The following is a 144,179-nucleotide window of genomic DNA, read 5'->3' as shown; positions in this document are numbered from 1 at the left end:
TATTTTATAATTCTCATTGTAGAGATCTTTCATCTCCCTGTTTAGCTGTATTCCTAGGTATTTTATTCTGTTTGTGACTATTATAAATGAGATTGCATTCTTGTTTTGGCTCTCAGCTTGGACTTTATCGATGTATAGAAATGCTACTGATTTTTGTATATTGATTTTGTATCCTGAAACTTTACAGAAGTTGTTTATCAGAAGTTCAGTTTGGTTCTTTCTTAAAATGGCGATATCATCTTTCAACTCTTGGATTGTTTTACTGGTTTCCTAGGAGGATTTGGGCAGAGACTGTGGGGTTTTGTAGGTATAAAATAATATCATCTGCAAAGGGAGATAGTTTGATTTCATCTCTTCCTATTTGGATGCGTTTTACTTATTTATCTTGCCTTATTGCCCTGGACAGGACTTCCAATACTATGTTGAGTAGGAGTGGTGAGAGTGTGCATTGTTGTCTTGCTTTGTTTCTCAAGGGGAATGCTTCTAGCTTTTGCTGTTCAGTGTGATGTTGGCTGTTGGTTTGTTATAGATGGCTCTTATTATTGTGATGTATGTTCTTTTGGTTCCTAATTTGTTGAGGGATTTTAATATAAAGGGATGTTGAATTTTATTGAAAGCTTTTTCTCCATCTATTGAGATGATCATGTGGTTTTTGTTTTTAGTTCTGTTTTTGTGATGAATCACATTGGTTGGTTTGCATATATTGAGACAACCTTGCACTCCAGGAATAAAGCCTACTTGATCCTGGTGGATTAGCTTTTTCTTGTGCTGCTGGATTTGGTTTGCTAGTATATTATTGAGGATTTTTGCATCTATGTTTATCAGGAATATTGGCCTGAAGTTTTCTTTTTCTATTGTGTCTCTGCCAAGCTTTGGTATCAGAATAATGTTGGCCTCATAGAATGAGTTGGGGAGGAGTCCCTTCTTCTTAATTTTTTGGAATAACTTCAGTAGGATTGATACCAGCTCTTTTTTGAATGTCTGGTAAAATTCGGTTGTGAACCGTCTGGTCCAGGGCTTTTTCTCGTTGGTAGGTGTTTTGTCATGGATTCAGTTTCAGAACTTGTTATTGATCTGTTCAGGGTGTTAATTTCTTTTGGTTCAATCTTGTGAGGTTGTATGTTTTCAGGCATTTGTCCATTTTCTTCCAGGTTTTCTAGTTTCTAATCATAAAGTTGTTCATAATAGTCTCTGAGGGTTTTTTGTATTTCTGTGGGGTTGGTGGTAATGTCACCTTGGTCATTTCTGATTATGTTTATTAGGAGCTCATTTTTTTCTGTTTATTAATCCAGCTAGCAGTCTATTAATCTTGTTTATTTTTTCAAATAACAAGATTTTGGCTTCATTGATATTTAGTGTCGATTTTTTTTGTTTCAGTTTTGCTCAGGGCAGCTCTGGTTTTGGTCATTTCTTTTCTTCTCCTAGCTTTGGAGTTGGTTTTCTCTTGTTTTCTAGTTTCTCTAGGCATGATGTTAGGTTGTCAGTTTGAAATCTTTCTAACTTCTTGATGTAGAAACTTAGTGTTATAATCTTTCCTCTTAATACTGCTTTAGTGTGTTCCAGAGATTTTTGTATATCTTAATTTTCATTATTTTCAAATAAGTTTTTGATTTCTGCCTTAATTTCATTCTATACCCAAAGGTCATTCAGGATAAGGTTGTTTAATATCTATGTAATTATATGGTTTTGAGAATTCTTTATGGTATTGATTTATATTTTTAATGCACTGTGGTCGAAGAATGGGGTTGGTGTGATTTCATTTTTGTTGAGTTTGTTGAGAATTGCTTTATGGCTGAGCATGTGGTTGATTTTAAAGTAGGTGCTGTGTGTAGATGAGAAGAATGTATATTCTGTTGTTGTGGGGTGGACTATTCTGTAGATATATGTTAGATCCAAATGGTCAAGTGTTGAGTTTAAGTCCTGAATGTCTTCATTGGTTTTCTGCCTCAATGATCTGCCTAACATTGTCAGTGGGATGCTGAAGTCTCCCACTATTATTATGTGGTTATCTAAGTCTCTTCACAGGTCTCTCTGAATCTGGGTGCTTCAATGTTGGGTGCATATATATTTAGGATAGTTAAGTCTTCTTGTTGAATTGAACCCTTTATCATGGTGTAATGCCCTTCTTTGTCCCTTTCGATTGTTGTTGGTTTAAAGTCTGTTTTATTTGAAATAAGAATAGCAACCTCTGCTCTTTTTTGCTTTCCATTTGCTTCATAGATATTTCTCTATCCCTTTACTTTGAGTCTATGGATGTCATTTCATGTGAGATGGGTCTCTTTAAGACAGCATACAGTTAGGTTTTGCTTTATATCCAACTTGTCACTCTGTGCCTTTAAATGGCATTTAACCTGATTACGTTCAAGGTCAATATTGATATGTGAGGATTTGATTCCGTCATCATGTTGTTAGTTGGTTGTTATATAGACTTGATTGTATAGTTGCTTTAGTGTCGGGGGTTCTGTACTTAAGTGTGTTTCTGTGGTGGCAGGTATTGGTCTTTCATTTCCATGTTTAGCATTCCCTTAAGGACCTTTTAGAAGGTAGGTCTGGTGGTAACAAATTCCCTTAGCATTGCTTGTCTGAAAGGGATCTTATTTCTCCTTCTCTTATGAAGCCTAATTTGGCTGAATATGGAATTATTGGTTGCAGTTTCTTTTCTTTAGGAATGCTAAACATAGTCCCCCAATCTCTTCTGTCTTCTAGGGTTTCTGCTGAAAGTTCTGTTAGTGTGATGTGGTTCCCTTTGTATGTGACATGCCCCTTTTTTTCTAGCTGCCTTTAAGGTTTTTGCTCTCACATTGACCATGGAGAATCTGATGACTATGTGTCTTGGGGATGGGCATCTTGTGTAGTATCTTGAAAGCGTTCTCTGAATTTTCTGAATTTACATGTTGACTTCTCTTAATAAGTTTGGGAAAATTTTTGTGGATAATATCCTCAAATATGTTTTCCAGGTTGCTTGCTCTCTGTCCATCTCTTTCAGGTATGTCAATGAGTTATAAGTTTGGCCTCTTTACATAATTCCATATTTCTTTGAGGTTTTGTTCATTTTAAAAAATCATTTTTTTCTATATTTTTGTCTACCTATCTCAATTCGAAAGAGTAGTCTTTGAGCTCTGGGGTTATTTCCTCAGCTTGGTCTATTCTGTTGTTAATGCTTCCAATGGCATTATGAAATTCTTATAGTTAATTTTTCATTTCCAGAAGTTCAGTTTTGTTCTTCCTTAAAATGGCTATGTCGTCTTTCAACTCTTGGATTGTTTTACTGGTTTCCTTATATTGGATTTCAACCTTCTCCTGTATCTTGTTGAGCTTCCTTGTCATTTAGATTCTGAATTCTATGTCTGTCATTTCAGCCATTTCAATCTGGTTAAAAATCATTGCAAGGGAGCTAGTGTGGTTGTTTGGAGGTAAAAAGGCACTTTGGCTTTTAGAGTTTCCAGAATTCTTGTACTGGTTGTTTCTCATCTCTGTGGGATGATGTTTCTCTAATCTTTGAAGTTGCCGTCCTTTGGATGGGGCTTTTTGCTTTTATATTCTTTGATGCCCTTGAGGGCTTAACTGGTATAAGTTGGCTTTAGTTGATTGGCTTTGTTTCTGGATGGTTTCAGGGGGCCAAGGCTTCGCTCAGCACTCCTGAGCTGCACACTCTAACTCAGGCTTATGGCTTTGTTTTCTGGCCCTTCAAGGTAAAGCACCTGCTGTGCTGGAGGGGCTGAGATGTTCCCAGTTTGCTGGCAACAATACTCCAATGGTGGCTGGAGGGGCCATGGGAGAGTGTGTTGCAGTTAACGGCTGCAGGTGAGTATGCATTGATGGGGAAGCAGGGTGGGGCCATGCACCCCCTGACCTTGAGCTTCCACCAGGCACTGAGTACAAGGCAGGTATAATGATGGAGGCATCTGGGACCCAAATGTTGAGTTCTGATTCTATCAATAACAGATTACTCAAACTGAGCTTCCATTTCCTCATCTGCAAAATAGAGGCAATAATACTTATTCTACAGGGAGTTCATGGGGATTTGAAGTATTGTGCACAGAAATTCATGACATCTATTTTCCCTTGGCTAAAAATTTCAGTGGAAAGAGTGGCTAAAATTGTTTTGGCATGTAAGTTACCTTAAGTGATACCATGTACTGATAAAACCTAAACCTTGATTTCACTTTCAAACAGAATAATTTTTTGGTTGGATTGTCTAATCTATGAGCATTTTTCTTAGGAGAAGCAGAAAGCTATAAAGGAGTAAATTTATAGAAATCCACCTTTGTAAACCTCCCATCCCCTCCTGCTCTGGAAAGTGAAGGCATACCTGGAAGAGGGTGGTTGTACCAGTGTCCTCCCTGCCCCAACATGAAAAGCCACTGTGCAGGATATCTATAGTGAGCAGGATGCCTGCTGAGGGATTTTTACCAGGAATGCCATGAGAGTGCATACATAAGACTCCATCTGAGACATGTGCTGTAAAGATGCAGGACAGAGTGGCTCAGGGAGACCCCAGCGATGGTACAATCAGGTCCTATGGTTGGGGACACTAAGAGGGTCTCAACGCCCCCTAGCTCTTGGTGTCCATGCCCCTGTGTCCCCTCCCCTTGAATGTAGGCAGGACCTGTGACTCGTTTCTAGTGAATAGAACATGGCAAAGGTGATCCGATGGCATTTCTGTGATTATGTCACATCAGAGTGTGATTTGTGTCTTGCAAGCAGACTCTCTCTGTTGCTGGCTTTTATGAGGTAAGATGCCATGTTGTGAGTTGCCCTGTGGAGAGGCCCATGTGTCCAGGAGCTGAGGGTGGCTTCTAGCTGGACAGCTGGCAAAAAAATTAGGTCCTCCTCCAATAGCCTGCAAGGAACTGAATTCTGCCAACAACCACAGAAGCTTGGTAGCAGATCTTTCCCTGGTTGAGCCTTGAGATGAGGCTGCAGCCCTAACCAATACCTTGATTGCAGCTAGTGAAGGACCCTGGAACAGAAGATGCACCTGAGCCATAGGTGGATCCCTCCCACAGGTGCTGGAATATTATAAATGGATGCACCTTCAAGCTGTTACATTTGTGACAATTTGTTACACAGCTATAGATTGCTAATACAGATCTTAAAGGGGCTGGGGAATGTTATAGGGGGAGAGTTAAAGCAAGAATATTCCAGAAAAAGGAGTAGCAAATGCAAGTGACATGGCCTTAGGGGGTATGTACTGTCAGGAAACAGGGCAAGTTTAGTGCAGCTTTTTGTGAAAAATGTGGGGAACATCAGGAGATGTGGGTGGAGAAAGGGTTTGGTGCCAGATTGTAAAAGGCCTTATACAGTGTACTGAGGGGCTCAGGCTATAACCTGCAGACTTTGGGGAATGATCAGAGGGTTTTAGTCTGGGATGGCAAGTATCAGATTTTTATTTAGGAAAAAACTACAGTAGTACAGAAAATAAATGGAAGTAGAGCAATGGGTCCAGACATTTGCTTAAGAGTGATGCATTATGTGATCCTTATCACACCTCCTTCACTATAAGCCGGGTCCCTTAGTCTGAGGTGATAAGGGATCATGCTATCCCATATGTCAGGATCAATAGTGATAAAAAGGCACACTAAGTCTTCAAATAATGGTGCTGGCAGCAGCACAGCATGCAGGGAAAGGAAATCAATATCTATAGTCAATTCCGTAGGAATGAATTGCTGCTCCCTCCAGGGTGGGAGATATGCAAGGTAGTTAACCTAGCAGCAGGTTAATTACCAGTAGCTGGCTTGTCTGCTCCAATGCTCTACTGCTGGTTCACTGGGTAACTGGGTAGGCCATAGTGAGTGGAGGCTATGTGGTTTTGTCAATGAGCAGTGTTCCTCCTGTACTGCCACCATGGCTGCTCCACTCGTGGGCCACTGTCCATGTACTAGGCAGCTGAGGACAGAAGCTGACATTTCCTGGATAAACTACTCTGTCTACCTTGTTGTCTCCTCTAAGGCACATGCTCTCCAGTAGGCACTGATGGGAGACAGGAAGACCCACATGTGTGTGCCCTGAAGTCCCAAAGGCCCATCCTCACATCTCTGCAACTAGGCTTTTGTTGAGGACCATGTGCCCAGCTGGGTTTCATAATGGGTATAGGCATAGAGTGACTGCTTTGTGTCTTCCATTTTCTTTCTTTTGGATTGGAAATGTCTGTTGTGGTTCTCCCCTGATTGCCTTGACACCGTATTTTGGGTGCATCTGGGGTGGATACTTTGTCTTTGGAGTTCACAGATCTTTTGATCAGGAGGAACTGCTTCTGGAGGGCTGCTTCCAGCCCTGATTGAGTTGATGATGATTGAGATGAAGGCAGTGGGTTCTGGGTCTGAGGAATGGCTCACACTTGGACCTCAAGACTGAGCCTGATTCTATAATGGAACAAAACTGTTAGGTACATTGAGAGCAGGGAGTAGATTTGCGACATGGATCATTAAGGTCTACAGTAGGCTTAGCAGCTTCCACTTTTGTATTTTTGGGAACCCTGAGCCTTCATATAAGACAATCACTACTCTGACCAACAAAATTGTGAGGCAGTAAAATTGTTGTTTTAAGCCACTTACTTCTGGGGGAGTTTGTTACATACTAATAGATAACTGAAACATGGCTATTGCTATGCAACAAATACCAACAACACCTAGCTCATGATGGGCAGCTCCAGTTGTTTGTGTGGATAGGTGCTCACTCCTTAGTAGGGCCCAGTGATGCACAGGGGCTGCTATTTGAAGTCCTCTGCGTGGCCTTATTCCAGATACCTGGGGTCTCTGCTGTGATTTTCCTACTGGGGCTTGCTAGAGATTCCATGTGGTCTCCTAATCTGCCTTGGAAACCTCTAGCTCATTTGGATTTGTCAGGTCATGGTTTGCTTTGGAAGCTGGCCCTGGAACCTGGACCTTCTACAGAACCCTTGTGGCTTGGCCGCCTTCTGGGAGCACCTAATATAGAGACTGAAATTGAATGCTCAAGTGCAGTATATGTTTCCTCCAAAATCTAGATCAAGTTCTAGTCCTCTTTCTTATTGGTATGGGAGGCAATGACTTACCTTTGACCTTTCTCCAGGCTATTGGACCCCTGAAAGCATCACAGATGTGGGAGGACCCTGAGTTTTTTTGAGGTTTATCTCTCACACTATGGAATGCATGTTTCTTATCATTGCACTTATAGCTTTTACCACTCCTGTGCACCAGGTACAGTAAGTATGATCTCGCCAATGTAGTGGACCTTGTGAAGCTATGTGGATTGTTGGGTGATCCAGGTCCCTGTGAAGTATTTTGGAATGGGCCAGGAGAGCTCACCCAGACCTGGGGCAAGAGAATGAATGTGCACTTCTCTCATTACCATGAATGTCAATGACTTTTGGTCTCCTTTAGTGATGAGGATTGAAAAGAACATATTCATCCAGACCATAGCTCTGTACCAACTGCCAGAGGCTGTGCTATTTGTTCAAGTAAATATGCTATATCTGGCCCAGCAACAATGATGAGGGCTGTTGGTTAAGTTCATGGTAGTGTGCTGCTATGGTTTTAATGTTTGTTTTCCCTCCAAAATTCAACTTGAAGCTCAATCCCCAAAGCAATTGTTTTAAGACATGGGGCCTTTAGGAGGAGATTAAGTCTTGAGGGCAGAGCACTCATGAATGGGATTAACAACCTTATGAAAGGGCTGGAGGGAACCAGTGAGGCCCCTTCTGCCCATCCATCTTTCTGCCATGTGAGACACAGAGTTTATCCCCTCCAGAGGATGCAGCAACAAGTAGAGACCAAGTCCTCACCAGACCTCAACCCTGCTGGTGCCGTGATCTTGAATTTCCAGCCTCCAGAACTGTGAGAAATAAATTTCTGTTTTTTAGAAAAGAAATTATCCAGTCTCAGGTATTTTGTTATAGCAGCATGAACAGACTGAGACACACGCCATTCTTACCTTACTCTTTCTGGGTTTTGCAGGGGCCATGCAAGTGAGTTAAATAGGGATAGGCTAGGGACCGTCAACCAGAGTATTGATTCTGATTTATTATCTTGGCTGGGAGGGGGCAGTTTCAGTGGCCTCTGTCTGGCTCTTCCTACCATAAGGGCTTACTCCATGCAACAGAAAATGACTGTGAAGTTTCTACCCATCTGCATGAGCAATAGCTCAAATGCCAAAATGCAGGATTATGCATCAGGTTTGGCAGCTAGATAGTTTTTAGTGAATTTTTTGAAAACAGTTTCATTTGTGGGTACAAATACCTGAATCTAAGGGTAGAGAAGTGGCTAGGAAGTGAGAAGGAGGAGGGAGGGAGCAGAAAGACTGTGCCCTTAAGGTGTTTGAAAGCAAAGGGAAGAAAGCAGAGAGGATGAGAAAAAGTGTTTTGAGGATGGTGGGTAACCGAGCTTGCGTGAGGTTTGATGGAAGTTTCAAAGCAGGAGAGAGAAGTCAGAGACAGGAGAGATTGGAGGTGACAGTGGGACAGGAATTCTGGAGGTCAGCAAGTGATCCCCATGCCCAGAAGGGGAAGCCAGCCTCCCAACTTACAGCAGGGAATTGGTTAGGTGAGGGTGCTCCTGATGAATCGTGCATAGTTTCTCTTCTAAATAACAAGCAAAGTCAGGGAAAGGCAAGAGAAAGGACACTTGGTAGACATTGTCCGTGAACCACACAAATCCTCTCTCCCAGAATGTGTCCTCCAAAATTCGTATGTTGTAATTTTATCATCAAGATGATAATATTAAGAGGTGGAGCCTTTAGATAATAATTAAGTCATGAAGGCAGAGCCCTCATGATGGGATTAGGGACCTTATAAAAGGGCTTGAGGGGGCTGGGTGCAGTGGCTCCCACCTGTAATCCTAGCACTTTGGGAGGCTGAGGTGGGCGGATTGCCTGAGCTCAGGAGTTTGAGACTCACCTGGGAAACACAGTGAAACCCTGTCTCCACTAACATACAAAAAATTAGCGGGGTGTGGTGGGTGCACACCTTTAGTCCCAGCTACTTGGGAGGCTGAGGCAGGAGAATTGCTTGAACCTGGGAGGCGGAGGTTGCAGTGAGCCGAGATCATGCCACTGCACTCCAGCCTGCATGACAGAGTGAGACTCTGTCTCCAGAAAAAAAAAAAAAAAAGCCAGTGGGGGCAGCTTGAGGGAATGGGTTCACTCTCTTCTGCTTTTCTGCCCTGTCAGGAGACTACATTCAGGGTGCTTTCTTGGAAGCAGAAAACACTGGACCTTCTGGTGCCTAGATCTTGGATTTTGCAGCCTCCAAAACTGTGAGAAATAAATTTCTGTTATTTATAGATGACTTAGTCTTCAGTGTTTTGTTATAGCAGCATAAACAAAGACACAGACTGTCTGTATTTGTGAGTTTTGACAATTGATTGACAGTGCACTTGTCAGTAAGTGTGCCATAAATCACGGGAGGGAAAGTTTGGACTGTAGGAAGGAAAAGAATGATTGATTGATGTGCAATAGTAGATGAGTGGACAGGGGACCATCTTTAAATGACTACAAGCTAGTGCAAGAAGTATCAGATGGGGAGGGAGAGCATGGCCATGAGCAGTAAAGTCACAGTGTGGTCCTGCAGGCAGTGAGAGCCAAATGGCAAGAAACAAGGGTGAAGTCTATTTCCCCACGGATTAGCACACTTGACCTCAAATCTTGTAGACTGGCTCTTGCAACCTTCATAGAGATGGGATTGCTGCAATCATGTGGCTTGTGGGAAAAGGGAAAAAGTAAAAAAATTACTATATTCCAGAGACTACTCAGGCCCACGCACCATGCCCGGCACTTCATGTGCATCAGCTCAATGCAATCTCCCCAAACTCTAATGAAGTGTGTGTTACTACCCCATTTTTAGATGAGAACATTGAGGCTTGGATAGCTGAAGTAACTCGTTCATAATTAACAGAAACAGATTCAAAGCCAGGTCTCCCGATACCAAACCTTTCCCCAGCACACTCATGGCCTGGTTGGGATATCACCCTGCCCAGCTGCCACTGTGCTCAAAATTCTTTTCCAGGTGATCCATCCTCTGAGCTAAGGTATAGGTTCTCAACTTCGGTTGCATATTAGAAGCTCCTGAGGAATTTTAAAATTACTGACACCTTGGCTGCTGTCCATACCAACGAACTTGCAAACTGTAGCTACAACCCAGTCATCCATGCTTTTAAGAGTTTCCAGATGGGGCCAACATGCAGCCAGGGTGACGATGTTATGGCTCATTCGGGTACTTCTTTAGCTGAAAATACTGCAGGTCAGAACATTATGTTGTCAGCCACAAACGTCCTCATTGGAGGTCCACTTATCAGATAAGAAGAAAACAGCACAGGACAGGATGTGAGAGGGTCAGGTCCTGAGCAGGTCATTTATACCGTGGGGGTGGGTTTCTTGAAAGATCCAGGGCATGGGGACATTAACAGGGAGGCCTGGCCATGGGGACATAGAGGCAGTTGAAGAAAGGGAGACAAAGGGATAAAAACAGACATTAGTATGCCCCAAGTCAAGATGTAGCTGGTGATAACAATACTAGTTACCAGGGCTGGATGCTCTATGTGAATTTGATGGTTTAATTTATGCAATAACTTAACGCAGTTGGTACTATTAATACTTCTATTTTGCAGGATACTGATATCTAGAGTTTATATGGTTTGCCCAAATCAACACAGTGAGAATTATTTAGTAGATCCAGGATTTGTACCCCAGAGGTCTGAGTCCAGTGCCAGAGCCTCTAGCCATATTGCTCTCCTGGGTCCGTGCAGCTGAGGTGGGGCCCAGAAGCACAGCCACTGAGGATAGGAGAAAAGGCAGGGCCCGCCAGAGACTGGACGAGTAGAACCATCTGAGAAAGCTGAGGAGCTGGGGCCTGATTCAGGTAGGGATTCAGCTCAGGAGGTCTGCACTAGGGGGGCGTGGGGTGGGCAGCACTGGGATGGGCATTTTGGGCTGGTGCACACTGCCCTGAGGGGCAGGCCCTCTCTCTGATGGCCGGAAATGCTGGGCATGGGGTGACTCTCCAGGGCACAAGAAGAGCTGTCAAATAGGCCGTGCGCAGCAGGCCGCAGCTTTGGGGACCTCTCTGCCCAGAGTGAGGGCAGGCTGAGCAGAGGAGCGCCAGCCAAGCTGCACTGAGAGTCCTAAGCTTCCTGGCTGGGCTCATCCCCTACTCCATCGTGCTCAGGATGCTTCCAGTGCTGGTGAGGTTGGCCTTCAAGAAGGATCCGAGTGGGCAGAGGCAATCGCAGGCAGACCTGCACCCCCAAGGCTGGGAAGCTTGGCTGCAAGGGCGCGGCACAGCCACGGGGCGTGGCTTCCCGACACCAGGGAACCCGTCACCCATGCCTCGTCGCCTTCACGTCCACGGCATCCACCAGCCACACGGCGCCCCCCGCAGTGCCTGATTTCCCGGCCGCATGGGGTGGGGCTCGCTGGGCAACTTCTCTAAGATGAGCCTAGCCCATCGGACCGGGGCGTCTGAGCCATGCCGCCCTTGGGATGCTGAGCTGCAGGGCAAGGCGGGAGCTGGCGCCCCCGGCCGGGAAGGAACTGGGCCCCACCAGGCTTGGGACAGGACTTGTGGGGAACGAGTTTGCCTGGGTGGGGCCCTCCATGCCAACCCCAGGGTCCACGGAGGGTGGGCACCTGCACCTGGCCAAGTGGGCAGGGCTGTCGGGAGCGCCGTGGGGCTCAGCGCCGCATCAGTGGGGCCTTGGGGGTTACACGGCCCTCCTGAGGCTGGGCTCCTGGAGCAGGATCTGGGCCTGAGGAGTTCGCCTGGGGCTGGTAGGGCTGGGCTGGAGGCGGACGCATCAGGTCTGTTATCCCCCAGCTGAGTAACGCTCAGGACCGGCTGCAGGGCTGCGAGAGACTAAAGAGAAATGCAGGAACCATCGCAGCCACTGTGGGTGGGGCATTGCTGTGTTTGTGTGTGTGGTGAGTATATTTGTGTGGGTGGTGTGTGTGGACATGTATGTTTTGTGTAGCATGTGTATGTGTTGTGTGGGTTTGTAGGTGGTGTGTTGTGCATGTTATATGTATGTATGTGTGGTGTATTGTATGTATTGTGTGTGTGGTGTATGTGATGTGGCGAGTCTTGTGTGTTGTGTGTTCACTGCAAATTCACAGGTTCAGCACCAGGCCATGTTCCATGGGAGATACTCAAGGGGTATAAGAATCGGTATGACTGGTCGCTGCCTTTTGAGAGAACTGGCTTACTGAGGGGAAGATGAGATTCCTCACAGCTAAGCATTACCAGGACATTCTGAGTTTCATACGTGTATAGAGGTTTACAGAAAGAAGGTTCGATGTGTGCCAGAGTGGAAACACTTCTGGGAAAGGTGGGACTTTCTTCGAGTTGGAAGGGTGAGGCTAATTTAGCTGAGCAGAGTGAAGGAAGAAAAGTGTTCCAGAAAACACCGCTGTCTGGTGCACTGTCCTTCCAGCTGTGGCGAGTGACCAGCTTGCATGTGGGGCATGGTGCCGGTGCCCTTCCTGCCATATGTGAGCTCCGAAGTAGGCTCAATTCAGTACGGTGCCTGAGACCAACTGGGGTCCTGTTTTTTCCAGGAAAATATGCATCTTTACTGAAATGACACATATTAATCAAATACTACTTTCTGATAAGCCTTTGATGCAACAATTGAAGAAAAAATTAAAAACAAACCTACAGATAGATGTGTTGACAGCCCACCCTGCTCATGACATGCGGCTCAAGTTAGTCATCAAAGTGAAAATGTCAACTGCCGCCTCAACACTCTGTTTCTAAATCTGAGATTTTCTATCCTTGTTTCCTCACCACTTTTTCCATTTCTCCAAGAATATGCCAACCTGGGTGGTGAGACTGAGCTCTCGACCCCTGTGTAGTTTCTCGTGACTGTGAACTGAATATCCCAATGGAGCTACCTCAGCTCATATCTTGGCTAATTATTTCAGCTCCTGGATTTGGGGGATCTTTCTAACTAGGATTTCCCTTGGCAATTCCCTTCTAATTCATTTATTCCATCAGATCTTTCTTCTTGAAAGTAATTTCATTTTTATTTTGACTCTTTATAAAATCACTTGTTGGGTATAAAAGTACCCAAATCTTATATTTTTTCCTGTGTCTTTAAAAATACAATTCAGAAAAATAGAATTTATTCTCTTATTTTTATGCAATAGTTTCCAAGGAATGTGTGTGTGTGTGTGTGTGTGTGTGTGTGTGTGTGTTGGGGGGTGAGGGGCAAGAGAGGGACAGAGAGAGAGAAAGAGAGAGAGAGATAGAGGTTGAGAGAGAGAGAGAGATTGAGAGAGAGGGAGAGATTGAGAGAGAGAGAGACTAAGTGCATAGCGTGGAACAGCAGGACGAATTCAGCTGACAGATTCCAGAAGGCCTTGGGTGCTGAGCTACTGAGGCAGGGCTGGCTCTGAGTCTAAGTGAGAATAGCATGCCCTGGAGCTTGACCTCCTTCACTCCTGAAACCAGGGCAATAGTTTCCAAATCACTGTAGCAGCCAACTTTAAAACCACTCTAACAGACACAGACATATGGCTCCATTCAGTCCTCTCTCCCTCTTCATCTCAGTTCTTATTTCTTTTCGCATCTCTATCTTCATTCTTAGTGGAGTGAGAAATAGCTTCTCATTACCAGCAATACAACTTGGAGACATTTATTGGAGTCCTCGTAGGCCCTGATATTTCAATAGAGAATATAGCACTCCCCATTCTCTCCAATTGTTCTCAGCTGGCTCATTTCCTCCCAATTATGTTTGTCCTTCTCCTTGGGCCACTTTCTAAGGTCTTCAAATTTCACTCATTTCTGGACTCCTGAGTTAGGGCACTGCCCATTTGCTAGGGTGGCTCAGAGTCACAAGCACTTCTTCATTCCTCCATACCGTGTGCTAAGTGTTCACAGAAAGGTGCTGTGATCCAGTTGACAGCCTCAGTGACTTCACCGTAGAGAATGAGAAAGGACAGAGGTAAAATACAGCCATTTCAGAAAATATTAGGTCAAACAGTGGATGTCTAAAAAAACAAGGAAAAACAGGTGCAATCTTCTGGGCTCTATTCTGAGAGTTTGGCTGACCTTAGCAGGTGGCGGCAGGGGAGGGGGTGGTAATCTCTGCCAGCTTGTCTCTGTTTCTCCCAGGTGCTACCAAGTTGCAGCTGGGAGCTCTAGCTGAGCTAAAGTGCAATTGCAATGAATTGAGTTTGGTAGTGTGTAGGTGGCTTGGCAGAGCTTCCAGCCCCTACGGTCAAGATGAAACTGACATCTATGATCTTTTCCAGTTACTTCTGTGGCCTTGGGTGAGTCTCTTTATCTCTCTAGACCTGTTTCCCTACCAATAACATGAAAGATTTGGATGGATGGTCTCTACATTCCCTAGTCACTTTCAAAGTCTGTGATTTTATGAAGCCATCGCTATGTGCTTTCTGCAGTAGCACATCATGTCCTGAAGGTACTCGGAGGAACCCAGGAGTGTTGAGGGAGGGGGTCCGCATGACAGCTTGAGCTGGGTGTTCGTTTAATCGCAGAGGTCCTGGAGGGGTTGGTCAGTGAAAATCCTTTCCTAGAGATCTTCCCCTTGGCCCCTATTCCCCTTCTTTCCCTAACATTTTTGAGTGCCAAATTGTCGACAATCCCGTTTTAAGAAATTTATCTAAATCATTATTCGCTGGCATTTTCCTCATAAAGCAACTTGGTAGATTTTTCCTGCAATATCCTTCAAAAGTAGAGCTTTATTTGTTTAAGGCTGATTTGCGGACAGGAGGAGTGATGGCCAAAGACAGGGTTGAGCCAGGGACCAGGAAGCTGCAGGGTGACCAAGAGAGATATCTGGATGCAACACATGAAGTCACTATCATTCTCAAGAGCTGAGAAAGGTTTTTCTGAAACAATAGATTTCCTGGAGGCTGAGGCCACGAACTTGGCAAATTTGCATTGTAAGACAAGCCATGCAATGTGCTCTTTTATCTGCTATTAAAAAGTACCAAGCTGCAGGCCGGGTGCAGTGGCTCATGCCTGTAATCCCAGCACTTTGGGAGGCTGAGGTGGGTGGATCATGAGATCAGGAGTTCGAGACTCGCCTGGCCAATATGGTGAAACCCTGTCTCTGCTAAAAATGCAAAAATTAGCTGGGCATGGTGGCTCGTGCCTGTAGTCTCAGCTACTCAGGAGGCTGAGGCAGGAGAATCGCTTGAACCCAGGAGGCAGAGGTTGCAGTGAGCTGAGATTGTACCACTGCACTCCAGCCTGAGTGACACAGCGAGACTCCATCTCAAAAAAAAAAAAAAAGGTACCAAGCTGCATATGCCAGGGAGTGTAATATTTGCGTTGGGTTGAGCAGGAGAACGCAGACTCTTCCGGCCTTAGTGGAGGTGAGGGGGATCAGCCATCTCCCACCCTTCTTTCTCCATCTGAAATAATAAACAATCTCTCACCATCCCTTCCTCTCCTCCTGCTTCAAAGGCTCCTGACTTGTGGTATTGAGTGCAGTGTGGTGCTATGTAGTGTTTACGCTCAATTTTGAGGCAGGGGAATGGCATTTGAGAATGAATTAGAACCCAGCCTAATCTAGCCATTTGGAACAAAATCTCATCCTGCCTCTCCGATTTATCTTCAACAAACCTCTGCCAGCTCTCTCCAGAGGCCCCTGTGGTGGAACAGTTTGTCTGTGGGCATTTGCTGTTAGGCTGTTGAGGCAAATGCCCATCCTGATATTTTGAAGGATGTGTTTGTGTTCCCTGTGTGTCTTTGCAAATTTGGCCAATGTAACAAAGAACAGAGGTTTACTTAGTGGCCTGTGGTGAGTGACAGCTGTGCATTTCGCCCATCATGGGGACGGAACAGGAGAGGAAGCAATGGCCACAAGTTTTGCCTGGCATCCTGGGATTTGTGCCATCTGCTTTGTGAATCTTTTGTTCCATCCTTCTCATCCAAGGAGAAACTATGTTGAAGAAGCCTGAAACTGTTACTTCCAGCAAGGCGAAGTGGGTGTAAGCACAAGCTCATCCCCCACACAGAACCTATTAGGGGAGAGAGTCACATTGCCAGCTGGTCTGATTTGGGGGACTGAAGTAAGAACTTTGCAATCTACTTCTCAACTGCCTTAAAAAGCTTTAAGAAATGCACTCAAAGTTTAAGCAATATCAATGACTTGTAGACGTGCTATTTCTCACTACAGTTTCAGTGAAAGCTGTTCACTTGATTTATTTTTATTAGCACAAGCACGGAGCTCAATGAATAAAACACAGTCAGGACAAAGATATGGAACAGCGAGCATTGGAGTATCTTAACTTTTCCACAGTCCTTGATGTTCCCTGTGAATGTCTTGGCTGAGAATGATAATATTCTTGGCAAAATGAGAATGCAAACATACCCGCCACAGTGCAGTGAGTGCCAGATCCCAGGCTGAACTTGGTGCAGAGTCTTGGCCAGGCACTTCTCGCTCTACAGTCTTAGCCTAGCAGCAACCACCTCAAATCTTAGAAGATGGTAACGCTCGGTGTGCCTCTTGCTCAGGATGGCTGTGTGGCCTGTGTGCTATGCTCATAAAACATATCTATATGTATATGTGCTGAAAACTGGAAATGCTGCCAGAATATTTCCTAATAACTATTGGATTGTTGTTTAATAGGAAATTTCTCCTCAGAGTCTGCAGCATTCAGCTCCCCACATTTATTTTTGGATAATACAATGAAGAGCATTTCAGTATCATCTCCTTCTAAGTTGAGAAATCTTTTTTTCTTCTTCATTTATTCACAGTTTCTTACTATCTGATAAGGGGAATAATATGTAATTTAAAGAGTTTTATTATACTTTATGTGTTATATGCACTAATTTAAAAGAAGCCTGATAAAATACAAAAGTAAATAGATTTTTAAAAATTATCTGCTATTTTGAATTTCCCAAATTATTATATCCCATTGGTTGGATTATTGAGAGTTGATTTGAAGTCACTTCTCTATATTTAAGAATTAATGTTTTCTTAATTTTTCTTCCATAAGATTGGATAAACTGGACGTGATGTAATGAATGACGATCTTTAAGCCTTTCAGATAGGCTTAAAATTATCACAATGGTGATTCCTAATATTTTGTCATCAAAAATTAATCAGAGCTTTATTGTTCCTTAAGAAACATTTATTTGGCATTTTGGAATTTGTAAACTTGAAATGATTTGGTGATTCTGGGGAGGTTTTTCATCTTAAAACTTGGAGGAAGAATTCCACTGATGAGATGTAAAATATAGTCGGAAGAGATCCTTTCCACACATGAGGCGACTGTGCATGAACTTGGTGTGTGACACCAACCTCTCACCTGCATGGTTTTCCATAATCAGTTGCTACCCATGGTTATTTATCTACTGTGAATGATTTGAAAATTATCAGGCTTGCTCTTCAGTACCTCATCTTCTAAACTCACCTTAAATTTCTGCAAACTAGCTTCTGTGCTTCTTCCAGAACGATCTTCCCACTCACTCTTAGGGGAAGTCCCTTGATAGGGAACTTGAATAACTCCCCCAAGGCACTTTGAAGGCTACAAAGTATTAACTGGGGTTTAGAAAAACAAACCAGGGTGTTCATCTGGCTAAAAGGAAAGAGTGTTAGAGGACATCTTGTAATTTCTAAATCGGCTTCATCCCGAGAGTTACTGTTTTCTGCCACAAATGCTTTGACCTTTCCACATCCATCTAGGAAGTGCAGGTGGCACATCTCTGCTGCACATCTTCTGGAATCAACATTCAGAGAACAGGCAAAGGGTGAAGGCTCATACATTTAGATTAGCCTTTTAAAGTGGTTGCTGTCAGCCTCTGTTCAGTTGGAGATTACTCACCATTCTCTAGAGACTTTAGTGCTTCCTTGTGCCGCCTGCTGGACAACACTGGCTTTCTGTCATGATGGCAGAGACGGAAATATGGGCTATGATCTATGAGTATCTCTTTGGGTTTCCAACAAAATCTCCATGCATGGTTATCTGTAAAACCCACACAAAGCCAGCAGAATTGTAGAAATCTCTGTTATCTAGCATTTAGAGATAATGTAAATAATTTATTTCTCCCTGTTGTTAGCATTTCTGAATTTTCTGTTAACTATTTATTCCTAAATGCTCATATGTGTTAATCTGAGAGAAAGAGGGCAAACTTGACTTTAAAGGTCTGGAAAACCATTAAGTTCTCTTGGACAAGCTCACAGATAAAAATTCCAGGGATAGAGAGCTTTTGCAGCACTGCATGCTTAGAAAAAGACTGCAAAGGCTTGTTACTCTGGGGAAAATCCTTCATTATTCCTGTACTAAAAGGGACAGGCAATAAGGGCAACAATGCCTATTGGAAATCTCTGCTTGATCAGTAGGAACTCCTTAATCTTGTCCTACAGTGATTCTCAGAGTGGAGTGTGCATGAGTCACTTAAGAAGCTGCTTGAAAACACACAGTCTCGTACCCACCCTAGAAATTCAGCATTGAAAGGTCTGGGTGGGTCCTGGGATTCTGCATATTTAACAAACACTCCAGATGATTCTGCAGCAGGATTCTGAAGATCAGTGTCTGGGAAACCCTGGCTCTGGAGAACAATGTGCCAAATATCTCGATATGGAACCACAGCTCATGATTTAGCATCTCATGATTTAGGACTTTCCAGGTTTTCTAGAGTAGCTTTTATTTTTGTATTCATGTATTTATTCATTTTGACCAAATCTTTGGGCTATACCAAATGAGATATTCAAATTCTCTGCTCCTCAAATTTTTTAGATAGGAAAGAATATTAGTACAATTCTGAAGTGAGCTGTTTTTCCACTCCATGGTACTCCCAACCACTGCCCTTCCCAGCCTCACCTCCCTCTACCCAGCCCCCGTAGGCTTCCCTCCACTCTCCTCCACTTTTCTGCAAAACATCTGTTTTCAACCACTCACCACTTTCACAGAGTTTTCTTCCATTTTTGCCCTGTGACAACCATTAGCCTGATATTGTGATAGATGCTTTTCCATTCTCCATACTTCTTTTCACAGCAATCTGCACAATGCTTGCACCATTATTTCCAGTTTATAGAGCAAGAAATTAAGGCCAAGGTGCTCAAGATAACGTAGCTGGTAAGCAGGAGAGTTAGAATTCTTAGCAGGTCTGAAACTCCAAGCCCCATGGCCTTTGTCTCTCACAAGTAAGTTCAAGGTAACATCTTGGGAGAGAATCACTGAATTCCAGTGCTGGGAAATGGCTGAGATGATAGAATCTAAGGCTTTTTTACTCTCTATTTGGGAAACTGAGGTACAGGTTGGAGAAATTGCTTTCCAATTAAATGTTAGACTCAAAACCAAAGTCCACATTTCTTGACTCTCAATCTAAATTATTTCATAGCATCACTTTGTCGCCTCTTAAACTCTTTAAGTTTATGTTAGAACAGTAGAGTTGAGGACAAGTAATAGCTCATGGTTACTCCATTTCTTTAACTCTCATATATAGGGCCAATGAAATGAGATACTTCTGTGGATGGTAAATATTTTGTTCTTATTTTCAAGATTATACAAGATGTGAAAATTAGCATGTCAACTGCTTTAACATAAAAAGAAATTGGATGCATTTCTACAGTGATAGGGAGGAGGCTATATTAGGTGGGAAACTATTTGTCTCCAACAATTCTAAGAAAATGTTTCACTTCTCTGTCAAGAGCTCAATTTCCTCCTACACATTTTACATTTCTTGTTGCAAACCATATTTTTTTCTGTATGAGCCTGCAATTTCTATAGATCTGGTATATTTGAGACCTATTCCATTTACCCACTGCTTTACATGTGTGCAGTCACTGGGAGCTGCCTTTCTCTCCCACGGGTATGAAGTTCATTCAACACTGGCAGCCCCCAATTTGGAAGCAAGAGGTTTTTCTGGGGTGGGATTGGTTTTCCATTAAAAACAAAAAGAAAAAAGAAAACCAACCCTCTCAAAGTTCTATTAACCCTCCAAGGTCTAGTGTATTTATTAGTTCAATGAACAGTATAGGAATAAGTAAGGGTGGTGGAGAGTGGTGTGCTTGCTGCTAGCTGGCTGTTCCCCTAGTGCTGCAGGTTTGTGGCATGTTTTGTCTCAGGCTGTGTTTGTCTTGGTCTCCAGACTCAGAGCTTTAACAGCTTCCTCAAGCTGATGTGATCTTTCAGTGCAATTTTAGCTACGAGTTGAGGGGTGTGTGTGTGTGTATGTGCATATTTGTGTGTGTGATTGCATGTGTGTTTGTATATTTGTGTGTGTGGATTGTATGTGTGTGAGTGTGCACATCATTGAAGACAGTTGAAGCTGCCTAAAGCAATTTCACTCCAAAAGCCAGGAGCTCTTTTCAAAATGTAGCGTCTCCTGGGGGATATTGCTGAATGCCTTTCAGTGCACACATGGACTTGAATCTGCCAGGGAGGCCGTGCTGGCTGGTGGTTGTGTGTTAAGGCTCTGAAGCCAGACTGCCTGGAATCGAATACTTCTTCCATTACCCACTGGTGGTATGAGGTTGGGAAAATGGCTTGACCACTCACTTCCTCACTTTCCCCAGCTGTAAAATGGGGATATTCTGATACCTACCCAATAGGGTTGTTGTGAAGACTAATTGAATCAATAAATTAATAATGATACATTACTTGGAACGGGATGCCACATATAGTAAATGCTCAAAAATAAAAGTTAGTTAACTATTACTTACTGAGAGACATCAGGGAGTTGATGCAGACAGCCAGCCACTAAGAAATAAAGCTTAAACCAGACAGCCAGCTGAGTGATCACCAAGGGAAATGTCATATGTTCTGTTGGGCAGGCAGTATTATGAGATGAGAGCAGGCAATAGAAAATGCCAATGTCAAGGGCAGTCCCCTCAGGCAAAAAGGAAGAAGGAAGAGGAGATGGTGACATTATAACAGGTTGAAGTTGACAAGGGCTGAAGAATTTCCTTATCGCTGTGTGAATGGAGTTGGTTGCTTAAGCCCATTTTATTTTAAGTGTCAGCTGGTGTGCGTAGCAGGGAATTGACTGTAAGATGTGGGAATGACTTACAGACCTGAGGGCAGTGGGCAGCTGGGCCTCAGGAGAGAATGGGACAGGGCGCTGGGAGGCTGCTGGGATTCGTGGGGTATTCTCTCCTCTCTTCTCTCTTTCTCTCTCCGCTTCTTTTTCAGGGTTCTCACTCTGCAGATGACCTCTGCTGCTCCTTGGTTGATTGGATGAGTGGAAGATGGCCACCAGCAACTCCCAGTGCGTGTGCTATTGCTCTGCCATATGGTGATGCTCACATTTTTTGCCCTCACCCACAGGCCCTCATCGTTGGCAGAGGAGATGGGAGTCACTTAGTATCAACAGGGCATGAGGAAGTGTTATAAGTCGTGTATGAGTCATGTAATAGCAACACCAAGGAGAGAGCCTATCACACTTCTCGGAGGAGGCCTCCAAGGAGCACTGTTCACATGGTCCACGATTGCAGCCTGGACAGTAACAGCCACCTTTTATTTTATTATTTTATTTATTTGGTAGAGACAGGGTCTCACTATGTTGCCCAGCCTGGTCTCAAACTCCTGGCTTCAAGTGATCCTTCCACCTCGGCCACCCAAAGTGCTGGGATTATAGGTGCGAGCCACTGCGCTTGGCCCTTTCCTTCTTATTTGGAGCCAGTAAGTGTTTAAATGAGTATTCCATAACAATTAAGTTTATTAAAGACACTGCTTCCATTTTGGAGGTAACACCACTTGATTAAGCAGGTCATTTCTATGGAAGACAAACTTGCCACCGTGTCTTTTTCATCTCATGTACTTTCTTAAAAGTACATTAAAAAAAATAAAGCTACAGATGTGTCTTTCGGCTGTAGAAGTTATCTGATCTCTAACAGGAGGTTCCAGAGAGGGTATCCACCTGCCTGTGATTGAGGCAAAGTGAACCGAGGCACTCACCCCTTGTCACATGCTTTTTGGTGTCTTAGATTTTGCGATGTCCTCTTCATCCAACTTACATGACAATTTTCTCAGCTTATTGTCACATAGGGACTTCAATTTTCAAGTGAATGAGGTTTCTGGTGGAATGGCTCCATAATTTATGATCACCATGGCAACAGTGGGATTATTTTTCTGACTAGCTACTGCTTCTATAAACATACAAGATCATATATGGTCTCATCCACTTGAGTATTTTTTTTTACTTGAATATGTTTTAAAAGGAAAAAGTAAGAAACTTCAAAAAAATATATTGTCATCTCCTCCCCTACCAATGGGGATCACACAGTACAGCCAGGTGGTCAACTTCAGTATTACATAATGATAACATCTGTATTCCTCTTTCATATCTAGCATATATCTCTTCCTAAATGTGCTAAGAATATGTGAGCTGCAATTATAAAGTTTTAATGCTAGATTGAGAATGTAATTTTCTTTCTAGGATCATAGATGAAAAATATGACAGCACTTAAAAATCACCAATAGATCCATAAAGATTTAGAAATCTTTGTCTTTTGATGATGTAGGAATCAGCAGCAAAGTGATGGTGTGACTGACACTCATGGTCATGTCTTGTTGGTACCCCTTTTTGTTGCTTTCCCCATCATGCCAATGACTAGCATGGTGACTGGTGAGCAATTAGTACTTACTGTGTTTGCTGATTAACTGATAATTATTTTTGTTTTTGAGATGGAGTTTTGCTCTTATTGCTGAAGGTGGAGTGCAGTGGTGTGATCTTGGCTCACTATAACCTCCGCCTCCCAGGTTCAAACGATTCCCTGCCTCAGCCTCCTGAGCAGCTGGGATAACAGGTGCCCGCCACCACACCCGGCTAACTTTTGTATTTTTAGTAGAGACGTGGTTTTGCCATGTTGGCCAGGCTGGTCTCGATCTCCTGACCTTAGGTGATTCACCTGCCTCAGCCTCCCAAAGTGCTGGGATTACAGGTGTGAGCCACCATGCCTGGCCTGATTTATTATTAATCAGCTTCTGTCAATACCTATCAGTATATTGTCTCTAAGTCTCCATCTTCTTGTTTCTCCGCACTGGTTATCCATTGAGGATTCACCCAAAAGGAAAAGGAGAGATGAGATCTGGGGTTAAAGCAACAAAAGTAGAAAGAACGTGAAGCTAGACGGAAAGAAGACCAACTTTCTACCCAGCTGGGGAGACTGTGCTTGTCTCTGGGTTTCCATTTCTACAACTCAAGGATTTAGTAACAGATAACCCCTGAGGGTCTTTCTAAATTTCCCTTTCAGTATCTATTTCAACATTTCTGCCAATGATGAGGCCAGAGTATATTAGACGTGGTTCTGTTCATGATTAGGTGTTCTGGGGACACATTTTAGCTTCCTCCTTGGCTCCTTTTATGTCTGGAAAGTTGTTTTCCTTTCCCTTTTTGTCTCCTGTTTTGACTTGTATTATCTGGTTGGATTTTGTGTGCCCTTTTAGGTTATCATAAATCCTTCCTAGACAAGGCAAGGAATGCATTTTAAAATACATGATGTCATGGTGTCTTGATTGATCACCTAATATCTCTGAACTTAAACACGGCCTTATTTCTTGTATTTCTGAACCTGATTTTATTGTGCAGCCACATGTTATTGCTGCTGTGGATATTTCTAACCCTGAAGAGGGATTTATAGTTATAAGAATGTTCTTCTGAAAGTCTCTTTTAGGAAAAAGAGCTTTGCTTCATTAAGATTATTTCTTCTTTGAAATATACAGTTTAAAAAATGCCTTCTATAAAAATATAATTAAAAATTAAAAAAATCTTGGCACAATGTTACACATTCCCTTTCCTTGCTTATTTTCTAAGTTTTCAAAGCTTTTACATGAAAAGTGGTTGCCTGAATAATTAAAATGCAGTGAACTCTTGAGCTTGAACACATTTGATGGGCTAACTGCCTTTTGAATAATTTTTTTCCCCTGAGCCTTTTAAGATGTAAACTTCAAGGAGCAGTGATCCTGAACAGTGTAATTGAGAGGTGCTAACACTGTTACTGCTTGTCAGAAAGTCCTGTTAACTTAGTTGGGGAAAAACACACTTTCTGGATGAAGTTAATTGGAGAGTTAGCTGTTTACCAGAGGTGAAAATAAATTGTCATCCACAGCTAACTGGTGTTGGCTCTGAGCTTCTTCCTGGACTCTATTTCCATAGGACAGAAAAGTCTGAACATTGCCCTGGACAACTGGAGACAGAGCAGACAGAACTAAGGCATCAAGACAAATCCTGTTTCAATGCGAAGTTTAAAATAAGTCAATGCCAAAAAAGCCCATGATCTTCAAAATACAACATTTTAAATAAAGACAGGGTAATTCTTAGGCTAAAACATCGTAGTCAGAGTCCTTCAATTGGGGAAGAGATCTGTATTAGAAGTAATTTTTTCTTAGTGAAGAATCAAAGATTTACTAGTTGGAGAACATGCGAGGATACTGTTTTGCATACTATTTTTTTCTCCAACTATTTTCTTATCCGTTTCTCTAGGGTTAAGTGTGCAGCCAGCTCTGTACTTTGTTGCCTGAGGGAAGTTATTTGGTAAAGTGAAAATCAGAAATAACCTGTAAGATCCTATGCCTTTTATTTTCCAAAACCATAACTCTTGATGTGAATGTGGAGGGCCTGCAAAAGAAGTAAACATGTTGGAGAGAGTTCCATGGTATAGACAAGTGGCTGAGGTAAAAATATGAAGGGGGAAGGGTTTTCCTGGACTTAAAAGATTCTTTTAGGACATGAGCCTGCAGAAGGATGGAAAAAAAACTCCCCACATGACTGAGGTTAATTTCTTTTGCTTGTTTGGTGGGAGTAGGGACTCAAAATAGAAATTAATTGCATTTATTGTAAAATAATGGTGTAATATTTATCATACACTTTAGTTTGTGAACTAAGCATCATACTTATTAGGTTATCAAATTGTATTTTACCAATATAGAGTTTAACATAATTGTTTCTATTCTTATTACCAAAATACATGAGGTACAAGAGTAAGGACTTTGTAAATCTATGCACCGCTGTTTCCTCTGGCATAGAGTACATGCTGAATTAATGATGTGGTAGATAAATGAATTACAGTGCATAAGATGGTTGTTTAAACTCTTCTGCATAGTAGAAGAGCAAGTGTCCAGTTTATATTTTAAAGAATAGTGTGTATTACTTACATATTTCTGTGTGTGTATGTATACCATAATAAGAGTAGCAATCATATTTGATATAACTTATTCAATGAACAAGTCCTTTGAAAATTATGAAGTGCTCTACATGAGCAAGGTATCTATCACATTAATATTAATTAAATATAACCTTAGACTGGCTCCAAAGTTTATCAACAACCTATCCTGCAGTAAGCTTGCCTGCATTTGGAGAAAACGTGGACTCTAGAAGTGGATGCATCTTTGGAAACACTGTGACAATTATGCGAAGGTGCAGGTAATTTTGTTGTCTTTGAAAAATAGGTGATAGTGGTGTGGGGTAAGGGGTAAACTGAGCTGGAAAGTAATGAATGAGATTAGTAGGACTCTGTTTTGTCTAGAGTCAAGCTGAGCTAAACACCCTGGCACATGACCTGAGTTCTGAAAGATGTTGACAGATGCAAAAATAAGATATACCGTTTGCTATTGTTTCCATGTTGGCCCAGTCATCCTGCTGAATCACTGCCACTATTTCCTGAGCCTCGGGTTAGGGCTGAGACCCTCAGCAGTCTCATCAGTCAACATCTTCCATGGTCCACAGATTCATGAGAAGTCTGGGGCACATAGTCACTGGCTGCATTTTAAAGCAGCAACTTAATGGAGCCTGAAATTTTAAGTTATCATGGATGGAGATGAGATTGTCTACCTACCTTTTGGGAATCTGGAAACGGTTGATGGGATGAGCTCTTGGGAAGAATGGTGACTATGTAAATATAAATCAGATCAAAGACAATAATTCTGCCTCAAAATTGCCTTAGTGGTTAAACAGTGTTCAATAAACATAGTGTAATATTGTGACTGTGTTTATAGCTGTTTCCCAAACCTGTTGTGTCAAACTCACCTTCATGATATTTGCTATAATTAGGTACCATGTGTGTTATTGTTAGCAGATAGTTTTAAAGTGAACTCAAGCTATTTTTAATGTTTTTATCATGGAAAATTTAAAAATACATATAAAAGTAGAAAAATTAGCATAATAAACCCTCATGTATCAAGAGCAAACTTCAACAATCAATAACTTGAGGTCAATCCTGTTTCTTCTCTCCCCATACCCTCTTTCCTCTGCATTTTTTGAAGTAAATCCCAGACATCCTATCATTTCATCCATAAATAAATAAAAGTATGTAGGCCAGGCACTGTGGCTCACGCCTGTAATCCCCACACTTTGGGAGGCCGAGGCGGGCAGATCACCTGAGGTCAGGAGTTCGAGACCAGCCTGGCCAACAGGGCGAAACCCTGTCTCTACTAAAAATACAAAAATTAGCTGGGCATGGTGGTGCTTGCCTGTAATCCCAGCTACTCAGGAGGCTGATGCAGGAGAATCACTTGAACCCTGGAGGTGAAGTTTGCAGTGAGCTGAGATCACACCACTGCACTCCAATCCAGCCTGGGAAACAGAGCAAGACTCCATCTCAAAAAAAAAAAAAAAAAAAACATATATCTCCAAAAAAGAAAGCTCTCTAAAAATTCATAACTATACTGAGGTAGGAGACGGGCAGTACTTGTTTTCTGGTCACAACCCTGCTGACCAAAACAGGATATGGTCCAGACAGGATAAAGTGAAGAAACCCGCAGAAAACAGCAAAAGGCAACAAAAGTGATCCCTAGCAGCTTTCATTGCTCATTGACATAAGGCACTCCCACCAGGCCATGACAGTTTACAAACGTCATGGCAACAGCCCGGAAGTTACCACCCTTTCCATGGCAGTAACGTGGAAGTTATTGCCTCTTTCCTAGAAAATTCTAAATAACCCACTCAGTTATTTGCATTCACCCACCACTTAGTTTGCATGTAATTGAAAGTGAGTCTGATTATAAATGTAGTTGCTGAGAACCCAGACCTTGCCAACCCTGGTGCACTGCCGGTGGTGAGGTAGCCATGCTCCATAAAGAGCAGTACCCTTCCTCAAAGATTACTGTCTTACACGACTGGCTTGCTCTTGACTTTTTTTTTTTTTTTTTTTTTGAGACTAGAGTCTTGCTCTGTTGCCCAGGCTGGAGCTCAGTGGCACAATCTCGGCTCACTGCAACCTCTGCCTCCCTGTTCAAGCAATTCTCCTGCCTCAGCCTCTTGAGTAGCTGGGATTACAGGCACCCGCCACCATGCCCAGCCAAGTTTTGTATTTTTAGTAGAGACAGGCTTTCACCATATTGGCCAGGTTGGTCTCAAACTCCTGATCTCAGGCGATCCACCCACCTCAGCCTCCCAAAGTGCTGGGATTATAGGCATAAACCACTGTGCCTGGTCCTTTCCTAGACAAAACCAAGAACCTTTTTGGGCTAAGCCTGGAATTTTTGAGGTTGCCTGTCCTGCAACAATGCTAGCATTATTACATTAAAAATTGTAGCAATTTTGTAATGTTCTGTAATATCAAATATTCAGTCAATGTGCAAATAGTCTCATAGTCTCCACAGATTGAATCCAAATTTCAAAATGTCTATACATTGCAATTGGTTCATATGTCTCATAAATTTCTTTATTCCATACATTCTTACTTTTTTCCTCACAATTTATTTGTTGCTAATAAATGATGAATTTGTCTTGTAGTGATTCCTTCAATCTGAATTTTGCTGATTACATTCTAAAGTAAAGACCCTTTTCAGTCCCTTACACTTGTAATAATTCAGAAGTACTTCACCCAAGAATATTTCCCAGGCGGTGTTATGTTATTTCATCTGGTTGTCTCTTTTATTGCGATGCTCATTGACAATCATTACCTTGCTTCATTATTCCATTAAGGGGTGCAAAATGGTGATATTCTAATTCTGTCATTCTTTCTTCATTAATAGCTAGAGCAAGTCTATTAAAAAAACTTCCTTTGATCAATTATTTGATGACCTGAGGTAAAATTATATAGGAAAGGCAAATAAATGGATAATCCCTTTTTCAAATTTACCACTTTTAAAAAATAATGAGTTGCTTTCTTAGCATCCACCAAAGATGACCCATGAATTTTTATTATTATCATTATCAATTTCATAGATCTAAAGATTTTTGATGTGTTTCAATCCATTGCAATCATCATTATCATCAATGGCTCAAATTGCTCTATTTTTGGCCATTCAGAGCCACTTCTGAATCCTTTTGACATGACCCCAATAGTCCTTGATAGTTTTCTTGCCTCTGGTGTAAAGATATTTCAGCTTCACCATGTATATTTATATTTATCACGTATATGAAGATATATATTTATGATGATGTATGTTACTATGCTCCACTTCTACAAGGAGCCTTGGTTCCTTAGTGTGGGAAAAGGTATTTAGGAAGCATATTCTGTATTCTAGAGTTGATCACTGCTATTGGCTTGTTCATTGTTTCTATACTTTTTATTGGACATAATGTCAATGATAAAGTATATCTAGTTTATACCAATATTTCCAACTGAAATTTGGAACTACAGGTTTTCATTCAGCCTTATTGATCTTAAATGTCTATTTCTCTTCTCTCATTCTGAAAATATCAATTACCAATGACGTTAATACAACAGTGCATTTGCTTTTTTCCATAATACATATAGAACAACTTTCTCAGAAAATTAACACTATCACCAAACATATGATTATTGAAGAAAGTTGAAGATTTACTTTTGGACAATATTTTTATCTTTAGGATATATCTCTCTAAGGGTATGTGATCAAATTATTGGTTATGAAGTCTCTTGAGAGAATCTCTACATGTGGTTGTGCCACCAATTTGACATGCAGTTAGGTTCACTTATTTCATTTTGCTGTAGGGTTTTAGGAATTTTCTTTTCCCTTTAATTTTGTATTTTTAACTTTTTATTTTGAAATAATCATAGATTCACAGAAATTCACAAAAATAGCATAGAGATGTCATAAGTACTCTTTATCCAGTTTCACTTTACATTATTTTTGGACAATATCAAAGTCAGAGGTTTGACGTTGATAAAACGTGTGTGTATAGTTTTTTGTTATTTTGTCTCATGGATAGATTTGTGTAATCAACATCACAATCAAGATACAGAACTATTCCATCCAGAAAGATCTCCCTAATGCTACTCCTTTATAATTAGGCCCACGTCCTCCCACTACCATGCCTAACTCTGACAACCATTAATCTGTTTTCCATCTCTATAATTTTGTTCATTTTGAGAATGTTATATAAATGGAATTATACCTCATGATATTTTGGATTGGCCTTAAAAAACAGGATAATGTCCTTGAAATACATTCAAGTTGTGTGTATCAATAGTTGGTTTCTTTCTATTTCTGAGTGTTATTCCATGATATGAAAGCACTCCAGTTTGTTTAAGCATTCACCTACTGAGGGTCATTTTGGCTATTTCCAGTTTTGGACTATATGAATAAAGGACCTATAAACAATGGTGTGCAGGCTTCTGTGTGGACATGAGTTTACATTTCTCTGGGATAAACACTCAATAGTGCAATTGCTGGATTGAATGCTAAGTGCATGTTTAGTTTTAAGAAGCCTACCAAACTTTTCCAGAGTGGCTGTAGCATTTTAAATTCCTACTAGCAATGTATGAGAGATCCAATTTTTCTGCATCCTCATCAGCATTTGATGTTGTCACTACTTTTTGCTGAACTGTTCTAAGAAGTATATAGTGATATCTCATTGTGTCTTAATTTGCATTTCCCTAATGGCTACTGACACTGAACATGTTTTCAGATGCTTATTTGCCATCTGCATATTATCTTTGGTGAGGTACCTATTTATGTCTTTTGCCCATTTTCTAATTGGATTGTGTGTTTTGTTGTTGTTGATGAGCTTTGAGAGTTCTAGATATGAGCTCTTTGTCATAGATGTAGCTTGAAAATATTTTCTCCTTTTCATCCTCTTACAGGATCTTTCTCAGAGCAAAGAGTTTTCATTTCAAGTCTAATTTATTTAGTTTTTTTTTTAGGGATTATGCTTTTGGTTTCATGTCTAAGAATGCTCAACAAAAGCCTAGGTCCTAAAGATGTTCTCCTATGTTATCTTCTAATATTTTTTATGGTTTTACATTTTACACTTAAATTTATGATTAATTTTGAGTTAATTTTTGGAGAAGGTGTGAAGTGCAGGTTGAGGTTCATTTTTTAACCTATGGATGTCTAACTACTGTGACTCTATGTGTTGAAAAACCCTATCCTTCCTTCATTAAACTGCTTTTATGCCTTTGTAAAAAATCAGTTGGTTATATTGCATGGCTGTATTTCTGAGTTTTCTGTTCAGTTCCATTAATCTTTGTGGATCAAATGATCCTCAGCCAACAGCCCACTGTTTGATTGCTGTGACTACATAAGTCTTTAAGTCAAGGAGAGTGACTACTCACTTTTCTTTTTTCAGAATTGTTTAAGCTCTTCTAGTTAATTTGCTTTGCTATATAAATTTTAGAATAGGTCCAGCATGGTGGTGCACACCTGTAATCTAGCACTTTGGGAGGCTGAGGCAGGCAGATTGCTTAAGCTTGAAAGTTCAAGACCAGACTGGCAACACGGCAAAACCCATCTCTCAAAAAAAAAAAACAAAAACACCCAAAAGATTAGCCAGGCATGGTGGTGCAAGCCTGTAGTCTCAGCTACTTGGCAGGCTGAAGTGAGAGAATCATTTGGGTTTGGGAGGTTGAGGCTGCGGTGAGCTGAGATTGCACCATTGCACTCCAGCCTGGGCATGGTGAGTGTGAAACCATGTCTCAAAAAAAATATTTTTTTAGTATAATCTTGTCTATATCTCCATAAAAATCTTGCTAGTTATTTTGACAGATATTGTGTTAAACTAGTATTTCATATTGGAGAGAATCGATGTCTTTAAGTTACACAGTCAATATGGTATCCTCTCCATTTATTTAGATCTTCTCTTTTATCTTCTCTTTTAGTTTTCAGCATAACAGTTCTGAATGTGTTTTATTACATTTTATTTTTCTTGAGCTATTATAAATGGTATTGTGCTTTTACTTTTGGTTTCACATGTTTGTTGCTGATGCAGAGAAATACAAATGTCTTCTGTATATTGATCTTATATTTCATAACCTTGCAGAACTCACTTATGAGTTCTATATGGCATTTTTTTGTAGATTCCTTGGGATTCCCTATGTAGACCACTATGTCATCTGCAAATAGGGGCAGTTTATTTCTTCCTTCCCAATCTGTGTAACTTTTATTTCCTTTTCTTACATTATTGGTCTGGCTAGAACTTGCAATATTTTGAATAGCAGTGGTTACAGTGGACATCCTTGCCTCTTTCCTGATCATGTGGGGAAAGCATTTCTCCCATTTGGATTTCAATTATTTACTATGGTGGTTTATGTCTTCTGCCAAGTTTGGGGAAATTTCAGCCATTACTCCTTTGAGCACCTTTTCAGCCTCACCTTCTTTCTCTTCTTCTTCTGACTCTTCCATGACAAAAGTATTAGATCTTTTACTATAGCCACACATGTCCTTGAAGCTCTGTTCATTTTTTTCAGTCTATTTTCTCTCTGTCGTTAAGATTGGTTAATTTCTATTGTTCTTTCTTCCAGTTAATTAATTATTTCCTCTGTCTTTTCCAGTCTGCTGTTGAGTCTCCTCTTTGAGTTTTTTTTTTGTATTTTGGTTATTATAATTTTTGATTCTAAAATGTCCATTTGGTTCTTATTTATATCTTCTATTTCTTTGCTGAGACTTAATATTTTCTCATTTAAGTGATTTTATATATGCTCTTGAAGCACTTTTATGATGTTTGTTTTAAAATCCTTGTCACATAATTCTAAAGTCTTATGTCATCTTAGTGTTTTCCTCTTTTGATTGTCTTTTTAAATTCAGTTGAAGAAATAGCTGGTTCTTGGTAGGATGAGTGATTTTCAGTTAAGACCTGGAAATGTTGGGTATTATAAGATTCTGAATCTTACTGAAATCTTGTGTTTTAGGTCTCTGTAACACTGCTCCATGTTTAAGGGAGGGGGCACTGTCCTGTTATTGCCAAATGATGGTAAAAGTCCATGTTCCCCAGTCAGACACTGTTGACATCTGGGAAGAAGGGGATCCTTGCCATTGCTGGGTGGGGCTGAAGGTTCAAGCTCCCCACTGGATCTCTTTTGATAACACCGTGTCTGAGAGGAAGAGGGGCATCTTGATACATCTCCCCATGTGGTCGCCACTAATACCGTGGTGGTGGGTGGGCAGTGTTCTTTACCGTTGAGCAGGGATGAAAAGTCTTGACTCTCCAGTGAACCTTCTCTGATCCCACTCCAACCTGGAGAGTGTGGGGAACCTCATTGCTACTGGTGTGGGTTGGAGTCCAGGCTCCCCATGTGGTTTCCACTGGTACTACGGGATGGGGAAGGCAGCAGGGACAAAAGTCCCATTTCCTGATTCATCCTTCCCTAACACCTCCCTGGAGGAAGGGGAGATGTGTGCTTCATTGCAGCATGGTACAGGTCTAGGTCTCCAGTTGGCTTTTGCTGGTGGGTGTGAGTGGGGCTGTTTTCTGTAGTGTTGGGCTGGAATAGAGTGGTTATTGTCAAATATATTTTCTCTCTTGCCAGGCTGTCCCTTTCCTGGTCCTTTGAGTTGAAAACCAGGCTCTTGTTGGAGAAGTTTTTTGTCTGTTTCCACTGGAATTTCTAGGTTGCCAGCTTCTGCAGTATTTGGATCTGACTCTAATCAAGATCCAAACCCCCACTTAAGAGTTATGGGATCTAGAGCAATAAGGCTTTGTTTCCCCATTGGTTAAATGTGAATAGTAGAAGTTCCTACCTTATGAGATTGTTGGGAGCATTATATGAGATAGTATACTAGCTCCCCAAGAACAGAGTTAGAACTCAGTACACATCACATATTATTTTATACACTCTTTTGGCAAAAGAATAGAGCCCCCAATAAGGAAATCTCATACCACTAGTGACATACAACTTCAATGTTAGTAGTACAAAGACAAGACATTAGTAACATGCATTTCAGTCTTCAAGAGCTATTTTCATTTCAATGATCTTTAAATTCTTATGATCACACCAAAAAGAAAGTCTCCAGTCATTTTTAACAGAATCGCCTGTTCATGTCACTTTTTTAACAAAGAAAGATTCAGCTGTATTATAAGGCCAGAGTATTAATAGGCAAGAGTAATAGGTGAGAATTTAATTTAAATGTTCTGTTTTCATTCCATGCAATTTTACATTTACTTTATTTACATAGTAAGAAATATTTATTTTCCATTTTATGCTAGTGATATCGTTTACTTTTTAAATAAATTTATTGACATTGGAAAAGTGCCCAACTGGCAAAAGACAGCAAACAACTCAAAAGTCCATCAATAGAAGAGTGCTTGAATAAATTATACACATCCACACAAAGGAGTACTATGCAGCTGTGAAAGGAAGGAGGAATATCCCTATAAATACCATAAAGTCACCCCACAGCCTATTAAGTGAAGAAAAGCAAGGTGTAGAGAAGTGCATATAGTAGTCTATCATTTTCTAGAAAGTGGGAGAATACACACACACACACACACACACACACACACACACGGATATATAAACCAGAAACTGAAGGAAAAAAAAAACATTATCTAAAGGAGAAGAGGTGACAAGGTGGAGGCAACAGGAATACAGGGTAGTCTTAGTTGAATACAATTTACTTTGAATATTTGACTTCAGAAACATAGAAATTTTTTTGCATAATGATAAAACAAAATTAGTGAATGCTGCTTCCAAGAAAATGGAATGGACATACTTTTCCTTATTCCTCCTGCTAACTACAACTTAAAATCCTGCACATTATACATAGATATAAGAAGGCTAACAAAATGGAAAGAAGAAGGCAGACTAGCAGGAGACCTTGAGACCTGAGAAAGGGCATAATAATAATAAACGTTCTTTTTGCATCAAATACAGATCTTGTAAGAACTCATTCACTAGTATGAGAATAGCAAGCAGGAAGTCCACCCCCATGATTCCAATCACCTCCCACCAGGTCCCTCCTCCAACACTAGGGATTACAATTCCATATGAGATTTGGGCAGGGACACAGACCCAAACCATATTGTTCTGCCCCAGCCCTCCTAAATCTCAGTCCTTCTCCCATTTCGAAATACAATCATGCCTTCTCAACAGTCTCCCAAAGTGTTAACTCATTTTAACATTAACTCAAAGTCCAAGTCCAAAGTTTCATCTGAGACAAGCCTAGTCTGTTCTGCTTATAAGCCTGTAAAGTCAAAAACAAGCTGGTTACTTCCAAGATACAAAGAGGGGACAGGCATTGGGTAAATGCTTCCATTCCAAAATGGAGAAATTGGCCAAAGCATAGGGGCTACAGGCCCCATGCAAGTCCAAAACCCACAGGGCAGTCATTAAATCTTAAAGCTCCAAAATAATCTCCTTTGACCCCATGTCTTACATACAGGCCACACTGATGCAAGGGGTGGGCTCCCAAGGCCTTGGACAGCTCTGCTTCTGCGGCTTCACAGGTTACAGCCCTCCCCCACAACCTGCACCAGCTGCTTTCACAGGTTGGTGTTGAGTGCTTGTGGCTTTTCCAGGCACACAGTCAAGCTGTCAGTGGATCTACTATCCTGGGGTCTTGAAGATGGTGGCCCTCTTCTCACAGCCCCACTAAGCACTGCTCCAGTGGAGAGATTCTATACGGGGGCTCCAACCCCACATTTCCCCTCTGCATTACCCTAATAGAGGTTCTCCATGAAGGCTCCACCCCTGCAACAGACTTCTGCCTGGACATCCATGCATTTCCATACAACCTCTGAAATCTAAGTGGAGGCTCCCAAGCCTCAACTCTTGCTCTCTGCACACTCATGGGCTTAACGTCACACGGAAGTCAACAAGACTTGCAGTTTGCACCCTCTGGAGCAGTCGCCTGAGACATATCTGGTGCCCTTTTAGCCATGGCTGGTGTTGGAGTGGCCACAATGCAGGGCACCATGTCTGGATGCTGCACAGAGAAGTGGGACCCTGATCCTGGCCCATGAAACAATTTTTCCCTCTTAGGCCTCCAGGCCTGTGATGGGAGGGGCTTCTGCAAAGGTCTCTGAAATGCCTTGGAGATATTTTCCCCATTGTCTTGGCTATTAACATTCAGCTCCTCTTATGCAAATTTCTGCAGCCAGCTTCAATTCCTCCACAGAAAATGGATTTTTCCTTTCTACCACATGGTCAGGCTGCAAATTTTCCAAACTTTTATGCTCTGCTTCCCTTTCAAATATAAGATCCAAATTCAGGCCATTTCTTTGCTTATGCAAATGAGCACAGGCTTGCTATTTATTTATTTATTTATTTATTTATTTATTTATTTAACAGAGTCTTGCTCTGTTGCCCAGACTGGAGTGCAGTGGTGCCATCTCAGCTCACTGCAACCTCTGCCTCCCAGGTTTAAGTGATGCTCCTGTCTCAGCCTCCTGAGTAGCTGGGACTACAGGCATGCATCACCATGCCCAGCTAATTTTTGTATTTTTAGTAGAGGCAAGGTTTCACCATGTTGGTCTGGCTGTTCTTGAACTCCTGACCTCAGGTGATCCACCTGCCTTGGCCTCCCACAGTGCTGGGATTACAGACATGAGCCACCACACCAGGACAAGCATAGACTTTTGGAAGCAGCCAGGCCACATATTGAATGTCTTGCTGCTTAGAAATTACTTCCACCAGATACCCTAAATCATCTCTCTCAAGTTCAAAGTTCAACAGATTTCTAGAGCAGGGGCACAATGCTGCCAATCTCTTTGCTAAAGCATAGCAAGAGTGACCTTTACTCCAGCTCCCATCTCCATCTGAGACCTCATCAGGCTGGACTTCACTGTCCATATCACTATCAGCATTTTGGTCACAACCATTCAACAAGTCAACAAAATTTCCAAACTTTCTCCCTTCTCCCTGTCTTCTTCTGAGCCCTCCAAAATGTTCCAACCTCTCCTTGTTATCCAGTTCCAAAGTCACTTCCACATTTTCAGGTATTTTTATAGCAGTGCCCCACTTCTCTAGTACCAATTTTCTGTATTAGTCAGTTCTCGCACTGCTGTAAAGACATACCTGAGACTGGGTAATTTGTAAAGAAAATAGGCTTAATCAGCTCATGCTTCTGCAGGCTATACAGGCTTCTGTTTCTGGGGAGGCCTTAGGAAACTTACAATCATAGTGGAAAGCAAAGGGGAAGCAGGCACATCTCCACATTGCTGGAAAGAGAGATAGAGAGAAGGGGGAAGTGCTACACACTTTTAAACAACCAGATCTTGTGAGAAATCAATCACTGTCACAAGAACTGCATGGGGGACGTTTGCCCCCATGATCCAGTCACCTCCCACCAGGACTGTCCTCCAACACTGGGGATTACAATTCCACATGAGATTTGGGTGGGGACACAGACCCAAACCATATCACCTGAAGTTCATTTTCCTGCACTACAGGAAAGCATCACAAAGCACAGCTTGGAGAGGCAAAAATCGCTAACATTCCTATACACCAACAACATCCAAACCAAGAGCCAAATCACGAACACAGTCCCATTCACCATTGCCACAAAAAGAACAAAATACCTAGGAATACAGATAACCAGGGAGGTGAAAGATCTCCACAATGAGAATTACAAAACAGTGCTCAAAGAAATCAGAGATAACAAAGAAATGAAAAACCATTACATGCTCATGGATAGGAAGAATCAATATTGTTAAAATGACCATACCGCCCAAAGCAATTTATAGATTCAATGCTACTATCAAACTACCAATGACATTCTTCACAGAACTAGAAAAAAACTATTTAAAAATGCATATGGAACCAGAAAAGAGTCTGAATAGCCAAGGCAATCTTAAGAAAAAAAAAAAAAAAGCTGGAGGCATCACATTACCAGACTTCAAACTATGCTACAGGGCTATAGTAACCAAAACAGCATGGTACTGGTATAAAAACAGGCACATAGGCCAATGGGACAGAATAGAGAGCATAGAAATAATGCCACACACCATCTGATCTTCAACAAAGCTGACAAAAAAAAGCAATAGGGAGAGGAATCCCTAGTAAATAAATGGCACTGGGATAACTGGCTAGCCATAGGCAGAAGATTAATACTGTACCCCTTCATTCCACCATATACAAAAATCAACTCAAGATGGATTAAAGACTTAAATATAAAACCAAAAGCTATAAAAACCCTGGAAGACAGCTGAGGAACTACCATTCAGTACACAGGAATGGGCAAAGATTTCATGTTGAAGACACTGAAAGCAATTTCAACAAAAGGAAAAGTTGACAAATGGGATCTAATTACATTGAAGAGCTTCTGCACAGCAAAAGAAACTACCCACAGAATAAACAGACAACCTACAGCGTAGGAGAAAATATTTGTAAGCTATGCATCTGACAAAGGTCTAATATCCACCATTTACAAGCAACTTAAACAATTGTACAAGAAAAAACAACCACACTACCCCATTAAAAATTGGGCGAAGGACTTGAACAGACACTTTTCAACAGAAGACATACATGTAGCCAACAAGCATATTGAAAAATGCTTAATATCACTAATCATTAGAGAAATGTAAATCCACAGTGAGATATCATCTCACACCAGTCAGAATGGTGATTATTAAAAAGTCAAAAATTAACAGATGCTGGTGAGGTTGCAGAGAAAAGGGAATGTTTACACACTGCTGGTGGGAATGTAAATTAGCTCATTGTGGAAAGCAGTGTGGCAATTCTGCAAAGAACTGAAAACAGAACTACCGTTCAACACAGCAATCCTATTACTGGGTGTATGCCCAAAGGAATAGAAATTGTTCTACCATAAAGCTGCATGCATGTGTATATTCATGGCAGCACTATTCACAATAGCAAAGACACGGAATAAACCTAAATGCCCATCAACAGTAGACTGGATAAAGAAAATGTGGTACATATATACCATGTAATACTATGCAGTCATAAAAAAGAAAAAGATCATGTCCTTTTCAGAAACATGGATTGAGCTGGAGGCCATTATCCTTAGCAAACCAACACAAGAACAGAAAACTAAATACCACATGTTTTCACTTATAAGTGGGAGCTAAATGATGAGAACACGTGGACACAAAGAGGGGAAAAACAGACACTGGGGTCTACTTGAGGGTGGAGGGTGGGAGGAGGAAGATGATCAGAAAAAAATATCCAGTGCTATGCTTTGTACCTGAATGATAAAATAATCTGTACACCAAGCCCCCATGACATGAGTTTACCTGTATAAAAAAACCTGCATATGTACTCCTGAACCTAAAATGAAAGTTTTATTAAAAAATAAAGCCAGGCATGGTTGCGTGCACCAGTTGTCCTAGGTACTTGGGAGGCTGAGGTGGGAGGATCACTTGAGCCCAGGAAGCTGAGGCTGCAGTGAGCTGTGACCACACCACTGCACTGCAGCCTGGGAAACAGAGCAAGACCCTGTCTCAAAAAAGAAGGAAAGAAAGAGAGAAAGAGAAAAAGGAAAGAAAGAAAGAAACAGACTGTTCATTGGCATTAGTAAGTGACCATAGAAAATGTTAGTAAAATTGGCAGGTGTGTATTTATGTAGAGAAGTAAAAATGTACATATAAGGAACACATATCAACTTCAGGACAGTGGTTACCTCTGGAGAGGAAGAGGAAAAGGTAGAAAAGGGATGTTTTAGCTGTAACTGTGCATTTTTCATCCCAAAAATTTTGAGTCAAAGACAGTTAAATGTTACTTTTATTAAGACTGTCTGGTGACCAGGCATGGTGGCTTATGCCTGTAATCCCAGCATTTTGGGAGGCCAAGGTGGGTGGATCACTTGAGGTCAGGAGTTTGAGACCAGCCTGGGCAACATGGTGAAACATCGTCTCTACAAACAAAAATTAGCCAGGCATGATGGCAGGTGCTGGTATTCCCAGCTACTCAGGAGGCTGAGGCAGGAGAATCACTTGAACCCGGGAGGCAGAGGTTGCAGTGAGCCAAGATCACACCACTGCACTCCAGCCTGGGTGACAGTGTGAGACTCTGCCTTAAAAAAAAAAAAAAGACTGTGTGGTGAGTACATGGAGGTCTGTATTTGTTTTCTATACATTTCTGTACTTAAACTATTTTGAAAATTTTAATAGTGAATAGAAATTGGAAACATTGAGTTTAAAATACTTCTTTGAGATAATTAATGTGGCAAAGTCCCCAAAGAAAATAGGGGAGGGGCAGACTCGAAGAGAAGGGGTCATGTCACAATATCCGATCCTAAAGAAAAATAAGGGGATTGTGACCATCACACAACATCTAGGAGAATGTTATATTCAGGCTTTAAAATGAGACTGTGATCACCCTTTGGTCCACCACCTCCCATAGCTTCCAAACACATCCTGCCAAAATGAAAATTGGATAATGTTATTCTCCTGCTTATATATATTCGGTAGTTGCCTTTTGTCCTAAGGATAAAAACCCAAATTCCTTCCAACTCCAGAAAACAACATTGCAGACACAGCAAATTTCATTCAGTCACCTGAACTTACTCTTGTATTTGGTGGTTTCATGATTAGGAACATGTGGTTGCCTCTTCTTGGAATGTCCATCTCTGCCCCGCTTCTTAGCCACCATACCAAGCTCAAGAAAATTGGTAAAATCTACCCTAACCCTAACTGTCTGAGCTGGTCATCCCCTTCTTCATGTCAACACTGAATCCTTTCGAAAAAAATTATCACAGTGTATTGCAATTAGTGGTTCATGTAACTGACTCACCTACTAGACTGACAGGTCAGAGTAGCTACCTATTAGATTTCGGTTCCCCAGGGCCTTAGACATGCCTGGTATATTGCAGGCTCTCGGTAGTATTTGATAAATGAATTAATTAAGACACATTTAAGTGAACATCAAGCTTTTATATTTAGTAAGATAATTTATTATCAGACTTTCTCAGAATTTTTTTCAACTTAACAAAGTTAAATTGAGCAAAGAACAATTTTCAAATCAGGCAGCTGCCAGAACAAGATTAGGTTCAAAGCAACTCCAAGGCTGTCATGTCTGAGAATTTTTAAAGCTCTGAAATATTATACCTATCTTTCAGGATTAGAATCTGATGCAATTTAGAGAAATAAATTTGTGTTACTTTTTCAGCAAATGTTTAAATATAATTAATCAGAACTTACCTTTGAAACTAAGTCTACTGAGCCATGCTTTTTTATAAATGCTATTACTCTTTCAATAAGTAAACTAGTTTTTAAGTCAACTACTCTATTAGATGATGTAAATTACCAGGTCTCCTGGGCTCTGAAATCCATGAAATTCATTCTATACTGCCTGCTTGGTCTGGAAGAGTTAATTTTCTTTGAATACATGAGAAACTTCCTTATATAGGCTGATTATTTTACCATAACATTAAGCCTCTATTTCACTTATGTATCTGCATTTGTTTCTAGAGTGCTTTGTTGTGTATTTCATGAAGAGCTGTTAATTATATGGGTAAGGATTGTGTTTTTACTCTCAAATATATCACAAAATGAATTTAATTAAGAATGTTTTAGAGGTCTGCTTTTTAGCAGGACATATGCAAATTACTCTGTGCTTTAACAAATTAAAAATCTGTTCCATGGAGTCAAATTATTATAGAAACACCAAATTGCACTTTGGATGGGTTTGTAGCTTAATCACTCAGGGTGAGTTTCATGATGCTTAATTTCTCCTGGGTTTGTTTAATTATGAGTTTCAAGTACATTTATAATTACCATGAATCTTAACTTGGTTAGCTGTACATACACTGATTTTTAAATTTATCACCATAAGGTCATAGTAGACATTTTCTTACATATTCATGCTTCCTGAATAGACTTTAGAGTTGTTTACATATATTCTCTACAAAACTATATATTCTTGATTAGGCTTCATATTTATTATCCCACTTAAAAACCATAGAATACCATTTATATGGCTAAGGGTGATTGGCATTTTATAGATGGAAAATAAAAAAACAAGGCTGGGAGGGTAGGGAACTTGCCCAAGTTCAAATGCCAGAAATGGTAGAACAGGATTTGGACTTGTGCCTTTCTGATTCCAGAGCTCATGCTTTCTGTCACTATTAGGCTGAAAGTGTCTTTAGCTGGGGCATCTGCCTGTGTTTCAGCACTGTGTCCTCCACAGCTGGCAGTACTGCATCTGGCTAGTAGGAGGTGCCGAATACTGTCTGGCTGAATAAATGAATGAATAAATAAACACTTGCAGTATTAAGTTGTATGAGAATATACAATGAAGAAATTCTCAAAAGAAACCTGGGATATATATGAATATTGTCTCAATTTTACAGGTGAAGAAACCAAGTTACAAATAGTAACTGGCAGATTTGAGTCACAGCAGGTTTTTTTGTCCCCAGAACCAGTTCTGTCTGCTTGCTGTATTAGTGAGTTCTCGCACTGCTATAAAGACATACTTGAGACTGGGTGATTTACAAAGAAAAGAGATTTAATCAGCTCATGGTTCTGCAGGCTGTACAGGTTTCTGCTTCTGGGAAGGCCTCATAAACTTACAGGCACATATTTACATGGCCAGCAGGAGAGAAAAAGAAAACAGGGAAGTGCTACACGCTTCTAAACAACCAGATCTACATTGATTTTTGTATCCTGAAACTTTGCTGAAGTTGTTTATCAGCTGAAGGTGCCTTTGTGCAGAGACTGTGGAGTATTCTAGATATAGAATTCTGTGATCTGCAAACAGGAATAGTTTGACTTCCTCTCTTCCTATTCGAATGCCTTTTATTTCTTTCTCTTGCCTGATTGCCTGATTAGAAGTTCTGGCCAGAACTTCTAATACTACGTTGAATAGGAGTGGTGAGAGAGGGCATCCTTGTCTTGGACCGGCTTTCAAAGGGAATGCTTCCAGCTTTTGCCAATTCAGTATGATGTTGGCTGTGGGTTTATCATAGATGGCTCTTATTATTTTGAGGTATGTTCCTTCAATACCTAGTTTATTGAGACTTTTTAACATGAAAGGATGTTGAATTTTATCAAAAGAGTTTTTGGCATCTATTCGGGTAATTATGTGGTATTTGTCTTTAGTTTTGTTTATGTGATGAATCACATTTATTGATTTGCATTTGTTGAACTAACCTTGCATCCCAGGAATTAAGCCTACTTGATCGTGGTGAATTAGCTTTTTGATGTGCTGCTGAATTTCATTTGCTAGTATTTTATCGAGGACTTTTGTATTTATGTTCATCAAGGATATTGGCCTGACATTTTCCTTTTTTATTGCGTCTCTGCCAGGTTTTGGTATCAGGATGATGCTGGCCCCATAGAATGAGTTGGTGAGGTGTCACTCCTCCTCAATTCTTTGGAATAGTTTCAGTAGGAATGGTATCAGCTCTTCTTTGTACATCCAATAGAATTTGGCTGTGAGTCTACCTGTACCTGGGCTTTTTTTGGCTGGTAGGCTATTTTTTTACTGATTCAATTTAGGAACTTGTTTTCGGTCCGTTCAGGGATTCAATTTCTTCCTGGTTCAGTCTTGGGAGGGTGTATGTGTCCGGGAATGTATCCATTTCTTCTAGATTTTCTAGTTTGTGGACATAAAAGTGTTCATAGTAGTCTCTGATAGTTATTTGTATTTCTGCCAGGTCAGTGGTAATTTCCCTTTTGTCATTTCCAGTTGTGTTTATTTGGATCTTCTCTCTCTCCTTCTTTATTATTCTAGCTAGAAGTCTCTCTCTCTTATTTATTTATTTATTTTCAAAAAACCACTCCTGGATTCATTAATCTTTTGAATGGTTTTTTGTATCTCAATCTTCAGTTCAGTTCTGATTTTAGGTTGTTTCTTCTGCTAGCTTTTGGGCTGGTTTGATCTTGCTTCTCTAGTTCTTCTAGTTGTGATGTCACATTGCTAATTTGAGATCTTTCTAACTTTTTTATGTGGGCATTTAGTGCTATAAATTTTCCACTTAACACTGCCTTAGCTGTGTCCCTGAGATTCTGGTATATGGTATCTTTGTTCTCATTAGTTTCAAGTAACTTGATTTCTGCCTTAATTTCATTGTTAATCTACATGTCATTTCAGGGGCATCTTGTTTAATTTCCATGTAATTGTATGGTTTTGAGCAATTTTCTTAGTCTTGTATTTTATTATTATTGTGTTGTGTCTGATAGTGTGGTTGGTATGATTTCAGTTTTTGCATTTGCTGAGAATTATTTTGTGTCAGATTGTATGGTCAATTTTAGAGTATGTGCCATGTGGTAATGTGAAAAATGTGTATTCTGCTGTTGTTGGTTGAAGAGCTCTGCAGACATTATTAGGTCCATTTGGTCAAGTGTTGAGTTCAGGTCCTGAATACTTTAATTTTCTGTCTTGATGATCTGTCTAATACTGTCAGTGGGTTGTTGAAGTCTCCCACTATTATTGTGTGGGAGTCTAAGTCTCTTCATAGGTCACTAAGCACTTGCTTTATTAATCTGTGTGCTCCTGTGTTGGGTGCGTATATATTTAGGATAGTTAGGTCTTCTTGTAGAATTCAACCCTTCACCACTATGTAAGGCCCTTATTTGTCTTTTTGGTTTAAAGTCTGTTTTGTCTGAAATTAGGATTGCAACCTCTGCTTTTTTCTGATTTCCATTTGCTTGGCAGATTTTTCTCCATTCATTTATTTTGAGCTTATGGGTGTCATTGCATGTGAGGTGTGTCTCTTGAAAACAACATGTTATTGGCTCTTGCTTCTTTATCTACCTTGCCACTCTGTGCCTTTTAATTGAGGTGCTTAACCCATTTACATTCAAGGTTAGTATTGATATGTGTATATTTGATCCTGTCATTGTGTTGTAAGCTGGTTCTTATGCTGGCTTGTTTGTGTGGTTGCTTTATAGTGTCACTGGTTTGTGTACTTAAGTGTGGTATTGTATTGGCTGGTAATGGTCTTTCCTTTCCATATTTAATGCGCCTTTCAGTAGCTCTTGTAAGGCAAGTCTGGTGGTAATGAATTCCCTCAGCATTTGCTTGTCTGGAAATGATCTTATTCTCCTTCATTTATGAAGCTTAGGCTGGCTGTATATGGAATTCTTGGTTGGAGATTTTTTTCTTTAAGAATGTTGAACATAGCTGCCCCCTGCCCCAGCCCCAATCTCTTCTGGCTTACAGGGTTTCTGCTGAAAGTTTCACTGTTAGTCTGATGGTATTCCCTTAGTAGGTGACCTGCTCTTTCTCTCTAGACACCTTTAACATTTTTTCTTTAATTTTTGACCTTGGAAAGTCTGATGATTATGTGTCTTGGGGATGATCTTCTTGGGTAGTATCTTGCAGAGGTTCTCTGCATTTCTTGAATTTGTATGTTAGCCTCTCTAGTGAGGGTGGGGAAGTTTTCATAGACCATATCCTGAAATATGATTTCCAAGTTGTCTGCTTTCTTTTCATTCCTTTCAGGGCCACCAATGATTCAGAGATATGACCTCTTTATATAATCTCATATTTCTCAGAGGTTTTGTTCATTCCTTTTCATTCTTTTTTATTTATTTTGTCTAGTTATCCTATTTCAGGAAGCCAAGCTTTAAGCTCTGAGATTCTTTCCTCGGCTTGGTCTATTTTACTGTTAATATTTGTGATTGCATTTTGAAATTCTTTTTTCTTTTTTTTTGAGACGGAGTCTCACTCTGTCGCCCAGGCTGGAGTGCAGTGGCACCATCTCAGCTCACTGCAACCTCTGCCTCCCGGGTTCAAGTGATTCTCCTGCCTCAGTCTCCCAGGTAGCTGGGACTACAGGTGCATGCCACCATGCCTGGCTAATTTTTTGTATTTTCAGTAGAGACAGGGTTTCGCTATGTTGGCCAGGCTGGTCTTGAACTCCTGACCTCATGATCTGCCCACCTCAGCCTCCCAAAGTGCTGGGATTACAGGTGTGAGCCACCGCATCCAGCCTTCAAATTCTTATAGTGTGTTTTTCAGCTCTATTGGGTGTTAGGTTTTTTTTTTGTTTTTTTTTTTTTTTTACTGCCTATTTTGTCTGTGAGCTCCTGTATCATTTCATTGTTATTCTTAGATTCCTTGGATTGGGTTTTGATGTTCTCTTGAATCTCAATTGTCTTCTTTCCTATCCATATTCTAAATTCTATTTCTGTATTTTCAGTCATCTGAGGCCAGTTAGGAACCCTAATGCTGTCGTTTGGAAGACAGAAAACACTCTGGCCATTTTAATTGCTGGAGTTCTTGTGCTGGTTCTTTCTCATCTCTTTGTGTGGATGTTCCTTAAACTGCAGTATAGTTTGAGTACAGTCAGTAGACTTCTTTTCTGGATGTTTCCAGAGAGCCGAGGCTTTGTGCAGGGACTTTATTTGTAGCTGACTTCTTGTTTTTTGTTTCATAGGGGGGTATGTTAGCAAAGTATTTTTGGTGTTGAAGTTTTGGGGTGTGATCCAGTAGGTGGTGCTTAGGTGTAATGGTCAGTAAGTAGGCTCTTACTCAGCCATGTGACTCCTCTGTATTAATTTCTTCACAGTTACAGCCATGCCCCCTCTCAATGCTCTGAAAGTGTGGGCTCTTCTCCCATCTGAATACTGGCTACAGATCTCAGCTTTGCATTCCTGGGTTACACACCACAGCTCTGGGGTGATCTCAGGGCTTATATTTCCTCTCTAAGTTGGAGACAGTAGAAGAAAGGACCCTAGCAGTGGTTGTGGTCAGGGGTCTTTCACTTGTCTCCTAGGGCTCCACCCTAGAGAGATGCCAAGCTGCAATCATTTGGTATGATCAGCCTGGGAATGGGGAGCTGTGCTGTGAGCCCAAGCTGGGGGACCCAACTGTTGATGAGTGGGGGAGATGGTGGGTGGGACTTCTGGGAGACAGACTGGCCTCTCCTTACAGCAACTCCAAGTTGCTGGAGGTGTGGAAGAGGCACTTAGGTTCTTTGCTCCGTTGCCAGTCTTAGGGCAGCAGGGGCAGTACCACTGCTGAGGAAGTGGGAGAGGGGCTTTTGGTTGTGCCTGGGAGCTCCACCTCTGAGAATTGTGGAGCCACTGCTACTGGGAGTGTTCAGCCAGAGGGTGGGGCAGCTGCACTGCTGGCTTTAGCTGGAGGGCTCTGCTTGTTGGGGAGCAGGAGGGTTGAGGGCTCACTGGGAGGAGACTGGGCTCCTCTCCACATAGTGACTGTGGTGTGCTGTAAGCCCAGCTGTAGCCCTCAGGCTCTTCGTTTCTTCCCCAGGCAGAGGGTAGCTGGCACAGAATCGCTGCTGTGGCAGTGGCAGAGGGGCTGTCAGTCGCTCCTAGGAACCAACCTCTTCCCAGGGAAATTTAGAGCCACTAGCAGTGGGAATGCTCAGCCATGGGTGGGGCAGCTGTTCTGTGGTCCTGATCCCAGGCCTTGCCTGGTGAAAAGTCGGGGATGGGATTCTCAGGGTAAAGGGACTGTACTCCTTTCTGTAAGGTGGCTGCTGTGTGCTGAAGGTTTCAGCACAGAGACTAGGACCTTTGTTCCTTCTCTAGCACTGCAGCTGCAATGGTGGAAGGGTTGTTTGCCTGTTGACCCTGGGATTTCCTCCTGGGAGAAACGCTGAACCACTTCTAATTGAAGTGATCAGGCAGGGCAGGGTGGCTGTGCTGGCAGGGTCTGGACCAGCCGCTAGACCCTGTGGACTCTCCAGAGCCTAGAGGTAGCAAAGGTGAGTGCTGCAAGACAGCAAAAATAGCAGTCACCCCTTCCTCTGGGAGCTCTGTCCCAGGGACGTGCAGAGCTGCTTAAAGCTCGATAGCCCCAGCAGTGGGTGGCTGGAGTCCCAGCTCATGAAGTCCTGCCTAGGGAGGAGAAATGAGACCATCTGGCTCCTTTTCCGCAGGGCGGCTGCACTGCGCTGGGGTCCGATCCAGTCCCTGGTCACCTTGGGCTCCCCAGGCCCTGAAGGCAGCAGCAGTGAAATCGTGAAACAGCAAAGATGCGCACCCACCTCTCCCTCTGGTGGCTCAGGCCCAGGGAGGTGCGGAGCTGCTGCCAGCCCAAGAACACCAGTACGGGGTGGCTGGAGTCCCAAGTTGGGAGGTCTCACCCAGTAAGGAGAAATGAGTTCTGACAGCAGCGTAAAAAAAGCAGTCCGGCTGCTTTTCCATAGAGTGGGGTCTGCTCACCTAGTCACCTCGGACTCTCTAGAGCCTGAAGGCAGCAATAACAGAGGCTGTGAGACCACAAAGATGGTGGCCCACCTCCCTCCAGGAGCTCCATCTCAGCCAAGGCTTGGAGCTGCTGCCCGAGAACAGGCCTGAGAGCACCTGCTGTGGGTGGCTGGAGTTCCAGGCCGGTGGATCTTATCCCGTGGGGTGCCGGGGAAGTGAGGCCGCAGACCCTCACTGCTCAGCCCCCTGGACTCAGCCCCTTCTCTGGGTGTGTGAGGGAGCCTGACCTCCCTGCTTTCCTGAAGCGGTGTGAAGGAGCCCGACTCCCCCTTTCCTGGGGGCGGGTGTGTGAGGGAGCCTGACCCCCTCTTTCCTGGGAGTGTGTGAGGGAGCCTGACCTCCTCCCTTTCCTGGGTGGGAGTGTGAGGGGGCCTAACTTCTTCCTTTCCTGAAGCTGCAGCTGCCATTGCTGGGATTCCCCTGGATCCAAGGCTCCCAGGGTTCCACATATGCCTGATGGGCAGTTCTGCCAATCTCCTTGTAGCTCTGCATGTCAGAATGAAAACCCTGGTGGAGTGGGTTCACAAATGGGTGTCCTGACCTAAAGATTGTGAAGATCTGTGGAAGAGTGTGTGCCCCCGGAGTCTCTCACTCACTCACCATTTCCCTGGGTAGGGAGCCTCCACGGACTCCGAGTCACTCCCAGGTGGGCAGTCGTCCTGTCTTGCTCCTGTCCATTCTCCATGCGTCAAGTTGTTTCCTTGGTGAATCCCAATGCATGCCCCTGGATGAAGTTGTAGTATTGAAGTTGTAGTATTTACTCTCCTGTTTTATTTCTCTCCGTAAGAGTATCACACACTGGCTGCTTCAAGTCGGCCATCTGCTTTTTTATTTTCTTTTTGTAGAGATGGGGGTCTCCCTGTGTTGCTCAGGCTGGTCTCAAACTCCTGGGCTCAAGTGATCCTCCAACCTTGGCCTCTAAAACTCTTGGGATTACAGGCATGAGCCACTGTACACAGCCAACAGGTTCTTTTAGTTCTTGTTTTGTTGGATCTCTTTGTAATTGAATGTTCTTTTCTTACAATTATCTATTATTATGTTGATTTAATTGACATTGAAATCCTCAGATTGTCATTTTATTTCAACACATGTTTCCCTTTCCTGCCAGGTTCTTAAATAATAGATTCATTCTGGAACCATAAGACTACTTTTGATCAGAGCCCTGGACAGCTACACCACCCCACAGCCCCTGCTCCCCCCAAATTTTCTGTGGCTGACATTCCAGTTTATTTTCTTCATCTTGTTCTAGAAACCCTCCTCCAGCCCTTTACTGTTTTCTATAACCACATGGTACTTTACTTTTAAAATGTCTTCATTCTTTTTTTTTTGAGATGAGTTTCACTCCGTAGCCCAGGCTGCAGTGCAGTGGCGCGATCTTGGCTCACTGCGACCTCTGCCTCCTGGGTTCAAGCGATTCTCCTGCCTCAGCCTCCCAAGCCGCTGGGACTACAGGAATGCACTGCCATGCCCAGCTAATTCTTGTATTTTTAGTAGAGAAGGGATTTCACCATATTGGCCAGGCTAGTCTTGAAATCCTGACCTCGTGATCCACCTGCCTCGTCCTCTCAAAGTGCTGGATTACAGGTGTGAGCCACCGTGCCCTGCCAAATTGTCATCATTTTTAATGTTCTTTTTGATGAAAACCTTCAGTGCTCACACATACGTGACATTTGACCCTCCTATGCCATTGAGAAGCAGGAGAGCAATATCAATCTGTATATGTTGGGCTTATTTTTGAATTATTCAGTGCTTCTTTAATTATGAGCTGGCTGTAGATGGTTGGAAGGAAAATGTCAGGAAGGCAGACTCATAATAGCATAACAGGTTAAGTGAACCAACATAGTTAAAGCTCATAGCCCAGTGCCTGTCATGTAGCAAGTGGGAATCAATATGAGGGATGGTGATGATGGTGTTCTCCATGGTTCCCCCTTGGCTCAATGCTCTTCTATATCCAAAGACTCTCTGTAAATAACTCCAGTTATTCTTGTGGCTTACAAATTTCCTTTCACCATCTAATGATTTCAAGTTAGTCTACTTCCCCAGGTTTTAGACTTATGTATACTTTGACTGCTGGATATCTCTTCTCGGACATGAGAGACAACTCTCAAATCCAGCATGTTCCCAACTCATCTAAACTGGCTTCTCTACATTTTTTCTCTCAGTTAAGTGTCTCATCCTCTACCTAGTGAAGCCAACTTAACAGCACAAGGAACACAGCTGACTTTCTGTTTTAACATTACTCAGTCATTGAGTGCTGTGTACTTTATCTCTTAAATATATGTCATAAAAGTTTCAACTTTTTTTCTGTCTCTATCATTGGGGTTTCTTATTTTGTCTCCGCCACCAGCGTGCATAATCCAAACCAAAAATGTTGGCTTTCACTATCCTACTTAAAATTCTTCAGTGCGAAGTCTTGGCTCTTAAGCATTATACATAAGGCTCTGCAGATCTGCTGGTTGCTCCATTTCTGTTGCTATGGACACTTGTAGTTCCACAAATGCAGGTAACGCTTTTAGTTCCAGGAATGTACCATGCTGTTTTTCTTCTCCCTATCTCTGCCTATGCTCTTTCTACCTAAAATGGGTTCCTCATTCCCTATTACTTCTATTGCTATTAATCTAATAATCTCTCCAGACCCAGCTCCATGAACATCTTTCCCAGACACTCTCACTGACAATGTAATAGACACTGGTATGAGCAGGGCTAAATGTTAAAAATGAACAGTAATATATGGTTTGGGGTGCTATTTTAGACTGAGTGAGGAGTGGGAATCTGAGCAGAGATCTGAAAGGAAGTGGAGTCAGGGAAATAGTGTTCCAGGGAGAAGGAAATCAAATCCAAAAAAAGGCCCTGAAGTGAGAATAAATGTAATCTATTGAAGAATAGAAAGAAAGACAATATGTCTGCAAACGAGTGGGCAGAGGGAAGAGTGGGTGGGAGATGAGCTTTGAGGACCAGATTGTGTAATGCTTTGTAGCATGTAAAGGAGATTGAATTTTATTCCAAGTGGGATGTGGTGTTACTATAGAGTTGTAAAGACAGTTTTATTTAAGTGTAATTTAATACAATAAACTGCACATATTTAAAGGACACAATGCGACATATTTTAGCATATGTATATACCTATTACACCATCACCACAATCCACAACCAAGATAGTGAACATATCTGCCACCCTTTTGTAATCCCTTCCTCACACCCATCTCCTCCTCTAACCTCCTCTCCCAGCACACCTGTCCACAGCCAACCACTCACCTGCTGTCTGTCACTTTGGATTAATGTGCAATATCTAGAATATTTTATATAAAGAAGATGACACAGAATGTACTCTTTTGTGTGTGGCCTCTTTCACCAAGCAAGACTACTTTGAGATACATCCATGTTGTGGCATACATCAATAGTTATTTCTTTGTGTTGCTGGGTAGCATTCTATGGTATAGATATGCAACAGTTTATCCTTTTACCTGTTGATGGACATCTGAGATGTTCACAGTGTTTGGCTCTTACAAATAAAGCTGCTGCGAATATTTTTTATAATTTTTTGCATGGACATATGCTTTCACATCTCTTTGGTAAGTAACTATGAGTGGAATGCTTGGGCCATATGATAGGTGTGTGCCCAACTTTTAAAATAACTACCAAAGTGGCTGTACCATTTTACATTCTCATCAGCAGTGATGAGAGTTTGAGTTCTTCTGTAGAGTCCCCCACATTTAATGTGATCAGCCTTTTAAATTTTAGTCTTTCTAATAGGCATATGTGGTACCTCACTGTGATTTTTATTAGCATTTCCCTTATAAGTGATGATGTTGAATGTCTTTTCATGTGTTTATGGGAAATACACATATTGTCTTTGGTGTGATGCCTATTCAGATTCTTTGCCCATTTTTTAAACATTTTTTTCTTATTATGAATCCTGTATCAGATAATATTTGAAAATACTTTGTCTCAGTTTGTAGGGTGTCTTTTCATCCTCTTAACAGTGTTTTTCAATGAGTAGGTGGTTTTAATTCTGGGGTGCCCAAATTATCAATGTGTTATTTTATTGTGTTATATTAAAAAAGTTTACTTAGGCCATAACATTTTCTGCTATTTTTTCTTTTAAATTTTATGTAGTTTTAAGTTTTACATTTAGATGTATGATCCATTTTGAGTTAATTTTTGTATATAGTGGGCATTATGTATTGAAGTTCTTTTTTTTTCACGTAAAATATCCAATTCTTTCAGTAGCGTATATTGGAAAGACAATCATCTATTCTCCACTGAATTATTCTGCACTCTTGTTAAAAATCACTTGCTCACATATGTACCAATCTGTTTCTGACTATTCTCTTCAATTGATCTTGATACCAACACATTGGTCTTAACACCAATACATATGTCTTAGTTATTTAAACTTTATATGAAGTCTTGATAGCAAACTGAATTAGTTCTCCAATCTTTTTTAAGTTGTTTTGGCTATTTTAGGTCCTTGGAACTTCCTTGTGAATTTTAGCATCAGTTTGTCAATTTCTATACAAAAGCATGCTGAGATATTGACTGTGATTGCATTGAATCTATAGATCAGTTTAGGGAGAGTTAAAATGTTAATAATGAGTCTTCTGAACCATAAACCTAGTATATCTCTCCATTCATTCAGGTTTTTAAAATTTTTCTTGATGATATCTTATAGTTTTCCATGCAAGCATATTTGTTTTCTATGCCACACATCAAAGTACTACAAACTTAACTACTTAAAACAACACACATTTATTATCTGGTAAAAGGAATCTAGGTAGAGTTTAGTTGGAGAATCTGGTCAGGGGTTCCCAAGGTTGTGTGTTTGGGCTGCAGTCTCATCTGAGGTTCTAATGTCTCTTTGAAGATTAGCTCATTGTTCTCTATGTTCCTTTTATTGCAGCTGTGGAAATCATGGTGGCTTGCTTCTCAGAGCCAGCAAGGAAGAGGGGAGAAAGAGAGAGAGATAGAAAGATAGATATACATAGAAAGAGAGACCAGCTTTTAAACTACTCACCTGAGTAGGTCAGGCCCATTTAGGATAGTCTCCTTTTTGATTAATTTAGTTAACTTATTAGTGACTTTAAATCCATCTGAAAAGCCCCTTCACCTTTGTCACATCCTATTTGTTAGAAGCCAGTTAAAGGTCCTGCCCACACTCAAGGGGAGGGAATTATACAAAGTCATGGCTGATTGGGGATAATTTTAGAATTACTCCTACTGTGACAGGTCTTTCACATCTTTTGACATATTTATCCTAAAGCAGTTCATATTCTTTTGACGCTATTGTGAATGGCATTTAAAGATTAATTTCTAATAGTCTGTTGTTAGCATACAGAAACAAAATCGATTTTTGTCTGTTGCTCTTGTATTCTGTAACCTTGACAAACTGATTTGTCTAAGCCTCAGTGATTTCACATTTAGGATGATAATGACAGCACATAGTTGTTAGGGTCATTTGAAGAATTTGATGTAATAGAATCTGACACATTATAAATACTCAGTAAATGTTAACTATGACAATGATTAACTTTGAGCTTAGTTTTGTGTGTTTTTCTCTCTTTGTAGACTGTGACCTCCTTGAAGGTAGGGACTAAATCGAATTCATTTTTGGATAGTACCTACTTACCACATTACTAGGTGCTCAATAAACATTTAGTATTTGTTGACTGAATGGTAGTGCAAATGAATAGAAGGATATTGAAGGAAGAGATATTAAATAAACAGAATAAACAAAAAGCATTCAGCTTGGGAATGAGAATAGCATGGAAGGGGTGGAGTAGGTGAGATTGAGTCCTGTGTTTCTGGCTTCAGTGATTACTGAATGAGAGTTCTGTTCACCATCAGGAAGGGGAAACTAAAAGTTTGTGGGAAAGAATAAAGCATTTGATTAGAACTCACGAATTGAAAATGACAACAGTACATCTAAGTGTTGATATAATGAAGGTTTTGTCAATACACACACACACACACACACACACACACACAAGTTGAGCTCTTTTGATGCTCTAATTTCGATCCACTCTTGAGAACTTTGATCACAGCTGTTTAGAAAGATCAATTAAATGAATTATAGTAGAAGATTATTTACAAATAACATCATTTTAATGGATAAATCTAAAAAAGGTATTGTAATGATTGAAAATGATTTGTGGTCTTTGCATAAGATTCTTATTATTGGAGTTAGTTTTCAGGCAAATACCTAGTCATATATACAAGCTGGCAGAGGCCAGGACAGGTCATTGTTACCTGTTCTCTCTGGAAAGGCAAGAGTGAGACCATATCCTAAAGATTTATATGGGTTTTTTGAAGTATTTTTCTTTCTTTCTTTCTTTTAATCATTGTGTTCTTTTGATGTTAAGAGGTCTCAGTCCCTGATATCTGGTCTTGGAATGTCAGGTCTTGAACATTTCAGATAAATGATTCTACTGTGTATAATGAAGTCAAGGTCAGGACAGATGCTCTATGGCTGAATGGATCTAGTTGTCTGAGGGTGGAGACCAGCCTCCAGTGTATTGACTGGGACTCTATGTGGTCTGGAGGCTCTGAGAGAATGAGGGGGCAGGTGATGGTGCCTGGGAGACCTCTCACCACAGTTGAAGTGAAATGTGGTTGTTAAATTTTCAAAAACCTTAAAGTTGCCTTTATAACTGAGATCTCCTGTGAGGTTTATTCCTTTGGACTTCTCAGAGGGAATTTAAGGCAGATAATGGAGATCATTCTCACAAAGGTAATGTGGGTTCTTTTGGGATGCTGGGAACATCTGGTGCCAGGAATACAAACAGTGAGGACAATGGGTGTTGTAATAACACACAAAAGGTTGCAAAGTGCTTTGATCCAGACTATTTTAAAGAGTGCTACAAATGCCACTGCTGTAAATGAAGTAAGGATGCAAGGTTTCTTCATTCTGGCTGGACTGCATCTGGCTGGGACTCCATATGTCTTCAGCTATTGCTCATGATGAGTGATTCACAGGATGGCTTTATTCAAGATAGAGAAAGGGAGCAAGGAAGTGACATGTGCTTTTAGGGTAGGCCAATGATTGTGATCTGAAAAAGGCCTATTATGTCACTTTTTCTTTCAAATCCCAGTTTAACTTGCAAAAAGAAAGATGTCTGATAATAAACGCCTTTTAAAATGGCTTAAACAAGACTATTATAGCAACACAAGCATGGCAGACCTGGCTCTGTCATCCTTTCTGTTTACATATCTGTGATCTCTGAAATTATAGGTCAAGTTGAAAGCAATGCAATCATTGTGGTTATTTCATCTGTTCATAAGAGCAGGTCAGTGTTTGAAATGAAGTATCTTTCATTTGATTCTTGCACAAATGAACCTTGTCATTAAAAGAGTTACTTAAATGGCATTTGTTAATTTTGTGCTAACCTTCTTTTTGGAGGTGGGGCAGTTCTACTTGTTAACATCAGCCACTATAAGAATGAGACTCCCAGTCCTGTCCCTTCACACAGGTCTCACCTGAAGCTGATGAGGACAAGGGGGTTGCTCCATGTAGCTGGGATCCAGGCACTTGGATTGAACGAGGCTCTGATGTTTCGATGCATGGCATTTATGGCTGGCCTGGTGCTGATGTCCAACAGGGAAAAGGGAGAGAAGGGAAAGTATGAGAGGATCACATGGGAGGTTTACTTGGACCAGACTTGGAGGTGGCATCTTCACTTTCACCATGTCCTGTAAGCCTGAATCTCATCCCTTGACACCTGGATGCTGCGTTCCCTAGGGCATGTCATCACTTTGCAGCAACATCTCTTCTCTGTAGAAGTTGGATGACTGGCCATCTCTGCCATCAGTGTCATGTGAGACGAGCAAATAGTATATAGGTAAATTGAAGGAGATGCAAAAATTTATGCATAAAATTATAGAAATTCATCTAAATTTTAATATTGGTTGTAACTGAAAAATTAAAATATGAGTAAAGCTTTATTTATTATACTTTTAAGATATTTCTCAAATTGTCTTTAATGAGCACTTATTATATTTATAATAAAAATAATCAATGTTTTATAAAGTGTACTAATCTGTTTCCTGTTGAAGTCAGAGCATGTGTAATATGCACTTTAACTTAGACTTTTTCATATGTAAATTAGGTAAAAAAGGCTAACTATTTGCAGTTTTCCATTTGGATATCTTTGTATAAAAATAATTTGCTGCAAAATTGGCATAAAAGTGAATAAATTTTATAAACAAATTTATATTTAAGAGTAATATATAAAATATATCTTCTAATCTGCTGAAATCTCTAGATTATTGTGTAAATATTTATTTTGATTATGTTAGTTGCCTTAGAAGCTCATGGGAAGGAACTATACCTTTAATTTTTAATTCCGGAAGGTAAGATGAGAGATTTTTTTTAAAAAATTATTTTCTGAGACAGGGTCTTACTCTTTTGCTCAGGCTGGAGTGCAGTGGTGTGATTTCTGCTCATTGAAGCCTCAGTCTCCTGAGCTCAGGTTATCCTCCCATCTCAGCCTCCCAAGTAGCTGGGCTTACAGGCATGTGTCACCACGCCTGGCTAATTTTTGTATTTTTAGTAGAGACAGGGTTTCGCCATTTTGCCCAGGCTGATCTTGAACTCCTGACCTCAAGTGATCTGCCCACCTCAGCCTCCCAAAGTGCTGGAATTACAGGTGTGAGCCACCACACTTGGCCAAGAGATGTTTTAAGTTTATGTTGAAATATAGTTTAATGATGCCTCCAACTTAACTTGACCTTGGCTGGGAGGCCTTCTCTCTCTCTTCCCCCTTCCCTCTCTCTCTCACACACACACCATTGTTTTCACTACTGATAGTACTTTCTGATGACAGGATTTGCTTCTGGATGGTATCTTTGGAATGCATTATCTTGATGTTCTGTCTTATATGTTTAAAATACCATAACCGAACAACTCACTTCCCAGTGAGCATGGTGCCTCTCTTATTCTCGGCCGGTGCTCTCTCCACAGGAACTTGCCCAGCATTGCGAGGCATTGTGACCCCTGATGCTGGATTTTATCTCTTCATGGAGTATCTTCTGCTTCTAAGTTTCCCCAGCCTGGCCGGTATGGAGAAGGAGGGATCCTTTCCCTTGTGTTAAAGCTATTTATGGCTGGAGTGTAGGTAGGGTGCGGATAGAAGGGAATTCAAACTTGTTTTAATGATACCTGGGATTTGTTTTAATCGAGTATGACAAGACATGAGGCCAGTCCTTTATATAAAAATTAACTGGGTGTGGTGGCCCTCCCTCCATGGGGGCCCACCTGGGGAAGCACCGAGGCGAGATGAGTAGGTGGAGAGAGGGGGCTGCTGGTGGAAGCCTTAACTGTGCTGTCCTGGGAAGGAAAGGGTGAGCAGGTTTAGCACTTGCTGACTTGAATCATTTCAGCGGCCTCTGGGACTTAGGGGTTGTTCCTAGATATCTTGTCCCTGGTCTGGGGTGACCAGAGCAGGGGGACAGGAGACAGAGCGTAAGAGCCACATAGAGGAGGTGGTGGGAGTGGGCCCTGGATTGGTTTCTTTGCATTTGAAAGGCGCGCTCCTAGGTGAGCTATTTGCTTTCTCTAGGAGAGCAAACTCTGGGAGGGGCAGTGTCTCCAGGGTCAGCAAGGCCCTAAATGCTAAAGAATCAAGAACACAGAAAATAAGAAAATGTAATTAATACAAAGTCCAATACTGCACCTCAGTACTTTCACTCCAGTGGAGTAGATATGAGAATGCAGAAACCAACCAGAGGTAACCTGCTCAAATTACTTTTATTTATAGCACAATTACAACTAGGCCTTCCTATGGATACACACCTCTCTCTCTCTCTCTCTCTCTCACACACACACACACACACACACACACACACACACAGAGTTCTTTAAAAATATTTTTGTATATTTTTATTTTTATAGATTTAGGGGGTACAATTGCAGTTTTGTTACATGGGTATATTGTGTAGTGGTGAAGTCTGGGCTTTTAGTGTAAGTATCATCCAAATAGTGTATGTATGCATTAGGTAATTTCTAATGGATGTATACACTATTGGGATGATAGTTACACTATTTGGATGATAGTTACACTAAAATGGCTGAGCGTAACACCCATTGGAGACTTGGGAAAGTGGGTGGGTGGGAGCGGAGTGAGGGTTGAGAAATTACCTAATGGAGCACCAATGGCTAGTATTCCACAGTCAATGTCCATGTGTTCACATTATTTAGCTTCCACTTATAAGTGAAAATATGTGGTATATGACTTTCTGTTTCTGAGTTATTTCACTTAGTGGCCTCTAGTTCCATTCATGTTGCTGCAAAAGACATAATTTCATTCTTTTTCATGGCTGTTTAGTATGCTGTAGTATATATGTACCACATTTTCTTTATCCAATCATTGGCTGATGGACACTTAGGTTGTTTCCATATCTTTGCAATTGTGAATAGTGTTGCAATAATCATATGAGTGCAGGTCTGTTTTTGATATAATGATTTCTTTTTTGGGGGGCAGATACCCAGTGGTGGGATTGCTGAGTCAAATGGTAGTTCTATTTTAATTCTTTGAAAAATCTCCATAATGTTTTCCATAGAAATTACACTAATTTATAGTCCCATCAACAGCATTTAAGCATTCCATTTTCTTGACATCGACACCAACATCTGCTGTTTTTTTGACCTTTTAATAATAGCCAGCCATTCTGACCAGTGTAAGGTGGTGTCTCACTGTGATTTTAATTTGCATCTCTCTGATGATTAATGATGTTGAGCACTTTTCATGTGCTTGTTGGTCACACACAGAGTCCTATGGGAGAGGCATGGAAGGCCGTGGCCCTAACATCTAGGTATGAGTCTCCCTCGATGGGCCCTGAGGCACCCTCTGGGTGTAGAGACTTCCTCTCTTGATGACCGCGGGTACCATCATTGTCAAATGAATCCCATGCAAGAGCGAGTGTCTGAGTGAGGGCCTAGTGTCTGGCCAGAGACTGGATTCAGAGCATGAGGAGAAACCAGCATTGAATTATGCAAGTTCAGGAACACAGCGTCATTGAATTATGCAAGTTCAGTGTTTTTATACCATGTGAACCCAATGTTGATCCCAGATATAATTAGTGCATGTTGTGCGTGCTTATATGCATGTGATACTAGGTTTCCCATGTATGTAAGCTACGCACGCTATCATGTGGATCCTCATGAGATAGGGCAGCCCTCACCAGGTGTGACTGCTGTCGTGTACTGGCATGATAAAAAGCTGTGACCAGCCCTGGGAGTCAGAGATGTAACTCAAATGCATGTGCACTCTACACCTGGCTTTGTGTTTCCAAGTGCAGAGACTTCCACTCCAGGGACATTCCTTTCCCCTTCTGCTTCCCCTCCAGTGAAGGAGTGAGTTGCCCAATTGGCTGCTGACCTTCTTCCCCTACTGGGTGCAGCTAATCTATGAACAATCTGAAAGCACTGGAGGTTTGTTCCCTTCTCTCCTCCAGCAGTCCTGGCTGGGCACCCCAGCTGTGTGGCCCCCTGATTTCCTCCCAGGCCCCTGGGAGACATACATAGAACCACACCCTCACATCAACTCATCAGTAATGAAGGTGCCATTATGACCTCCATCTAGTGGGTGTCCAGTTGCCTCCTTTCTCAATGGTTACAAATGGCACTGGAGAAGAAAGTAATGCTGTTTGCTGTCTCCTGTCCTCCAGCATCACCAGCGCTTGTCCACACGTGTGGTAGGATGCAGAGTGCTCTGGGCAGGCCACTCAGAGGCCCAGGTCTGCTCCATGGTCCCAGGCGTTCCCTGGACCTGCTTGTGGTCTCCTCATTTGTTGAGTGGATGGCTTCGTCTGAAGGCATCTGTGACGATGTGTGGTTTCTGCCTGCACTTCTTACCCCAGTCATAGAGACACTTGGAGGCCTCTCCTTGTGCCTCGACTTTGCCTCCTTTGTGCTCCCGGGGGACTTCCTGAGCAGGGTAATTTTATGCATGAAGGCTGAGGGTTTCCACCCAGTGAGACTGGGGCCTGGCAATCATCTAAGCTCAAGATGAGGGAATGGGTTTCAGAAGGTCCCTTAACCACCTGAAATTGTGCGAGAAACGGTGTATATGAGGATTTCGGGTGTGTGAGAGAATGTTTTTGCAGGTCCTCTGAGGTTCCCTGGCTTCCCAAATGGGAGGAACTGCTGCTGTGGAGAAGGACTCCAGGATAGCGTGACCTGCAAGGGGAAATTGAGAAGCACAGGCAACTGAGATTGGCCATGTTACTGGGTGCCCTCCTGTCTCATCCAGTGACAAATGCAACCACAGCCTGAGGAAATTTAACACCATCTCATCATGATATGCAGTCATTCTCCATTTTCCACCTGTTTAGTTGGACTTTAAGGATAAAGAGAAGATCCTAAATAAGATAGCTGAGATTTCAGACCAAGATATCATGGTTGATTCTAATATCAAAACACAAAATGATTATATTCTCAAAAGGATTAAGAAAAACCTTTGATTTTTGGTGGCTCATGCCTGTAATCCCAGCACTTTGAGAGGCCAAGGTGGGTGGATTGCTTGAGGTCAGGAGTTCAAGACCAGCCTGGTCAACATGGTGAAACCCTGTCTCTACTAAAAATACAAAAAATTAGCTGGGCGTGGTGGTAGGTGCCTGTAATCCCAGCTACTCAGGAGGCTGAGGCACGAGAATCATTTGAACTTGGGAGGCGGAAGTTGTAGTGAGCCAAGATCACACCACTGCACTTCAGCCTAGGTGACAGAGCAACACTCTGTCTCAAAAAAAAAAAAAAAAAACATAAAAATAGAAATAAAAAATAATAATAATAAAAAGAAAAACCTTAGATTTTATTCTCATGTAGAGGTCTCTGTAGAGCAAATGCACCAGGTAGTTCTCTATCTAATTTTGGACTGTGTGGGCATACTCTACTTTTTATATTACTTGCCAAACTTCTTCTAGTTCAGAGACTCTAAAAGGATTGTCTTTTATGACAAGCCAGTTTAAAGCCTACAGTCAAACCTTTTTCTACTTCATTGAACTTTAGAAACTCCTATTGTTCTACACCTCTGTCTTATTTCTCTTGCCATTTCTGTTTATATTGATTGGTCTCAGGAGTGACCTATATGACACATTATCCAAAGCCTCTGTGTTCATGAACTATATAATTGTAAGAAAAACGGTTATCCTGTTTTTGAACTATATGGGCTTTCAACTTGACATCCACCCAATCAGTGAATTCAGATTCTATTCAGTCAGAGGAATAAATGATGTCAAGAAAAAATAAGTGGTTATAACTGAGCAAAATATTTTACTAGCAAAGAAAACAATCCTAATGGGGACATTTGCATGTTCAGTCAAGGTGTAATTAAATGCCTGCAGAAAAATAACTGAAAATCATACCTGTCTCAGTGCTTTTAGACAGGGTTATAATGTGCATTGATTTTGTTTCTTGATGATGAATTAGCCCTTGCATTTCTGAGAGTTGAATTTGTGAATGCAGAAACACCAACATGTTTGCTACTTAGTTGAGGACCAAGAAATTGTCTTCAGCTCTGCATCAGTTTTGGTAGAAGCAAAAATTGCAACAAAGAGATGAATAGAAAAGTTGTTTCAATAATCTAGACATTTATTTCTCCCTCACATAACAGCCCAGAGCTAACCAGATAGCTCAGGGTAGATTAAGTGGCATTGCTCTCTGAGGCCACCCTGTTACCAGGTTCCTTAGGTGGCTCTGCCATCCTCAACAAGTAGATATCTCAGGGTCCAAGCAGGCTTCTCTAGCAGTTGCCATTTTCCAGCCAGTGAAAAGTGGGAAAGAGAAAGTGGATGTAAGCAACTTCCTAGCGTGATGCAGAAGTTGCACATAACTTGCTGCCTGCCTTTATTAACTAAGTAGCAGTCATGTGGCCACACCCATGTGCAAGGAAGGCTGAGAAATGTCTGCATTTTATAGGTCAGGAAACCTATATATGATAAATCAATGGCTCTATATTATAGAATAGTAACATCCTATTTTATGACTCTTGGTCCAGAGTTCTTCCATCATACTACTCAACAGGCATTATTATGCTCTTTTAGAGAGCTATCTAAGGAGAACACAAACTCCTTAGATAATTTGTACATCCTTCAGGTGGCAGCTCATAAGAGGCCTTCTTTATGATGCCTTCCCTGACTACTGAAAGATTGCAGTGTTCCTAGGGCTCCCCCTGAAGCTGGTTTCCCACTAATGTCTCATGGTTGGGGTAAGCCAGAGACACATAGCATGGTGGTTCTCAAGCTTCCTGGTCTCCGATCCTTTTTACATTTTTAAAAACTGTTGAGGACACAAAGAGTGTGTGTTTATGTGGGTGATATCTATATTTTCCAAGTTAGGGAATAAACCCGAGAAGATTAAAAATATATATTTATTAAATCCATTTAAAAATGAGAATGACAATTATATGACATATACATAATACATTTTAATAAAAATACCTATAGGCCAGGTGTGGTTGCTCACGCCTGTAATCCCAGCACTTTGGGAGGCCGAGGTGGGTGGATCACCTGAGGTCAGGAGTTCGAGACCAGCCTGGCCAGCACGGCGAAACTCCGTCTCTACTAAAAATACAAAAATTAGCCAGGCACGATGGCGGGTGACTATAGTCCCAGCTACTCGGGAGGCTGAGGCAGGAGAATCGCTTGAACTTGGGAGGCAGCGGTTGCAGTGAGCCGAGATCGCATCACTGCACTCCAGCTTGGGCGACAGAGTAAGACTCTGTCTCAAGAAACAAAAACAAAAACAAAAACAAACCCTATAATTTCTCAAACAAAACAAAACCAAAAAAAAAAAAAGAAGGAAAAAGTGACATGTGTTACTTTTTTGTGGTTGTGTTACACTTTTGCTAATTAATGTCTGGCATAATAGGAAAGCAGTTGGATTCTCATATCTATTTCTGCATTTAGTCTGCTACAAATGTGTTGTTTTGATTGAAGTATATAAAGAAAACCCAGTCTCACACATATATGTAGTTAGAAAATGGATATATTAATATCAAAAGGCTTTTCAGAAAATTGTGGATATTTGTCTTTGATACTATACCAGATTGGACCAGTGACAGTTTCTTAAAGGCTAATTGCAGCGTGAAGTCTGAAACCCTGCCAATATCGTTTTATACTCCATAACATTCAAATCCAATGGGTTCTCTCACTTTGGATGGAGCTTTATAACCCATGTATGCTTCTGAACCTTCATGCATTGGTTATTTGGAAAACATTGGTTCACCAAGTTATGCAGATTTTCCAAATGTCAATGCATTTCATTACATGATATCAAAAAATTATATTTGTTAGAAGGACTACTGACTTTACCATGAAAGTCTTTATTTTGGAATGTTCTAAAATTTAAGTTTTGGCTTGAAAGATTGGATCTTATATCAGCAAGAAATACTGTCAGTTGTTTTCCTTGAAGTGACAAGCTCACTTGGTTCATCTTGGAAAAAATAAGACCCAATTCTGAATAGCAATAGGTGGTTTGCAATATTTCTTTAAGTAAAAATGGTGTCGTATGAAAGAAGTGGTTAGTACAGCTTGCGACTCAAATGATCACATGTATTTTTGTGTGGCACAACTGTTATACTTTCCCGTGCAGCTGAAGTGCTTCATACATACTTCCTATTTCATCACACAGAATATTACAAAGATGCATACTCAAAGGTAGAGACTTAAAGTTAATAATTGTTACAGCTTCATCAATAAAGTGAAGTGCTTATGTAAAACTGGCAATTTTTTTAAACTTCAGCTTTGAGCTCACTGACTTCTAGCACAGTTTGGTGTCATTGTCTGATTCCTGCTAAACACCAGCAATTTAACCCACCATTAGTGCAAATGGCCGAAGAAGAACGAGATCATGTCCTTTGCAGGAGCATGGTTGGAGCTGGAGCCCATTATCATTAGCAAACTAATGCAGAACAGAAAACCAGATACCCCATGTTCTCACTTATAAATGGGAGTTAAATGATGAGAACACATAGGCACAAAGACGGGAACAATAGACAATGGAGCCTTTCGAGGATAGAGGGTGGGAGGAGGGAGAGGATCAGGAAAAATAACTATTGGGTACTAGGCTTAGTACCTGGGTGATCAAATAATGTGTACAACAAACCCTGGTGACATGAGTTTACCCATGTAACAAACCTGCACATCTACCCCGGAAGCTAAACTAAAAGTGAAAAAAAAGGAAATAGTTTTGATCTTGCAAGACCTCTTAGAGGGTCTCAGCACCCTCTCAGTGCTTGTGGAGTGGCCTGAGTGTTTTGGCACCCTGGTCCTGGAAGAAGGGCTGGGGAGGAGAGAGCTGTGGAATGGTCAAGAGGAGAGCCATGAACCCCAACTGACCCAAGCACAGGTGCTGTCTTAGCCTGTGCAAGCTGCCGGAATACCATAGCCTGGGTGCCTTACACAGCCAGCATTTATTTTTCACAGGTCTGGAACCTGGGAAGTCCAAGATAGAGGCAGTGGGAGATTTGGGGTCTGGTGAGAACCTGCTTTCTGATCATAGATGGCCACTTTCCTGCTTTGTCCTCACATGGTAGAAAAGAAGAGGGTGTCTCTGGGGTCCCTTTTTTAAGGGCACTAATTCCATCCATGAGGGCTCCACCCTCAGGATCTAATCACTTTCCAAAGGCCCCGCCTTTTAATACTATCTCATGGGGGGTTAGGATTCTGACATTTGAATTTTGGTAGGACACAAGCATTCAGTCCATGCAGACACTGAATGCACAAGCAGGTGCTGTGGGCAGAGCTGGAGATGACAGCAGGGAGGAGCCTCTGATAAGCCAAGGGCAGCAGGCTCTGGTTGAAAAGAAGAGGGTATCAAAGACAGCAGAGCTTAGTGAGGAAGAGCTGGCTGAGAGCAGGCAGGACGGATTAGACAGCTGGCAAGTGACCGCCTCCCTGAGATGACTTCAGTTTGCAGGAGTGGCTGTAGGTGGTACCAGTGGTGAGTGGGTGCAAAGCTCTTATGTTCCTAATCCCGAAGCATGCTCAGTATTGTATTGTCCTTTTTCTGTGTGCACCTAGGCTCTCCCCTCTCGTGGGTAAGTGCTGGAGGGCAGGACCCATATCTACTTATAGCCTGGCCCAAAGTAGCTGCTTGATAGAAGTTTTCAGAATGAATAAAGATATAGACAACATTGTTTATTATAAACGATGATAAGTTCAGCTTAGCAGGACTGGCTATTAAAGAATAATGAAATAGAACAGGTTCAGGCAGAGAGGTGGGAAGAGAAAACTACATTGTGTTGGGCTAAAGGAGAAGCACAGTCTGCGTGGACAGCAGTCAAATCTGCAAGCAGTGAAATCTGACCCATTTCACTTATTACCATCCTTAGTGTTTCTCTCTTTCACCGACTCTGATCTTTTATTTTATTTCATTTTTGCTGGCCATGTTTTATTTGTTCTTTTTCTTCAAATAGGTTAACTGAAGATGCAGATAGTATGCAATAAAATAAAATAGATGAAACAAATTCTAAGAGACTGTGATGCCACATGCTACATTTAACCTAATTTTATTCATGCTTGCCTTGGGATGGGGAATAGATCATTCACTAAAAATATACATTACTAAAATCAAAATATCTTATCATGTACAACTTTTAAACTACAATAATGATATACCTTAATTACTTCCATGCACACAAGTCTAACATTAGTTTTTTTTTTTTAAATAAACACAATTAGGACTTCTAGGAGCATTTTATAATAAAGCATTTCCTAATTTTTCTTTGTAGATAGACCAAGCACCTACAAAATACAAATTCCTATACACAGTGAGCACGTTAGTTAAAATGAACACTTAAGTAAATTAAGTACTTGGACAGCCTTAGGATAAGCTGACATTATATACTAAGCTAGGTAGGCAACAAACCATAGTGTCAAATTGAAAAAGTGTGTTTGCAAATAAATTTTTAAAACCAAATTAATTTTTATAATTAAAGAAAATATACTGATACGCTAAAATCAATAAGATGTGATATAGTAACACTTCACTATAAAGAATGCATACCAGAGCGTTTATAAACAGTGAGTGAGTCTTATTAAGAATAGTTTACTACAATAAACACTGGCTAAATAGAAGTGCGTATTGTGAAGCACTGTGGGTGGTATATGTTTTGCTAATTACTCTTCTCACCTTGAGGTAGATAACACATGTGTATCAAATTTGGCATTCATTTTCAATTGCTGCTGGTATCATGTCTTTTAAGAAATGTGTACGGTATGAAAAACTTGAAAATACTCATGAGTGAAAAATGTTTTTGGAAAAAAATAGATATTTTCATGCAATTATGTAGAGTCTTACTGTGTAAATTTCAAGGCAAGGTTTGTTTCCTGTAAAACAGATCATCGTTCTATGAGGGAATGTTCTTTACTCGTCTTAGCGAATTTCATCTCCTCTTGTGTTGCATTATTTTGCTTTATTCTTTAATTTTGTGTGCAAACGACATGCCAGTTAAAATGAAAACCATCTCACATGTAGAAAAAAAGTCTGGATTTTAAAAACCAATAATAAAATAAACCAACTAATAAAACCCTTACTAAATGACACCATCTGATTAAAGTAAAAAGTGACTTAAACACTAGTAATAAAAAAAGGCAAAACACATTTCATGAAGAATTCAAAGATAAATGTCTGATGAATGTTTTAGCTCAGATGTTTCAGAATGCTGCTGTATGTTTGATGAGGAATTTGAGGGGAAGATTTCACAGCGGAAGGTGTTCCTGTGGCCTGTGTTGACTTAAGTGGTGACCCAACTGGACTGTGAAACTGCGGGATGCCTATGGACTCGAGCTGCTTGTTAGAGAGGAACTCCCCACTGTTGTTCAGAAATCCTTCCTCATTTCCTCTCTCCCCAAGCTTCCCATCCTCTACTGGCTCAGTTTCTAGCATTTCAGGATCTTCTTTCCTGCTAAAGAACTTGTCCAAGTAACTGGTCTAACAGTTTTCCTTCTCAACTTGTTCATCCTTCCTTACCTCACAACAAAACTGATTTATGAGAAAACAGTCCTCCCCACCACTCACAAACTGGCTGTCCCAAGATGATTGGTACGAGGCTTCTAATTGAGCCAGATTTGTCATTCCTTTTTCCTGTTTTTCTTGGCTTACTGACTTTGATATCAAACTTTTCAGTTCTAGTTGGGACACCGAGCTATTCAAGTCATTTAATTTATCAACAACATCAGTAGGCTCATTTTGGGAACTAAGTTGAATGGTTCCTGCAATAATGGAATCAAAGTCAAATCACTGATTCTTTTCTTTTTCTTTTCCAGCCAGTTGCTTTGATGCTTCCTCTAGTGCTATCTGGGCTTTAACCAATCCATTCCTTTCACATTCCGATTTGCCTTTCTTATCAGATTTTTTCTTTGCTTTGTTCTTTCCAGTTGGAAAGATCTATAATAAGCCTGGCTTCATAGTAATGGTTAACTTCACTCTCTCCAAACTAAGTTATCTAAATATGATGATGACCTCATTTTGTAGTTACAAACATGGCTACACTCCAGATGACAGTATTTGTTTTCATGATGATCTGGCTCACAAGGCTCAGTAGAATAATTGATATCAAAAGCAGGATCCTCCAGATACTTTTCCCGATCTCCATTCAAATATTTTCAGGGATCAAATTGTACTTCTTCATCAGTGACATAAAACAGAGATCTTGGATCAAGCTGAACTTAATCAATATCAAAGTTGTTATGTATAGGCCAATCATGTTCTGAAAACTGACAATTACGGTACCTTTCCCAGTTATAAATGTGACTGTGAGTTTCATCCATAAGTAAAACATCATCAACTTTATCTTCAACATGAAAGGGATGACTTGAAATTAGCTCATCCATTGGAAAAGAACATATGCTCATTTTCGGGGGAACCAGCCCCCAGTATTTCAACGTACGTTCTTTTCTATTTTCCCTAAGTGTCGGCTGGTCTGAGAAATAAAGAGAAAGAGTACAAAAGAGAGAAATTTTACAGCTGGGCCTCCAGGGGTGACATCACCTATTGGTAGGTTCTGTGATGCCCCTTGAGCCACAAAACCAGCAAGTTTTTATTAGGGATTTCAAAAGGGGAGGGGGGTACAAACAGGGAGTAAGTCACAAAGATCACATGCTTCAGAGGGCAATAAAAGATCACAAGGGCAGAGAGGCAGAGCAAGATCACAAGGCCAGGGCAAAATTAGAATTACTGATGAGGTTCCATGTCCAGCTGGACATGCATTGTCATTGACAAACATCTTAACAGGAAACAAGGTTCGAGAGCAGACAACTGGTCTGACTAGAATTTGCCAGGCTGGAATTTCCTAATCCTAGCAAGCCTGAGGGCACTGCAGGAGACCAGGGCATATTTCATCCTTTATCTTCAACCGCATAAGGCAGACACTTCCAGAGCGGCCGTCCATAGACCTCCCCTGGGAATGCATTCCTTCCCCAGGGTTATTCCTTGCTGGGAAAAGAATTCAGCGATATTTCTCCTATTCGCTTTCTGCAAGAAGAGAAATATGACTGTTCTGCCCAGCCCCACAGGCAGTCAGACCTTATGGTTATCTCCCTTATTCCCTGAAAATTGCTGTTATCCTGTTCTTTTTTAGGATGCCCAGATTTCATATTTTTCAAACACACATGTTTTACAAACAATTTGTGCAGTTAACACAATCATCACAGGGTCCTGAGGTGACATACATCCTCAGCTTACGAAGATGATGGGATTAAGAGATTAAAGTAAAGACAGGCATAGGAAATTATAAGAGTATTGATTGAGGAAGTGATAAATGTCCATGAAATCTTCACAATTTATGTTCAGAGATTGCAGTAGAGACAGGCGTAAGAAATTATAAAAATACTAATTTGGGGAACTAATAAACGTCCATGAAATCTTCACAATTTATATTCTTCTGCCAGGGCTCCAGCTGGTCCCTCCATTCGGGGTCCCTGACTTCCCACAACAGCTCATGTAAGGACAGGAGAGCGCTTCTGCTGTTAACTGACCCATGGGGCTAAATGTCAAAATTTGTTTCAGGAAGCCCAGTGCTTCTCAACTAATTCCTGGAAGCAGCTGAGTTAAAGGTTTGTTTGGCTCAGTCTTGTCTTTTCTAATGTAAACTGGAGTTATGCTGAGAAGCTCCTGACAATCTTTCTCATGTACAACAGGACTAGATTCTAAAATCAGCTGCATCTGTTCAAGTTCATGTGCACCTGCAAAAAGGATTTTACCAGTCAGCATTTCGAAAAGATGCAGCCTGCAGCCCACATGTCAATGGCTTTAGTATAATTATTATGAGAAAGTAAATGATGTGGAGATCTGTATCATTTAGTAATCAATCCTTCAGAAAGATGATGCTTATGGGAATAATGAGGATCCATGATCCGTGCAAGACTAAAGTCACCTATCTTCAGCACCAAGTTTTCAGTATTAATGAAAAGAATAGCTGGTTTGGGATCTCTGTGCAGTACATTTGCAGAGTGAATATACTTGAGCCCCAGTATCAGCTGATACATGAAAAGCCTGGCACACTCTTCCAGTAAAGGGCCCTGCTCCAGCACATTAGCCAAGTCTGTCTCCATGTACTCCTGAGCAATGTAAACACTGTTCAGCTCTGTAAGAGAGCCCACATTGTATGTTAATTAGCTTCCACTGGGACCAAGAATTTCAGACACTTTCACAGTGTTATTATGGTCAAGTCTTCTAATAATTTTGATATCATGTAGAGCATGTTGACACTCTGGGGATCAGTAAGGACAATTTTCTTGATGGCCACTCTTTTGTCACAGTCATTGTCTACAGCAGAAAAAACCAAGCCATTGCCTCTACAACTCAATGGTTTTAAGTCTATATACCTAGAGCCCAGATCAAAACCATGAATGTTCATGAAACTTTGAAATTTCTCTGCCATTTTGAAACCCTTACTATTGCCTTTTCTTTTCAAAATGTTGAACTTGTGTAAACAAGGAAGAAAACTGGCATGAAAAGGAAATATTTTTCAAAAAGGGAGAAGAAAAATAATTATGCTTCCACAGCAAGATGGTTTCTTGATGTTCACTGCATATGCCAAACAGGCCTGTTGAGTTCCCCTTAGACTGAAATCAAAAAGCTCTACTCATATTGAGAATTAAAAAGATTGCAGTACTCATAGTTCAAGAAAGGGGCAGCAACTCTACAGACATTTAAAGAAAACACTCAAGAAATTCAAATGGAATGAAATGACATACTATGCACTCATATTACTGTGCTAAACGATTTAACATTTAACAAACATGTGAATAAATATGCACACAACAGGCTTCTATGAACATTCTCCTTACAGTGCAGATCCATTCAGTGTTGGACTAGTCCTGAGCAGTGTTGTTCTAAGGAGCCGGTAGGCACCATTTCCGTTTTGCTTCTTTGCTTTCTTTGTTGCTGTATATTTCAACAGGAAGCCCTGGCGGCTGTTGCTTAACAGAAGATGTCTTTTGTTAGTGATCAGGAGGCTCCAGCTCAGCACACTCACAATCAAAGCTACTGTCCATCTTACTCTGATACAATGGGACTTCTCCGACTCCTCGAGAGAATGCGGGGCTGGCGGACAGCCCCCAGTGTCGGCTCAGGTCTCCAGGCTCTCACTTTGCCACAGTCGCTGCCGTATAACCGCGACCCAACTCTGGTCTTTTTTAAATGTGTGTTCTTTGGTGGGCAGGGGAGGATTGCGTGGGGTGGAAGTAGACTCTCTGTATCTGTGGGGAGCTTTGGTTGATGCTTCCAGAACCAAACCAGGCTAGAAGACTTTATGTTTGTGCTGCAGGTGGAAATTGGAAACCAGGAAATTGCATCAGCTAAATTTGATAGTGGAATGGCACTGCTTCCATAAGGGAAAGTCTGTCTTGTAGATTTAATCTCACAATCCATCATTAGTCAAGGTGATACTGATGGATCATTTCTAATATATATGCTGGTCTTTGCACGTATTGTCTCATGAACACACACAATAACCTTATAAGATTATTTTATGGATACGAATACAGGCTCAGAGATGTTAGGAAACTTGTTCAAGGTCAAAGAGTGTGGAAAATTCAAGCCCAAGTTGTTCTAAAGGTGGTTGTTTTGGGAAGGAGGGTGGGATGTGCTTTCACTTGAAATACTAACTTTGACTCTAAAGGGCAACAGTTGAATTTAATTGCTGGGAAATCTAAGGATTTCTCTCCGTAAATAATACTAGGGCTCACTTCACTAGTAGAGAGGGAATAAATTCTCTACCTTTTAGAGGTGGATGATTAGCCTCAGGGTATTGGGCTGCTCTTTAGCTAATTAGTTTGCTGATGTATTAAATGGCTATTGATTCTAAAAGGTGAGCAGTTCATTTCCTACAGACCAATCAGGTCAAACATAATTTCTGTAATAATAATAATTAGGAAATGTACATTCATGCTAGAAAGGGAGCTTGTCACGAGTGTAATCTGAAGCTGCAGGAGGGTGAAGAAGTACAAGAGGTAAATCATCAACAAGAATGAACTGAACATGAATCCTTAATGGAAACCTAGCTACCCATTAAACAGCAGAGGTAATTGAGCTGTTTAATGGATATTTTAATTTTTACAGGCTATGAGATTGTAGTTTGAAAAATTATCTTTTGAAATAATAATGTGCACATAATTGATATACTGAGTTACCATAGAAATCACCTTCAGTACTATTAACACTGCTAATCATGTTGCCTCACTTTTAATGTGTTTCATAAGTCTAAATGCTTCCTAGCAGCTACATAAATCTATCTTACTTTATAGTTTAAGACTACTCTTTTTTCTGATTCTTTGATAAATTTAAGTCTCTGAAAGACATCCAGCTTATAAATTTAAACAAACATAAAACAAAACTCATATTTTCTGGTAGCAAATATCGGTTTAGAATTCTATTACTTGGGTTCCATTTTTCATATTTTTTTCTGTCACCTTATATCTGTAGAGTCTGCTTGAAGTCATTACTCCATTTGTCCATGCATTCATCTATCCATCCATGATCCATCATCCATCCATCCATCCATCCATCCATCCATCCATGCATCAACCCATCCATCCATGCATCCATTCATGAGCCACCATCCATCCATCCAACCATCCATCCATGCATCCATCCATGCATTTATCCTTCTAGCCATCTTTTAACTCATCACATAAATTAAGCACGAATTACATGCAAGTATTTGTGCTATACAGGCACTCTGGAGCTTATAAAAATAAATTACACAATATGCCTCCTATTATCAAGTTTGCAATCTAGCAAGAAAAACTAGACTCAAATGTACATTGTGTATATAAGAAAGTTTTTGGTAAATACCAGAAGAGTATGCATGTAAAAATGTTATTGGAGAAAGAAATCTCTTCTGGATAGAGGCTGATATTTCTTCTTAGTTATTTCATATACAATAGGCAACACAAATTGTACATTTTTCAAACTAAATTCACTAATTCTTCCTTCACCTACCACTAAATTTTCCCATCATCTGCATTCCCCATACTCAGTGGTTTCACTTGCTACCCACTTAAATTAGAAACTAGAAATAATAGAGTCATCTTTGATTCAGATTCCTACTGTACCTGAATTAATCGCCAAATGTCAAATATTTTGCTTTCTAAAATTTTCTCGGATCTATTTTGTTCTCGCCATACTTGGCACAACTATCTTGATAGAAACCTTCATGAGTTTACCCATTAGATTATTGCAATAGTTTATCAACTAGTTTTTCTGCCTCTTGTGCCTTGCAAAATCTCCTTTCACATAACAGCTGGTGTGATATATTTAGACAAAATCTGAAGTCCCTTGATCAAAAGTCTTCAATGGCTTCTGATAGCCGGCAACTTCCCTGCTATGTTGTGTACAAAGCCAACCTCGACCTGTCCTCTTTATTTCTCTAGCCTCGTCTTCTTACTTAAGATCTAGGATTTAGGATCTCTGAACTATGTTTTTTTTTTCTTTTTGTAAATTATTTTAGTGCTTCCATGATGATTTAGAGGGACTATCTTCAAATCAATACAAATATTTCATAATTAATATCTGGCTGTTTTCTAATCAATTGAGTAATTTGTTGCACAGTAAGCCACCTCACATCTTTCAGCAAGAAATACATTAAATTTGAATAGTAAATTACAGAATGAATTAGGACAAAATTCAAATTTGCTTTAAATATTTCTTTGGAGGAGGAGACGCCACACTTCTACTCAATGAAGAGAAACATTTTTACAGTCCAGAAGTCTTTTATTTCATTTAAACAGTTAATATGCCATGAATCCATAGGGAATAGCTTCCTCAGCTCAGGCTCCTTCCCACTGGTTCTCACACAGTGCGTGTCTCTGGGTGGAGCAGGATGGCGCTTCAGTTGAACCCAGGTACCTTTCTCTTTGGCTTCTTTCTTTTTCTGATCATGTTCCTTCAGGCGTTTCAGGAAGCTATCTCGGCTCTTAGAGTGCTTAATGTGCTCAATACGCACATTAATTCTCTTGGCAAGAATCTTTCCCTTAACTTGTTTGTTACAACAATGCCAACAGCATGCTGGGCAACACTGCAGACTCTTCGTTTTGCCATGGTAACACTTGTGGGGCATTCCTTTTTGAACAGTACCCCTTCCCTTGATATCTATAATACCACCTCTCTTACAGATTTGCATAAACATGGCCAAAGGAACAACTCCATGTTTTTTTTTGTTGTTGTTTGTATTTTTGAGAAGGAGTCTCACTCTGTCACCCAGGCTCGAGTGCAGTGGCATGATCTCGGCTCACTGCAACCTACACCTCCTGGGTTCAAGCAATTCTCTTGCCTCAGCCTCCTGAGTAGCTGGGACTACAGGCGCACGCTGCCAAGCCTGGCTAATTTTTTGTATTTTAGTACAGATGGGGTTTCACCGTGTTGCCCAGGCTGGTCATGAACTCCTGAGCTCAGGCAATCCTCCTGCCTCGGCCTCTCAAAGTGCTGGGATTACAGGCGTGAGCCCCTGTGCCCAGCCAACTCCATGTCTTCTAAAAGGCCTAGAGAACACGGGTCAGGTGTCTCTCCTCTTTCCCTTTGTGTTCGTCATTTTGGTAAATTACTGGAAGATGGTGGTTCCAGCTGAAAGGCCAGTTTTTGCTTTTAATTAGACAAAGTCTTGCTTTTTCACCCAGGCTGGAGTGTAGTGGTGCCATCGCGGCTCAGTGCGGCCTCGAACTGCTGGACTGAAGTGATCTTCCCACCTCGGCCTCCTGAGTAGCTGGGACCACAGGCATGTACCACCACACACAGTGAATTTTGGAAGTTTTTGGAGAGTAGGGGGTCTCACTGTGTTGCCCAGGCTGGTCTTGAACTCCTGGCCTCAAGCAATCCTCTTGCTTCAGCCTCCCAAAGTGCTGAGATGACAGGTGTGAGCCACCATACCTGGCCTAGTTCTGTTTATACAACTGCTATTTCTAGATTCTCTGCCTTGTACATCATTCTCAAATACATTTCTGCAATGGTTTCACCTATCTGATTCCCATGTATCCTTCGAGTCTCAACTCAAAAGTCAATGTTCTGTAAGAAGCCTTTCCTAATCAGAACCGAGGGAGTAGGAGCCCTGCCTCTGTGCTTCTGTTTTATCCCATGTATCCCTATTATGCCCTCAAAAAAGATAAAGACTTCGCTCAGAAACATCTGGGCAAACACGGCAGAATGAAAATGGATCATAGAATCTCTGTCACTTAGTACCTGGTAAAATGGTCAAAAATTGTAAAATAAACCCCAAAGGCTCAGACTCCCTAAACTCTCTTCCTTCCTGCCCCCAAATTTACCACCACAAGTCAAACAATGAACAAAATCTAACACTACTGACTTCAGAAAGTGATGAACAGGGGAAGGAAGAAGGTCCTTCCAAGGGAGGGTCACTTAAGTCCAGCAGTTCCAGGCTGCAGTGAGCTGTGACAGCACCACCGCTCTCCAGCCTGGGTGAAAGAGTGAGACCTTGTCTAATTAAAAACAAAAACAAAAACAAAAAACCCCACAACAACTGTAGTTATTCCAGAGATCCCAAAGCCGAGCACTTGAGTAAGGAGATAAGGCTAGAGAGATACAGAGGACGGGTCGAGGTTGGCCTTGCACACACCACACTAGGGAAGGTGCCGGCTATAGGAGACCATTGAAGGCTTTTCATCAAGGGACTCCAGATTTTATTTAAATAGATTACACCAGCTGTTGCGTGAAAGACAGATTTGCAAGACACAAGAGGCAGAAAAACAGTTGCAATAATCAAATGGTAACTCATGAAGGTTTCTACTAACATAGTTGTACCAAGCATGGAGAGAAAGGGATAAATCTGAGAAAATTTTAGAAAGTAAAATATTTGGCACTTGGTGATTAATTCAGGAAGGTGTAGTAGAAATCTGAATCAAGGATTATTCTATTGTTTCTAGTTTCTACTTTAAGTGGGGAGCACGTGAAACCACTGAGTATAGGGAATGCAGATGATGAGAAAGTTTAGTGGCAGGTGGAGGAAGAATTAGTGAAGTTAGTCTGAAAAATGACGGAGTAGAGGGCATTGCTACTACCTCCGTCCTGGGGAGCTGCTTCCTAGGAGTATCTTGACTAAGATCCAGGAGCAGGCTGGCTGATGGGGGGATGAGGCTTCCTGCACTGACTGTGGCTAGTGAAAGAGAAACATGAAACCTGGGACCCAGTCTAGGATAATATCTGAGAGCACAGATTTTGAAGTCAGACAGCTTCTACCTCTAGTTATGTGATTTTGGGCATAACCTAACTTCTAACTTAACTTCTCAGTGACTCAGCTTCCTCATCTGTAAAATGGGGATGAAAACAGCTCCCACCTCAAAGTGAAGCTGTAATGGTTAAAATTGGTTAATATATTTAAAGTAATTAAGACAGCATGTGCATGTAGTACCCCAAGGTGAGGGTCAGCTACTCCCATCTCAGACTCAGGATAAAAGTGAACTACATGCGCATTATTGTTTTTGCTCTCTTCTGTTTGGTGGGCAGCAGAAATGTTGGAGAAATGGGAGAAGCACATTCTCAGGCCCTTCCCTGAGTTAGGGGAATGATCCACCATCTGCAGTTATCCTCTGAAGAGAGAGTGGAGCCCAGGCGTCCTCACAGAGCCTGCGCTGGGCCTCTGCTGGGCTTCTCCATCTGCTCTCCTGTGCCTTCAGGTTAGAGGAAAGTGTGTACAGCTAGATCTTCCTAGGCTTCAAACTATAGTGCTGAGGGGGATAACAAAGAGATGCCTCCCACACTGTGTATCAGCAAGCAGAGTCTGGTCATGAGCACCCTGCCCAGGAGGAGCACCAAGAGACAAGTTCTGAATGTGAAGAAAAATGCACCAGGACAGTGAGGGGTCAGCCTATCATCTGGAAAATCCAAAAACAGGGGACATTCCACTCTAGTAATTTACACTATAGAAAACCCTGGAAAGCTTACATTCAATAAGGTAAGGCCTTAAAGAAAAGCTGATAAGGGCTGGGCGCTGTGGCTTATGCCTGTAACTCCAGCCCTTTGAAAGGCCGAGGCGGGCAGATCATGAGGTCAAGAGATCAAGACCATCCTGGCCAACATGGTGAAACCCCGTCTCTACTAAAAATACAAAAATTAGCCGGGCGTGGTGGCATGCGCATGTAGTCCCAGCTACTCGGGAGGCTGAGGCAGGAGAATTGCTTGGACCTGAGAGGTGGAGGTTGCAGCAGTGAGCGGAGATCACGCCACTGCACCCCAGCCTGGGCGACAGAGTGAGACTCTGTCTCAAAAAAAAAAAAAAAGAAAAAAAAAAGCTGATAAAACTGGGATGAATATAACAGAACTAAAGGAACAGGTTAAGAACCCAAACAACATCATCCCAGAACTATTACCTATACTGAGAAGAACTAAGAGGAAAATAGGCACAGCTGAACACAAAATGATAAATAACTGGCTTGAGCTAATCAACAGGAATCCAAAGAAAACTGAAAAAGATGAATTCATTGAGAGCAAAAAGTAATTGATAGAGAAGACAAAATAATCCAGCTAAAACAGTGCTGGGAGGACAGAGTTCACCAAATGGGACAGAAAAATAATCATGTGAGTATAAAATAAAACAAAAATCTCCTTAATGAAGAGCCAGGTGCGTGGGTTAAAGATCACGCTGTGCTCAAGGGAAAGCAGATAAAGAACTGCTGACCCTGAACTCAATCCTCACGAAGTCATTAACCTCGCTGAAAACAAGGGCAGTCTTCAGGCATCCAGGCAGATGCAGCAGCACCTACCCCGGAGCTGGCCTCATACACCCCCGCTGCCAGGCTCAAAGTAAGAACACAGTGTCCACATGTTTCCATGGTAATGAAGCTGTGACCAAAATATACACCCATCAGAATTGACATTTCACCCTGGTACTCCGGGGCAGCTTAACCAGTTCTCCGCCGCGCAGTCGCGGTCAGGATGGGATTGGACATGTGGATGGAACTGCGGCGGGAAGCTTGTTTCCTTTGTGGTACTGCAAGTCTGGTCTCGCCCTCACCGACGTGCTCCACCGCCCTGGCTTCCTTACCATGCCGTGGGCACTGTGAGCTCCTGCCCACGTTGAGGTTTGACACTTGATGTTTCCTGGAGTGTCCTTCTCCTGCCTCTGGCCTCGTCCAACCCCGAAAGCGGACCTCTTCTATCACCTCATCACACAGCCTGACCTGTCATCTGCTGTGTCCCCTCCTCCCCTCCCCACCTGCAGCTTTTGTTCATTTCCTTTATGGCCCTCACTTTTTACTGTCTGCCTCTCATGGAATGAAGCCCATAAGCTCAGGGGCCTCACTTTCTGTATCCTTAGTGCTTAGAGCAGGGCTTGGCATCCATTAGCTGCTCAATAATCATTCGCTGGAGAAGAGAAGGAAGGAAAAGATGGAGTGAGGAAAGATGAAAGGAGGGCTTGGGCTGAGCCTTTATAGGTGGATTGAATGTTGGATGGATTCAGAGGATTCCAGGTGTATGGGGTGTTGACTAGAAAGAGAAGAGGAGAAATAGGCATCTGAAAACCAGATCCAAGTCTCATGAAGAAAACAGCTCATCAAATATTGCCCTTTACTTGGGCTTTGAATTAAATGTTAACTTTTTATTCCACTACCTTTGAGATTATGATAAATTATAAAATACTGTTTATAGCTATTTTATTTTAGTTTTTAAGAGATGGGGTCATGCTTTGTCACCCAGGCTGGAGTGCAGTGGCACCATCAGATCATCCCTCACTGCAACCTTGAACTCCTGGACCTAAGTGATCCTTTGGCCTCTCTCCTGAGTAGCTGGACCACAGGCATGAGACACCATGCCTGGATAATTGCAGCTCTTTATCCTATCAGTACTCAGAGCTCTAAGTAGCTGTATAACAGGGACTCTCATGAATTGGGCATCAGCCACAGAACACTATAGAGCAGGTTATTTTCTGGGTGGCTTGGGGCCGATGAAATAAATCCTGGGATAAATTATGACATGGAGATTTGAATGCTTGAACTATAGATTTTGTCCAGAAAAGGCTTCTTGCTAGCTACTGGGATTTTAAAAAATCAGTGTTTTCTGTTATGTGATTATTATCTTAGAAATATACAGTTGCTTCTTCTTATTAGTGGCAGTTGTATTCTATAATGTCGCTGTGAACTCTGAATTAGTAAATTCAGAAGCATTGCTCCCAGGAAAAATACAGGGTTAGGTCACTGCAAGCCACTAGTCAAAACATTTTTGTCCACTGATCAATACATGAGCTTGTTTTTTGTGTGTTTCTATTTAAAGACACCTTGCTTAATACATATCATTGATTCATTAACATTGAACTCATGGACAACAGCACTGTAACTCGTGTCTGAAGGAAGCTTATCTAATGCATGTATTTTTCCCCTTGAATAACATCACAGCCTTCTTGCACTTAGGAACCATAGACAGCACCATAGTTAGGGTGTTATTTTAAACAGCAGAATCATCAACAAAAAGCCCCCCAAAATGCAAAAAACATGGCACCAAATGGAATGTGGGGAGGATACTTGTTTGCAGTGTGAGAGCTGAAACAAGAAGGCAGAGGGTTTGACTTCAGCTGGGAGTGTGCATTGGGTTTCTCAAATTTTTTGCCTCTCTATCCATGTCTGCAAGGACTGTACAAACACTGTGAATATTGACTTTGGAGTGACAAATACATTTTAGTAAGCAGATGAATTCACAAACCTTGAATCAGCGAATAGCAAAGATGGAGTGTATTTTCTAATTTCTTAAGATGTGAGTCTGAGTTTGGTAAATGTTAGTAAAGATAGGTAGTCCAAAGTCACCCAAATCGCATTAGAGCTCTGTTGCTGCTATCACAAGACCTTGATTGCGGTTTAGATTTTTTAAAAGTTTTGAAGCATTTTCAGCTCATGGTGAATATATGTATTGATTCATTATTGAACAAATATTTGTAAGAATACATGTTTTCTACTATTCTGGAGGCTTTATAAAAACATAAAACTTTTATAATAACATATAGTCTCTTTGTGATTTACAGATTTTTAACTACTTTCATGAGCACATCTCCTTTAATTCCCCTCACCCCTTGAAAGGTGCTTGGGAACCCAGCATTAGTGGAAAGTCTGAGAATGGGGACAGCTCTCTAGATTCTGGGGGTAAAATGTAAGGGGGGTCCTGGCCTAGAGAAACTTGTCTTGCTAGGAGCTAGAGTATATTATGAGGCCAGCACCAGAAGCCAAGTTTTATTTTAATGACCACATCACGTGGGCCCCTTAACCAGTCACCAGTGGTGTGATCCTAGAGCCTTCATGTGGGCCAGTCGGCCCAGGCACCAACAGCCCCCTAGAGAGGTGGGCAGGTGCCTGCAGGAGACTGTGAAGTACTCTGAAGGCAAATGATAAACTAAGCAAGGTGTGGTGAGGGAGACCAGCTGTTGGTCAATAAATGACACCTTGCCCAGTGTTAAGAGCACAGTTTCTGGAGCCAGATATCCTGAGTTCCAAATCAGCTCTGTTTCTTAATAGCTGTGTGACTTTCAGGGATGATATGTTTAGCCTCTCTGTGCATCAATTCATTTATCTGTGAAAGTGGGACAATAATATACTAACATCATAAGGCCATTGTAATAATGAAATAAATTACAACTATGAAGTACTATATAAGCTCAGATTGTGACAGGTACACCCCAGAAATATTGTGGGTTCCATTCCAGACCACTGCAGTAAAGCAAATATTGCAATAAAATGAGTCACATACATTTTTTCCCTAATTCATATAAAAGTTATGCTTACACTGCACTGTAATCTATTGAGTGTGCAGTTGTGTTATGTGTAAAAAATAATGTACATATCTTAATTCAAAATATTTTATTGCTAAAAATGCTAACAATGATCTGAGCCTTCAGCAAACCATCATCTTTTTGCTGGTGAAGGGTCTTGCTTTGATGTTGATGGCTGCTGAATGATCAGGGTGGTGGTTGCTGAAGATTGTGGTGGCTGTGGCAGTTTGTTAAGACAACAATGGAGTTTGCCAGAGCAATTGACTCTTCCTTTTATGAAAGAAAGGAAGCAATTGACTCTTCCTTTTATTTCTCTGTAGCATGCAATGCTGTTTTATAGCATTTTACCTGCAATAGAACTTCTTTCAAAATTGGAGCCAACACTCTCAAACTCTGCTGCTGCTTTATGAACTAAGTTTATGCAGTACTCTAAATCCTTTATTGTTATTACAACAATGTAAATAGCACCTTCACCAAGAGTAGATTCTATCTTAAGAAACCACTTTCTTTGCTCCTCCTTCATAAGAAGCAGTTCCTCATCTGTTCAAGTTTTATCATGAGATTGCAGAAATTCAGTCCCACCTTGATTGTAGAAATTCAGTCCCACCTTCAGGCTCCACTTCTAGTTCTCTTGCTATTTCTATCGCATCTGCTGTTGCTTCCTCCACTGAAACCTTGAACCCGTCAAAATCACCTATGAAGGTTAAAATTAACTTCTTCCAAACTACAGTTAATGTTGATATTTTGATGTCATGAATCATGAATGTTCTAGAGTGGCATCTAGAAGAATGAATACTTTCCAGAATGTTTTCAATTTCCTTTTCTAGTCCATCAGAGGAATCACCATCTATGGCAGTTATAGTGTTAGGGAATGTATTTCTTAAATTACAAGACTTGAAAGTTGGAATTAGTCCTTGAACCATGGGCTTCAGAAGCGATGTTGTGTTTGCAGGTCTGAAAATATCCTTGTACCTCTCTGTCAGGACTCTTGAGTGACCAAGTGCATTGTCAATGAGCAGTAATATTTTGAAGGGACTCTTGTTTTTTTTTTTTAAGTCATAGTGAGGAAGGAGACCACCAGTTCTCCTGCTGCTCTCCGCCTTGCCTAGTTTATAAAACAAGAGAAAAAGGAGAAAGCAAAAAGTTAAAAAGAAAAAAAGTAAGATAAATAGCCAGATGACCTTGGGGCCACCACCCTGCCCTGATGGTTAAATAATAATAATAATAATAAAAATAATAATAATATCAACCCCTGACCTCAACTATTTGTGTTATCTGTAAATTCCAGACATTGTATGAGGAAGCATTGTAAAACTTTCTGTTCTGTTAGCTGATGCATGTAGCCCCCAGTCACATTCCCCATGCTTGTGACCCTTTCACGTAGACCCCTTAAAGTTGTGAGCCCTTAAAAAGGCCAAGAATTTTTTTTTGGGGAGCTCAGCTCTTAAGATGCAAGTCTGCTGAAGCTCCCGGCCGAATAAAGCCGCTTCCTTCTTTAACCCGGTGTCTGAGGAGTTTTGTCTGTAGCACGTCCTGCTACATTTCTTGGTTCCCTGACCAGGAAGCAAGGTGAGGCAGCCCCTTAGGCAGCTTTTGCCTGCCCTGTGGAGCATCCCTTTGGGTGACCCTAGCTGGCTTGAGTGACACAGATCCTGAGAACACTCCCAGGTAGGCATTTGCCCTGGTGGAATGTCTCATCAGAGCAGTGTGCCGCAGGCCCCCGTGGAGGATCAACACAGTGGCTGAACACTGGGAAGGAACTGATGCTTGGAGTTGGACATCTGGAATATGGTAAGACTGGTCTTAGGAACTTGCCTACTCCATTTGAGTGGAAGCGTGGCCTGATCACCCACAGTGTGCCTTTATTTGCACTTTGGTTTTGGTTTTGATTTTGACTTGGCTTGAATTGCTTGATGAACAGGTATGCATTTATCGGCACTTTGGTTTTGGTTTTGATTCTGATTTGGTGTGAATTTCTTGATGAGTGAGTGACCTTTTACCCTTTGCCCTTTTTCCCTTCTTGTGGCAAGAGTGGCTCACCACCCCAATTATGAACATAGGAACTGAAAGTGTGTGAAAGTGTGTGAATGGAGGGGCCTAATTAGGCTCATCAGCTGAGAAGTGGGGAGTCACAGATCTCTTAGTGTGAACTGTGTGCTCCGTGAAAGTGTGGGGCTGACTAAGACTAGTGGCAATCTACATACCGCTAATAGGAGCTGCCCTACAGCTCAGAGTTGTAGTGGGAATAAGGACCTCTCCAAAGGCAAGCAGCATCTAAAAACTCCCATAATAGGAGATGGTGTAGTCGGCCAAAACGAGAGAAAGAGTGAGTGTGCAAGAGTGAATGTGCTGCGTCATAAAAGGAGGAATAGAAGAAAAGTCACCAAAACATCAAAACTTACTCTATTGGAGTGCATGTTACAGAACCTTAAGAAAGGTTTTGGAGGGGATTATAGAGTTAAGTTAACCCCCCAGAGGTTGAGAACTCTCTGTGAATTAAAATTGCCTTCTTTTGGTGTTAGATGGCTGACTGAAGGAACTTTAAACAAGGAACAATTGGCCATGTATTTAAGGTGGTGACAAGGGTTGGAGGACAGCCAGTGTACCCAGATCAAATTCCTTTATATTGACTCATGGCTAAATATAATATAGACAAAACCAGCATAGATCCAGCCCTGTTTAATGGCTTATTGCAAAAAAGCCAAAAGTGAAAGTAAGAGCAGCTTTGCCAGCAGACACAGAGTTAAAAGGGGAGTCCCAGAGACAGCAAGAGAAGCCAGTTGTACAGGAACTGCCAAAGGCAACAGAAATTCTTTCTCCCTATGTCCCAGCCTACCCCCACTTTACCGAGGCCAACAGCCGCCTCAGAAACCAGATTCAGGAGCTAACATGCCCCAGGTCTCACGAGGATCAGAGACTCCAGAGGCCAGGGAAGGAGATCAAGGTAGTCAAGCGGGGGTCGTCTCAGATCTGGTTGTGCTCGAGCTATGCAAATGCCTCTCACGGAGATGCGAGGACCTATCTATTATGATGACCAGGGCCACATCCGGAGGGGGCAACAGACTTTCATCTATCAGCCCTTTTCAACCACTGATCTACTAAACTGGAAACACTCTGAACCCTGCCATCTTGCTCCTGGTATCAGAGAGCCCTGTCGTGCATAACTGTGTAGAAGTGTTGGACTCGGTTTACTCCAGCAGACCTGATCTCCGGGACCAGCCTTGGGCATCAGTAGACTGGAAGCTATATGTGGACAGGAGCAGCTTCATCAACCCACAAGGAGAGAGATGTGCGGGATATGTGGTGGAACCCTGGACACTGTCGTTGAAGCCAGATCGTTGCTCCAAGGCACTTCAGCCCAGAAAGATGAGCTCATTGCTTTAATTTGGGCCTTAGAACTCAGTTAAGGTAAGACTATAAACATTTACACTGACTCTCGGTATGCCTTTTTAACCCTCCAAGTGCATGGAGCATTATATAAAGAAAAAGGGCCTGTTGAACTCTGGGGGAAGGACAAAAAGGACCCGGAGGATGCAACTCAGCTTCAACGTTTGCAGAGGTACCAAGAGGCACTTCTGCAGGGGCTAAGAGTTAGTAGAAGGAAAGCAATTAATATAAGGAAGATTTCAGAAGTGCTTCAGGGAGCTGAAGAAAGGCTAAGTCAGTTTTATGAAAAACTCTGTGAAGCATTCTGGTTTACACCCCATTTAACCCTGAGACTGCTGAAAATCAGCATATGGTAAATACTTCATTTGTAAGGCAAGCCCAGGGTGACATCAAGCAGAAGCTGCAGGCATGAATACCACCCAGTCTATAAAAGTAGCTACCAAGGTCTGTCTTAACTGTGACCAGGGAACAAAACAAGAAAAAGCAAAAGCAACAAGTGCAGCAGCTAGGAACGCCAAGGGTTAAATCCCTCTCCCCAGCCCGGCTGTATCTGAATAAAAGGGGGCTGGAGACCGGTATTAGGAGAAGAACAAAGGAAAAAGAAAGGAAAAAAATAAAAGTGTGAGAAAGAAAAAAAAAAGGTAAACAAATCAGAAAGAAATGAGAGACAGACAGCAGTGCAAAGGGGCAAGGCCCGTGCTGTTGCCCTGCCCTGCCATTGCCCGGCCCTGCCGGCTGGCCGAAGGAGCAGGAGAACTCAGGAATGAAAAAGGAAAGTAAATTAAAGGCTTAAGAAAAAGGCCAATCTGTTGGCAACGGCTCTTATAGAAAGAGAGATTAGCAATGTCAGAGGATGTAGACGCAGATGTAGATGTGGAAGAAATCAAGTTAGGCAGGGATTCAAGAGCCAGACAAGGCTAGAAAGAAATTAATGTGTGAGATGAAAAAAGGACACTGGAAGGATAAATGTTCAGAAGACAATGAGGGAAATGGCCAAGTGCTGCCCCACCTTGGAGGAACCAAATACTGATCTGATCAGGCTGGCAGGAGCTAAAGGATGTAAGGACTAGGACAGACTGGACACCTTCTCATTAGGCTCCCAGGAGCCCATGGTCACATTAGAAGTCAAAGGCAGCAAAATTCTGCCGTATCTGGATTCCAATTTCTCACTGATAGCTAAGCCACTAGATAAAATTACAAAGAAACAAAGAAAAAAAAACCCTCCTCTAGGAAACTGAACAGGAGAAGGAGCCATGCCTTGTGAAAACTTGCTTATAAACTTTACAGAATTTCCCCGTGCTGGTGGCTATCGGTACATGCTAGTGCTTGTTTGCTGCTTTTCAGAGTAAGTTGAAGCTTTCCCTATCAGGACAGAAAAAGTATGAGAAGTGACTAAAGTACTGTTAAAAAACATTATCCCCAGGTTTAGACTGCCTCTAACTTTAAAGTCAGACAATAGGCCGGCATTTGTAGCTGAAATAGTGCAAGATTTAACAAGACTGTTAAAAATAAAATAAAAGTTGCATACAGCCTATCAGCCGAAAAGTTCAGGAAAAAGTAGAACACATGAACTGGACACTCAAGCAGCTACTGAGGAAATATTGCCAGGAAATTCATTTGAAGTAGAATCAGGTTTTTGCCTATGGTCCTCCTCCGAGTCAGGTGCACCCCCACCAAACAAACTGGGTATTTGCCCCATAAGATTTTGTTCAGTCAGCCACTCCCAAATCATAGGTCAAATTAAAGATGACCTCCAGGAACTAAAGGAATTAACCTTAAGAAAGCAAATGCAGGCTTTAGAAATAGCCATGCAAAGTGTTGATAATTAAATATATGAAAATGCCTATAAGCCTGACACCCCTTTAAATCTGGTAAATCTGTTTCAGTTAAAAAGTAGAATCTAATTTCTCTAGGTCCCATATAGGATGGGCCCTATACTGTAATCTTGTCCACTCCCACTGCTGTTAAAGTTGCAGGTGTTATGTCTTGGATCCACCACCATCGGCTAACACCATCAGCTCGGGACAGGTAAACCAGCCAGCAAGACCCAGATATCCAACCCGGCTAATCCTGAGATGAGACCAAGCTGCTGCTGAGGACAACAGCCCTGCTCTGGTTACTCTGGAGGCTGACCAGTCTATGTACGGCTGAAGCTTGAAGAAACAATAAGCCCTGCATTAGTCATACACCAGAAGCTGAGTAGTCTAAGCATGGCTGAAGCTTGAGGACTTGTCAAGCAAATAATGTAGTTAGAAATCTTAGGACTAGTGGTTTTCCTGTATACTAACTGTTTTACTATTGTTCTGTCACTGTGCTCAATCTTTTTCTCAGGTAAGGACCTCTTTTGTCCTTGCTGGATATAAATATGCTGTACATTGCTTTGTTGTTGTTACCCCCCTTAACTATGCTAAAAGAAACACCTATAGAAAGGTGTCCCCACTGTACACATACTACTTGGTCAAGGAACCCAAACCCGTCTGGCCCAGCAACAATTCTGAGCCTTTAAGTCATTCTCTGAGCATATAAACTAGAAGTTACCAGAGCCTCCTCCTTTAGCAAAAAAAAAAAAAAAAAAAAAAAAAACCAAAAAAAAACCAAAAAAACCAACCAAACAAAACAAACCTATTTATTCAGCTAGCTGAAAACATTGCCAGCAGCCTAGGCCTTTCCTTATGTTATGTTTGTAGAAAGGCTAACATAAGAGACCAATGGCCTTGAGAAGCAAAAAAGTTAATGCCTCAAGATAACTTTACTTTTACTTTAACTGACTCTTTCCCCAAACAGACACCCACAAGTTCAAGCGTCTGGCTCATAAAAACTTCTATTATTAAGAAATACTGTGTTGCTTGCTAGGAAAAGGCTTTTACAAACAGGTGAGCTCCTAAGTTTCCCTGTCTATGCCTTCCAAGAAAAAAAAAAAAGCATAGCTATAAAACATTAAAAAGATAATAAGTGGCCCCCTGGAAAAGTTGTACAGTACTATAGGCCAGCCATGTGGGCACAAGATGGCTCATAAGGATACTGAACCCCCATCTACATGCTCAATCAAATCATATGGTTGCAGGCTGTCTTAGAAATAATCACTAATAAAACTGGCAGAGCTTTAGAAGAATTTCAGGGATGAGATAGCTCCTAACTCCTTTGATTGATCCTTATGTTATCTATGTTGGGCATTATAACAGAATCCCATAGATGGGGTAGCTTAAACAACACAAATGTACTTCTCATAGTTCTAGAGGCTGGGAAGTTCAAGATTAGGGTGCTGACATATCTACTGTCTGGTGAGGCAGCCATTTTGTTATAGTACCCTTACATGGCAGAGAGTAGAGAGAGAAAGAGGTGAGGAGAAAGAGACAGAGACAGAGCAGAGAGATGGAAAGAGATAAAGAGTGAGTGAGGGAGCAAGTACTCCTGTGTTTTCTTATAAGGTCCCTAATCCCATTCATGAGGACTCCACCCTCATGAATCACTCTCTAAAGACCCCACCTCCAACCACCATCAATTAGGAGTTAAGATTTTGACATTTGAATTTGAGTGGAGTGGTAAAGGAAAGTGATTTACCCACAACACTTTTGAAACCAAACAACAGCTTTTCTTTTTTCTTTTTTACTAAAATTTTATTTTAAGTTCCAGGATACATGTGCAGAATGTGTAGGTTTGTTACACAGGTAAACGTGTGCCATGGTGGTTTGCTGCACCTATCAACTCATCACCTAGGTATTAAGTCCAGCATGCATTAGCTATTTACCCTGATGCTCTCCCTCCCCCATCCAACCCTGACAAGCTGTGGTGTATGTTGTTCCCCTCCCTGTGTCCATGTGTCCTCATTGTTCAGCTCCCACTTATGAGTGAGAATACACAGTATTTGGTTTTCTGTTCCTGTGTTAGTTTGCTGAGAATGATGGCTTACAGCTTAATCCATGTCCCTGTAAAAGACATGATCTCATTCTTTTTTATGGCTGCATAGTATTCCATGGTGTGTATGTACTACATTTTCTTTATCCAGGCTATCATTAATGGGCATTTGGATTGATTCCATGTCTTTGGTTTTGTGAATAGTGAATGAACAAGCAGTTCTACACCAAGCAGTTATCCATATCTCTGCAGAAACCAGTGAATGTTTTACAATTTAATTCACTTCTGACACTAACTACCAAGAGTGCAGATTCCAAGGTTAAGAGGTAAATCCCACAAACCTGTGCCCCACTTCAGATGCCAATCACAAGTAATGGGTACCCAGGGTGCCTACACTTCTCTCTGACTTGGCTACAAATTGGTGGTTCCCATGACCTCTTCCTAAGTTTCAATAATTTGCGATAATAGCTCACAGAACTCAGGAAAACAACTTCCTTACAATTACTGGTCTATTATAAAGGATGTTTTAAAGAATACTGATGAGCAGCCAGATGAAGAGGTACCTAAGGTGAAGTCTAGGGTGATCCCAAGCATAAGAGCTTCTGTCCCATGGAGTTGGGCCACACCACCCTCCAGACATATGGATGCACTCACCAACCAGGGAGCTCTCCAAACCCCATAGGTTAGGGATATTATGGAGGCTTCATTGGGTAGGCATCATCAATTATTAACTCAGTCTCCAATCCTTCTCCCCTCCCTGAAAATAAGGGGGTAGGGCTGAATGTTTCAAGCTTCTCACCATGGCTTGTTATCTCTGATGAGAAGTCCCTATCCTGAAGCTCTCCAGGAGCCCACCAAGGGTTACCTCTTAGAATAAAGACACCTGTATTACCCTGGTAATTTTAAGGGGTTTAGAAGTTCTGTGTCAGGAACCAAGGGCAGAGATCAAATATGTTTTCTTATATCACAGAAGGACACAAATGTTCAGCCCTTAACAATCCTCTTGCAGGTTTGTGTGTCGGTTGCACAAAAGCATGGCTTTGTGGAGAATATATGTGGTGCATTTATTTAAATGTGATTTCACAGCTGAAAGTATTTTTCTAAAAGTCTAAATTAGTTTCAAAAGATTGCACCAAATCCCTTAGAACATGCAGCAAAACAAAAACAAAACTCAGCAGGATTCTAAATGCTGTTCTGAAATATATATAATTTGTGTTTTAAATTGGCCTCTGATTCTATTCCTCATAGCAATGCTTCTAAATCCTAATCACCACCCTTTAAGTTACATCCCACCTCTCCCCTTCCTTCACTTGACCCTTCCTCCTATTTCCTGGCAAAAACACACATCACCAGACATGAGTTCTCTTTGCTGGTGCTTTCTAGCTTCAGGCACATGTGTTTCTCCATTGTTCCCTTCTTTCCTCTCTCAAAGAAAGGATGATCGCTTTCATATTTTGGTCCTTTCTTTTTTTTTTCTTTTTTTTTTTCTTCGAGACAGAGTTTTGCTGTTGTTGCCCAGGCTGGAGCGCAATGGCATGATCTCAGCTCACTGTAGCCTCCGGCTCCAGGGTTCAAGTGATTCTCCTGCCTCAGCCTCTTGAGTAGCTGGAATTACAGGCATGCACCACCACACCCAGCTAATTTTTTGTAGTTAGTAGAGATGGGCTTTCACCATGTTGGTTAGGCTGGTCTCGAACTCCTGACTTCAGGTGATCAGCCCACCTCGGCCTCCCAAAGTGCTGGGATTACAGGTGTGAGCTACTGCGCCTGGCCTTTTTGGTCTTTTCTTTTAAAAATTTTTATTTTAGTAAAAACACTTAACATGAGATCCACACTCTTAACAAATTTTAAGTGCACAATATAAAATATAATATAATATAATATAATATAATATAAATAAAAATGTCAGTGATCATATAGTGAAGACTGGCATGGTGGTTGCCAGGGGCTGGAGAGGGGCCATGGAAGTTACTATCAGTGAGCATACAGTTTCAGCCAAGCAAGATGAAGCTCTAGAGATCTGCTGTCCCACATGGCACTCCTTGAATTGTCTGTCTGTCATTTTATTTTCATTTTAAGTCTGTCAGCTCAGCTTGTTCTTTGGGTCAGTTCTTCCCACGCCTCCTTCAGGCTTGCTGCAGAGACTATTCTCCTTGTTCTGGTATGTGTTCAGTGTTTCTCCATAGGCCCCCTGTTTGTCATCAATAGCCATGCTTTTGGGTCTTCCTTCCAAAAACATGAGTTCTTAAATTTGCTGTCTTCTTGAGTTACCACTTGATTTCTCTCCTTTCTGATATAACAAAGCTTCTTCAAAGAATAGTCTACAAAAACAATCTGCACTTCTGACCTTTCCTTTTGCATTCCCCAATGTGTCAAGCATGGGTTTTTTCTTGAATGATGTTTTGAAGCTCGTGTCTTAAAGGTTGGCCCTGAATGACTCCCACACCTGCCATGGCCGAGCCCTCTTCTTAGTGCTCTTTCTGACTGTCTGCAGCTCAGGACACACATGACTCTCCAACCTTCCCCACCCTCTCCCGCAGGCCTTCTACGGTCCCAGGCTTTCTGCTGCATACACTGAAGGGCCACGAAGTACAGTCATCTGGACTTGGCACCTGGAATACAAGGATGGAAAGCATCATTTCTGCCAGCTTCTTATGGTCCTGAGGCGAGACAGTCATGAGAGAGGAAAACTGCAATGACTTCTGACCACTGCCAGCCTCGCTTCCTGCATTTTCTTCTTCGGCTTACTCTTGCCAAGTTGGAGTTGCCTAACTTCCAAGAGGGTATTTGCTCTTTTTTTTTTCTCACTCCACAAACTCTTCCCAGGTAGTTCAGTCCACTCCCATCTACCAGTCACTATACGCCGATGAATGCCAATATTATTATTTCCAGCTTAGACATTGTTCTTGGATTGCAGATGTGAGGTTTGACTTGTTTACTAGACATTGCTGGCTGAGGATCCCTAGCATAACATGGCCCAAATTCAATTTATTTCCAAAGCTGTCTCATCTCCTTTGTTCTCTGTAATGATGTTGCTATCCATTCGATCAACATACTCAGAAATATCACCCCCTCCTTCCTTCTTCCAAGATAAGTGAGTTGCTCACGACATGATCATGTTTTGGCAGTGTACTCTGTCCATTCCCATCACTTAGTAAGAATCATCTAGGTTATGCTGAAGTATGAAGTTAATCTCCAAATTTCTCTGGCTCAGTACAGAAAAAGTCCATTTCTCCCTTCTGCAATGCACCCAATGCAGGTCTGCAGGGTCTCTGCTGTGCGTTGTCCCTCAGGGACTCAGGCTGAAGAGGCCCCCTTGTCTTATCTGGCCACCTCCTCTGCACATGGCTCAGGATTTTCCAGGCAAGGGGTTGAGCAGAGGCTTTTCAGTGCTGGGCCTGGATGTGACATAAGATGCTTCTGCTCACAGCCTTGTGGTCAGAACAAGTCACATCATCCCTCCTACTTGCAGGGGTGCTGGGCAGCGTAGTCATCCACAGATCAGGAGAGGGAGCAGAGGCAGGTGTTCCCGGGCTGCAGCGATCTCCACTGCACTGCTGTGGGCTGAACTGTGCCCTCCACCCCACCAAGCTTATATGCTGCCAGCCTCACCCTCCACACCTTAGAATGTGGCTGTATCTCGACATAGGGTCCTTACAGAGGTAGTTAAGTTAAAGCAGGGTCATTAGGGTGGGCCCTAAGGTACTCTGACTGGTGTTTTTATGAGAAGAGGAGATTAGGACTTACAGGGAGAGACACTAGGTATGTGAGCACACAGAGAAAAGACCATGTGAAGACGAGAAGAAGGCAACTGTCTCCAATCCAGACGGAGATGCCAGGCACAGCCCTTCTGTCACAACCCTCAGAAGGAACCAACCCTGCCGACACCTTGGCCTTGTACTTCTGGCCTCCAGAACCGCAGGAAAGTACATTTCTGTTGCTTAGGCCGCTCAGCCTGTGGCACTTTGTTACAGCTTCTCACCCAGTTCAGGCCCTTTTAATTGATTGCTGGGCCTTTGCAGTTGTTTTTGCTTCTAATATATTCATCTCTCAATTTATTTCTGGAGGCTGCCACCCGAGGGGCAGAACTTCAATTGTGTCCCTAATGGGAAACCTTGCTGGGATCATGTGGTCTACAGCACAAGGTTGCTAAAGCATCTTCTGCCAGAATTCTGTGAGTATCTGGTTAGGTGGGTCTGGAATATACTGAGTTTAAAAAAGTTAAATAGGTTTCTTTACTGCAAGATGTTTCAGAGACTTTAATATGCTACTCTGCTGTATGAATCTCCAGGCAGGAAATCTTATAAAATGTGTTTCTGAAATGAATTTGCACATAAGACCCTGTTTTCTTGGAGCCTCTGATAGTGGGTGAATGCCCAATCTCTAGTGGGACTTGCAAGACTTTGCAATTGGGCAGACATATTTCTTTTCACCTTATCTCCCTCTGTCTCTATGGAGATACTCCCATCGCATCAAAGTTCTTCTTATTACTTACACATGGGGTGGCAGCTGTGACATGCACCCATCACATCTCCCTCCAAGAGACCCTACAGGGGAGCACAGTTGGCTGGCAGCTCCCGGTGTCTGCGCCTCCAGGCCCACTGCTCCCTTGGGCGGCTCCCAGTCAGTGGCAAGGTAGCGGGGTTCTGGAGGAGGCCCATTTCTACCTGCAGTGGGGAAGCTGGGCTCCTCTAAGAGGCAAACTTCTCAGAGACTCCACTGTGGCTCTGCTGAGGCTGAGAACTGTGCTTTTGGTCTGAGCGCATTCTCCCCATTCTCCTTCCTGCCCCCGCTCCTTGCGCCGGCCTTAGACCAGCTAGCTGTCTGCAGGCTTTCCCTGCCCACGGCTGCCCCTCCTTTCCCCTTCACAGCCGTTTCCGCCCACATGCGCCGTGCATGGTTAATCGCACCGTGCCATCCACTTCTCTGAGGACCTGAGTTAGCACACAAAGTATGTTCGTTCCCTGTGTCCTCACCTCTCCCTGATGTATCTTCTCCCTTCCTCTGCTGGCTGTCTGTTGGGAATCTTGGGAAAGGAATTTGTGAGTAATGTTCCAGGCAGCCTAGCTTTTAGGGTGAATGACTGGTTCTGACTTATGTCAATACATCCTTGAGTCATGCCAAGAACTGTGGGATGATCAAGGACCACGGACCAGTGTCCTGGAAGCATCGATGGCTCCAAGCTGCTGGCACCACTGTCCTTGGAATTACCGAGTGTGATTTTTAGAGTTACGGGCACATTTCTCAGGCCCCATAAATGTGATGGATGGTGAATTACAGGACTTTTGAGTATATAGTGAGTGGACTACAATTGTGCTGTATGTAGCCCACTGCTTTGTGCGTGAGGCGATTTTAGGCCATTGAAGGAGTTCAGCTGTCCTCCATATGAGTCATTTCCTAGACAGTGTACTCTGCAAAAGCCCAAATAACTTCACAAATGTAACAGTTTAAGCTCTTATCAGCCATGTATACCACACTGAGATGAGTATATCATATTTCACATAATATAAAATAGAAGTAACATCATACATTTCACTCTTATTTCTCCTTCTGGAAGCCACCATGCCCTAACTCATTCTCTTTCTAAATTTCAAAACATCCAAACATTTCCCAGCTTATTTTATTTGCAACACAAACTAGCATTTTTCTTTTTATTCATAAGCTAAAAACTTTATCACTGAAATCATTTTATACTGCCACGTATCATTCTTCACTCTCTCAATACAGTGCTCTTCTCATTGGTTAGTCAATAGTTTATAAGAGTTCCATATTTTTATCTTTGGTTGAGATGTATTAATTGATTAGAGATACTTTTACAATTGTAATTAAAAAGTTTAATCATTAAATTTAATGAGACAGGTATACGGAGGTTCAGAAGAAATGTAAGGAAGTGAGACAAGAAGAGAAAGGGAGGTTACGAAAAGTGAGATTAGGAAAATAAACGGAAGACCACGTTGATACTGACTGGAAAACGTGGAAGGTTTACTAATTAATCAGTGCTAACATGACCACAAAGCATATGTTACTATTTTTACTATTGGAACCCACCGTTAAGTAGTCAAAGTTGCAGGATAAAGTGTCTGAAAACATATAAAACAGATAAAATGATGAAAGTGTAAACAGGTACATCTTTTCTGAAGGCAGTTTGGTGTGCACTAAAGTGCAGAATATACCTTGCAATTCTACTCCCATGAATATAACAGAAAGTAATTACTGAGTTGGGAGCGGTGGCCCATGCCTGTAACCCCAGCACTTTGGGAGGCCTAGGTGTTGGATCATTTGAGGTCAGGAGTTTGAGACCAGCCTAGCCAACATGGTGAAACCCCCTCTCTCCTAAAACTACAAAAATTAGCCGGGCATGGTATTGCATGCCTGTAATCCCAGCTACTAGAGAGGCTGAGGCATGAGAATCGCTTGAACCCGGGAGGCAGAAGTTGCAGTAAGCTGAGAGATCGCACCACTGCACTCCCGCCTGGGTGACAGAGTGAGACTCTGTCTCAAAAAAAAAAAAAAAAAAGTGCAAGGATGTTTATTACAGTATAGTAAATCGCAAGCAGGAAAATCCTAAATGTATTATGTTGGTACTAAAGTAATTGTGGTCTTTGCCGTTAAAAGTAGTAAATCCATGGAGAATGGGTTAAATAAATGATAGTTTATGTATACACACAAATACCATGTGGCTGGTAAAAATGATGGTGTAAATTATATTTACAGACTGATAAACGTAAAAAGTATCTGGGACATAGCATTATTGAAAAGAAAGCAGGCTAGTGAATACTATAATTATTTTGTAAAAGTCTCTTATGGACATAAGTTATATATTTACATGGCCATATTTTGCACAGGAAATATGAAAAAGTATATATATCAAACAGTAATGGCTTATTTTTATCTTCTGGGAGTTTTGCAGGTGCTTCCCTCTTTACACCATTATATGTCATCTGAAGTTTTGTTCTGATTCTGTATTATTTCATTTCTAAAAGAAAAGCCCCAAAACCAAGTGCTGTTTTCCTGGTCTGTGGAAACAGAGTCTCCGAGGAATTAGGCTAGACATGGTAAGAACAAAGTTCTGTTGTGATAAAAGCTTTGGCCTGAGGTTCCAACCATTAAGTTTGCCAGCTCAGACTTGATCTTGAATGAAGGCGGGGTTCTGTGACTGGAGACCATTTCTCTCCTTTTGTATTTGTTGGTGTGTCCAAAAACCTCAGATCTCCCAGCTTCAGGCTTCTTTGAGGGCAGTGCTAAATTGGTTGAAACCTTATTTGAGGCAGTTCCTGAAAAGGGTAGGTGAAATTTCCTGCTGATAAAAGGCATCTTGTGTCTTGTTCATCCTTAGCAAATTGCCAATTAGCAAAGAAGAGAGGGCAGATGAAGTACCAGCCAATTTGAAATTGGTGTGGACTTCCATCAAGGTATATTAATTCACTTTACCTAGATGATTCGAAATTAGTTGCTTTTTTCTTTTAATCCTAAAAGGATAATTTTCTTCATGTTCTTCTTGTCATGTCAGCCAAATCCTATAGTGTCAACTTTCAGTAAATGTATCTTAGATATAACTATGGACCAATCTAGATCTTTCTCTCTCTATCATCTATACAGTTTAGAGATTTTAAAACTCTTACCACTTAGTTTGAAATTTTATTTTAATTTATAAAATGATATATTCTTATGTAAAAAATTCAGACAATAAAGATGTATTTAAAGTAAAAGGCAAAAGTTGTCTGTTTTAACTTCATCCCCATTTTTTCACTCCCTTGAGGAAACCACAATGAACTGCTTCGTCTGTTCAAACATACACTTATATGCCAAGACTTTCCTCTCACAGAATATGCAGTATGTTTCCTTTTTTAAAGAAAAAACCCCTCAATATTGTAGCATAAACATTAATGGCTGCATGGTATAGCATAATGTGAGCATATCATCATTTATTTAACCATCCCCATGACAACCAACATTTAGGTTGTCTCTATTTTTTTTTCTGTTTTAAATAAAACTTAATGTACATCTTGCACATTTGTGTCATTATGCAAGTCTAGAATCCTGGATGGAGAATTGTCAAGCCAAAAGTGTGAGCATTTTGATAGACCAAGTATCAGCAGGATTGATGACTTTGGAGCACTTCACAAGCCGAGGTGCAAACATTTCTTTCTCCCAACTGCCCTCTTCTCTGTGTCCTCCAACAGGCACAGTCTGTGACAGATGAGAACAGGTTCAAATTGGCTCCAGGCTGAAGTTTCCACAGAGCTGAGAAGAATGATCTGCATAATCAGTCTCTCACCAGGGAGCTCCTGGAGCTCAGACAGGCCCTCAGCGAGGCACGCATGTTCCTGTAAGGACATGGGGATCTGGGCAGTGCTGCACTGAATAACGTAGCATAAGACATCAAGACTCAATGTGTTAATAATAGGAATGAAAGAACAGGGAGCTCCATGGACCTGCTGCTTCCCCTAAAACCCCGTGACACTTTTGTTTCTGATATCTGTGCTAAACTTTAGGAAAATTTTACTTTAAAATCTTGTGACAGAGAATTCTGTCATTTTTTGACTTTTAGAGAATTTTTAGAGAAGTTTTCAATTTTTAGAGAATTCTGTCAAGTGTTTTCCAGGTGTGGGAAGCCCCAAAGCCATGGTGACATTAGCTTATCTGCAGCATGTGTTCCCATCCTGACCAAGCATTGGTGTTGACAGGATTTAGGGCAACAATTCCCCTGTGGCTCCATCGAGATGAGTTGGGCTGCTTCAAATCAATATGTAGCAGATAGAGTTTCCCAATTTTGCATGCTGTCAATAATGAGGATCTGCTGATTTCTGTTTCTCTACTCCCCAGAATTGTTACCATTTTTTGTCAATGACAGTTTCAAAGCTTGGCCACCCCTTTGGAGGTGCTCCAGGTTGATTGTCCCTGGAAGGAGGTGCTCCAGATTATGACAATGGAGCAAGAACTGCTGAAATGGAGGGGTAGATTCCAATCATCCAATACAGCTCCGTGTCCTGAGAGATAATTGTCTAAGGTGTTGTGGAATAGTGACATCATGGAGTAAAATCGAGAGTGGAGGTGTTACACACAGTGGACAGTTCCATGCAGAGCCAGAGTGCTGAAGGCTGATGAAGCAAATTCACTCATGTAAATTCCCTCAAAATACATTTATTGAGCACATCCTTGGCACTGTTCTACAGGTTGGAGGTGTGGAGATAAAGTCCCTGTTTTCATGGATCTCACGATGGATAGTGTGAGAATTACGTGAAGAAGCTTAAGTCAAAAGGCAGAGAGCCACCCCTTTGGAGGTGCTCCAGGTTGATGGCTGTCCCCGGAAAGGAGGTGCTCCCAACCACAAAAATGGGGCAGGAACTGTAGGGTGCTGGAGCTTATGCAGTAAAGTGCTGTTAAGTTTGGGTGTTTCATTGGCTTGTAGGGATGTTGAAACTTTCCTGACCCAACCAGCCTTGTCTTGACTTGCTTCAGAGTAAAAATGTGGCAGCAGGCATGAAGCAGCATTTCTGGTGCTGAGCTTTACTGGCAGTCCTAGCCATAGCTGAGTTGTCAAAAGCCAGTTACGCAAATGGCATTGACCTTCCTAGCTGTCTTCTCATGCAGCATGTCCTGGTAAAGCTGTCGAGTGGCAAATGAGAATCCTTTTCTGGTCTCAGTGATGGAGATGTTTTCATTTTCACCCACACCCTTAATTTTTACTGATAATAAAACTCACAGACGTCCTGGTCCCTAGTGAAGCCAGACTACTAAGGCTTAAGAATGAAGATGATCCGCTTGTACCCACACCCATGAGCCAGTTAGAAGAGTATGATCTACACAGAGACCATTGTGAAACCAGGCAGTGTGTGACAATTGCCTGAAATGGGGACATGGCATCAAAAAGTATTTTAGGAGTTGATGGGGGAAAAAAATCTCTTCTGGATACGGGAGAGGCTGACACCTGAAACTGGATATGTCCCAGGTATCTCAAGTTCCATATGACCGAAAGTGACACTACTAACATTCCTTCAGAAGTGTCACCCTCTGTTACAATCACCTTGGACAAGCTGCATTTGTTCCCTAAACCTCCAGCTTCCAAACTTAAAAATAGGGGCACTATCTCAAAGGATTGTTGTGAGAATTCTTTCAACACATATTTGTGGACCCACCAACAACACCTTTGTTTCTATTCTAGGCACAGGGTATAAAAAATTGAAAAAAGAGAAAAAATCCCTGATTTCATAGATCTTTAGATCACAAATCATCCCATGAGATGATTTATAAGCTGTGAATTTCAACACAAATGTTCACTTGTAGGTATTCAGCAGCATTTGGTGACCCCAGTGGGACACTGCTGTGGCATCTGTCCTATCTGGGTGCCTGGGAGGGTCATCAGCTGCCCACACATCAACAAACTGAGGAAGTGCAGTGCGTTACAGTGTAGTTACCATGGTAACAGCACCAACACCTGCAGCTTGGGTGACTTTTGATTTGAGGTTTGAATTGAAAGCCACTGCAGCTTGTCCTTGGCTATTATATCTTGACACATACTCCCATTCCTCCTAATTGGAAGACAGGAGCCTCTTCTTGTGCTGGGTTCTACAGCTTTGGAAGATAATGTCTCCTTCTGATGCCTCTCTCACACTCACCCTGACATCAAGGAACCCTCCAAATTCTTTAGAACAAAATGCAGAAAACCCCATCTGGCTGTTTTGTGTCCTGTAGTGATAGACAAGCAGATAGAAATTTCAGTTTATTGACAGAGGCATCATGTCTTCTTATTTAGATTCTAAAATCCACACATTAAGTTAGCCAAAATCAAAGTTGAAGGCCATTTGTTACCTCTGTGTAACTTAGTCTGCATGCCTGGTATGGTGCTTCTTTAGGAGACTTCCATCAACATTTAAGATACTTTTCAGGCCTTTTTCAGATGGTAGGCTGCTGTTTTGAATGTGACTGGTTGTGAGTAATCATAAATTAGCTCAGTTGTATCCAAGTTATTGTCCAATAAAAAGCAAATCAAAACTTCGGAGAAAGTATTTGAAAGTATTATTGCAAGTTGGGGGAAGGGAACCATTGCTGGGGCAGGGGACTATTGCAATAGGGAGAGTGCTCTACACTTAAGATCTCTGAGAACCTCTAGAGTTAGGCAAGAATTTTTCTCTCTTTTTTTAGAGACAGAGTCTCACTCTGCACACAGGCTGGAGTACAGTGGCATGATCATAGCAGCCTCAAACTCCTGGGCTTCAGCGATCCTCCTGCCTCAGACTCCTGAGGAACTGGGACTGACTACAGGTGTGCACCACCACACCTAGAAAGTTTATAAATTTTTTGTAGAGAGGGGGTCTCATTATGTTGCCCAAGCTGGTCTTGAACTCCTGGGCTAAAGTGGGTGGTGGGGTGGGTGGTAGTGATGGGTGATGGGTGGTGGTGGTGGTGGGTGGTGGTGGGATGGGTGGTGGGTGGGGTGAGGGGTGGGAAGTGGGTGGTGGGGTGGAGGGTGAGTGGTGGGGGGTGTTGGGGGTAGGAGATGGGTGGGGGGTGGGAAGTGGAGGGTGGGAGGTGGGGTTAGGTGTGGGAGGTGGAGGTGGGGTGGGATTTCTTGACATTTTCTGTTTCCCAGGATCAAGGGCTCAAGCAAAGTTTAACATTGTCATTATAATATTTCTAGGGCTGGAAAGAATTTTAGAGTCTAGTTTCACCCTCTCATTTTACCGGTGAAGCAACTGAGGCCCTGACAGAGTTTTCCACCAAATCTGTCGAATTGGCTAAAGGCACAGAGAAGAAACTGCACAAGGGATGCTAAGACTTAGAACTATTCTAGTCTTCATGAATGTATATGCACAGGGTTATGGGGAGGTCGAAACGAGATCATTTTGAAGATTCTTTGGAAAGTTAAAAGCAAGACTTAAAATAAGCAGAACATCTAAAATGGACATTCATTCTCTCTCTCAGCACCCCGACCTTGTTCTTCCAGATCTTCTAACAACCTGCATTTACCTGCTGTGTTGACTTATCATCTGCCTCTCTGCACTACAATACAAGCTCTATGGGAGTAGGGGTTTTGGTTTTCTAGTTTGTTACTAATGGATTGTTAATATGCAGAATAGTTCTTACAGGCCAGGTACTCAACAAATATTTATTGAAAAATCAATAAGCCCAGGGAGTCATGAGCCCTAGTAATAAAGAAATCTTTAAAATATCAGCTTTTTGGTAGACTTCTGCAATCACCCAGCAATTATCTATGGGGAGCTTCAGAGTTCTCGGCATTCTCTCTGGATCTGGGGTTTGAGTGGTAAAGGAAACGGACCACGCCCTGCTGATCTTCCTGTGGGGAAGCCCAGCAGCAACTGGAAACTGATAGAGAAGTAAAATATCAGACAGTGACCCAAACAGTGCAGGGAATTCAAGGAGGGAGTATCACATCTTAGATTGGAGGTCAGGGTAGAAGAATGACCCAAACAGCGAAGAGAATTCAAGGAGGGAGGACCACATCTTACATTGGAGGTCAGAGTAGAAGAATGACCCAGAAAGTGAAGAGAATTCAAGGAGGGAGTACCATGTCTTAGATTGGAGGCCAAAGTAGAAGAACTCTCTGGGTCTAACATTTAAGCAGATGTTGAAATGATGAGAAGACAGCCAAGTAAACCAACAAGGAAAGCATTCCAGGGGGCAGCCCAGAAGAATCAGCTTCTTGCAATGTACATTTATATAGTGCCTTGTCTATTTCTAAGTGCCTTGCTGTCATCACCACCACGAGAGCCCTAAGGATTAGGGGTTTTGTTATCACAATGTCTGGTTTATTAGAAGGGCCTCTAAAGTTTGCCTCTAGTTTGGAAAACCACTGTTTCTATTTATCTGAATAGAGAAGAGAAAAGCTAACCTTGGGACCAGTTGTTTTAATTTGCAGGAAAACCTAGATTTCTAATGAATAACAATGAATGAGAGAGAATTGATACAGGCAGATCTGAGATATCCATATCTGTCTCTGCAGTACATGGTTAGGAAATGCTACATATGATTTGTATTTACTGTGCTGATGTTGAGAGAGGAACACCTGGGTGAGATCCAGTAGGTTCTAAATAAATCTAGCTTGATGATATCTCTTTGAGTTATAAGTATATGTTCTATCTGTAGAGAAAGAAAGGGAGAAGCTACATTGATTTTAATGGAAATGTCAGGAAGAGGTTGAATGAGTTGAAACATAAATGAGACAGTCATTACAAAATATTCAAATGAAATTTTGGGATAATAAGAATGCTCATTTAAAAAGCCCGTTCGATTAGTGTCAAGCTAGAACAGAAAAACACATTTAAAAGGCTGTACTTTAGTTTGTGTCTGTGTATTTGCCACACATAAGCTTAGACACTTTAATAAGACACTTATAAACATTGAAATATATGAGTTGATATGGTGAAACATAATTCCAGAATTCTTGAGTATAATAGGTCTGGAGCATGATTTATAAGTTATTTTGCAATGATGTGTCTGAGGTCATGGTGGCCGCACCTGTAGTCTCAGCTACTTGGGAAGGTGAGGTGTCAGGATCCTTTGAGCCCAGGAGTTCCAGGTTACAGTGAGCTGTGATGCGCCACTGCACTGCAGCCTGGGCAACAGAGTGAGACCCCATCTTTAAAGAAAAAAAAAAGAAGAATCTGAGACATTGTAAGAAAAATTCCTTCATCTCCTCATCAAGTGTTTATTGGGTGCCTGCTGTGTGCCCAGCCATATGCTAGAGGCTGGGGATATAGGAATAAAAGCTACCAGCCATGCCCTAGGTCAGTGCCTAGTTCTGGGTCAGCAAATAGCATCCAACTTGTTCAGTGCTATTCTATCATTAAAACATAAGCTGGAGTTCTATTTGTTTGCACATTTTACAAAAATAATGTGTAAATAGATGATTCTATAAAAATGTCCAAACAATGCTGTTAGGTAGACATCACTCTACACACTTGTTTTGTGGGTGACATTGCCTCACTAAGGAGCAGCTCCAGCAGCCAACCAGAATCAAAGCTGTCCTCTTTCATGGGGCTCTGGGCTTACCCAGGAAAGAACAAAATAAATTGACACAATGTAGGCTAATCATGATATTGAAAACAGAAAGGACTTGGGAGCCTCCTGAAATAAATTGTTAAAAATTACATAAACCTATTTATGGTTGGATTTATAATAAGTGCCTGTGTGTTTGTTTTCTTGACAGCTCTGTCAACCAGGCTGGAGTGCAGTGGTGCAATCATGGCTCACTGCAGCCTCCCCATCCTGGGCTCAATCGATCCTCCCACTGCAGCTTCCTGAGCGGGTAGAACTACAGGCATGCACCACCACTCCTGGCTAATTTTTTTTCCTTTGGTATTTTTTTGTAGAGACAGGGTTTAACCACATTGCCCAGGCTGGCCTCCAACTCCTGGACTCAAGCAATCCACCTACCTCGGCCTCTCAAAGTTCTGGGATTACAGGCGTGAGCCACCGCGCCTGGCCTGTGCTGGTGGTTGTAAGAGCATAAGCTATTGTTCTTTCCATCCTTCTCTTTTTCAGTTTTTCTTCTGTTTTTGCATAGTTAGGCCCTTGTGAAGTTTGGCTGACATTTGTTGTATGCTTTTAATTCCCCTCAAAAAAGAATTTTCTACATTTTACAAAGAACTAAGAAAAAACCCAAAGAAAGCACTTTGTCCTGGGGATCTGTGGTCTCGTTGCCTGCAGCCTGTTTCCTGCGGCCTGTTTCAGCGAGCTCTGTTGCTTGTTAAAGCCTTAAATAAAGTCAATATTTTGTGATGAGACCATTTTAGAGGACATGCTTGCATATCTGTGATGTGCCCATGGACTCCCAACAGATGCTGCTATTTTCGTAATGACATTTTCTAGCAGCAGAGATGAAACAAATATTGAGGCGTTGAGCTCCTTTCTTTGTTATATCAGATTAGAATGTAATGCCAATTGCATCCAGCTTCAAACAAACTCAAGGAATAAAAATCTAGACTTCCAAAACAGATGCACGAGGTTTGAATAAAGATTCATCTGAGGGTCTGCACTTGCTTTCCCCTCCTTACGTATTGTTCGTTGAAGTGATTTTTTAAAACCCAGGTCTGACCCTATCATCTCTGATGCTTACAATCTTTCCAAGGCTTCCCTTTACCTATGGACAAGGCATTTTAACATGATAGAAAATGTCCTTTCAGCCCATTCCCAACTCAGCAGGCCGCTGGCATGCACACACGCGCACCTCCAAGTGTGTGTCCCATGCTCATGTGGCTATGCTGTCTCGTAGTCTCCAAGTCACTGAGGGTCCCATTGCTGGGGCTAGGTGTGGTGTGCATGGTTCTTTCCAAGGAGATGGAGGGATGCCAGCCCTTTGCCTGGTGAGGTTTGGGACGAGGTCTTGCCGTAACCAGATGCTATGCTGCAATGCCAGGTGTGGGCGCTGGAAGTCTGTGTAACCCCTTAGTGTCCTTTCCCACCCCTTCCCCACCCCTTTAGGCTAGAATGTAATGCCTTAATATTCACACTGTGGTCCAAGTGCCAGCAATGCCAGCCTCACCTGGGAGCTCCTTAGCAATGCATCACACTAGGTCCTACCCTGGACTTACTGTGTCAGAAACTCTAGGGTGGATCCAGCTGTTGCGTTTGAACCTCTGGGTGATTCTGATGTACATTTGAGTTTGCTGTAGGTGAACACAGCCTGGCTCTTCTAGGTCCCACTGACGTATTGAAGCAGAATGTGCATGTTAACAGGAACCCATGATTTCTGTGCTCAGCACCGTTCAGAACCTGCTTCCTTGATTGCACATATTACATTCCTACTGAGCTCTTCTAGGTAGGTGGGCAGCTAGGAGGAGCAGTATAGACAGAGGCCTTGCTTTTAAAAAGCCTGCATTCCAGATGGAGGGTGGCATGACAATAAGAAGGGGGGAAAAGCAGGTAAAACAGTGGCAGAGTAATGGCTCTGAATCAAAGGAAACAGCCAGGTGGGAGGACAGGGGAGAGAGAGAGAGACAAGAGACAGAGAGGAAGGTAGAGAGGCAGAGAGAGGGAAGTAGAGAGAGAGAGGAGGGACAAGGTAAAGACAGCATGGCCAGTGAGGCCTCTCTCTAGGAGGAGCTAGCCTGTGCTCACCTGGGACCATGTTGCACAGAGGGTGTTGTGAGATGACTGGGCTCACTGCGCAGTTTCTGACTCAGTAGGTCTGGGGTGAGGCCTCAGCGTGTTGCGTTGTCGACAGGCTCCCAGGAGGTGTTGCTGCTGCTGGTTTGAGAACCCTAGATCTAGGAGACCATTCCAGAAACATGGCACATGTATTTAGACCTTGGGCTTTGGGGCAGGCGTGGGTGGGACAGGCTGTTCAGCACAGCCTGGGGGCAGAGGAAGGTGGGACGTTGGGGGCCAAGTCTGGCAGGTCAGCAGGTGCCTTGTGGGCTGTGGGATTTTGTTCTCTTGGCCCAAGAGAGCTAGTGGTGGGTTGTGGCAGGGGAGAGATGTGGGGCCTGATTTGCATTTGTAAAAATGCAAATTATATTGCTTTGATTTTCTATTCAAGGACAGATTGGGAGGCAGAGGTAGAAGCAAGGGAGGTTAAGAGGCTACGGTGGTGGTCAGTCCCTTCCAGAGATGACGGTGGCTTGGATCCCCATGACAGTGGCAGAGAGTAGAGAAAGGTGGGCAGATTTGAGGTACATGGTGCAGGTGGAGCAGACGGCACTTGCTACTGGATGCTTGGGGGTGGGAGAGGGGAAGAGAGGAACCAAGGGTGCCTCTCAGCACAGCACTTGGGTGGAGGTGAAGCCATTCACTGGAATGGGAAGCTGGGGTTGGAGCAGTGGGAGGTGGGGCGGGAAACCCAGTGTTCTCTTTTAGACATGTCATGGTGTATGTGAGGATGAGACATCCCAGTGGCAACATGGAGCTGGCATTTGTGCCTGTGAGTCTGAAATTCAGGGAAGTAGCCAGGGATGAGGATTTTATTTTGGAAGGCATCATCAAGAGGTGCCATTTGATTGAAGTTAGCAAATTGGTTCAGCCATCCAAGGGACTCCACACTCCCCAGCACACCACGATTCCCAGCCTCCTTCTAAGACTCTCCCGAGCCCAGCCTGGGTCTGGCTGCTTCCCCCGAAGCAGGGCTGGCTTGCTGCTCTTTCCCACAGCACAGCCACAGCTAGCAGCCTGCTGGACAGAAGAAATCCTCTAAACCCAGCTCCTTTCTACTGGGGGCTCTGCTGACCTTCAGTGCCAGCCACCACTTCACTCAAGCCCTCCCACACTTGCCTCAGTGGGGTTTCCACCAGTTGGGTCTTTGCACACGTGGCTACTTCAGCCTCATGCCCTGACCGTATGGGGGTGCTCCACTGAGCCAGGATCTGCCCCCACGCCGTCCTGCTCACCTCCATGATGCGGAGCTGTTTTATCAGCTGGTTACTGTGTGTAGTCCAGGTCCTCAGAACTTGGAATAGGATGGGCCTTTTTCATTTAAAAAATATGCTCTCCAAACACAATTTTCGGATAAGCTCTTTCAACTTTATTTTCTTTTTCTTTTTCCTTTTTTATATGACTAGAGGCATGTGCAGGTCTTTAAAGAATCGCTGTGTGACTGTGATTGATTCTTTGGTCTGAACATGACAGCCTTCTGGTCAATCTAGCTGCTGTTGAGTCACACCAAGACTGAGGAGCTGCATGTTCCACTCGCTGACTGTCTTTGGCAAGCCAACGTGAAGTCTTGGAATTAAATAACTATCCATTCTGTGCCTAAATACTCATTTGTAGAATCCATGCTCCTGCCTTTCCTAAGAAGCACCTTTGATTTGCTTTTACATTCTCATTTTTTTTTCCTGTTTCATAAGCTCAGTTCAATTCATCATAATCAGCTGTAGGCAGCTCCAAATTTAAATAATGTCACCTGGGTGAGTCATACCTAAGGGAACACTTAGTTGGTCAATACATGGTCTCTGCACAATCTAAATTAAAGTCAACTCTGAGGTTGACTTGAACAGAGTGAATTCAGCCAGTGCTTCAGGTTTAAAAGACCAAGCTGCTCTTGGTTGTTTGTACATGATAAACTAGGTTGTCTTAGTTCACAGACGAATCCCAAAGAACGTCAGTGTCTTTTGGAAGTAGCAGATGTTGGGACTGAGAAACACTAAGCACTATCAAAGGACTAAATGCCCCAGCAAACTGAAAATCCTGATACTCTTTGCAAAGTGCCTCAGTAATTATGGTCTGGAATACCTGGTGTGTTGGGGGAGGTTTATTTATCTTACCTTAATCAAGGACCATATGGTACTAAGTCAGGAAGCAGCAGTGGGACCTTGACTATTCCTAGGCCAAATATGGTAAAATTACTAATTGCCTTGCACAGGATTAATAAAGTGCTATTATTTGTGTTGAATTTTATTGAAACATAAGTTAGAGTTTATAGAGACCGTCATAAAATAGATATGATCTTTTCTGTTCCTGATCCTTTTCCAAAAGATATTACTTTCCTCCTCTTTCAGGGCCCAGGAACAAAGAATTGATTTCCTTTCCTCATTTAATTAATATTTGTTGGGTGATTGCTATGCAAGAGGTACTGTTGTACACCTTGAGGATACAAATGTGAGCAACATCATGGCCTCTGTTGACATAAGGCTGAGAATGTGGCAGTGGAAATTGATATGTATTAATGTTGTGTAATTAGGAGCGGTCCATCTTACATGGAGGTGAGGCCTGAGGTTCTGGAGCCATGCTAGCTCCTCGAAGCTGAATCTTTGAAAAGAGAGTAATCAAGAATGAGGACAGAGATACTGGTGAGTTGGGAAGAGCTCAGATGTTCCTAAATATGTCAAGCTCGGATGGTATCTTCTAGGCAATGGCTAGCCATCCAAAGATTTTAAACAGAGGTGTAAGACTCATCAGATTTTACTTCTGAAAGATCATTCTGGGATTAAGGTGAAAGATAGATTTGAAAGGTGCTGCACACACCCAGAAGAGAGATAGGGAGATTTCACAGGGAGGTGACGGTGGGAGTGATAAAGAAAGGATGGAGTCATTGGTGAGAAGTAGGTGAAACAGAAAGACCCCAGGAGACAGAGATGTGGTGGGACAGTGAGACATAGGTGTGGTGGGATGGTGAGATGTAGGTGTGTTGGGATGGTGAGATGTAGCTGTGGTGAGATGGGGAGATGTAGGTGTGGTGGGATAGTGAAATGTTGTGGTGGGATGGTGGGATGTAGTGTGGTGGGATGGTGAGACGCAGGTGTGGAGGCCTCAGAACATCTAGCCTTTGGACAGGTGAGTTGGAACTTTAGCAGGAGTTGGGGAAGGAGACACAGTCTGAGAAAGCAGCTCTGTGGAACTGATTCTTCATCTGCAGAAGTGGATAGTCTCTTCCTGCAAGCATTTAGAGGAGGGAGGAGAAGCAATCACTAAGCCAGAGGGATGTGGAGAAAGCACAAATGACACTGAGGAGAAAGAGACACCAGAGGAGAAAGTACGACAGTGTCTTTACCAATACTTAGTAATGACCTTCCTTTTTGTTAATTTATTTAATTCTCAAAGTTTCCCCTATCAACAGGGAAGGAAACAGGATGACAGTGTGTGTCAGATATTCTCTGAAATGGCCACAATCAATCAACACCTTCCATTTTTGGAAGCTGAGGCTGGGTCTTCTCAGGCAGGGCAGACTGTTGAATCTGGGCTATCATCTCCACCACATTGACTATTAGAATATAGTGGAGGAGGCCGGGTGTGGTGGCTCATGCCTGTAATTCCAGCACTTTGGGAGGCCGAGGCGGGCAGACCACGAGGTCAGGAGATCGAGACCATCCTGGCTAACACGGTGAAACCCCATCTCTACTAAAAATACAAAAAATTAGCCGGGCATGGTGGTGGGCGCCTGTAGTCCCAGCTACTTGGGAGGCTGAGGCAGGAGAATGGCGTGAACCTGGGAGGCGGAGCTTGCAGTGAGCCCAGATTGCACCACTGCACTCCAGCCTGTGGGAGAGAGCGAGATTCCTCTCAAAACAAACAAACAAACAAACAAACAAAAAAGAATATAGTGGAGGTGATGTCAGGTGCCTCCTGAGACTAGGTCATAAGAGGCCCTGCAGTACCTCTCTCTTAGAGTAGAGCTCTATACTGGGGGCACCATGCCACGTGGAGAAACTACATGGAGACCCAGGTGGAAGTGCCCCAGTGACAACCAGTAAGCTCTCAGGGACATCTTTGCAGAACCAGCCTGAGTCATTTGGCTCCTGGGTCCTTGTTCTTCCTGTTCTGAGATGCCTCATGCATACTGTGGAGGTACGGATGCATTCTTGCGCAAACAGTATTCATGCTCTTATAAAAATATGTACTTATGCAAATGGCACATTTGCCATGCACAAGTGTTTCCCTAAATATTTAGAGCAAAAATTATTGCATGGATAGAGCCTGAAAGTCTTAAAAAAATCTTTCAGAATTTATCTTTTTTCATTTGTGAGTTGGAAAAAAAGAGCCCTTAAGACTCCCATACTGATCCAGTTTGCTTATTAAGTGTATTGGTTTACTGGGGCTGTCATAACAAAGTACCATAAACTGCATAGCTTAAACCACAGAAGCGTATTGCCTCCCAGTGCTGGAGGCTGGATGCCAGCAATCAAGGTGTGGGTAGGGTTGGGTCCTTCTGAGGCTCCGGGGCTGACTCTGTTCCATGCGTCTCCTGTTTAGGCTAATGAGCAGCACACATTAGCTGCTGGTGGTTTGCTGAACATCTTTGATGTTCCTTGGCTTGTAGAGGTCTAGTGCCCTGATCTCTGTCTTCATCTTCACATGGGCTTCTTCCCATGAGTGTAGCTGTGTTTGAGTTGCCCTTTTTATAAGGACACTGGTCATACTGGATTAGGGCTCACCTTAGTGACTTTGTCTTAATTTAATTATATCTATTCCAAATGAGGTCACATGCTGAGGTCCTGGGGGTTAGGATTCAACATAAAGATTTGTGGGGACACAACCCAACCCATAACAAATAGTATTTATTAAGTGTTTATTCAGCACACCTCTGCAAAGTTCTAGCACATTGAACAGAAGTACCAACAAGTAATCATAGTCAATTTTTGTAAGACAGATAGGAGCAAAGTGCCCTGGGGAAAGAAGCAAGTAATACCCTCTGCCTGGGAGAACCAAGGAGGGCTTCCAGGAGGAGGAATTTATAGTGTGTACAGAGAGCGGGCTTATAAAAAAGTAGAAATCACCCCATGCAAGAGCCAGGAGCAGACGGGCCTTGGTGAAGGGTGTGCTAGAGTCTGGAGGGCTGTCCAGTTCATGTTTTAGCCAGAGGATAGCATTCCAACTTGAATTTCTGAGAAAAAATGCTGGGTACTTGTGTGCATTTCTTCTTTTCTTTTCTTTCTTTTTTTCTTCTTTTTTTTTTTTTTTTTTTTTTTTGAGATAGAGTCCCGCTCTGTCACCCAGGCTGAAGTGCAATGATGCAATCTTGGCTCACTGCAACCTCCCCCTTGTAGGTTCAAGCAATTCTCCTGCCTCAGCCTCACAAGTAGCTGGGATTACAGGTGCATGCCTGGATAATTTTTGTATTTTTAGTAGAGATGGGATTTTGCCATGTTGGCCAGGCTGGCCTCGAACTCCTGGCCTCAACTGATCCACCTGCCTCAGCCTCCCAAAGTATTGGGATTACAAACATAGCCACCATACTTGGCCTGTTTTTTCTTTTCTTGTTTTTATATCATGTCCTTTATTATTATTTTGGTTTAGGTGCCTCTACATATATATGTCTGCATTTTACCCTTATGATAAACTACACTTGATTTACTTTGCCATGCACAGGGCTGATTTTTACTCCCTCTATTATGTTGGGCACTGAAGAACAAGGAGCAGGCTCCTGGGCAGGGCTGGCCCTGTAGGAACGGGCGTCCACCCACTCCAGGTGTGTTCCTGTACGCCTCACACTCCTGCCATCTCGAAGGTCCTTGGCGTGGGGTCGCAGCACTGCTCTCAGCTCACCTTCATTATTGGCATTAACTGTACTGTCACGGGGCATGATGGGTCCCTGGACTTAATCCCCACAACAGCCCCGGGAGCAAGGCATGGGGCCTATCTCCATTTTACTGAGGAGGAAACCGTATCTCAGAAAGAGAAGCCTGAGAAGTACCACACAGAGGCCCTGAGAACACCCCCTTCGGCTGTCTTTGCTTGGAGAGGAAGCTGAGGCTCTGCAGGGCAAAGGGACTTGCCGAGGTACCAGGAGACCCAGTGGCCAAATCAAGCCCAGGCCCATGCCCTGTCTCATTGTCCTGGGCTGCTTCTAGGTTACCATTTCAAGCTTCCTGCCATTCTACATGACTTACCATAATGATAGAGGGAAATAAACAGCATTTTAGTCTCAAGGGTTTTTTTTTTTTTAATTTTGGTTTTGTTTTCTTTAAAGAGTTCAGTGCATCTTATAGCTGAGAGTGATTTGCCTGTTAAGTATGCAAAGTGAATAAACATCTTTGTGTACTGATGCATCAGATCTTGGAGTTGGAAGGGCACTTCCTGGTGCTAACCCACCCCTGGCACTCTCAGAAGGCAGGTGCTCAGTGTCCATGTACTGCCATGCCCGAAGCTTGGGGCCACACCATGGGACGCACATGCTGTTCTTGTTCTTGTTCCAGGAGCAAAGGAAGCTTCCAAGGCTCTGCAGAGGGGTGGTAGCACCTACCCTTGGACAGTTTCCCTCCTCCCTCCTTTCCTCACTCAGTAGCTCGCCTTCTTTCATGTGCAAGTCCCTTGCAGCTCTTGTAGGTGTGTCCTTTCTAACACTCACGGCAGCGTGCAACCCTTGAGTACAGCCTTGTGATTGGTTTTAAGTGTTTGTCTCCCTAACTCACTGGGATGAAGCCATGCATATATTGTTTCCCACTGGAATCTCATGGCTTAGTGCAGCCTCTGACACACACTGGGGCTGCATAGCTATTTGCAGAATGCATGAATCCAGCGCCTGGTCTCAGCCACCAAACTCTACCGCTTTCTGCACTAGGTGGGTGCAGGGCAGTTGTGGGCTGGTAAGTAGTAAATACCCACAACCTGGCCTTCCTTCTGTGTGGGTGGGAGGACTGGTTCCCATGCATCTGCTCCAGGCTAGTCTCACTCCAGCATGCACACTGCTGATGTGTGCAGCTTGTTAGCCTAAACAAATGTGTTGAGGATTCTCCAGGTCCAAGCATAAAAGTCACTAATTGTTTCTCTAACAAAAACCCAAACTAGCGGCTGGTGGGCCAGTCCAGGCCCAGGGTTTTGTGCTGCCAACTTCATTCTTTTGGGTTTTCATGGAAAGAGATGCTGGCTTGGCAAAAACATGGTATACTAAAATTTTTTAAGTGGGAAAGATTGCTGAGCCCTGACCTTGACAATGTTCTTGGCAAAGAGGACATGAGAAGCTGCTGGCAGTCAGTTCTCCTTTTGGTGGGGACACGCTTTGCAGTTCCAGGCTGCACTGTGTCACCACTCCTGCTTCCAAAAGCTGGTGACAAGCAGATATATACAATCTATTCAGCCGGCTCTTTTGGCAAACTTTGTTTTCTCCTTGGTGGCTACTGGCTCGTTTTTATGGTTAATTATTGGCTTTCTTTTTCTTTCTTTCCTTTTCATTTTTTTCTAACAGACTCCAAGACTCAAACATTTGGAAGCTATCCGGATGTCTCTGGCCCCTCTCCTCCTCATTCTCTCCCAGCCAATGCTTCTTCCTTCCTCCAGTCTCACCCCCAGGAGTTCATCAGCCTCTGCTGCAGATTCTGTGGCAATGCAGAAGAATTTTGTTCCGAGCGAACTTGTCTGAAGGCTTGAAATGGCTTTCTTAAATTGAGTCACTTTTTATTCTCATAAGAGGTTAATTTTCTTTACACATGAAATCGATGTAGCTTGCTCTAGTGTTGCATATTGAATCTTCTCTCTTCTTTCCCCAGTGGACCCATAGGGGACCCAAAGGGACCCATAGACTCCCAGAGACCTGGAGGATGCAGGTATCATGTGGTCATTGCCACAGAACCATGATGTGTTAGGAAGATGGCAGAAGACTGTGGAAGATGTGCATTTTTTTAAATAACAAGGACAGGAAACTCAGGGAATATCTGGATAAAGCAGGGATTGGCCTGGGATGTTCCAGATGAAGACAGGGCTGCAGGCTTGCCAAAGGACCCCCCCGTGGGGATGGTGGTCCTTTGGATCAAGTTGTGGTCCAGGTACAAGAGGCACATCATCAGGATTCTCCCCACAGTGGAGGCCTCCAGGAGGTTTGTGCCTATGGCTTGTTTTTCCACGTGGGTGTAGTGGGGGCTCTGATAGGTGCTCAGGGGACAAATGAAGTCCGGAAAGCAGCCCACGGTCTTGCTGAGACTTTGTGGCTGGGGAGGTCATCAGTTTCAGCAGGCCCTGCCAAGAGTCTATTCCTGCAGTGTCATAGACATTATTTCACCCATCCAATTATTATTATTGTGATTTTCTTGTGTATTTATCCATCCAATTACAACATCTTAACTTAATCTATGAGGACCCTGGCCCAGGGAGGTGGCTGACTTGTTCAAGTTTGCAGTGAACAGCAGAGCCAGCTCAGCCCCTCCTCCCTCCTCTAGGCCTTCCTGCACTGGACGCCAGCCTCCTCCCCGCCTGTCCACTCCTGCCTGTCCATCAGCGCCACTCTGTGAGTGTGACCCTCGAATCAGACACAGCATTCTAGTGTCTTTTTTTTTTTTTTTTTTCTGAGATGGAGTCTTGCTCTGTCACCCAGGCTGGAGTACAATGGCGCAATCTCGGCTCACTGCAATCTCCACCTCCTGGGTTCAAGCAATTCTCCTGTCTCAGCCTCCTGAGTTGCTGGGACTACAGGTGTGCACCACCATACCCGGCTAATTTTTGTATTTTTAGTAGAGATGAGGTTTCACCATATTGGTCAGGCTGGTCTCAAACTCCTGACCTCAGGTGATCCACCAGCCTCGGCCTCCCAGAGTACTGGGATTACAGGTGTGAGCCACTGTGCCTGGCCCCAGTTCTTATTTTCTAGGTTTAGTGATCTTGTCTCAGATGAAGAGGTAATTACATCTACACTGGAGGACACTGAAGACTTTCCTAGCTCTCAGATTCTATGCTTCATTGTGTAAGAATGTGTATAACCGGGTGGTAAGTAGCTGGGGTTGGAGACTAGCAATTGGAAATTGGATAATACCTTCTTTAGCTGTTTAGAGTTTTGCTGGAGCTGTTTCACTTTAGAAATTAGGGTTGATGTTTCTGTGGTTGGAATGGAAAGTATGTTTCTGTCTCTGTTGAAGAGGAGGCTCTCTTCATGTGCCATTTATCCTTTCTAACACCTGCCAGCTGAGCTGTAAAGGGAGCTCCACAGGGTTAGCTTTCCAAGGGTTGACAGATGTCAGTTTTCACATCATGCTGTTCATGAGACATTTCACAGCAGCAGGACTTTAAACAATGTTAAAAAATATTCTCCTTGGCATTATCCAGGGCTACAGATCACTTTCTTATTTTATCTCTGCAGACCAGAGAGAGGTTCTTCTTTTGACTTACATCACCATCTTAAAAAACAGCACTATTACCCAAAGGACAAATTAGCAGAGAAGAGGAATGAGTTGTGCACATTGGCACTGTGTCAACTTGGAACGAAGGGGAGCACGGATATTGTTCACAATATACCCCAAACCAAATCGTCATTAAAAACAAAAGCCATGGCCGGGCATGGTGGCTCACGCCTGTAATCCCAGCACTTTGGGAGGCCAAGGCAGGCAGATCACAAGGTCAGGAGATCGAGACCATCCTGGCTAACACGGTGAAACCCCGTCTCTACTAAAAAAAATACAAAAAATTAGATGGGTGTGGTGGCAGGTGCCTGTAGTCCCAGCTACTTGGGAGGCTGAGGCAGGAGAATGGTGTGAACCCGGGAGGTGGAGCTTGCAATGAGACCAGACGAGATCAAGCCGCTGCACTCCAGCCTAGGCCACAGAGCGAGACTCCTTCTCAAAAAAAAAGAAAAAAAAAAGCACCAAAAGAAAAAAAGCCATGTAATCAGTCAAATAAGATGTCATTACTTTGGGGATTTATATATATTTAATCCTAAGCTAACTAACGCAGAAACAGAAAAGTGCTGCATGTTCTAACTGGGTGCTCATGGACGTAAAGCTGTCAACAACAGATACTGGGGATTCCTACAGCAGGGAAGGAGGGAGGGGGAATGCATTGAAACACTAACTATTGGGTACTTTGCTCAGTACCTGGGTGACAGGATCTATACTCCCAAACTTCAGCATCATGCCATATACCCATGTAACAAACCTGCACATGTACCCCCAGAATCTAAAATAAATGTTGAAATTATGTAATAATAATCATTTAAATGTTAGCCCATGAGATGGTGAAATATTGTTACCAAGACAACTTTGACAAAGTGGGAGTGCACTGACCAGAAGCAGATCATGCGATGGTGAGGATATAGGCTGCCTCCCTTCCAATTTCAGAAGGAAACACGGACGTGGGACCAGCTGCACTCAGGCCAGCAGGGTACTTGTCCTTCTTACAACCACACATATTGTGAATTTGTATAGCAGTTAACATTGCTGAAGCCCTCTCAGGAATATATGTCATGGTCCTTTGAACTGATAGGCGTGGTGTTTAACCATGTCTGTAGCACCTATAAACTTGATACTTTAACATCTGCCTCTGTGATGATACCCGACGCCTTGTTCTGGACAGCCTGAGTCACCTTGTCTTGGCCTCCCGCCTCCCTCATCACCACCCTCCACATCAAGAGGAGTCCTTCTCCTGAAGTGTGCTTTTCAAAGGCAAACCACCTAATCCAGAGTCTGCACCCCCAACCACCTCCCTTATCTGGCTCTCACACTCTGAACCACCATCCCCCTGCCGTTATCACCATACCAGATACCAGATAGCCCCTGGAATTATTTAAACTAGCCCATCCTGAGCTTGTTTGCCCTACCTCCCGTTGCTTCCCTTGGAAACCATAATAAAGGCTCTTGCCCACAGTGACCTCTTCCACCGCCTTCTCAGCGACCCTGGGGAGTCCCCATGTGGCCCTGTGGTGTGATGCACGTTCCCTCTCTTGGGATCTGTGAGTTTAATGCACAATCTTTTCAATGGTAGTTGTCCCCTGATCTGTTGGCTTCACCACACCTGAAAAAAATAATGAAACCTATCAAAATACAGGCTATGAGGCAGAGGATCTGATGCCTGCAAGATGAGAGACCCTGACAGTTTTTTCTAGCTCCTAGCCCTAAGCTTCTCCCCTGCATGATATTCTAGTGAGATATGGGGTGGAATGACAGAAAGAAATCCAGCTTGGGTTGTATGTATGTACCTTTGACATTGCATGGGAGCTCTTTGCCTACCTGTCTTGCTTGGGCATTTCCAGTCCTTCCTCTGGGCATTCTCAATAGCAGTGGAATTTTTAATTGGGAAAATGGGGATTACTTCATTGGGAAATGAAGTAATATGACATATTATTTAAAAAAAAGCCACATTACTTCATTTCCCAATTATAAATAGACCCTTCACCATGGATCTGCCATTTGCAACTTCCATGACATTGCAAGTGTTTGAGTTCAAATTCATTTTCTGCAAACCACGACCATGTTTGTCTGTTGCACAGCTGTATTCCCAGGCTTAGCATATCTGGCGCAGTTAGTGCAGGCTAGATATCAGTTAACTGAATGAATAAATAAACCACCCAACTACTAAATCAGGTTGTCTCAAACTCATCCAAAAGTTTATATGGGTTGAGTGTAACAAACTTCATGGGTTTCTGTGGTAGGCTGAATAATCATTCCTCCTAAAAGATATCCACATTCAAATTCCTGGAATCTGTGTGTATTACCTTATATGGCAGAAAGGGTCTTTGCAGATGTGATTAAGAATCTTGAGATGGGGAGATTATCCTAGATTATTTGGGGGACCCTAAATCCAATCACAAGCATCTGTGAGAGATGCAGAGGGAGATGACATGCACGGAGGCAAAGGAGGCAGCGTGAGCAGGAGCCAGAGATTGGAGTGTTGTGTCCACCACTATGGAAGCTTGACAAGGAATTTTTCTGCAGAGCCCCCAGAGGGAGTATGGTCCTGATGACATCTGGGTTTTGGGTTTCTGGCCTCAAAAACTATGAGAATAAATGTCTGTTGTTTTAAGCTCCTACCTGTGTCATAATTTGTTATATGTGACTCAGGAAACTGAAAGTTTCCGAGGGAAATTGATGGGTATTTCTCTCTGGAGAATTCTAAAAAGAGAGACTCCCTGGTCATGTCCTGTAGTGGCCGGATAGTAGAAACTAGATTTGGTGGTCTGTTGGTGTTCCTTTCCAATAATTCTTCTTGGATTCTTTGAGAAGTGTGATGACTTGGCTTCATTTTCTGTCCTCATGTAAGTGACTTAGGTAAGGTTAGATGAGAAGAAGAGCACAGGTGTGTTTAGGTCGACCTACACCCCCCAGATAATTAGGATACTTCAACTCCTGTTGTTCTTAGTCCATTCTTGTACTTGCCAGTCCATGTTACTTAGAAAAAAGCGAAGGGAGTCTTTGAGGTTTATGTTCTACCATTACACAGGGATTGCATTTCTTTCTCTATCGAGTTAGGACTGGAAAAGATACTTCAAGAGAATTTTTGAATTCAATAGGATGACCTTTGAAGGTAAAGAATATGTAAAGTGGATTTCTAATGAAATCTTATTCAATCCCGGTGAAGATATTAACATTTTGTTTTGTGTAGTATTTTCCTGCTTTATTTTTTGTCAGTTAATTTATTAAGAGGCCACTGACACTTTTTTCATTTTATTTTTTTAAATCTACCCAAACAAGGTGATCAGAAGCTTCTAAAATCTTAATAAACACCTGATTCTTAAATGTGAAATGAACTTAGAGAAAGGATATAGCATACATCATCTAATTATTTAGGTATGAAATGTTAGAATTTTGGGGGTTAGAGTCTCAGATATGTCCAAATCATGTCCTGTCCTTTCTTGTCTCCTAGGTAACTGCTAGAGCACATTTGAGATTTTTTTTCCTGAAAAATAAATGTCTTATATAAGAAGCTGGCAGTTAAGAAGGCGGAACATATATGTTTTTTTTTTCCATTTTAAACAATACAATTTGGCCATAGATTATATAGAACATAAAAATTGACAGAGAAATATAGCTTCAAGAGATATAATGTCAGTATGCAATATTTTAGTGAAAGTTACTAACATCATTTTGATTCATTGCATTTCTCTTAATATAAAATTTTATAGAGCCTGCTTTTCCACAACATCCCTGTTAGCAGGGATCTGTGTTGGTCTCATTGTAGACTTTAGTCTATATTCAGTGTCCAGGCTCTGTCCAGTATTGCAAAGGCAACATATCTAGCAAGGGTTCATCATCCTCTACCTAGAGAAGCTCTCACAGAGGGCAGTGAGTTTTCTCCTGATAACAAAGGCCAAAATGCCTTTTCTCTCTTAATGTAAGATTCATCTTTAATCCTGCGGCATACAAGCCACTTTTGTGCCCAGTCAGCCAGTGTCTGAAATGTCTCCAATCTGAATCCAGTTTACTTTTTTTCTTCTAGTTGGCTCCAGTGGGAGTTTGCAATTTCACTTGCTTTTTGTTTTACCTTTCTGGAGTTCCCTAGGGAAGTTAGTCTATACTATACAAACTTTAGTAGATGGCCAATACATGCATGTATCTTCTCTACCAATAATATTGATTTCTTTAATAACATTCCTACCAGTGTTATTGGTAGAAACATTATTAGTGGAAAGAATGATATCAATTGAGAGTGGCTCCTAGGCTTCTGGCTAAGAAGCCTGGTGAGTGGTTTTAGTATTTATTGGGGAAGATGGTGATTTAGTGTTTTTTTTTTCAATGGATTTGATTTTCTAGAGCAGTTTTAGGTTCATAGCAATATTGAGCATAAGATATGGAATTTTCCCGTATATCTCTAGTTTCTGCACATGCCTCACCTTCCCTCAACATACCCCACCAGACTAGTGCATTTGTTACGATCCATGAACTTACACTGACACATCACCATCACCCAAGGTTTATGGTTTATGTTAGGGTTCAGTCTTGATTTTGTACATGCTATGGATTTGGTTATGTTTATAATAACATGTGTCCACCCTTGTAGTATCATGCAGAGTAGTTTCACTGCTCTTAAAATCCTCTGGGATCCATCTATTCATTCCATGATTTAGGTTTTGATGTCTTGAGTTTGCCCACAGAGGACAAATGAAGGCTTGCAAATGGGTAAGGGCATCTAGGTATACAGTGTAAAATAAGAAGAGAAGATTGCCTGTCACTGCATCTTGAGGAGCAACCACAGGCGGCAAAGAGATGGACCAAGAAAGAGGCATCTACAGCACAGTGAGAGTGGCAAAAAGATAAGTGAAGCAATTCTTTTATTCATTCATTCATTCAACATATATTTTTGAGTCCCTACTATGTGCTAGAGACTACTATGTGTTAAGAGCTGAGTATTTGGAGAGTGGCATCACAGAAGCACAAAATAAAGAGTGTTTTTAAAACTAGAAAATGGTCAAGTGATGTGTTTTGGACATGAGGTCATTGGTGACTTTAGAAAGAGAAGTTTCAGTGGAGTGGTGAGAGTGGGAGCCAGATGGCAGAGGCTTGAGGATGGAGAGAGAGGTAAGCAAGGGTGACAGTGAATGTGAAGAGTTGTCAGGTTCACGACTATGCCAAATGTCATGTTGAGGTCTGAAGGGAGTGGGTGGATGAGCAGAAAGAACTCAAGGGCCCGTAGACAGGTGAAAGATGATTTTATTCAGCAGCAACTGTCATCAACAGCTTTCTCACACTGTCTGCCCTGTCTTGGTTGCTTGAGCCAGTGGCTCCCACATACAGCTGCGCAGCTGGCTCTCCCCTGCTTTCAGGGTCAGCAGCTTAACTCTTTCTCTCCCTGGGCATGAGTGAGCTGAGCTATGTTCTGGCTGCCCTTGGTCCATCTGCAAAGATGGACAGCTCTGACTCACTCTCTCTTTCTCTGGGTGCCAGCACCTATAGAGTGTCAACAGGGCAATTATACCTTTCACAGACAGTAGTGGCTTAGAGCCAGGTGATGAGCCTTTCTTATGTTATGGCTATGGTGGTGAGCTTCTCTATGTTAAGTCTACATGGCTGTGATAACAAGTGGAGTTGTACACCTGCGCTCTAAATTCATTGAGTCACTCTGGATGTTTACCTCGGCCTACCCTTGACCAAAGCACAGCCTTGTTCCTTACACTCCACCCCCTGGGCTGAGGGAGACGTAGGGCTTGATACACAGGTTATATGCATAAACTTTGGGTACATAGACTCAATATACACAGGCATGGGCTTTATACATAAGTTTGGGGCACATAGGCTTGATAAACAGGTTTGGCACACAGGCCTTACATTCTATCCCCTAGGCTAAGGGAGTCCTTAGTGGGGACCCATGCACATAGGGCAGCACCTTGGACCCATAGGCCACAGCAACAATACAGGGAACAACAGACTACCACTAACGTTCCTGTTATGCTACCTGTGATTATTAGAGCCCAACATAGGCCAGAGCCTAGAGAAGCCCACCGTCTCTGCAGGGGGTCATCAGTAAGGCACTCAATCACCTTAATATCCTGTGACACCCCTTATAAGGCTGCTGTTATGTTCTGGTGGTTGTCAGGAATAAATGTACAACATTGCGTCTCTACAAGGGCACAGCTGCCACATTGGGCAGCTCTGACCATGTCTAAGGCCATCCGGTTTTGCAGAACCAACTTCCTGATCTGATTGACTTCATCAGTTAACAAAAAGGAGAGCAACTCGGGTGTAATTCAGGGCCCAAACTGTGTGCTCTGCAAGGGCTGTAACTTGCATTTCTACAGTAGCGACACCTGCTCTAGGGATAGTTATCGCTTAGGGGTAGAGTCACTAGGGGGCTTGCTGAACTCGTAAAAACCAGGAACATAGCACCTTCCAGTTAGGTGGATGACTAGGCAATGTGGGAAACACAGTGGCAGGCACAGAAAGCCACCCCCAGGTACAACGTCCAGTCCAATTGGCTGGTAGATATGGCCATCCTGTGTCCCCACAGACCCATAAACTCCCTGGGGGCATAAAGTCCATGAAGGTCCAGCCTTGGTAAGGCAACTTATTCCACCACACCCTTGGTTTCGCGGCATGTGTTATGTTTGCACAAACCTCAGCAATAATCCCTCAGTGACTTTACCCCAGTGCTCCCCTATACATCATGGTACCTGCAATGGGGGCACCACATGTTTTCCCGTTAGCCAGCCCCATCCATCATGGACACTATAAGTCAGCCAGTGGCAGGCTTGCCATGGGTTTTGGGACGTCCCCCTATCCAAAGCCCACCATTGCATTGTCTATTGAACACCAAGTCTCTAGCCATGTCCAGTTCTGCACAGAAGCTGGATGCACGTTCCAGGGCAAGCTGCCTGCAGCTGCTGCTGAAAGGGTGGTGCAGATACAACAGTTGAAGACATTGGTCACCTCAGTGTAGGTGTGGGCCCAGAACATGATGCTGTTGGAGCATGCCACCTATGGCTGGAATGACAAAGCAAGCACAGGTACTAACAGGGGTAAATCATGTCCCTCAGGCAAAATACAGGCCAACTTTTCACCTCTCGATAACAGTGCAGCCACCAAGGGCATTTGCCCTGGGTGATGATACCACACCTTATCAGCTCCCTGTGGTCCTTTTGGGTGCTGTACCCATGCCAAACACACAGGGGAGCTTATGCTAAGCCACACAGACAGTACACATGCCCTCTGGAGGAGAGTCTCTTCCCTGGCCGTTCCCCTATGCATGGTTAATTGTGGAGGCCACACATTAAATACCCAAGGAGTAACATGTAAGTTATACTGCAGCCCCTCCCCCCAGGGGGCTATGATAGCCAACCATCTGCAATGAGGTGCTTGGAGGGTCCATGGCTAACACCAGGTTTTTCTGTTCCCCTGCCTTTAGGGGTACTGGGGCAGGCAATAACAGATTACTGTTCAACCCTGTACCTGGTTGGAGAAGGTTGTTCTTCCTCTCATAGATCTGGCCACATGGCCTGGCCCTACATGGGTCGATGACTAACTAGCTAATTCTGTAACTTCTAGGTAATTAACCACAAAGTTAAGCCTTGATAAATTGCCTAGCTACTAGTACAGATTACCACAGGTGTCATCTCCTTGGTGATCACAGTCCATATTGCCTTGAGTTCAACTTATTAGCTACTTTATTTACACCTGGTTTTAAACCATATTGTGTCAGTACTAGGCTGGACTGTAGCAGCAATCCAGGCAGCAGCAGTACTCTGGCTATACCTACCTGTATACTATGCCTCATTAGGAATGGGAGGATGCCCTTCCTTATGGTAAAGGCTCAGGGTCTAGAGGTGCCTCAGACCCCATGACTTTATCTTGCATTAGGACTATAGGCTTCAAGACCTATTGTAATTTTACTCCTAAGAGACCAGTACTCAGTGTACTCTGCTGCTCTAAGTAGGTGCCCCACTTCGCTAAAGTGGATGTCTGTGCCTTCCCTATCCAGGGGGTTGTTTCCCATGAATGCCCAATCTCACAATTACTAACTGCTTCTCTATCAAGGAATACTGGGGCTCAGCTCCCTTCCACAGCTGGGAACAAAAGCCTATTGGCATACTCAGGTGCTCTATGCACTGCTATAGGCCCTAACTGAAACTCTGTTGTCACAGGCACATCTAGTTTAAATGGGCACCTCTGGTCCACTACCCGTATGGCTTGTGCCTGCTAAATAGCCCGCTAGGCTACCAGAAAGACTGTCTCAGGAGCATCATCCCAATCCCAGGCAAGAAGAACATTGCCACTTCTAAATCTGCAGGAGAATCAGAGGTTAACATGACATCATTAATAAAATAATGACACGTGGTGGGGCTATGAATATAGCCCTGCAGCAACACTGTGAAAGTCCATTGTCACCCTCCCATGAAAGCAAACTGTTCCTGCCTCTCTGGAACAATGTCGACTGAGAGGAATGCATTGGTCAATTCCACCACATAGTGGCATTGTCTCAGTTCTGTTGTCAAGAAGTTCATCAAATCCATGATAGAAGGTACAGATACATGCAGAAGGAGTATTACTTTATTCAGTTTCCGATAATCCACTGTTATCTGCCAAATCCCATCAGGCTTTCTGACTGGCCATAATGGAAAATGGTAGGGGCTATGGATGCCACACACTATTTGCACCTCCTCTAACTTCTTAATAGTCTCAGTTACCTCTGTATTCCCCCCTGGCAAACGGTACTGATGAGTGGAAGTAACCTGTCAGGGTTGTGGCAGAACTTGGGGCTGGTGATGTGTATGTTCACCCAGTACTGGCTTTACTGCATGGACTCAGAATCTGGATTCTCTGGCCGTGGTGTGCAAGCCCAGACCATGCAAAATGTCCACCCCCAGAATATATTCAGGTATAGGAGAAACATACACAGTGTACAGGTGGGGAGCCAAGCGGCCAATGCCAAGATGCAGAGACACAGGCTTCACCTTCACCGACTGGCTCCCATAACCGTCCATAAATGCAGCTTTGCCTAGAAATTTATCTGGGTTCCCATAAACTAGACTGCAGTCTGCACCAGTATCTATCAGTGCTAGGACCCGCGGTACATTAGTGGGGGACCAGTGGATTGCCAGCTCCACATATAGCCTCTGGTTGTCTAGTTCCCCCTGCCAAGCTGGCGACCTCGGCCAGTTCCCTAATCAAACAAGAAAGGCTCTGTATCTCTGCCTGTCTGCAAATAGTCCTTGAGTTGCAGCGTCTGGGAGGGATTAGGTTGAACAACATTGTTTTGCCCCCCACACCTTAGGCATTTTCTGGAATTGCTGCTCCCGGGACAATTGCCTTCACAGAGTCAACAACATTCCATTGGGTTGCCCGTCAATTTTCTCCCGAGCAACCCCAGCTGCAAGTAAATCAATCCACATCTGCATGCAGGTCACCTCCTGGAGCCCCTTTTTATCTGGTGGGGTGGTTAACTGCGGATGAGGCATTTTCTCCCTCCTTACGGTGCGGATTCTCCGGTCCTGCGAATGGCCTTCTGCCTCCCTGAGGGCTGCCAGAGCAGTAGTCACTTCATGTATGCGGCACCCCACATACTGGGTGAGAACAGCGGCTAGAAAGCCATAAGGGTTCGGGGTGCTGAACTCAGCACAAGATCCCTCATGTGGGAGGTAAAGCGTTCATCATCTGGCCCCATGGTAATCAGACCAAACATAGCCTGCCGCATACCTATCTCCAAGAGTATCTGCACCAAATTAGTATGTGATTGCCATTTACTCACAGTTTGTAGTATCTCTCTGGCATCATTGAAAACAGTCCATATGACTGTCATTAGCCACTTGATTAATGTGTGGCCACCTTGCTCTTGTGCCAACCGTTGGCACAGCTGCAGCTGCTGACGAAGGGAGGGGTGAGTTGTGATAGAAGTCAGCTTCTCCATCTCAGAGGCGGAACAAAAAATGCTATCAGCTCCCTCAGACGCTGCCGGCACTATTTACCTAATTCCCACAACTCACTGGGGTTATAAGCATAATAAGAGGCGTGTTCCACCACTGTGGACGGGGTCCCTGGGCTTTCCCCTAGGGTCCCATCAGCTGCTTATGTTCTACCTTCTGACGGATCACAGGAGGAGCCTGCAGCGGAGGAGCCTCCTCCTCCTCAGCATCAGACCTAAAGGGAGTGTCCTGCCTGAAGGACCGGCTCAAGGTCGCACTAACAGCTCTTGCTAACTCCTGTTCCAGGCTGTTTATCTGGGCCTCCAAGTACCCTGCTTGCGCCTGGAGGTCTCTCACCCCCAGGTCCTGCTCAAAGCTGTGCACTTGGGCCCCCAGGCATGCGGCTTGCTCCGGAAGGTCCCTTACCTGTGGCACTGAGCATGTACTTCCTGCAGTGCAGTTAGAAATGCCCATCCGACTCTGCTTGCAAAGGTACGTTCTTTCTCTGTGCTGAGCTTCCAGCTGCTTCCGTGCTTTCTCCACCCTCGAAGGAGACCTGTCCTCTGGTTCCCATGTTTCCACTGGGGCTCATCCAAGCAGCACTACTGCCACCGGGTATCACAGCCCATGCTGCCGCCACAAAGCCAACCCCGGTATCCCCAAAGGCTGAAGACCCACTTGCCTCATTCTGCCAACTACGCTAGTTGTCAAGCTCACGACTACGCCAAATGTCATGTTGAGGTCCGAAGGGAGTGGGTGGATGAGCAGAAAGAACTCAGGGGGCTGTAGGCAGGTGAAAGATGATTTTATTCATCAGCAGCAACTCTCGTCAACAGCTTTCTCACACTGTCTGCCCTGTCTTGGCTGCTTGAGCAAGCAGCTCCCACATAGAGCTACACAGCTGGCTCTCCCCTGCCTTCAGGGTCAGCAGCTTAACTCTCTCTCTGGGCATGAGCGAGCTGAGCTGTGTTCTGGCTCCCCTCTGTCTGTCTGCAAAGATGGACAGCTCTGACTCTCTCTTTCTCTGGGCGCCAGTGCCTGTATAGTGTCAACAGGGCAATTATACCTTTTACAGGCAATAGTGGCTTAGAGGTGATGAGCCTTCCCTATGTTATGGCTATGGTGGTGAGATTCCCTATGTTATGTCTACATGGCTATGATAACAAATGGAGTTATACACCTGTGCTCTAAACTCACTGAGTCACTCTGGATGTTTACCTTGGCCTATCTTTGACCAAAGCACAGCCATGTTCCTTACAATGGTATCTCAAATAATCAAATTATGATTGAAGAGGACAGAGTTTGGATGGTAGATGGAGGGGCTCAGGCACAAAGTAGGTTATGTCAACAAAAATGGTGAAGGAGGAAAACTGAAATTCCACTCTCCATGCAAGCAATAAAAAACTGGCAAAAAGTGTAAGAATCAACATTTTTGGGACTCTGGAAATAACCAAATGCTTGCAGCAACCCAGGGAAAGCTTATTCAAGAAAAAAGCTAAATCTTGCCAACAACAGCAAACTTTGTGGTGTTTAATGTACTTAAGTCCCATTTCCCACTCTGAAGCTCAGCAGAAGCCTTGATAATAAAGCTTAAATTCTTGGCACTTGTTTAACATGGAAAACACCTGAGCATATTTAATCACTAATTTGAAGAGGTTAGAAGAACTTGATAGAGCACTTGAAGTTACTGCAACTGAGAGGAAAGTGGATAGTGCCAGGTGGAGGGGCATTGACAGGAGGAGGCTCACTTCAGATACAAGGAGGGGAAAGGAGGAGAGACCATGTGCCGTCTGCTTGTGCAGAGCACTGTTAGATTTTATTCTATGCTTCCTATTTTTGTCCATTAGATAAGGGGCATATGCCAATGGTGAATATGAGAGGACTAGGAATCCTAATGGGCTTTGTAGTCACTGCCAACATCATGCAGATTGACATCTGAGAATTTATGATAAATATTGATTTGTACAGTTGTGTTATAGCAATACAAAATGGACTAAGACATACCCTATGTAATCAATTACCATATCCCACCTATGTCACCCATAGTGTGCCTGCCTCCCTGTCCATTTCTACTGCCACTGCCTTATTCTAAGCTCTTATAGCCTCAATTCTGGATCACCTGCATTGCCTAATAGGTGACATTCCTAACTCTAGGTTACACCCTTTTCTTCCTTTCTTTTCTTTTTTTCTACAACAGAATTCAGATGTCTACTGCAGTCATGGAGAAGATGCATGTATTCATCCAAGAATGTGGATTTGCTAGCCATTTGCAGTGAAAGCAAAAAGTGATAAAACCAAATTGTCTGTTGAGTCACTTGGGTTGCCTGGCAACAAGTTAACTGAGACTAGAGCCGCTCTCAACCCCACTTGGGAGGGACTCTGTAGAATTTCAACTTACTGCAAAGTCTTTCAGGAGCTATCAGCAGTAGCATGAGGTTCTCCTAAGCAATTGCAAACCAGCTGCCAGATCTACTATCAATGGCACTTTCACAACCACAAGAGCTCCCTATGTTGTTAATTGATTGGGTGATCTCAAAGTCCCTGCATAAAGGATGAGCAGCATGGGGATGGGAGTTCTTCTCCAGGAACACAATTCCTGCTCTGTCCAGCCATTCCTGGAACAAGTACTCCTCTCCAGGCAAAGCTGAGAGTCCCAGAATCAGTATGTAATTTGCCAGGCATGTTTTGGTTTGCACTGTGAAATATTTGTAGGGTTTAGCTGGGCACTAAAGGATAAAGGGCCAAGGGAGTAGAACATATTGGCAGAAAGTGAGGTGAAATGATAAATCCAAGATGGGCATTCTTTTGCTTTGGCTGCCATAACAAAATACCACAGACTAGGTAACAGAAATTTATTTTATCACTGTTTTGAAGGCTGGAAGTCCTAGGTATAGATGTGGGCAATGCTGGTTGCTTCTAAGGCCTCTCTCCTTGGTTTTCAGAAGGCTGCCTTTCCCCTGTGTCCTTGCAGGGTCTCCCCTTTGTGCATGCATTCCTGGTGTTTCCTGGTGCGTCCAAATTTCCCCCATTATAAAGACACCAAGCAGCTTCGATTAGGGTCCTCCCTAATGGCTTTATTAACTTAACCACATCTTTAAATGCCCATTTCCAAGTGCAGTCACATTTTGAGGCACTGGGGTTTGGAACTTCAACACATGAATTTTGGGAGAACACAGTTAATCTTATAACAGATAAGGAGGAAAATGAATACAGTAGGGCAATTTGATGAGAAATTATAAACTAGAGGGTGGGATCCCTAAAGAGAACAAAGACAAAGATAGTGAGACTTGTTAAACAGGGAAGCTGTAAAGATAGAAGGTTGTGGTGAGGAATATCTGAAATATTACTTTGAAGATAAAAACCTTTCACTAAATAATACAATCTAGGGTATGATCTTAGAAGTGGATAGGTGGGGTAAGTAGGAGGTAGACTTCGAAGGTGATTAAGTCAACCCCCAGTGCACTAGAATATGGGACGTATCTCTGATGTGAACATTGAAATAACTTAGAAGGATGGCAGATAGTGGGATAAAGAGGAATGCAGAATCTGATGTGAAAATATACTCTTCTCATTTGGATTTGAGCCATTGCTTCATGGCAGGTGACATGCAGCCAAGTTTCCTAGGATTCTGAAAACCAAGTTGATTTGAATTTGCTATTTAAGGAGGGCACATTTTAAAAGCAGGACTCGGCCAGGTGTGGTGGCTCATGCCTGTAATCTCAGCACTTTGGGAGGCTGAGGCAGGTGGATCACGAGGTCAAGAGATCAAGACCATCCTGGCCAACATGGGGAAACCCCGTCTCTACTAAAAATACAAAAATTAGCAGGACATGGTGGCGTGTGCCTGTAGTCCTAGCTACTCAGGAGGCTGAGGCAGGATAATCACTTGAACCCAGGAGGCAGAGCCTGGTGACAGAGTGAGACCCCATCCTAAAAAAAAAAAAAGAGAAAGAAAGAAAGAAAAAAGCAGGACTTTAGCAAGTTTATTTTATACTAAATCTGTTGCATTTTATTACCAGTCAAAAAGGTGCTTCGCATATTTTTTGTGATCTCCATTGTGTCAGGTATTATATGTAATAATAAGAAAATATAAAACACAGTCTCTATGATTAAAGTTTACATTCAAGTTTAAGAAACATGAGTAACATACCTGAGACAGGACCCAAATAATATAAAGAATGTTATATACTAAATTTTGTGATCCAGACTCAGTACTAAAATAATTTGAAGAAGGAAATCAACAAGGGATGTTAAAAGAGACAGGAGAAACTGTAACAAGCTGAGGCTGAAGAAATGGGTATGCTTTGAAAAGCAGCGAGAAAGGAAGGAGGTGAAACAAGTATCCTGACAGAGAGCCCAGAAGTGCAAGAGAACATGGTAAGTTTGTGAATAGATAGACTATTATTTGGACCAGAAGGCTAGGCCTATACTGCGGAATTTAGAAATCAAAATGTGCAGCACTGAAACAAAAAAGAGCTTATGAAATAAACAACAGTTTAGTATACTGTTAGCTTTCACTGGGAAGAATTCGAAAGCTCTTTAATGTTATAATGCAAATAAATGACCTGAGTGAAGGGATGTTTATAAAAGAATATTTGGATAGGTATAGCCTAAAGCTAGGAAGGTCAACTATTAGGAAATTCAGATGATCTGGAATTTAGGGTATGAGTGCTTAGAACAAGGCAGTGGCAGTGGACATGAAGAGGGAGGCACACTATTGGTGACATGGGTGGGATGTGGTAACTACTTATATAGGATATGTCTTAGTCTATTTTGTGTTGCTATAACAGGATACTTGAGGTTGGGTAATTTCTAAAGAAGAGAGGTTTATTTAGTTTACAGTTCCGCAGGCTGAGAAGTTCAAGAGCAGGCCCCTGGCTTCCGGTGAGGGCTTTTATGTTGCATTATAACATGATGCCGAAAGTCCAAGGGGAAGTGGACACTTGAAAGAGATAAAACCTGAAGGGCATCCTGGCTTTCTCATGGAAATTAATCAATTTCTAGGAGAACAAATCCAGTTTCACCAGAGTGAGAACTCTTTGACTGCCATGAGAATGACACCAAACCATTCATAAGAAATCTCCCACTATGACCCAAACACTTCCCACTAGGCCCCACCTCCTAACACCGTCACATTGGTGATCAAAATTCAACATGAGTTTTGAGAGGGCCAAACCAAACCATAACAGAGTGTAATGGGGGATTCTGGGGTAAAGATGATTAAGTTTTTGAGTGTTTCTGATACATGAAAAGTGGTAGTGCTGGAGTAGAGGGCAGCTGGCTTGAGAAAAAGTTAACTTCTGAACATTTATTTTAAGAGGCTAGCTTCATGTCCTTGTTTAATCATCTAAGTCATATAGACAAAAATTTAATTTCATATTCATGTAGGAAGCTACTCTGAATGATAAATTAAGTTAAAATGACTCCTCTGAAAGCACACTTATATTTCATATTATAATATATGTGTATAGAGAACATTTATGAGCATAGACATCATTCTCAGCAAACTATCGCAAAGACAAAAAACCAAACACCGCATGTTCTCACTCACAGGTGGGAACTGAATGATGAGAACACATGGACACAGGAAGGGGAACATCACACACCGGGGACTGTTGTGGGGTGGGGGGAGGGGGGAGGGATAACATTAGGAGATATACCTAATGCTAAATGACGAGTTAATGGGTGCAGCACACCAAATGGCACATGTATACATATGTAACAAACCTGCACGTTGTGCACATGTACCCTAAAACTTAAAGTATTAAAAAAAAAAAAAGAAATATTGAGAATGTCCAGAAAGCAACAGAAACCTCAAAGGTCATGATTTAAAAAAAACATTTTCCTAATTATGGATTAGAATATTTTATTTGCCACATGAAAAAAAAAATTTTTATGCCAAGTACAAGTGAAATTGTCAGTGTCTCCATTGTGGGGGAAAATGGAGAGACAAAGACTTTTTGTTTACATAATATATATATATATAAATTCTCCCTAATTTTAAGCATATTTTTCATACTATTGGTAAGTATTTATTATAGAAACTTTAGAAAACTCTCACCTATTTTATTAAATAAGGAATTATTTACTATACTGTTTGGCAGTCTACTTTTCTGCTCAATAAAATAGAATTCATATTTTAAAAAATCACTAAATAATCTTCTCCAGAATATTTTAATGATTTCATAAGATCCTATAGTATATATGCTTTATAATTTTTGTCAAGTATTGTGCAGTTTGATATTTAGGTTATTTGTAATATTTTGTTACTTAAAACAATGCAAAGAACATTCTGATAGCTTATTTTTGAATATATGTATAACTATTCTCTTAGCATAAGTTTCTAGAAATTGAATACTATATAACATTTTGTTTTTTAAAAATTGCATTGCCAATTTCTCTCCTGGAAAGATAAATATCTTTGCCTATTTAGTAGGCAAAAATAGCATTTCATTTTTAAACTAAACTGTTTCATATTTAAATACACTTACTATTCCTTTTCTTTTTGAATTATCTGGTGTCCTTTACCCACATTTCTGTGGTATCTTTTCTTCTTTTTATTGTTTTGTAGGATATTAAGCCTCATATATATTACAGACATTTTGCTTAGTTTATTATTTACCTTCTTTAAGAGAGAAGAAAGACCAAAATGTTTTTTCTACTCTCACATGTAACACTTGCTATAATACTTCACCTCTGATTACCAAAGTGGACGTGGGGTGTTACCTCTGCCAGCCTAAAATAACAACAAAGAGAGTGGCTCACAAAATAAAGGAGTCTATGTGGTAATAAATGACAGGGGAGCATAATCCAGAATTTGTATGCTATGAGGAGCTGCAGGCATATTCAGGGAGGGTGAGGCAAGGGGAAACTTTTAAAGGCAAAATGAAGAAGTGCACACAAGTTGTTTTGAAATAATTATCATTGGCAATAAGGATTAATAACAAGGGTAGCATCAATAGGAGGTTAAATAGGTGATTTCCAGGCAGATGTCAATGTGGAAGTGTTCTTTGTGTAAGATTGCAGTGGTCTTTGTGCAAGATTGTGGTTTTCAGACAATTCTTGTAATAGTTTTTATCATAGGCATGTGTGTATGAGAGCCCCTCTATTATGACCTTCTGACTTCATTTTGTTACGGTTTGGCACAAGTGACTCCATTTTGATTCTGACAACTTTCACATTTTCCCATTCGATCAAGATCTTATCTCTGAAATGATTGTTGATTAATTAACTGGGAGTTAGGTTTGATTGTCCCTTCATACTGGATGGACCTGTTCTGGTTGGTTTCATCCTGTGTGGAGGAAATAGCCAGCAATTATGAATCAATATCAAGATGCTTTGGCTACATTTGGGCAACAAGGAGGTTTAGAAGGATGGGCTCCCAGGTTAAGTTTGCCCAAATTCGTTGTCAAGTTCAATTTTACCAGTTCCATAGGTATGGGAGGTATTATTCTGAAGCACTGGACCAGCATTATTCGGTTAGGTGTTGTACTTCTACAGAAATTTGATAGGAAACAGTCACAATGTTTAAAGAGAATAATACAGAGTAAAAATGACAGCAATATGATGTCCCAGGTTTGTATAATGGTTTTGAGCCATGAATCTAGGCCTGAAGGCAACCAACAAAACAAATAAACTGACCATGGAGAAGGGAGTGAGACCTGCTGTATAGCCAGATATTAGAGGAAACTAGAAGAATTTAGGATTGGGTCCAGTCTACAGATAGATAATAAAAAATTTTAAAATACAATGAACAGGGTTACAATGTAATAACAGGTGTATTATAACTTTTTAAAAAAACTATCTCTATTTTTACCAAAGTAGATAATCAAAGCAAGACTAATTTGTTTGCAAACTTGACCTGATTATTTATATAAGTCCAGAAAGAATGATGATTGATTTCATAGGTTAAAAACTCTTGAGACTAAAAAGCTGAATCAAGGCAAACTTTAGATTTCACCTGCAGTATGTTTAAACAATTGAAATATGACATCCTAGTCAAAACCTCAGTGATATAATCAATGTTTTCAATTGTATCCTGTTATAAAGGAAATAGATTCTTATTGAACTTATGCACATAGCTATATATTGTCATAAAGGTACCCATGAATAGTTTCTGAATTCTGGAGGGATCAGAAGAAAAAAAGTGAATATTTTGAATTTTGTTTATAAAAATATACTTTACCAAATTGCCATAAGCTACAGAGAGCTTAAGAGGAAAGCTTCCTTAAATCTGGAAAACAAAGTATTAAAGTAAAGAACCAACAAAATTTTAAGTAAAAAGTTATAAACATTATTTTTATTAGTTATTATCTCATGTACTAAATTCTTGTGCTGCTTGATCTTGGTGAACAATTTCATGAATTTATCCGTTTCTGCATTAGAGTTTTGGAAATTTTTACCCAGTCCAATGGTATGATATTAAAGTTATTAGAAACCTGCATTCAGTAGTACTCATCAGAGTTTTTTCCATGAGAAGTAGTTTTAGACTGTATCTAATTGGAAGTGCTTTTAGAGAAAAACCAAAACAATAAATGTCTATGGACAAAGACTTAGAATAGCCAGTATTAAGAATCTAATGAGAATGTATTATAACCAGAAATTGATGAGAAAATTTGTTTTATTTTGTGTCATATAACATTTTAACATAATAACTAAAATTGTGACTGATAACTATTAGATTCTAAAAATTTACATAATTTTTGGAACAGTCATGTCAATAACATTTTCATACAAATATAACTTTAAAAGATTAAGCATCATTTCTTATTTTGAGAATGCTTCTCATATGATTTAATATAGTAAATAAGCCTAATTAGTTTAGTATCTCTATTTTTACAAAATGAGAGAGATCGAGTAGACTCAATTTAGAATTTGATTTTAGAATTTGTAAAATGTCAAAAAGTTTAAAACATTTGATCAATATAGGATCACAGGTCACTGTGAGAAAGTAATTCATTTAACCAGAGTGATAATTAAAAGACTTGAAAATCAAATACAGAAAAGTACATAGTACTTTCTACAAAGTAGAAAGAAAAAGAATCTTAACTCCTTGAAGGTTTAGTTTTCTTCAGTAATCAAGGACCTAAAAAGATAGTACAAAACACAAGAAATTCTCTTGATAAACCATAGAACCTTTATTTCCTAGGCCAATTACCAAAAAGGTAGAGAACTTTTACTATTTTTAAAATTAAGAGTAGATCAGTACTCCAAGAAAAACTTGTTGTTTTAACACAGGACGAATTTTTAGTTTTATGTCAGTATTATTTTGATATCAATGTTTAACCTTTAGAAAAACATACAAACAATTCCCTTTTAGTTTTAGCCAACCTGATCACATGCAACATTCCCTTTAAGATTCATTTTTCACAAACCTTTTACAAATTGCTCCGACCTTCTATAACTTGCTCAAATCTAGTTTTTTTTCCTGTACTGTCCCTGGTTTTATATTGAAGCAACCAGTCATTCTACCAAAAATTTTACTTTTCTTTTTCCCTCATCATTTTGACCATACAAGATTGTCTGTCATACAAAGAATAATTTTCCACCTTTCTCTTTTCTATTTTCCTTACCAAAAATATATTCCCAGACTTATAACTTTCTTTGCATTTGTCTCTCTTACTCACTGGTTTCTTATTTTCTTTATAAATTCACATTATGAAATGACCTTTAAGTAACCTCAGACTTATACAAAATCACTCTTTTTAAACAAAAAATATATCCTCATGTCTTTTTACAATTTTTCTCATCAAAAACACATCTTGGTTTTTCTTATACACTTTGTATATGGATTTACATATATTAATTAAAAATATTAACTCTTAGTAGCCTTAATTTTTAGAAAAAATTGAGAAAGTAAGCAATTTTTGAACTGTCTTGACACATATGAAGATTTGATAAATACACATTTCATGATTTTTAGGAGCATTTTTTTTTTCAGAGAACACTTTTTCAATGTGGATGAGGACATATTTATGAACAAATACAAATATATATTTTTTATAAACTTTAAGAAGCCAAGAATAAACTTAAACTAATGTTTAGCAATTAATGTTTCGATATTTTAACTTATTTGGATTACTCATGAAAAATTTCCTGAGGCGTTAGATAAAGCTAGCCATCATTTCAAGTTATTTCTGTATTAACCACTTTTATAGGGGGTCAATATCAGGCAGGCATCACAAAAACAAGAACCTGAAGAGTTAAATATATGAATATCTTATTTTACTGCTGTGGTTGATATATATGAAGTAATGGACACAGCATTGTACTCTCATTTGCACGTGTTTCTTAGGTCACACTCATATTCTTATGATCTTAAATATCTAACAGAGATAAACGTTGTGTGTCTGCATTATATTTAATATTAACAACTGTCAACACATCTTTAATTATCATTTTATCCACCAAAAATTGTCTCAGATTACATAAGCCTTAAAAAATTTGGGTTAGTTTCTACTTTTCTGACAGTTTTAGACATGCTCACTTATTTCTATGTCAATTTTTTTTTTTTTTTGAGACAGAGTCTTGCTGTGTCACCCAGGCTAGAGTGCAGTGGCATGATCTCTGCTCATTGCCACCTCCGCCTCCCAGATTTGAGTGATTCTCCTGCCCCAGCCTCCCGAGTAGCTGGGACTACAGGCACCCGCCACCATGCCTGGCTACTTTTTGTATTTTTATTAGAGACAGGGCTTCACCATGTTAGCCAGGCTGGTCTCGAACTCCTGACCTCACGTGACCCACCTGCCTCGGCCTCCCAAAGTGTTAGGATTACAGGTGTGAGCCACCGTGCCTGGCCCTCTATGTCAATTTGAATGATGCCTTTTATTAATATTAGTAGAAAAGAGCTTTACAATTTTTCATTTGCTCAATTTTTAAATAGTCAAAAAGCATGCCAACAAGAAAGTGGGCAGAGGAGCAGAACATATAGTTAGCGGGGTTCTGAGAAAAGGAGTTTCAGTTGACTGAGAAATTCCCAAGAGAGAAGCAGGATCTAACAGAGAAAACAGAGAGGCTTTAAAAAATTGTAGCTCGAACATCAGCTTCCAATTAAGTTGACTTCTCACCACACAGTGCTTAAAAAATTATTCAAAAATATCTTGTTATTAGGATTCAGCTGGGACAACAACAAATATTCCTGGTAGTATTGAACTCCCTTTCTTTCTGAGTGTGTAATTTCATTTTCGCTTAGAAGAGAAGGTCGAAGAAACAAACCAAAAGTTTCTATCATGCTCCAAATATAAACCAAAGTTTCAAACCAAATGTTTTCAATTGTGATTCAAAATTAATAAGGCTTTTATGGCTTAACCATGGGTGCAAAAGACATCCCCAAAGAGGCTGCAAAAGAGGCATCCCCAAAGAGGGTGCAAAAGTCAAGATCCAAAGTTTTTCCCGAAGATACCCTAAAAAAGTGAACACTCTAAGTGTTAACAAGGCAATGAAGGCTGAGACAATTAAATGTAGATTTACCTGAGAACCACAGCTGGACAGAGGCACTTTTGCCTGTTGAACTCCTAGCTAGATGGCTGGTTGTCTGAAGCCAACCTGACAACTTGTGTTTCTCTGGCTGGCAGATACCAGAGAGAATATCCTCACTGGTCACAAAGCCAAGATCTCAGTGATTTTTATCCTTATGACAAATCACACAAAAGAAAAACACAAGGACTGTTTTTGAGAGGCTGTGGATCAAAAACCAGTGGGAACCTGGAACCATATTCAAAAGAGTCACAATTCTCTGTAATCCCAGCACTTGGAGAGGCCAAGGCAGGTGGATCACGAGGTCAGGAGATCAAGACCATCCTGGCTAACATGGTGAAACTCCATCTCTACTAAAAATACAAAAAATTAGCCGGGTGTGGTGGTGGACAGCTGTAGTTCCAGCTACTTGGGAAGCTGAGGCAGGAGAATGGCACGAACCCGGGAGGCAGAGCTTGCAGTGAGCTAAGATGGCGCCACTGCACTCCAGCCTGGGCAACAGTGCAAGACTCCATCTCAAAAAAAAAAAGTCACAATTCAAATTACGAATTCTTACAAATAGTTATTTCTCCTGCCAATCTCCATTTAGCAGGGGAAAGAAACAATGAAGGGACAAGGGAAGTTGTTTACCTTCCCTTGTCAACCAGGTACTACAGCTAGAGATCCGGGAAAGCTGATTTTGGTAAGAATTTTTACCTTTTGCTGGCTTTTGTCAGATCTCTCAGGATCCCATCTGTAGACTATGAAGCCAGTGGGGTGCCACAGTCTATAGGGTCCTGGCTGGATCAGGGAATGAAATCAACGTAATATAGATTATCAGAACAGAAGTATAATACAAGTTTTACATGGCCGGTGAGCCCTCATAAGAAAGTGGAGACTCAAAAGAGGTAGTCAGTTAACCAATATCTGGACTGCACAAGGAAGAGTAAACTGAAAATGTGACCAAGGAGGCTTAAAAGACAAGTTACTCTACAAGGTTTACAAATATTCTTTCAGTTTCAAGTTCGTGTCCAAGAAGATAAAAATCTTGCCTTTCCAGCAGAGGCGGGCAGATCACGAGGTCAGGAGATCAAGACCATCCTGGCTAACACGGTGAAACCCTGTCTCTACTAAAAATATAAAATATTAGCCAGGCGTGGCTCGTGGGCACCTGGAGTCCCAGCTACTTGGCAGGTTGAGGCAGGAGAATGGCGTGAACCCGGAGGCGGAGCTTGCAGTGAGCTGAGATCAGTGCCACTGCACTCCAGCCTGGGCTACAGAGTGAGACTCTGTCCCAAAAAAAAAAAAAAAAAAAATCGGAATTGGTGGCTGTGGAGAGATGAAATAGGCAAGTAGTCAACAAATTTTGGGAAAAAAGGGAATTCAGCTAGACAAGGATAAAGACAAGGATAAAGAGAAGGAGGAATTATAGGAAGGTGAGGGGCAAACTCTGGAGAAGGAAATTCAGCCAGCTTTCAGGCAGTACTTTGCAGTGAGGCCTTTTTTAAAGTCCTGAATGTGCTCTCTGAAACCTTAAGATGCCAATTAAAAATGTATGTCTCATTTGAACTGTTTAATACTGTAACATGGTCTTCTAATTTTAGTTCTAACACACATAAGCTTGGGGAGTTTGAATAATCCTCATAATGATCATGGGAGCTTTAAATTATCCTTGGTGTAACATATCCATTGGTTCAAAAGTGTGCATAAAGAAGTCATAGTATTTGAACTTATAACCACCTGGAGCCCCTGAAAATCTGGCATGTTTTAGAATTTGAGCATTCATTTCATTTCTCATTAATTTCTCAAGAGCAAAAGAAAATCCTGTAATCACTGTCAAGGAACTTTAAGAGTTTGGGTAAAGTGTTTTGTTTTGACATGGCATGGGATGCTTTTTCTGCTTGGTTGACAACCTTTGCCCTAGTTTTCCAACCTGTGACCAAGTTTTCCCTGTTGCAGATAGATTTTCTCAAGACTGGCACATGGCTTAGTGGTGATCTTGCCTATCTGTGACCCAGTGTATCCTCACATGAGAGACTTTGTTCCCTCATAGAATGGTGATTACCATCCTAATGGGTTTTAACTCATCAACCTGTGTCCACCATTGGTATGTTCCCTTTTGCTCTGCAAAGTTGTTCAGAAACAAACAAGGAAAAAAAAGAGCCAATTTACTTACAGACAATGCCTAAAAAAACAAAACCAAGGTACTCAACAGAAACAGAAAGACAAACTGCCTTTATACCAGAAACGACTTGCCAGAAAAGACAAAAAGTCTTTTATAGCCCCAGGAGGGATGCAAGGTCCTTTATTAAGGTGGTCTCATTCAAGCTAGATCTCAAATACAGTCAAAGAGCTCCTATCAAAAAGAGGGAGCTCAACCTGAGAGAAGACTGCCCAGGGCAGAAAAGGTGAGCTGTGAAAACACAATCCTCAAAAGGGCTCAAGTGGGTACTGTACACTAGTCCAAGCAGTACCAACTGCTTCCAAGGGTGATCTTACTTCAGATCCCACTTCTGACACAAGATTATGTCGGCCTAAAATAACAACAGGGAGAGTGGATCTCAAAATAAATGAGTTTACTTGGGAATGAATGACAGGGGATTACAAACCAGGAAGTGTGTGCTATGATGGATCACAGGCATATTCAGGGAAGTTGAGGTAAGCTGAAACTTTTAAAGACAAAATGAAAAAATTTATATAAGTTGTTCCAAAATGATTACCGTGGTTGTGGTGGTCTTTGTGCAAGATTGTGATTTTTAGACCATTTTTGTAATACTTTTTATCACAGATGTGTGCATGTGAGAGCCCCTCCTGAATCCTTTTGTTAGGGTGTGGCATAAGTGACTCCATCTTGATTCTGACAGCTTTCACACCCAACACACCAAGCAGTTCTCTAGCAGACACCAACTGGGTGTCTTATAATTTTTATTTTATTTTATTTTTTTTATTTTTTGAGACAGAGTCTCACTCTGTCACCCAGGCTGGAGTGCAGTGGCATGATCTTGCTCACTGCAAGCTCCGCCTCCTGGGTTCAGGCCATTCTCCTGCCTCAGCCTCCCGAGTAGCTGGGACTACAGGTACCCGCCACCACGCCTGGCTAATTTTTTGTATTTTTTAGTAGAGACAGAGTTTCACCGTGTTAGCCAGGATGGTCTCAATCTCCTGACCTCGTGATCTGATAACCTCAGCCTCCCAGAGTGTCGGGATTACAGGCATGAGCTACTGCGCCCGGCCTTATAATTTATTTCTGTTCTGACACTACGTGGAAATGGCATCAGATCCCACAGGTTAAGGACTCAGTCCCACCAGACTTCTCCCCATTTCAGACACCAATCACAAGTAGGCTCTGTCATCTATACTTCTGACTGACAAGCTATTAATCAAAGTTCCCACTACTTCATTCTTGGGTTTAATTAATTTGCTAGTGTGTCTGTAATTGATTCCTTCTGGTGGGTTCTTGGTCTCACTGACTTCAAGGATGAAGCCACAGACCCTCACAGTGAGTGTTACCATTCTTAAAGATGGTGTGTCTGGAGTTTGTTCCTTCAGATGTTCAGATGTGTCCAGAGTTTCTTCCTTCTGGTGGGTTCGTGGTCTTGCTGACTTCAGGAGTGAAGCCACAGACCTTCGCAGTGAATGTTACAGCTCTTAAAGGTGGCACATCTGGAGTTGTTTGTTCCTCCTGGTGGGTTCGTGGTCTCCCTGACTTCAGGAGTGAAGCCACAGAACCTTGTGGTGAGTGTTACAGCTCATAAAGGTAGTGCGGACCAAAAAGTGAGCAGCAGCAAGATTTATTGTGAAGAGCAAAAGAACAAAGTTTCCACAGCGTGGAAGGGGACCCAAGCAGGTTGCTGCTGCTGGCTCAGGTGGTCAGCTTTTATTCCCTTATTTGGCTTCACCCATGGCCTGCTGACTGGTCCATTTTACAGAGCACTGATTGGTCCATTTTACAAAATGCTGATTGGTTCATTTTTACAGAGTGCTGATTGGTGCGTTTACAAACCTTTAGCTAAACACAGAGTGCTGATTGGTGCGTTTTTACAGAGTGCTGATTGGTGCATTTACAAACATTTAGCTAGACACAGAGTGCTGATTGGTGTGTTTACAATACTTTAGCTAGACAGAAAAGTTCTCCAAGTCCCCTCCCGACCCAGAAGCCCAGCCGGCTTCACCTCTCAATCCCCTCTCTAAACAGGACACCCCAACTGCTGTTGGGAATTGGGCAATGACTGCTGTAGCTACTTCCTGCTGGATAGGGGTGAAGAAGGGGCCCTGCAGTTGTAGTATCCTCCAGAGGGGAGCTCTCTAGGTCAGGGAAAGGGCCAGCAGGTCAGTCCAGGGGTCCTTGGTAGAAGTTGTTAGTTGAGCTCATTTGGGGTTCCATTTGTAAGACCATCTGTAGTTGATGGCCTCGATTCTAGAGGAAACAAATTTGACAAGGAGGTTAAAAATACAGGGCCCAAAGGCAAGTAATAGCAAGATGGCTGCCACGTGACCTAGAAAGGGGAGAAGCCATGTTGCCCAACTCCAGAGATTGGTATAAGAGTTTGAAAGGCATTGTCCCATTTCAGAAGCCTTTTCCTGTAAATGCCGGGCAGCATCTCGTACTATCCCTGACTGGTTAGTGTAAAAACAACACTCTTCCCCTAAGAAGATGCAGAGTCCTCCTTTCTCAGCAGTGAGGGAGTCTAGGCCTCGGCAGTCTTGGAGAGTTGCTGCTGCCAAAGAGTCTGTTTGGGATTGTAGAGTAAGGATAGATTTCGTTATTTCTTGCAAACTGTCTGAGAAATCCTTTGAGAGTGTGTGGTAGTAGGATAATGAAGTAGATAAACCTGCTATTCTGGTTCCTGTAGCAGTAGCCATTCCTAACCTTATAAGTAGGGGTATTAGTTGTATGGCTCTGCACTGACAGACTTGAGCTTTGAGGGGTACTGATAGGTTCTGATTTCCTGGGGTAATGTTAATGTTGGGACTTAGAAAGACTAAGGTGCAGGTGCCTGTCCAGTTTGTGGGGAGGCAGCTATAGGTCCAGATTCCACATAAGAATATACCTTGGATGGGTAGACAGAACTGGTTGTGTATGTTAAAAACATGTGTGAGTTTGTTGTTTTCATTTTCCCATATTCCTAGAGTACTTGCCAAGGTAGCTCCAGTGAGTGGCTGGAAAGGGGTGTTGGGAGCCAATTGAGTGGCTCCCTGAGTTCTATTTTCCCATTGGAGAAAAAACCATTTTGTATCTACTAGGAAGCATTTGAGAGAGTGATTGAAAGAGGGGATGAGAAGGCATTCACTAGTGGTGGGGGTGCTGTTGCAGGGGGTCCGGGGGGTGAATGGTCATGCAGGGAGTATGTTTGCCATTACAAAACCTTGACTTTTTGTTAAGCAGGAAGGAGGTGATGATTTTTGGGGGCCCTGAGAAGCAGACAAGCCATCTGAATGGGGCTGTTTGGGTGACTCGGAAGTTACTATAATCAGTTGGGGCTTGAAGTTGTAGGGTGTAATTACACTGATGGGGTAGTAGCTGCCCCAGGGGCAGGCCTGATAACAAACAGGTTGCGTTGGATGAATAAAGGGGCTTGGAAAGTTAAGATGGTATTCGCAGTTACAGGGCCATGTATGGGCTTTTCATTGCTTGTGTAATAGGTGTGGTTGGAAATGTAAGAATGTAAAAGTTGGATTGCACGTCCTGTTAGGGTATTCTTGGTCCTATCAGAGATGGGGAAGTTGGCTAGTGACTGCATATTTAGAAGTCGGAAAGGGTCTTTTCCTTCATAACGAGGGTGGTAGGTTAAGTTGGTAAAGACCCAATTTTTTTTTGCAGGAATGGGAGTGGCAACATAAGCAGATGTTGATAGAGAGATTCAAAGCCAACAATCATTTGCCAGGGAATGATTGGACTGGTTTAACAGAGATTGGGTTAAGTTGAGAGTCTTGTAGAGGTAATTAGGAGCTAGTGGAAGGGGAGGGGTGATTGTATTAGGTATCCAAGGAAGCGGGAGGGATAGATAGGCAAAGAGTAAATAGGAAGGTAAAGAGGGTGCTCTGGAAGATGAGATTATTTTACCCAGTCTGAGTTAAAGGTAGGAGTAAATTGCTGTTAGAAGGAATGAAGATAGAAAGAAGGTTGATGTGATTAGGATTTTCATCCTGCCAGGAGCTACAGTATATAGTCCTATTGCAAAGAGTATGGTTAGTATGCTACTTAATAATGTGATGAAATAGTAAAAGGATTCTATTAAAGGGGCAAGGAGAGTTGTTAAAGATTATGCAGGTTTTCACTTATCTGTTTTAAGGAGGAAGGGGTTTTTCTTCAGGATCAGTGGTAGGAACCTTTTCAGTCTGGGATGTTTCCTTCCAAAATAGGAGATGCAAGTCCTCCAACAGTTTGCAGGTATATTGAGGCTGCTCTGGCTGATCTTGGGACTCCTGAGCTGACGGCCCCACAGGTTCCTCAGGGGGTGTCCAAAATTTAACTTGGGTGTGGTGAATCCAAGATTCCACTCCTGCCACCTTAACTGTAGTGGGGGTAGAGAGGATTACCACAAAGAGTCCATAGATGGGGAGGCAGAGGGGAGAAATTTGACCAACACTAGATCTCCTGGTTGAAACAACTCTGTTCCCTTTTCTCTGTGACATCCTTCAGGTAGGTTTTTAAGGTTTTGTTGATATTTTGCCAAAGAAGTTATATCTTTGACCAAGTTGGCCATTTACTGATCAAGTGGGAGGTCATTTGTGAGAAAAGGTCGTCCATACAGCATTTCATATGGACTGAGCCCCATATTGTGAGGAGAAATTCAGATTCTCAACATGGCCATGGGCAAAAGAGTAGGCCATGGGAGATGAGTTTCTTGTTTCTTGTGTTAGTTTCCTTAAGTGCCTCTTCAGTGTTCCATTTGCCTTCTCGACCTTCCCTGAGGATTGTGGCCTCCAGGCGCAGTGAAGATTATATTGTATCCCTAGCGCCCTGGAAATTCCCTGAGTTATCATGGCTTTAAAAGCCGGACCATTGTCACCTGTAAGCTTTGGGGAAGCCCAAATCTAGGAATTAATTCATGAATTAGGACTTTAATCACTTCCTGAGCCTTCTCTGTCTTGCAGGGGAAAGCTTCTATCCAATTTGTAAAGGTATCAACACAGACCAACAAGTATTGAAATCCCTTTGACTTAGGCATATGAGTGAAGTCTAACTACCAGTCCTCTCTGGGATAGTGACCTATTCTTTGTTCCCCCAAAAGGGCCTTACGATGGACCAAGGGATTATTCCTTTGGCACACCTCACAGACTTTGACTACCTGTCAGATGGTCTGGAGGAGATTTGGCCCTGTAAATAGGGATTTGGCCATTTGATGAATGTTTTCAATAACCATATGAAAAGTTTGGTGGAGGGTTTAAGTATTTTCCACTGGCTGGCTTTGGGTATAAGTACCTTTCCTTCTTCTGTCATTAACTGCCCCGAGGGGATAAAACTAATCCCCTGTGAAAGTCCCCATTCTGTTTCGGTTGGTGAATACTGGGGCTTAATTTTTTAGAGGGGGTTGTTCCATACCAAGGGTCCTTCCGTAGGTATTTCTAATGGAATGTTCTGCCTGGCAGCAATTTTGGCCTCAGCATCTGCCTGACAGTTTCCTTCTGCCTTTTCTCCTTCACCTTTCTGATGGCTTTGGCAGTGTGAGACTGCCACCTACTTGGGTTTTTGCACTGCTTGCAATAACACCACAATTTCCTTGTGGTATTTAATGGGGGTTCCCCCAGAGGTTAGGAACTCCCTTTCTTTCCATATTGCAGCATGGGCACATAGGATTAGATAAGCATACTTGCTATCTGTGTACACATTTACTCTTTTTCCCTTTCCCAGTTCTAAGTCTCGGGTAAGTGTCACCAGTTCTGCTAACTAGGCGCTGGTCCCTGGGGGAAGAGGCTTACTTTCAAGAACAGTTACATTACTAACTATGGCATAACCTGCCCTTCGTATCCCGTTCACCACAAATGAACTTCCATCGGTATATAGGTTAAGGTCAGGATTAGCTAAGGGGACTTCTAAGAGATCATCTTGGGTGGCATAAGTCTGGGCTATAATTTGTTGGTAGTCATGCTCGATTGGTTCCCCATCCTCTGGGAGAAAATTGGCAGGGTTGAGGGCCATGCATGTACGTATTTGAAGCACTGGTCCCTCAAGGAGTAGCGCCTGGAATTTAAATAGGTGGTTGTCTGATAGCCATAAACTTCCTTTGGCACCTAGTATGCCATTTACATCATGAGTAGTCCAGACAGTGAGATCCTTTCCTTGTATTCTTTTGATAGCCTGACACTAAGATGGCCACTGCTGCAACTACCCTTAAACAGTGAGGCCAGCCTTTTGCTACTACATCAACTTCCTTACTTAGGTATACCACTGGTTGTGGGGTTGTCCCACGAGTCTGAGTAAGGACTCCAAAAGCTATTCCTGCTCTCTCTGTGATGTACAAAGAGAAGTTTTGTCCTGTGGGAAGGCTTAAAGCTGGAGCTTGTACTAGGGCCTGCTTTAAGGTTTTGAAGGCTGTTTCTGCCCCTGGTTCCCATTCTACTAGATAAGTATTTGCCCTCTGGGTCTCCTTGATTAGAGTATAGAGGGGCCTGGCTATCTTGCTGTATCTGGGGATCCATAGTCAGCAAAAGCCGGTGAATCCAGGGAACCCCCACAACTGTTTTAATGTCTTAGGGTGAGGATAAGCCAGTATAGGCTGTATTCATTCCTTGCTGATGGCCCTGGTCCCTCTGTCTAAGATTAGGCCTAGATATTTGACCTGCTGTAGGCAAAGCTGGGCCTTCTACCCAGACACCTTGTACCCTTGATTAGGTAGAAAGTTCAAGAGATCTAGAGGAGCCTGCTGGCATGAGGCTTCTAAACTGGTAGCCAAAAGTAAATCATCCACATGCTGAAGGACCAGAGTGCCTGAACTTGAGAAGTGGCTCAGATCTTGGGCCAGTACCTGAACAAACAGGTGAGGGCTATCCCTAAACCCTTGGGGCAAGACTGTCCACATAAGTTCAGATTTGTGGTCTGTGGGATCCTCAAAGGCAAAGAGAATCTGGAAGTCAGAGTGCAGGGGATTACAGAAGAAGTCATCCTTGAGGTCCAGAACTGTGAACCATTCTGCTTCCTCTGGTATTTGAGAGAGCAGGGTATAGGGGTTGGGTAAACTGTATATAGAGGAATTACTGCCCCATTGATGAGTCTAAGATCTTGCACTAGTCTCCACTGACCATTTGGTTTTTGTACCCCTAGAGTTGGGGTGTTGCAGGGACTGCTGCATTTCCTTACTAAGCCTTGAGCTTTTAAATGTTTAACAATATCCTGTAATCCTTTATGAGCTTCAGGCCTTAAGGGATATTGCCTTTGATAAGGAAAAGGGGTGGGATCTTTTAGCATGATTTGGACTGGGCAGGCATTTTTTGCCCTTCCAAATTGTCCTTCCAATGCCCAGACTTCAGGGTTGATTTCCTCCTCAAGCAGGGACAACAAATGGGTAACTTTTTCCCCATATTCATGTAGATAATAGCTCCAGCTTTGGCTAATATGTCCATCCCTATAAGGGTGTGGGACTTTCAGGCATAAAAAGAAAGGCATGTGAAAAGAGCAAAGTCTCCCAATTACAATGAGGAGGTGGGAGAAATACCTGGCTACAGGCTGTCCCAGGATTCCTCAGTTGGTAACGGACCTTGAGGACAGTCGTCTGGGACAGGAGATTAACACTGAGAAGGCTGTGCCAGTGTCCAGGAGGAAGTCAATTTCCTGGCCCTCAATGGTTAAACATACCCAGGGTTCAGTGAGGGTGATGACATGAGCTGGCGCTTGCCCTGGGCACCCTCAGTCCTGTTGTTGGATCATCTGGTTGGGGGCTTCTGGTCTGGGGGCTCTGGATGTTGTCCTCTGGGGCAGTGCACCTTCCAGTGATTACCTTGGCATAGTGGACATGGCCGAGGGGGCAGCTTGTGTCTGTGGACAATCTATTTTAAAGTTTCCTTGTAAACCACACTGATAACAAGCCCTACCAGGTGACTGGTCTGCTCCATTTTCTGTCCTCTCTGAACCACCAAGGTTCATTTGTCTGAGGGCCATGACTAAGGCTGTGGCCTTTCTCTGATCTTGCTTTTCCTTTTGGGCCTGTTCCTCTTGGTCCCTATTATAGAATACCAAAGTTGCCAGGTTTGATAATGCTTCCAGATTTTGTCCAGGGCCCAGGCTCACTTTTGCAGCTTTCTCCTGATTTCTGTGGCTGATTGGGTAATAAGCTTATCTTTTAGGATCAACTGACCCTTAAGTGAGTAGAGTGACAGGAGAGTATATTTTCTTAAGGCCTCCCATAGCCGCTTGAGGAAGACAGAAGGATTTTCTTCCTTTCCCTGAGTTATGGTAGACATCATTGAACAATTCATGGGCTTTTTCCTAATTCTCCTTAGTCCTTCTAGAACGTGGGTCAACAGATGTTTGTGACTCCAGTCCCCATGATCTGAGCCGAGGTCCCAGTGGGGATCCATACTGGGGATGGCTTGCTGACTGGTAGGGAATTTGTCCCTTTCTTCAGCTGTCATTCTATCATTTACTTGACTAAGATACCAGGTATCTCCAAACTCTTGGGCTGCAGCTAAAGCTGCATTCTTTTCATTAAAGGCCAGGGTTTGATCTAACAATAGCATGACATCTCTCCAAGTGAAATCAAAGGTTTGCCCTAGACCCTGTAGGACATCTGTGTACCTATCAGGATCATCTGAAAACTTC

The 144,179-nt window shown here is 42.2% G+C and overlaps 2 long non-coding RNA genes and 2 pseudogenes across 2 annotated transcripts, besides 2 other annotated features; 1 reads left to right on the top strand and 3 right to left on the bottom strand.

The window, feature by feature from the left end:
• Positions 56,355 to 56,856: an enhancer, noted in NCBI's record as "NANOG hESC enhancer chr8:54461749-54462250 (GRCh37/hg19 assembly coordinates)". NCBI's record gives its function as "activates a minimal SCP1, AML or CMV promoter by ChIP-STARR-seq in naive H9 embryonic stem cells {active_cell/tissue: H9 hESC(naive)}" and the evidence as "EXISTENCE:reporter gene assay evidence [ECO:0000049][PMID:30033119]".
• On the bottom strand, positions 64,479 to 69,728 carry MAPK6P1 (mitogen-activated protein kinase 6 pseudogene 1; annotated as a pseudogene).
• On the bottom strand, positions 72,307 to 72,760 carry RPL21P79 (ribosomal protein L21 pseudogene 79; annotated as a pseudogene).
• Positions 79,382 to 121,957, bottom strand: LOC124901947 (uncharacterized). Its single transcript, XR_007060913.1, has 2 exons — positions 121,813 to 121,957; positions 79,382 to 80,413 (listed from the first exon to the last, which is right to left on the bottom strand). It is a non-coding gene; the product is annotated as an uncharacterized LOC124901947 (long non-coding RNA).
• Positions 82,080 to 94,266, top strand: LINC02984 (long intergenic non-protein coding RNA 2984). The gene is made up of 2 exons (NR_149032.1): positions 82,080 to 82,716; positions 89,091 to 94,266. It is a non-coding gene; the product is annotated as a long intergenic non-protein coding RNA 2984 (long non-coding RNA).
• Positions 102,326 to 102,826: an enhancer, noted in NCBI's record as "H3K4me1 hESC enhancer chr8:54415779-54416279 (GRCh37/hg19 assembly coordinates)". NCBI's record gives its function as "activates a minimal SCP1, AML or CMV promoter by ChIP-STARR-seq in primed H9 embryonic stem cells {active_cell/tissue: H9 hESC(primed)}" and the evidence as "EXISTENCE:reporter gene assay evidence [ECO:0000049][PMID:30033119]".
• Positions 121,958 to 144,179: the final 22,222 nt, after the last annotated feature.

Source organism: Homo sapiens, chromosome 8 (assembly GCF_000001405.40).
Source record: "Homo sapiens chromosome 8, GRCh38.p14 Primary Assembly".
Lineage (NCBI taxonomy): Eukaryota > Metazoa > Chordata > Mammalia > Primates > Hominidae > Homo > Homo sapiens.
This window is presented reverse-complemented; position numbering and strand designations above follow the sequence as displayed.